The sequence below is a fragment of the Patiria miniata genome, unplaced genomic scaffold (genome assembly GCF_015706575.1).
Source record: "Patiria miniata isolate m_02_andy unplaced genomic scaffold, ASM1570657v1 HiC_scaffold_22, whole genome shotgun sequence".
NCBI lineage: Eukaryota > Metazoa > Echinodermata > Asteroidea > Valvatida > Asterinidae > Patiria > Patiria miniata.
The window spans coordinates 18179368-18307439 of record NW_024037061.1 but is presented as its reverse complement, the minus strand read 5'-3'; the positions used below and the strand labels follow the sequence as shown (position 1 = coordinate 18307439).

The window sequence follows — 128072 nt, the reverse complement described above, 5'->3', positions numbered from 1 at the left end:
ACTGTATCTTTCTTGGCAATAGGTGGCGCGCTTCATTCTTCATGTACTTGTGTTTAATAGGAAGGGGAGTAATCATACATGTCGCCACTACATTTTAGTTAATGTGGAATGGAGTTTGGCCGCCACCATGCATTAAAGTTTTTATCAGACTTGTGTTTTCTTTAAAAGAAGTAGTTTTCTGGCTAGGAAATAGCAAGGAAGAACCGGTTTTGTGCGAGCAAATTCAGAACAATCTGTTGATAATAATAACTTGTTGGAAAGTTCCAAAGTCATTCCAAGACAGTTGCCACCGTGAATAAGAGTTTAAAACAGGGAGGAGGATGGGATTTGCTATCAGCATCAGCAGGGCCGTTCCCATCATCTTTTCTTTTTATGGGATGTATGATAAATTTGAGTGCGAGCTGATGAATCTTTTTGAAAACATTGTATTTGCAACCAGCTAGGGAAGATTTCCGTTTATTTAAGACTTAGAAGCACTGGTATGGATACCTGTGTAAGTATATGACTAAACTGCCTAGAGCGTATTTGTTAAGGTTTTTTTCTTTTTTGGAAATTCAATACGCATAATTATAGGGAGTAACATCAGTTCCACTGCTGGGTTGCGGTGATGGGTGGTTACAACTTGTCAACACATATTTCGCCCGCCAGCGGGCCCATTAGATTGGTGATAACCGGAGAGCGGGAGTTTCAAAAAACTCATCCGGTGTTTAGGCGACGCAGGGACTGGTTTGTGTACATGTGGTTTTTGTTTCTAGTTCACTTAATGATTTGATTTATACCGTGATAATATGCCACTGTTTTTTCTTTTTTGTGTGTCGGGGGAAACAGTGCATTTTTCTGTGCCCTTTTTACGCACTTCATCAGTCACCCTTTGTTTAATTCTTTTATACGTATTTACTTTATTGCTAATGATGGTTAAGAATATTTTACGCGTTAGCATTTCTTGTAATGATCAGATTAAGTGGATTCCTTATTTTTTTATTTTTATTTCGAAATCCATGCCTAAATGACCATTATGTTAGTTCTGTTTCTTCAAGAAGTTCCGATAGGACTTGTACGTTCTCCTCATCCAAGTTTTTTTTTTCTTGGTTGGATGGTGGAGATGGGTTAATCCTTGATCGGACCAGGCCATCTTTTATGTTTTTTGTCGTTTTTGTATGCCAGGATGGGTTGGGTCGCAAAGAGTGCACTGAGAAAATCATTATCGCTGATCATTCCAGTGTTTTCAGAAGGGCTGCTTAAGAGCTGGGTGTTTAATTTGTGGGTGGTAGGGTAAAACAAAGACCAGCGGGATATTCTTTTCGGTTTTTGCACGCTTTTTAGAGTTCACGCGAGTTTCGCCTTTTTGGAGAAAGGGGCCAAGGCGGATCCAGAACACAATTTTTTTGGATTCTAGATGCTCTGTGGTGCGATCTGAGGCAATTTCTGACCACTTTAACCAATGTTTTTTTGAGGAAAAGATGGTGGTGTACTCATTGCCTGCCTTTTATTGCGATGTCACATAAAAAAAAATGGTTTTCGTTTTTTTGGGGGGGGGGGGGCCATGGCCCCCTTTGGCCCCCCCCCAGGATCCGCCCTTGAGAAGGGCTAAGTCTTCTTGGTTGTATCCGCGTTTTTGAAGTTTGTCTTTGAAGAATTCAGCCTTCTCCTCAAATTCTTTGAGTGTGTGCATATACGGTCATATCTCATTAATTCTCCCTTAATCAAACCGCCAAACACTATATCAGGGTGGGCTGAATCTCGAGCAAGATACTGAAAGGTATCAGTTTTTTTGGTTGCTACTCGAGTATCCAGTTTCCCTTCTTTTTTGAACCGTTCGCCTTTGTAGATGACGAGGTCGAGAAGGTGACTTGACTGTTTGAAATCTCTGACTCTGACGTGAACTTGAGCGTGGGATGAATTTGGTTTAGAGTTTGGACGAGAACACCGGCTTGGTCTTCGTTACCGTTAAATATTATTAAGACGTTGTCCCTGTATATCATGTAACTCGCAATTGAAGGATTATGTGGAGAATAATTTCTTGTTCATATTTGAACAGGGTTATATCGCATATTTCTGGACTGCATTCGCTTCCCATAGCCACGCCAATTTTCTGTCTGAAGAACTTTCCATTGAATTCAAATATGTTTCGAAGCATGATAAGTTCCAGGAGACAGCGAGCGTGTTCTCTTGTAGGTTTGGGTATTGCGTAGTACAGACTGTTATCGGCAACTTCAAGTGCATCGCAAACTGATTCAATTGCCTCATCTTGTGGGCAGTTCGTATGGACACAATGTCCAATGTGATCAATAGGATATCCTGCTTCAATGTCACGTTGTTTAGTTTTTCAAGCATATGCCCAGAATCGCGTGTATATGTGCTTTGTTGTTTGACAATCGGAAGCAGAAAATAGTCTATGTATTTTGAAATTGATTGAGTCGGACCTCCGCAACCACTAATAATTGGCCTCCCCACAAACCGTGTACAAACTGTACGACATAGCAATTTGCAACACTTTCACCGCACGGCACGCATGTCATAAATACAGTACAGGTACATGAAGAATGAAGGCGCCACCTATTGCCAAGAAAGATACAGTCACGCGACGGGCGACGGCACGACGCGACGGGCGACGGCACGACGCGACGGCACGACGCGACGGGCGACGGCACAACGCGACGGGCAATGTGTGCGTCGCCTCTTCAAGCAGTCTACTTAGAAGCGCCGAGGTAACAGGCGACGGCACGACGCGACGGGCGACGGCACGACGCGACGTACGACGGCACGACGCGACGCACGACGGCACGACGCGACGTGTGAAGGTGCGTCGCTTCCTCATGCAGTGTACGTGCTTAGAAACGGTAATTTAAGAGGCGACGGCACGACGCGACGGGCGACGGCACGACGCGACGCCACGACGCGACGGACGACGGCACGACGCGACGGTACGACGCGACGGCACGACGTGAAAGCACGACGCGACGCAGATTTGGCGTCAATAGAACACCATACCATGGCCTTCAAGGCCATGGCCTTTCACCATTGCCATCTGGGATGAACATGTACCGTAATTTTCGGAATATAAGCCGCGCGGCGTATAAGCCGCAGCACGCAAAAATCTGCAAATAAAGATTTGAAGTCGGCGTATAAGCCGCACCGGCGTATAAGCCGCACCGACCGCTGCGGTTTCAATTTTGTAAGGCCTCCAAATTCTAGTCAAAATGCTCTAAACCAGTTCCATTTACACTACAGAAGCTATTAAAAGGACCACAAAAGTTATATCAAATCATTTACAATCGAAACTTTTACAAACAAATATGGGAATTGATGAGAAATAAACAATGGGAACTGCTGCCGGCTGCCCCGTCATAGCCCGGCAGCCTGCGCCACGCACGCCGGTGAATGACAACATTTTCCCACAGCACGTGAGAGAGTATGCAACCCACCGTGTGTTGTCTGACTGGAGCGCTACAAATCTTGCTTTGTGGCAACAGATGCTGATTTGTTTTGTCCTAAGAATAAACAGGTCCGTTTTTACCGCAAAACTTATCAAATTGTTGCGATTAGTTGCGAGAAAAATTCAAGTTTCGATCGTAACTTTCTTCGGAAATAGTCAAAACGAAGCGGACATTTTAATAGACGATTCCATTAATTTTGTAAGGGGTGATTTAGTCCCTCTTTTGAGTTTTACATCGTTTCTTGAATACATTTCAAGAAAACAAAATATATTGTGACGTTGAACAACTGATTATGTAATAAAAAAATGTTTCGAACGCCATAAAAATTTTAGTGGTCTTTTTTCTTTTTTTTTAAACAGCGAAAATATTGGTAATTATTGTTCCCAAGAAAGAACACCCCTTTGTTACCACAAATGGTGTGGTCCGCTGTTGGGAAAGCATGCCTGCATATATCGCTGCTGCACTGTACCAGTATCACGTACGGCTGGTGGCAAGTGTCGAAGACAGCTTTCATCACCGTACTTTTTTACCGCTCGGTACCTTTACGTGAGACATGGTTTCGGTTTGTTAATGACTTTCTTAATTTATAATTCATTTCAGCAACATATCTCTTCTAATACCAGTACATTAAATACACATGTGAATTTCATTTTTATTCTTCAAGGCTCGGCGTATAAGCCGCCCTGTGTATAAGCCGCAGTAAACATTTTCATGGGCAAAATCAACGTATAAGCCGCGGCTTATATTCCGAAAATTACGGTACTTGTGCAGCAGATGTATGTGGGAAGTTCCATGGTAACTCACATCACATTTCGAGGGGGTCTTTCGTCAACTCTGCATTAGTATTCTTTAAAGTCAAAGCGTTTAGAATGGATTTTTCGTCACAGAATATCCCTTGAAATTAAGAAACTAAACTAAAGGAAAAGACCAACTAATGCGGTTGGGCCATAAATGTTTTTTTCATCCTTGACTCCTATTACACACAAAAAAGACAAGGCAGAAAATTAAATACCTTGCATTTGAAAGTCCTCACAATGTGCACTGATGGAAACAAAAAATATTTTCAGTGCTCGTGCATCATCAGAGTGTAAGCCATGCTCGACCATTACAAAAACATAAGCTCGACAATTACTAAAACATAATCATAACATGTACAGAGGTGTGTATTTCAGGAGCTTGTGCATACGCTAACTCACGTTACAGATTGTACGCCCATCTTTTGAGCAAGTTCAGACATGCTTACAAGCTAATAACCAACAAAAATCTTATTTGGCACAAAATATAAACCTTTTTATATTCCTTAAAAACAAAACAATCACCGTATACTTCCACCTTGCATGGACAACATGACTACATAAAAGCCAAAGTACCCACTGCCGGGTCTTGTTGTCCCCTTTAATTTGATACCCTGTTCAAGGCTGTGGTGCTATATACGAATCCTACACCATTATCATTAGCAAGGTGGTGGACACCACATCATGAACCTGCCCTTAGCAGTGTGCGACAACTTTAGCCGTCTATGTGTACACAACATGGAAGTGTCTATTGCATCCCAAACCTTTCATTGTACATGTAAAACGAAACTCCTTTTGGTGAACAGACGAAAAAGCCCTGTTTCATAACCTCGTGCAAGTAAAACCCTTTCTTTTTATTTCTATGAGAAAAAAAATCGTTGCCTGGTGGAAATATTCCTCCATGTCTCCTCTTTCTCTACACAAACCCGCTTCATAAACGACTGCACTGAGCTTAACGACCTAATGAAACAACAGTTTTGATGCTGAACAAGTTAACAACGATCATGAGGCAGTAGAACCAACAAAAGAAACAAATAAACAAGCAAACAAGCAACCCAACGAACAGCCCAAGGAAAATAAATCAGCACTGTCAATAAACAAGTAGCATGAAATTATGGCGAATAATGTTCAAATCACTTACTAAGATACCACACCAAATTGGGGATGCAAAATCACTGCGTTCTACACTGCTAAATACTGTCAGGGTGACAATCCCAAGAATGACGGTCAAGGAACCCAAAACCATTTGACTTATTCCTGTCCATAGAATACCCTTCCAGTCACCATCTCGAGGCTGTGGGTTGACCGTGCCGACAGTAACAGGAGCTGGTTGCACCGTCACCTGGTGAATGAGGATGCTTGGGTTGAGTGACAATGATATTTTGGGAATTTATAGGGTGATAGTGGGGAGTGTTGATTGCGGTAAAATGAATTTGTCATATTTTATATAACAAAGTCAAAACCATATTAGCATATTTCGTGTAAGTGCAATGTAAACCCAACCAATAGAAATTCAATAATGTTTGACTCTTGTACACTCGCGCAACACACAAAACATGTCCTTGAGGTAGAAAGAATTTCATTTTTCTCGTGCTAAAATTACCATATGAATAGAGTCCTAGCCTGAGTACGTAAATGACATTGCGAACACCAACAGGCAACTGTATTTGTGAGTGTTTAGTCATGTATATGAGACCAATCGTATACATCTAGCTTGTACTGAATGGTACAAAGCAGGTAATGGCGACGGCATAGTAAAACCGATGCCGGATTATTATACAAAAGCACCATCACATCAATCTCAAAACATATTAAGTATCTCATAGAACTGATGACTGATAATAATAAACATATTTTAGCTGATATAGACCGTTATTTACTCAGTCTACAACATAGACCCTACTTTTCACTATACTGAACGTTCATATTTTAAATACAGGTGGAGTTGACTGACTTACCAGTTGTTGCTGGCCGACAGGCTGAGGCGCAGCCACGTAGGCAGGTGGGGCGTTGTTAGTGTTCATCATGGTAACAGAAAGTATCTCCGGATTCTGTGTAATTCAATTAATCAATCAATCATCAATCGGTCTGTCTGTCGGTCCGATTATCAACATTTGCTCGTATTTCAAACATGACTTGTAAAACGGCAAAAGAGTCGAAGCAACACAATTTATTTCGGTATTATGTTCCAGTGTGCATTTTGAGAAACATCCACTGGAAACGACTGTCTCTCTCGGCAGGCGCGAGTAAAGACCTGCTTTCCTTCCGTCTACGAGGTATAATTTAGTGGCAAAACAAAGTGAAAACAAATGCGACCGTTTTACCTTTACGCTGGAGTGATCCTGTTTCCTCAACCGTCGTCACTGCCTAGCACGGCGTACTGAACACAGCGCTTACCGACTGGGTTTGTCATGCAATAATATTGCGCACCATTACGTCATATTCTAAATTAAGCATTTGCTTAGTGGCATAAAAAGCGTCTCATCCTTCTTCCCAGGGCTCGCTTCTCCCTACGCTATGGCGCTGGTACCACCGAGTGATAAGTAATAGCCTTGCAATTCCTTGAGCTTTTATCGGATACATATTGTAAAACCCGTAACCGAAAGTCTGAACTTTCCCAAGTGCACCACCCATGCGCACGAAATGCACGTACAACTGACCTATACCCACAATGCTTTTATTAGGCGTGCTTTTAAGTCAAGTTTTTGCGTCTGGATTGAACACTTTGGATGGAGCGTGCAATGCGCTGGGGACGAGCCAAACAAAGGCAGGCGACAGATCGTAGACTGGTCCCCGGTCCCTTTACTCTAATCTGGGCAAGCCCGATTGTCGACGGAGATTTAGGAGCTTTTTATATTACACGCTGAGCTCAGGTCATATACTGTAAGTTTACATAAAACATGATCGGAATTATAAGACTGCATATACCAGCTGAGGTTTCGTGGGTCCAATACTATATTTTGTCTAGGCCAGACGAAAAGTCTTCACAACAAATATAAAAGTACAAGTACAGAATTTAAAAGCAAATTCAAACATTTGAAAATTATTTATTTAATGTTGAGCGATCAGAACCAAAACATTCTGTCTATTTAAAACCTTTGATATAGGATCTGCATAACGAAGTTGCGATAAAAAAGAAACATTAAATCATAATCACAATAAACGTGATATCATGCTTACAAGTTTGCGTGTCCATTCCCATTTGTTATTTCTTAAGACTAAAGAACATTAATTGTTGTATGGAAAGCATCCCAGAAATGAAATCAGGGGAACGGAGTTTTTAGCAGCCTGACCAAACACAAACACAACAGAAGGTCTCTCCCCCCCCCCCCCCCCGGTACGGGAAGTTCTGATGCAAACAAAATTGACAGACATATTATCAAACAATAATTACTCATAATAACAATTACAAAAAAAACCGTTCAAACATCATCTTCTCATCGGGACATATCATTTGCTCATTGATACATTAGCAAAACCAAAATGAGTACTGTGTACATATAATATACAAATCTCAGTAGTACTGACTAATATAATATGTGTGAATGACAAAGCTTAGACATCTCTTTTAAGAAGAAAACAAATAAGTGTGCAACTTACGCCAAGTGCTGTTTAAGTCAACGGAACGGGTTTAAAAAGTCACAGCAGCTATATCAAGTCAGCAATCTTGCATTCTTTTTTTTTAATTTGTTTTTGCTGTGAATGCAAGAAAGCTAATGTGGGCTATTCCATCAATACCAGCTTGATCAACCAATGGATCTAATTCGAAGAAGCAGCTCGTTATGCGTTGTACAGAGAACTGTTTTTTATTTCATTATCATACAGATTCCCCAGGTGAAACATAAAACCGAAACCCCTTCCAATTTAAAAACTAAGGCAATAAATTCCATATCTAGAACCTCAAACAATTTAACATAAACTCAATATTCTGATGTGAGTTCCACCAATCAAATGACAATAATTTGTATGTCGGTTATATAAAAGCTTATATTGGTCACACCTTTATTTGTAAAGCGGTGAACCTGCTGTTGGTTAAGGCTAAATTTGGCGCCGGAGCAATTTCGAATGCACAAAACAAACAGAAAGACACTGCCTTTGGCGTTCAGTGATGGACGTCTTTGAATATGCGGCAAACCAATCAAACAAAACTAACGTGTGTTTCAGTCGGAAACGCAAAACATGCACCGAATGTCTACAGCCGAGGCTGTGATTTCGGGAATGGCACATTATTACTTTATTTAATATATACATTATGCGTAATGTTACAACAGCTTTTGAGTAAATATCTGAGTATATTATACTTTTTTTCATTGACTGCTTGATACAAATGAAGCACCTCCAACATTCTAGCTTTCATTTGAGAAAAATATTCTAAAATGGAGCCAGAGCAACATATCGCATTAGCGCTGAACCTATTTCTTGACGCGTGACTGCTAAAAGCAAAAGGTGCATCCATACAGTTTACATGAACAAGCCAAAACTTAAATTCCGTTTCAAGCCCAAGATAATTCCATCAGGTCAAAGGTCATCGATGACCTATTTAATGAGTTCTTGGTTCTGTTGCTCACCGGTTGGGGGCGCTTGAGCCTGCGGATACTGCACCTGCTGGGCTGGGTAAGCTGCATCAAAGCAGGAAAAAGTGTAAATGAAGTTTTAAGGATGAGACAGTGTAGTTAATATATACATTATCCGTTATGTAACAGCAGCTTTGGAGTAAATATTTTAGTACACTTTTTTCATTTAATACACCTTATATCAATTAAACATCCCCCACATTTCTCTTTTATGGGAAAGTTAGTATGAAAGGGAACCAGGGCAACATATTGTTTTGCCTCTTGACCTGATTCTCGACGCGTGAGTGCTATTAAAGCTAAATGTACATCCACATATACAGTTAACAAGCAAAAGTCAAGACTTAAAATTCTGTTTCAAGCACTAGATATCATGATTCCTTCAGGTCAAAGGTCGTCGATGACCTATTTAATGAGTTCTTGGTACTTTTGCTCACCAGGTGGGGGCGCTTGAACCTGTGGATACTGCCCCTGCTGAGCTGGGTAGGCTGTATCAAAACAGGAGAAGGGGGAAATTAGGAAATGAAGTTTTAAGGATGAGACGACCAGAATAGGGTGTTATACTTTCTATGAACACATATACAGAGAGAAAGACAGCTTATAGATGTTGTGAAGATTAAAAAAAAAGGGCTACATGGGAGAGACCACAAGCCTCGCAGTTTGATATCTGATCATTATTACTATAACTTAAAATGTTGAAAAAGACATCTCTTACCAATTTGTGGCTGGCCAGCGGGAACGTTGTAGAAGGCCGGTCCCTAAGGCTGTGTGGTAACCACCACGTGTGGTCGAGCTTGGTAGTGGATCTGTCATTATTAAGAAAAGTTATATTTCATTGGAGTGTTCTTTAATAACTTCATCGTCGTCTAATTGAATGCATCGAACTCTCTTTTCCCATCGAACTCTCTGTTTAAAGATCGATCTGTTTTTATGATTTAAGTGGCTAATTATTTTTGATTTCTGAGCAAACCAACAATCTTGGCCAAAATGGTTGGGACACTTCCTGAGCCTGCCACGGTCACCCACTCCCCGCTCCCCCAGTCAATGTTGTTCTCTCCAGCTGATGGAGCACTCACCGCGCAATGAGAGACAACATCGAACGGGGGCCGGGGGCTTGGGGGCTCAGCGATATTTGGCCAGGATTGTAGATCCATAAGGCATTTGCTTTATTATCCGAATGTTATTTTTTTCCGTTGTAACATTAATTTAAGAAAGCGATGTGAATACACGAAAACTCTATAATACCTTTATACATTTCGTCTACTAGCTTCAGTGGTATTCCATGGCATGAAACGGCGAATAACAGATTTTTTTGGCCAGAATAAAATGGAAGTGATTTTGAAGGAAAGCAAATCAAAGGATGAAAAGGTATGCCTATATGACCTTACTTGGTAATAACTGCAATACGTGTATACATGCCTAGGTTGGATTAGACTGCTAAATTTAAACTGGAATTTTCCTCAAAAGCATGAAACAGTCACAAGTTCTCAAAAGTCCTTAATAACTTAATCACAAGGCATCATGACCAAAGTCAAGTCACAATGAGCTGTTGTATACGACCATAAAACTGGACTTGTCAACTGAATTGTAATTTTAATACTTGATCTTGATAAAACAACAAGCAATGCAGATACAGAGGATACAACTTGGTGTTGTCACAATGCAGTACCTACCACAGTCTGAGTTGCTGATCCACCACTGCAAAGGGGACCACAGGCCATGCTGGCACCAATGATGGCGACAATAAACTCCACCATGGCGAGAAGTATCAGTGTAGCAGAAACATCATTGATGGCTGCCTGCATATAATCATTGCAAGAGATATAATGTATCAGTTACCTTCACACTTTAAGGGTATCCCACAATTCAACACATATTAAACCTAAATATTTTTGCGGTACGTAACGATCCGTCTTATGAACGTCTAGGCATTTTTGAAAATCTTATAACTTCATCATACATTTTGAAGCACAAATCGCAGTTTAGAAATACTTTAAATCAAGAAAAGCGGAGGAGACGTGATTCTCATTAATATAGTGCTTCAAGAGTGAAGCAACGACGGCAAATTCAATGAGAAACTAGAGGTTATAGGAACAACCACACAGTGTTGGGCTATCATGTTTGTAGCAATCACCACAAACTTCGCCGAACACATCAACTCAAAAAACAAAATTCGACTTTTTCAACATGCCGCTAGAGGGTGCTCTAACATTTGATGACGTCACCTGTAATATTTTTGTAAAGTACAGCTTAAGCAGAGACTGACATCGTTGAAAACAAGTTCACATCAATTTTAAATTATCAGGCACTTCCGGTTTCGACCGGAAGGAAGGGTTATCCGATTTTGCACTTAATACAAAAAAATGACGACCCCACAATATTGTATCGATTGTCATAAAAACAAAATTAAATCTCTAACTGTTGATTTTTATATTGATTTTCAGAGATTAAATCTAGAAATCTTTGCTTGCGTGTAAAATGATACTTGATGACGTCATCGTGACGTCATTACCAGAAATCTCAAGAGCTATGTTACCTATGCTATATATAGCCAAATCTTGATTGTATCTGTCGCGGTTGATTTTTCAGCAATTTCGTAAGGTTTTTAAAAGGTCTTTTTATTATAACTTCTGATCTGATGACGTCATCAATGTTTTACTCGCACCGGTGTTGTATGAAATTTTGAAGCGATTACCGCACATGTCGCTACACACATCGACTGAAAATGCGTTTTTGACAGTTTTAACCTGTCGTCACCGATATTATTTGGTAAAGTTCAACATAGGCAGAGACTAACATCGTTAAAAACAGGTTCACATCTTTTTCCAATTTCGAATTATTGAGCACTTCCGGCTTCAACCGGAAAGAAGGGCCACGTGATTTGACGTGATGAAGATCATGTATTATCATATCAATTCCCGTAAAATTCAAATTCCGGCATCTCACGGGTGATTTCTTATTTATTTTTAAAGATTACCTGACCCATAATGACGTCATAATGACGTAATATCAACAAAGTACATCCTCAGTGGGTTGTGCATTAATGTTTTGAAAAAAAAAAATACATGATAATGCATCATGGTTGTGTTATGGTTGGGTGAACAGTGAACACGTTTCAGTCAGAGCTCCAGAAATACTCATCATTTTTGCGAATTTCCACTCCTAATTATAAGTACATTATTCATTACATTAACAAACTCCATACCTGGATATTCATGTATAAGTTCACTAACAACCTTCTTCCGCTAGTCTTCTCTTCCTTCTTCACTTCCGTTCGCGCCATACTATAGCCACTCCACGAGATCCTGCACCAATCTATATGTTCCATTCACTCGCACCTCTTATTCTGTGAACACCATTCGCTTCTTTGGTCCTTGCGTATCGAATGCTATAGATGAGCGTATCAGATGTCAGCGGTCTTTTCAAGTCTTCATACAAGCAAGCTCTTATCTGCCATTATGCATCGTAGCCCTCTCTCCTGATTAAGTCTACTGTGTTTCTGTATTCCTCACATGTTATTTTTGGGTTTTTTTGTTGTCTTTTTGCTCATACAGCCTTTTGCCATCTTTTCATTTTATTATTATATGTTCCTTGTCTCGTGCCAGCTTACCCATTGTAATATCTTTGTTTGTTTGTTGGGGTGTTTGATTGTTTGTTTGTCCTGTGTTTTTTCTGTCGGCTGTTTTCCACAAGCTTCTGCTTATTAAAACAGCCCGATGCTCTATTAACTTCTTTTATTTTGCTGTTAATTTGATATATACTGCTTTATGGTTTAACGCTTTTCTCTAAAGTTTGTATATATTTTTCTCATGAAGCTTGGAAATGAATTTACAGTTGAAATGAATTGAATTCATATATGTTTTCATTTTGACAAACAGTTCTGAGGAAGAATTTTTCATGAAGAGTACAAATTAGAAGAATAGTAAATTCTTACAATGTTGGGCTGAAAGCCTAACACCTAATAGGCCTATACAGGTGTAAAAAAGATGAAGATAGAAACCCCCTGAGGCAGAAGCAAGAATACGTTTTCATTATAAGGAGGTTAAAGTTCTACTTACCTTCAAATCACAGTGTGAACGAGGATCGTCATAGACGGCCACGAAGACGGCCACGACGCGGCCATAATAATTATAAAGATAACGCGTAATTAAACGCGGATAGCAGTGTTCATTGATGAATGACATCCTGGCAGCACCAAAACCAATGACGCAGCACGTCGCCAAACAAGCCAAGATGGACATGACCATGTAGCCGACAGCCTGTGCAGAAAAACACACAATTTATTCAAACTCTTTAAAAAAAATCTTGATGTAGGCTACATCGCTGGAAGTGGTCCAATATTCGCTAAATGGTTCTATGTTAATATTGAGGCCATAATTATCTGCAAATAACATAGTAGGATTCTACTTATTGGTTACTCTTCCCATTTTGAACATTTTCCATTTCAAGGAAGCAACAACTGAGCACCATGATACTGCCGAGTATTAAAGAAACCCTTAACAATGGCTTACCCATCCAGAATGCTTCTTAGATCCAGACACTATTCCACAGATTCCAGCGAAGCCATAGAACTGTAAAAACATTCAAGGCTGAAATTTAAGGAAGGCTACATGCTTCATTTTGAATGTACATGTGTAGCAGATGTTTATACGAACCCAACCATCATTGGCAAGATATTGAAAAACTTAAACAAGATATGTGGACACAAAATGGAAGTGTCAAAAACATAACGTATCATTGTACACGTAAAACAAAACAAAAAAACACACCGTAAACCTCGTAAGCTATGTGAAAAGTGAGAAATAAATTTTGTGAGGTGGAAATATTCCGCCCAATTCATTTTCCTCTCTCCACACAACTCTTTCCTTTTAAAACGACTGCACCTAGCTAAAAGAGTCAATAGGCATCAGAACTTACACAAGAAACAAAGAAACAAACAAATCGGTACTGTTTTTAAAAAAAAAAAATTCGCATACAAATTCCCCAAAAATAAGTCCACCCTCCCCCCCCCCCCCGGCTGTGACACCCCCCAAAAAATTATACTGGTATAGTATCCGCCTGTTCAAATTACCTTACCCATTCTGTAATCTAGTGTTGATAATCGTGGAATTTGAACAGCGCCCCTATTGAAATATGGTACCAGCTCCCCCCCCCCCCCCCCCCCAGTTTTTATATTTTACGGAGGCCACATGTCCGGAGAAAAAAACCTGTGTACATTTTCCGATTTTTTTGGCTAATGAACCCCCCCTCCGCGAAAATTCCTGGATCCGCCCCTGGTCAATACACAAGAATGGCATGGAATTCGGGAGTATTGTTTCATACTTACTACGATACCACACCAAAGTGGGGATGCAATATCACTGCTATCGTTCACACGGTTAAATGCTGAAAGGGTGACAATCCCCAGAATGACGGTCAAGGAACCCAAAACCACTTGAATTATTCCTGTCCATAGAATACCCTTCCAGTTACCACTTCGAGGCTGTGGGTTGACCGTGCCGAAAGTAACGCCGGCAGCGGGTTGCACCGTCACCTGGTGAATGATACGGAAATGTTCGGGTCGAGTGGCAATGATAAAAACTGAGAGTTTTGATATCAAGTCTAGCCTCAGAAGCATCACGTCAGTCCGCGCGTTAGAGCGCGTGATACTGTGGGGCAACCAATCGGCATGCGCGTCCTGCATGTACACTAGGCTGATGGGCATGTCTGGCTATTAATTATTCAGGCATGTACCGCGTGAACAAGGGCGTGATATCGCGCAGCGACCAATCAGCAGCGTGCATCCGGCTTGGTCTGGGGCGATTGCCTCGTGGCCTGGCGTGGGATCGGCACTGCTGTGAGAGACTTCAACGAGTAAATTCCTGGGAGTGACCGCGTTGTGTCGTGCAATCTCGTGAGCTGACAGCGTTTACTGGGTTACCGTGGTTGGACCGGAGCGGGAGAAAGCCCCATCGCGCCTTGTGTGATCGGTCAGTAAAGCTGGACTTCGTTGTTTACATCCCCCTGTGCAGTTTAAGGTCTTATCGGATATGATTTGGGGTGGATTGTTGTTAAGAAGTCTGGATATTTCAGATATAGGGCCTGAGTTAAGATAATAGTCGGACCCGGAGTAAATCTGAAGGTTGGGGAACAGTTAGGCTTACTTCAGACTTAAGGATTGTCTTCCGTTGTTTGTGCCATTACGCGTAGCTGCGGTATAGCTGCCCTGTGAGTCCGTAGGCTTGTTTTCCCATTGAGGAAGAAGTGTAGCTAAGACTGTTCGGAAGGTCTGTCTGCCGTTGATCTATGCCAATTGGCGTGGCTGCGGTTGATGCGGACTTGGACAACTGAGCTCGCTTTTCCTGCCGGGGAACCTGCTTAATCGTGACTTGTGGAGGGAATCGTGACTTGATTGCGGCCCTGTAAAGTCCGTGAATCCTGAGTTTCCCGAAGGTTTACTGGGTTAACGTTCAGAGGGCTATTATTATCGTCCGGTGGGTCATAGAAACGTTACTAAGTATCCCGTGTGTGTAATTCGCTGGTACGGTCAAGCCAGTAGCAAGGATTGTGTTCTATTGTATAAATCTATTCTGTTATTTGTAGACCTCATTGGGGTCATTTGTGCTAAGTGAAAGAACACTAGCCCGTTATTTAAGTCAGTGGTGCAGACGACCACTTTCTGATAAACTAGAAACCTCAAGTCTAGGTGAGGTATACCCAAGTGAGGTTTACCTTAAGTGAATTACCCCGCTAAGCTGTGAGTTATAATTGTGCAAGTTAATCATAAGGGAGTGCAGTTGACCCCTGTTGAACCAGACGATTATAATTGCATAAGCTAATAAAGGGTGCAGTTGACCCAAGAGCCGTACGAAGATTATAATTGTATAAGTTAATGACAAGGGGTGCAGTTGACCCTTCAGCTAACAGCGAGGTTTACTAGTGTTCATTATCACAGCGAGGTTTACTACTGCTTATTCTAATAGCGAGGTTTACTAGTGTTCATTATCACAGCGAGGTTTACTAGTGCTTATTATCACAGCGAGGTTTACTAGATTATCACAGTGAGGTTTACTAGTGCTTATTCTAAGAGGGAGGTTTACTAGTGCTTATTCTAAGAGCGAGGTTTACTAGTGCTTGTTTTAAGAACGAGGTTTATCAGTGTTAATTCGAACACCGAGGTTTACCTGGATTCATCAGATCTGTGAGGTTCATCGTTGTATAAATTATTGAATGGTGACGCATTGACATTATATTTGAAGTGTGCTAAAGGAATAAACTAGCTGATTAACATCTTGGAATAACTGGTCACTGTGAAGCTTATGTAGTCCCGCTCTCTGTTGGATATATCTGAATAAGTTAGTCCCCTCTTTTGTCAATAAAGTCAAATACTTAATTAATCGCAGATCGGTGGTATATTTCCGCCAAACGAACAGCCCCTAGGCTTAGTCCGCCGTTCGTTAACTATATCCCCCCTTGCGTCAGGCCAGGTAACCGCTCATCCTTGTGCGAGGTTTATAAATATTTTTGTGGGTTAGGCGAGCCCTCAAATTAGAATCCCTCCCCGGACCGTTCGGGGTTGAGCCCGCCCAGTATGTTGAAGGGATTGGGACCTTGCATGGAACCGATCGGCCTGGATTAACTCCACCTGGCTTCTGCACCATGGCTCTGGCTCATCACAAAGGAACCAATTTGCGACGCGCTCATCCTCAAGCAGGCAACAATGACTGTGATGAGCTTCATAGAAGTTGCCGCTGGTAATCCCAGTGGGCCGAATAATCCTCCAACATGGCTAGGCTTCAATTTATGTTGCCTATTGTGAAACCATGAGTCACCAGGTTGGACCGATTGGGGCGTCACGCTTCAGTGACCGGGTGGCTTCTGGCTTCGTACCGATTGGGGTGAAAGAAATTAGCATACCGGACCCAGTACCCGAACGGTCGTTATCTGATGGCTCGCCTTAAGGCCAGGTCTAATTACATTCTTCGATCGGGTCAGACTGTCGGGTCACCTAGTTATTCCCGCCACGAAGGGTGTATAGCTCGTTTCGCCACAATAGTATCATCGACACTAATGACAGAATGGCCAGTTTCGCCAAGGCAAATTGGGCCAATTTTACATTTTAATTAATCAATAGCTTGGCGCTCGTAGATAATGAAAATATATTTGAAGCGTGATTTTAGATCAGAGTAATTAACTAAAAGTGGCACAAAAAGGGCGGAGGGGGCGGGGCCACCACCACCATTCATGTACATTTTCGCTGATATCGTCACAATGCACTTTTTAAATCGTGCCGAGTTTCCCTGACATGTTTGCTGATGTCTTGCATTTATTTGACACCAATTTTATGAAAACAGGGCACACTAAGCTTCGTTGCAAACTGTCCATTTTCAAAAACAGGTAGGCCTAAGAGAGTGCCGACTAACACATCGAATTGAAACTTCACATGTACTACAAAATTAAGGAGGAGAAAATAAAACCAGTTTTTATTGATGTCTTGGCAGTTGTAGAAAATGAAAAAGTATCTTAAGGCCAAAAAAAAAATACTCGGTCTCGAGTCAGCGCGCGCGTCGATGTTAATCATGCGCGTCAACCTTTTTTCCCCTTCAAGTTAACCCAGAAGCTACAACAACGACCTCTATTGCCGCACCTCCTCAAATATTTGTACCAAGGAGCACCAAAGAATGAGGAAATTGCACCAAGGCAAATGATAAAGGGCACCAAGGCAAATTATGGAGGACCCCAATGTGTAATGAGGACACATAAAAACAAAATAGTACCTACCTTGAGTGTACAATTCAAAATTTGAAGAAAAAAAACCACCAAAAAATAAAAAATAAAATAAGGCCAAAAAAAAAATTCTGTCTCTGGTCAGACCAAAGTTCCAGAATTGACGCGGGGACGCGTTTTTTTTTTGATTTTTTTTTTCTTCAAGCTTGGATTGTACAGACAAGGTGGGGTACTATTTTGCTTTTTTGGTGTCCTCGTGTACACTGGTGTCCTCCATAATTTGCCTTGTGCTCTCGATCATTTGCCTTGGTGCAATTTCCTATTCTTTGTTGCTCTTTGGTAAAAAAAAAAATGAGCAGGTGCGGCAATAGAGGGCGCTGTTGGAGCTACCGCGGAACATTTTGGAAAAAAAAAATTGACGCGCATGATTAAAATCGACGCGCGCGCTGATCAGAGACCGACTTATTTTTTTTTTGGCCTAAACCGCGTCGCCGCATCAATTCCGGAACTTCGGTCTGACCAGAGACCGACATTTTTTTTTTTTTTTTTGGCCTAAAAGTGAAGCGAAATTGGAATTCGATCTATTTGTCGGCACTCTTATGCACACATGTAAATGTACATTATCGATCCTGGGTCTCCCGCCACGCCTTGAGAACAATTTGTTTATCCCCCGGAAACAGCAGCGAGACACTTTCTGACGAACTTGGCCGCACTCGGGTTTCGTTGGGCTGAAACTAGTGATAGGTTTCGTTTTTCTTTTTCTTGTTACCCTTTTTTTCTTTACTGTGTTGGCAAATAATGCATTACCTGGTTTTAGCTCATATTTTTCGTTATCATCAAACATACATTCACACAATACTCGAAGTGCTTCTAGAAAAAATATCCATGTTTGTTACAGTCGAACGACCTTGTTAAAAAACAATCTTATTCAACGTGGTGCAAATTACTGGAACAGTCTTAGTGAATCTATGAAAAAATCACCATCACAGGCTATATTTGTCAAAAACTAAGAAAACAACTTCTTGATGCATATTTATAAATGTAATGTGTAAATTATCTCGTATTGTTATGTCTTAGTACCTGCATGCACACTCATTTGTTGTTGTAGTCCTTTGTCCTGTCTGTCCCATTGTCTGTCCCTAGGTTAGTGTACAAAAGCATTTTTGCTTCACCAAAACTTAAATGTTGTTCTTTGTGTAATAATTTGATATTAAACTTAACCTGTAATATTGTATTAACTTATTGTAAACACTGTAGCCTTCATCCAAGGACAGCATCGAAATAAATGTACTACTACTTCTACTACTACGTGTTTGAGCGGGGAAAAAAAACCCAAAAAACAAATTGTCGTATAGTTTTTAGTTGTTTGTGTTTCAGTAGAATAAAATGAAACAAATACGAGTGTGCTGTGATATTTTTTTATCTGTATACAGAGGACAAGGATTTTTTATTTTGTTTTTAGGAATACGCATCAAAAAAGGAATGCTGTAACTCGATGCGTTGTCCCTTTTTCGAAAGACAGACCCCAAAACGGTGTCCTGTAAAGGCTTTGCTTTTTCTTTGTTTTTTATTGTCCCAGCCACGTGTTAGCCATGCCCAGGTCATCTATCGCTAGATCCTAGTATGGACCATGGTTCATCCACTAGAGGGGGTGTAAGTCTTGTGATCCTACTGGAGGGGTTGGAAATTGGCGGGAAAACCTAATGTGCTTGTGCGCATTTACATAGGCTTGTGTACAAATGCATTGTTCACATAGGGATTACCTCGACCACCCCTGTGGCAAAAATGGAACTGTCAAATGGCATTGAGGAGGTTAGTGTCTGGTTTTATTGACTGTTTATAGGGCCTGAGTGATACCAGGGGTTAATCTGGGTGAATGGTGGACTTTGAGGGCCGGGTAGCTCAAATTACATTGTGTCATGGATTGATTCCATGCAGCCGTCTAATATCACAGCGCCAAAAATTAGCACGCGAAGGGTTAAAATTCAAAAAAGGGTGTACGGTTAATGGTTTGCTTTTCCTTTTTTCTTTTTAAGATTCTAAAACGGTAACTGGTAAAGGGTGGGTTTGCTGGGTTTTTTTAATTCAAAAACGGTTACTGGTAAAAGGTTTGCTTTTTCCTTTTTTTAATTTCAATTCTCAATTAAAAAGACAGAAATGGGTAAAGGGTTTGCTTTTTAATTTTTTTAACAGATTCAAAAAGCGGTAAAATGTAAAACAAGTTTGTTTTTCTGTTTCCGTTTTTTTAGACGCATAAACGGTAACTGGTAATCGATTTGCTTTTTCTGTTTCCACACCAAGATTATAATAGGGTAAACGGTAAAGGTTTTTTTTTTTTTTTTTTTTTTTTTTTGACAATTTTCAAACGGTAATTGATTGGACGGTATGTACACAGATCATTATCAAGATGGGAAAGTTACATCTAGACACCTGTTTTGGAAAATAGACATTTTGCGATGAAGGTAAGGTTTGCCCTATTTTCCAAAAAATGTGTGTCAAAATAACTGCAAGACACCAGCAAACCTGTCAGGGAAACTTGACACAATTTATAAAAGTGCATTGCGAAGATATAAGCAAAAATATACGCAAAAATATACATGGAAGTGGGTAGCGAGCCCGCCCCCTCCCCGAATTTGGCGCCGCTCTTATTTAATTAGTCTGATCTAACATCACTCAAAAATTATATTTCAATTATCTTCAAGTGCCAAGCTGTCAAACGAAACTGATTTCGTTCTTGTTTTCACAATGTTAAGTAAATGTAAAATTGGCCCCATTTGGCATGGCGACAATGAGCATCGGTCTGATCTAGCGAAGCTTAAGACTTGCCATTCTGTGATCAAGGTCGATGATACTATGCCTTGGACCATAAGGGGATTTTTGTTAAACCCTATCCAGCTCTCAGCCTAATATGCTAGGTATTTATTGGGTAGTAGTGTGGAGTGATGAAAAAGATGAAATGAATTTGTGATACTTTGTAGAACAAACTCAACGCCATAATGGCATATTGCATACCGGTGATTGATGTAATGTAGGCCTAAACCAACAAATTACGAACACCAACAACTACGAGAGAATAATTTGCCTTGTAGGCCTACACTCGACAGGCGTACAACAAGTACAGAACGTGTCGTACAGGTAAATATGATGTTCTTTCTCATTCTGACATTACCATATGAATAAAGGCACTACGCACATGACATTGCAAATACCAGTAGTAAACTTTACTGGTGTGTGTGTAGTCAAGTGTGAAAGCCAGTCATGTTCAGTTGACCTGTACAAACTGGTACAAGGTAGGCAAAATGGCGACGGTGCATTGACGGAATCTTTTACCCAACCCGAGCAAACAGAAAGTAAAATCACCATTGATTTCTAAATTACACATTTTCTCACAGATCCAATTGTCAATAAAGCAATCATAGAAATGAGCAGCTATTACCCAGTCTGCTGCATTAGTCTTAATTTCACTTTTAGCCAAAACTGAACAGTCTAATTCCCGAAGTGGTCACGGACTTACCAGTTGTTGCTGGCCGACGGGCTGAGGCGCAGCCACGTAGGCCGGTGGGGCGTTGGTAGGGGTCATCATTGTGACAGAAAGTATCTCTGGAATCTGTTAATCCAATCAATTAATCCATAATTAGTCAGGCGGTCGATCGGTTCAATTCATCCATATTTTCACATATTTTATAAAAGTGAGATAAGGTCTGAGTGTTAATACATTTATACTTCTGATTTTTCAAGTTCACATAGTTTCGCAAATGCTCCATGGGACATCTTCTGGAAAAACCTGTCTCACTCTCTCAAGGCGCCAATAAGCACTTGCTTTTCTTGCCATAGTAATGATAAACATTATTATAGGACATTTAAAAGTGATTTAAGCGAAAAAACAAACGCAATCGTTTCAGTACCTTTCGCTGGATAGAGTGTTCTTGTTTCCTAAAACGGCGTCACTGACGGAAACGGCGTTCTAAAGACCTACACACAGCGCATACAGACTGGGTTTGTCCATATATCGTACAAGGGAAAGAAAAGACACTCTGCTGAAAAAAGTAAAACAGGAAGTAGTTTTTCGTTTGAAAGGGCGCCACCACATTACTGGTAGGTGTAAAGTAAATTTGCTCCAGTCACTGAACGCGAGGTGTGCAAGTTAGTTGTGCAAAGCCACTAAATCCCCCCTTTCATGTCAATCATGGAGATATGTAACATCATAAATCTGTTTTTTCCCTGATTTAGTACCACTCAGGTGCTTCAGGGGGAAATGCTTAGGTACCTCATTTTGAGACAGTGTACAGTATTGTGCTGTGAATGAGCTGACTGTATTGTAAATAGGCATGGGCTTCAATTGGTGGGGGACGGGGGGTTGGACATGTGCCCGGACATGTGCCCACCCCACCCCCCCCAACCCCCACCCCCTCACACACGCACTTTTTAAAGTGTGAGGGGTATCGTATCGTTTGTCCCCCCCCCCCTGTACACTTTTTTCGTCAACGGATACAAATTGTAGCCCATATTTCATTCTGTAGTTCAGAATAGCTGATTCAATGACTCCACACTCGAAAATAATGTATAAATGACGATCTCTTGCTCAAAAACAAATTGGTTAAAATGGTCAGAAATCGCCTCAGATCGCACCACAAAAGAATTTCCGGGGCCCTTCAGCAGGCCCCGGACCCCATCACCCAAGGCCATAAGGGCTTCGCACTTGCATTAGTTCTGATCAAGGTATTTACCCCCATTTTTGAGAAGCGATTGACGCTCTGGTACCTGTAAACAGGAATCAGAGATGGGAGTAGTATGAATAATTCTCCCCCAGATCTTGCACTTTACATCATGTCGACATTGTTTATGGCTTTTTGTCCACATGCTTTTTCAAGTAAACAATACAACAGTATGTTAATTAATTCATTGTTCATTTGTTCATTGATTTTTTTTTTTTATTGATGACTGTTGAGTTTTTTATATTTCTAAGAATTTGTGCGAATTTAATAATTGTTACTCTTATTGTTGAAAGAGAACAATACAAGCATTCTATTCATGTTATAATCAGTTCGAATTTGAAACTGATTGTATAAAATGTGAAATATTATTGAGAACAAAATTACTTGGAAAGTGTTATTTTGTATTGGACTGTCTGAAGTAGCAGTAATGAGTAGACCTACTACTACAACAGAACAAACAATTGACAGAAATAAGATGGGATTTTTGCGTCGGGGTGATGTAAATCAAATTACGTTTTGCCCTTCACCGACGTATAGACACTGTATACTAAGTGTCTTACCTCCCGAGTGAAGGTTGGGAAAAAAAACACTCAGGTGGGTTCGAACCCACGACCTCCTGCTTTCTAGTGCAGATGTCTTACCTCTCCACTATCGTGCTAACGGGATCGGTTGGTTGGTTCGAATCTATTGTACATAGCAGCGGGTACCGCATTAATTATTAATAAGATGGGATTTTTTGTTTTTGTTTGCAAACAATGCAATTAAATCAAATCAAACACGTTACTAAGTGTTACTATTTCACTGACACGTCAACTTTTGTCCGCACTTTATTCATGTATTCGGTCATTCATTTATTCTTTTATTCGTCTCTTCACTTTGTCATCTCTTGAAAATCATCACTGAAAATGCCTCTTGCCTTTTACACACAATATTATCTATTTCTCGTGTTGATTCTCCGTAGCCCCTCACACGTTTACCTACCCAACGCTAGTGATGCCCGTCCCCATAGACCAATTTGGTGACATCATAGAGTTTCATCAAGTGCATATAATATGTGGTTTGTCAAACAAAATTAAGGGTACCACCGCGTCATATTCTAAATAAAGCAATCGCTTAGTGGCATTAAAAGTGCCTCGACTTCACAGTGGTACTGAAGGCCTTTTCCCTCAACTGTGTACGAGATCTCATTGTATACATTATTGCAAAACCCGTGACCCAAAGTGAGTACACGAACTACACTTCCGTGAGCGCACCAATCGTCAACCATGCACAAGAAATGCACGTAGTTGTGTAGGCCTATTTCAAGTGACTTCACCACAATACTTTTCGACGCCTTCGTTTCCTTCAACAGTTTTTATTCATGACCGAGTAGCCGGGTGTGTGCTTGGAGCCGGGGGAATGTGCCCCAACAAATTCCCAGTGCCCGCATCCCCCACAAAACAAAAAAAACCGTTGAGGCAAATGGGAATTCAAGCATTCTCTTTATTTTAAATGTTTCATAATAAGGTCTGCACTACGAACTTTACTATTAAAAAAAATCCATTAAGTTTAAAGACAAGTGAACGTGATATCCTGACTATTTATTGTTTTAATCCCTTTTCCAAATGTGGTTTCTTAACACTTAAGGACGTTGTTGTATAGAAAGCATCCCTGAAATGGGAATACGTTTTAGCAGCATAAAATATAACTAAATGTTCAGCCCTTACGGCAGTTCTGTTCCAAACAGTGTAGGATAACATTTTAAAATTCTGGTCATTGTTGTATGGAAAGCATCCAAGATATGAAATCAATGGAACGGAGTTTTTAGCAGCATGACCAAACACAAACACAGCTGAAGGTCCACCCCCCGGTACGGGAAGTTCTGATGCAAACAAAATTGACAGACATGTTATCAAACAATAATAACTCATAATAACAATTACAAAAAAAACGTTCAAACATCACCTTCTCATAGGGACATATCATTTGCTCATTGATACATTAGCAAAACCAAAGTGAGTACTGTGTACATATAAATGACAAATCTGAGTAGTACTGACTAATATAATATGTGTGAATTACAAAGCTTAGACATCTCTTTTAAGAAGAAAACAAATAAGTGTGTAACTTACGCCAAGTGCTGTTGAAGTCAACGGACGGGGTTTAAAAAGTCACAGCGGCTATATCAAGTCAGCAATCTTGAATTCTTTTTTTAAATTTGTTTTTGCTGTGAATGCAAGAAAGCTAATGTGGGCTATTCCATCAATACCAGCTTGATCAACGAATGGATCTAATTCGGAGAAGCAGCTCGTCATGCGTTGTACAGAGAGCTGTTTTTATATTTCATTATCATACAGATTCCCCAGGTGAAACATAACACCGAAACCCCTTCCAATTTGAAAACTAAGGCAATAAATTCCATATCTAGAACCTCAAACAATTTAACATAAACTCAATTTTCTAAATTATACGACTCCCTGTTATGCTCAGCGTGGAATGGGAGAAATATTATCGCAAGGTAAAATCTGGACTTTTCCATTTCACGAGGCGAAGCCGAGTGAACTGGAAATAGTATTTCCCATTCCCCATTGGCGGATAGTATACTTTTTGAGCCCGGGCGTGAATGGGGGCCATAACGAATGTCACGTGATGGGAGTTCCTCCAATCAAAGGACAAGGATTTGTATGTCGGTTATATAAAAGCTTATATTGGTCACACCTTTATTTGTAAAGCGGTGAACCTGCTGTTGGTTAAGGCTAAATTTGGCTCCGGAGCAATTTCGAATGCACAAAACAAACAGAAAGACACTGCCTTTGGCGTTCAGTGATGGACGTCTTTGAAAACGCAGCAATTAAATACAACAAAACTAACTAGTATTTTAGTCAGAAACGCAAAACATGCCCCGAATGTCTACAGCCGAGGCTGTGATTTTGGGAATGGCCCATTTTTAGTTTATTTAATATATACATTATGCATAATGTTACAACAGCTATTGAGTAAATATCTGAATAGGCCTATATTATACTTTTTTTCATTAACTGCTTGATTCAAATTAAGCATCTCCAACATTCTAACTTTCATTTGAGAAAAAAAATATTCTAAAATGGAGCCAGAGTAACATATCGCTTTACCTCCGAACCTATTTCTTGACGCGTGACTGCTAAAAGCTTAATGTGCATTCATATAAAGTTTACATGAACAAGCCAAAACTTAAATTCCGTTTTAAGCCCTAGATGATTCCATCAGGTCAAAGGTCATCGATGACCTATTTAATGAGTTCTTGGTACTGTTGCTCACCGGTTGGGGGCGCTTGAGTCTGCGGATACTGCACGTGCTGGGCTGGGTTAGCTGCATCAAAACAGGAGAAAGGGTGAATGAAGTGTTAAGGATGAGACAGTGTGGTTAATGTACACATCACCGTAATGTAACAGCAGCTTTTCAGTAAATATCTCAAAGTACACTTTTTTTCATTTAATATACTTTACATCAATTAAACATCTCCCACATTTCTCTTTTATCGGAAAGTTATTGTGAAATGGAGCCAGGGCAACATATTGTTTTGCCTCTTAACCTGATTCTCGACGCGTGAGTTCTATAAAAGCTAAATGAACATCCACATATACCGTTAACAAGCAAAATTCAAGACTTTAAATTCTGTTTCAAGCACTAGATATCATAATTCCTTCAGGTCAAAGGTCATCGCTGACCTATTTAATGAGTTCTTGGTACTGTTGCTCACCGGTTGGGGGCGCTTGAGCCTGCGGATACTGCACCTGCTGGGCTGGGTAAGCTGCATCAAAACAGGAAAAAGGGTGAATGAAGTTTTAAGGATGAGACAGTATATTTGAGTAAATATTTTAGTACACCTTTTTTCATTTAATATACTTTACATCAATTAAACATCTCCCAAATTTCTCTTTTATCGGAAAGTTAGTATGAAAGGGAACCAGGGCAACATATTGTTTTGCCTCTTAACCTGATTCTCGACGCGTGAGTTCTATGTACATCCACATATACAGTTAACAAGCAAAAGTCAAGACTTAAAATTCTGTTTCAAGTACTAGATATCATGATTCCTTCAGGTCAAAGGTCATCGATGACCTATTTAATGGTTCTTGGTACTATTGCTCACCAGGTGGGGGCGCTTGAGCCTGCGGATACTGCCCCTGCTGAGCTGGGTAGGCTGTATCAAAACAGGAGAAGGGGAAATTAGGAAATGCAATTTTAAGGATGAGACGACCAGAGAAGGGTGTTATACTTTCTATGAACACATATACAGAGGAAAAGACAGCTTAAAGATGTTGTGAAGAATTTAAAAAAAAAGGGCTACATGGGAGAGACCACAAGCTTCGCAGTTTGATATCTGATCATTATTACTATAACTTAAAATGTTGAAAAAGACATCTCTTACCAATTTGTGGCTGGCCAGAGGGAACGTTGTAGAAGGCCGGGCCATGGGGCTGTGTGGTAACCACCATGTGTGGTCGAGCTTGGTAGTGGATCTGTCATTATCAAGAAAAGTTGTGTTTCATTGGAGTGTTTCTTCAACTACATCGTCGTCTAATTGAATGCATTGCCTATCATGGCGATACCTTGCAAACGTACGCGTAATTGTCGCTGATCCCATATCTGAACATTCTTTTCCAATCGAACTCTCTGTTTATGATCGATCTGGTTTTTTTATGATTTAAGTGGCTAATTATTCTTGATTTCTGAGCAAATCTACAATCCCGGCCAAAATGGTTGGGACACTTCCTGAGCCTGCCACGGTCACCCACTCCCCCGCTCCCCCGGTCAATGTTGTTCTCTACAGCTGATGGAGCACACACCGCGCAATGAGAGACAACATTGAACGGGGGCCGGGGGCTTGGGGGCTCAGCGAGATTTGGCCAGGACTGTAGATCCATAGGGCATTTGCTTTATTATCCAAATATTGTTTTTTTTCCGTTGTAACATTAATTTAAGAAAGCGATGTGAATACACGAAAACTCTATTATACCTTTATACATTTCGTCTACTAGCTTCAGTGGTATTCCATGGCATGAAACGGCGAATAACTAGTTTTTTTTTGCCAGAATAAAATGGAAGTGCTTTCGAAGGAAAGCAAATCAAAGGATGAAAAGGTATGCCTATATGACCTTACGTGGTAATAACTGCAATACGTGTATACATGCCTAGGTTAGATTTGACTGCTAAATTTAAACTGGAATTTACCTCAAAAGCATGAAATACTCCTTTTATACAACAGTCACAAGTTCTCAAAAGTCCTTAATAACTTAATCACAAGGCATCATGACCAAAGTCAAGTCACAATGAGCTGTTGTATACACCCATAAAACTGGACTTGTCAACTGAATTGTAAATTACTTGATCTTGATAAAACAACAAGCAATGCAGATACAGAGGATACAACTTGGTGTTGTCCCAATGCGGTACCTACCACAGTCTGAGTTGCTGATCCACCGTTGCAAAGGGGACCGCAGGTCATGCTGGCACCAATGATGGCGACAACAAACTCCGCTACGGCGAGAAGTATCAGTGTAGCATAAACACCATTGACGGCCGCCTGTATAGAATCATTGCAAGAGATATAATGTATCAGTTACCTTCACACTTTAAGGGTATCCCACAATTCAACACATATTAAACCCAAATATTTTTGTGGTACGTAACGATCCGTCTTGTGAACGTCTAGGCAATTTTGAAAATCTTATAACTTCATCATACATGTTGAAGCACAAATCGCAGTTTAGAAATACTTTAAATCAAGAAAAGCGGAGGAGACGTGATTCTCATTTATATTGTGCTTCAAGAGTGAAGCAACGACGGCAACTTCAATGAGAAACTAGAGGTTATAGGAACAACCACACGGTGTTGGGCTTTCATGTTTGTAGCAATTACCACAAACTTCGCCGAACACATCAACTCAAATACCAAAATTCGACTTTTTCAACATGCCGCTAGAGGGTGCTCCAACATTTGATGACGTCACCTGTAATATTTTTGTAAAGTACAGCCTAAGCAGAGACTCACATCGTTGAAAGCAAGTTCACATCAATTTTAAATTTTCAGGCACTTCCGGTTTCGACCGGAAGGAAGAGTTATCTGATTTTGCACTTAATACAAAAAATGACGACCCCACAATATTGTATCGATTGTCATAAAAACAAAATTAAATCTTTAACAGTTGATTTTCATATATATTTTGAGAGATTAAATCTAGAAATATTTGCTTGCTTGTAAAATGATACTTGATGACGTCATCGTGACGTCATTACCAGAAATCTCAAGAGCTATGTTACCTGTGCTATATATAGCCAAATCCCATTATGTATCGTAGCCTTCTCTCCTGATTAAGTCTACTGCGTTTCTGTATTCCTCACATGTTATTTTTGTTGTTGTTTTTTTGGTCTTTTTTGCTCATACAGCCTTTTGCCATCTTTTCATTTTATTATTATATGTTCCTTGTCTCGTGCCAGCTTACGTATTGTAATGTCTTTGATTGTTTGTTGGGGTGTTTGCTTGTTTGTTTGTCCTGTGTTTTTTTCTGTCGGCTGTTTTCCACAAGCTTCTGCTTATTAAAACAGCCCGATGCTCTAGTAACTTCTTTTATTTTGCTGTTAATTTGATATTTACTGCTTTATGGTTTAACCCTTTTCTCTAAAGTTTTCTATATATTTTTTTTCATGAAGCATGGAAATAAATATGTAGTTGAATTGAATTGAATCGATAGTTCATTTATGTTTTCATTTTGACAAACAGTTCTGGAGAAGAATTTGTCATGAAGAATACAAATGAGAAGAATGGTAAATTCTTACAATGTTGGGCTGAAGGCCAAACACCTATATAGGTGTTAAAAAGCAGAAGAAGATAGATACCCCCTGAGGCAGTAACAAGAATACGTTTTTCATTATAAGGAGGTTAAAGTTCTACTCACTTTCAAATCACAGTATGGAGGAGGATTGTCATAGACGGTCACGACGCGGCCATAATAATTATAACGATAACGCGTATAACGCGGATAGCATTGTTCATTGATGTATGCCATCCTGGCAGCACCAAAACCAATGACGCAGCACGTCGCCAAACAAGCCAAGATGGACATGACCATGTAGCCGATAGCCTGTGCAGAAAAAAAACACAATTTATTCAAACTCTTTAAAAAATGTTCAGGCCATAGTTATCTGCAAATAACATAGTAGGATTCTACTTATTGGTTACTCTTCCCATTTTGAACATTTTCCACTCCAAGGATCCGAAGCAACAACTGAGCACCATTATACTGCCGAGTATTAAAGAAACCCGTAACAATGGCTTACCGATCCAGAATTCTTCGTAGATCCAGACACTATTCCACAGATTCCAGCGAAGACATAGAACTGTAAAAACATTCAAGGCTGACATTTAAGGAAGGCTGCATGCTTCATTTAGAATGTACATGTGCAGCAGATGTATATACGAATCCAACCACTTGATCATTGGCAAGATATTGGAAAACTTTAGTTTTCTATGTGGACACAAAATGGAAATGTCAAAAACATAACGTATCATTGTACGCGTAAAACAAAACAACAAAAAACACCGTAAACCTCGTATGTGAAAAATGACTGTCAACAGGCGCGGATCGGGGGGGGGGGGGAATTGGGGGTAAGCCCCCCCAACTCCGTCTAAAAAAAATCCCATACAAATTCCAAAAAAAATACGTACACCCCCCCCCCCCCCCTTTGCTGTGACACCCCCCAAAAAAATTATACTGGCATAATATCCGCCTGTTCAAATTACGGTACCCATTCTGTAATCTAGTGTTGATAATCGTTGAATTTGAACAGCGCCCCTATTAAAATATGGTACAGCCCCCCCCCCCCCCCCCAGTTTTATATTTTATGGAGGCCAAATGTCCGGAGAAAAAACCTGTGTACATTTACCGATTTTTTTTTGCTGATGAACCCCCCCCCCCCCCCTGCGAAAATTCCTGGATCCGTCCCTGGTCAATACACAAGAATAACATGGAATTCGGGTGAGTATTGTTTCATACTTACTGATATACCACACCAAATTGGAGATCCGATGTCACTGCTATTGTAGAAACGGCCAAATGCAGTCAGGGTGACAATCCCCAAAATGACGGTTAAGGAACCCAAAACCACTTGAATTATTCCTGTCCACAGAATACCCTTCCAGTTAACACTTCGAGGCTGTGGGTTGGCCGTGCCGACAATAACGGGAGCGGGTTGCACCGTCACCTGGTGAATGACATGATACGGAAATGTTCGGGTCGAGTGTCAATGATAAAGACTGAGAGCTGGGTAGGGTTTTAAAAAAATCCCCTTATGGTCTTTAGGCCAAAACAAATAAGTCTCCGGTTTCTGGTATGGAGCTTGCCCAAAAAGTGGTGCGGCGACGCAGCTTTTTTTTACCTGAATTTTTTTTGCCTCAAAATGTCGGCTGATGACTGCAAATGGTGCCCGACTAGACTTAGTGCAAAATGGAAGTCCAGAGAGGCCACATTAAGCTTATTCTCGATCATAACCCCATCTAAAACGTTAAAATTTTGCAGCAGGAGGATTCCAGTCAAACCAGGGAATTGGCGTTTTTGAGGCATCATCTTTTATTGAAAAAAAAAAAACGTTTTCATTTTGCCGAAGCGCATGGCTACGGCGACGCGCGCGCATACCAGAAACCGGAGACTTTTTTTTGTGTTGGCCTTGAATAGCATAGTATCATCGACCCTGATTACAGAATGGTCAAATTGGGCCAATTTTACGTTTAAGCAATAGCTTGGCGCTTGTAGATTATGGAAATATAACTGAAGCGTGATTTTAGATCAGAGTATAATTAACTTAAAAGTGGCGCAAAAAAAGGGCGGAGGGGCGGGGCCACCACCACCCTTCATGTACATTTTCGTTGATATGGTCAAAATGCACTTTTTAAATCGTGCCGAGTTTCCCTGACATGTTTGCTGATGTCTTGCATTTATTTTGACACCAATTTTATGAAAACAGGGCACACTAAGCTTCGTTGCAAACTGTCCATTTTCAAAAACAGGTAGGCCCAAGAGAGTGCCGACTAACACATTGAATTGAAACTTCACATGTACTACAAAATTAAGAAGGAGAAAATAAAACCAGTTTTTATTGATGCCTTGGCAGATGTAGAAAATAAAAAAGTATCTTAAGGCCAAAAAAAGAAACTCAGTGTCTAGTCAGCACGCGCGTCGGTGTTAAGCATGCGCGTCAACTTGTTTTCCCCATTAAAATTACCCGGAAGCTACAACAACGCCCTCTATTGCCGCAAATTCTCAAATTTTTGTACCAAGGAGCACCAAAGAATGAAGAAATTGCACCAAGGCAAATGATAAAGGGCACCAAGGCAAATTATGAAGGACACCAATGTGTAATGAGGACACAAAAAGCAAAATAGTACCCCCCTCGACTGTACAATTCAAGCTTGAAAAACAACCCAAAAAACGCCCCCCCCCCCCACCAAAAAAAAAAAAAAAAAATCGTGTCGCCGCATCAATTCCGGAACTTCGGTCTGACCAGAGACGTACCAATTTTTTTTTTGGCCTAAGAGTGAAGTGAAATTATAATTCGATCTGTTTGTCGGTACTCTTATGCACACTTTCATGTAAATGTACATTATCGATCGTGGGTCTCCCGCCACGCCCCGAGGACAATTTGTTTATCCCCTGGAAACAGCAACGAGACACTTTCTGACGAACTTGGCCGCACTCGGGTTTCGTTGGGCTGAAACTAGGAACATATTTCGTTTTTCCTTTTCCTGTTACCCTTTTTTTTCTTTACTGTGTTGGCAAAACAAATTGTCGTAGTTTTTAGTTGTTTGTGTTTTAGTAAAATAAAATGAAACAAATACGAGTGAGCTGTGATTATTTTTTATCTGTATAGTTTAATACAAGGAAAGATTTTTTTTTTTTATTTTGTTTTTAGGAATACGCATCAAAAATGGAATGCTGTAACTCGATGCGTTGTCCATTTTCCGAAACACAGACCCCAAAACGGTGTACGGTAAAGGCTTTGCTTTTCCTTTTTTTCTTTTTAAAAATCAAAAAAAGGGTGTACGGTTAATGGTTTGCTTTTCCCTTTTTCTTTTTTAGATTCTAAAACGGTAAACCGGTGAAGGGTGGGTTTGCTGGATTTTTTTTTTTAATTCAAAAACGGTAACCGGTAAAAGGTTTGCTTTTTCCTTTTTTTTATTTCAAAAACGGTAACCGGTAAAGAGTTTCCTTTTTTTTTCATTTTTCAGTTTTTAATTTAAAAAGACAGAAATGGGTAAAGGATTTGCTTTTTAATTTAATTAACAGATTCAAAAAGCGGTAAAATGTTAAACAAATTTGTTTTTCTGTTTTCGTTTTTTTAGACGCATAAACGGTAACTGGTAAACGATTTGCTTTTTCTGTTTCCACACCAAGATTATAATAGGGTAAACGGTAAAGGGTTCCTTTTTTTTTTTTTTTTTTGACGATTTTCAAACGGTAATTGATTGGACGGTATGTACACGGATCATTATCAAGAGGGGAAAGTTACATTGAGACACCTGTTTTGGAAAATAGACATTTTGCGATGAAGGTAAGGTTTGCCTTATTTTCAAAAAAAGGTGTGTCAAAATAACTGCAAGACATCAGCAAACCTGTCAGGGAAAGTTGACACAATTTATAAAAGTGCATTGCGAAGATATAAGCAAAAATATACGCAAAAATGTACATGGAAGTGGGTAGCGAGCCCGCCCCCTCTCCGAATTTGGCGCCGCTCTTAATTAATTAGTCTGATCTAACATCACTCATAAATTACATTTCAATTATTTTCAAGTGCCAAGCTGTCAAACGAAACTGATTTCGTTCTTGTTCTCACAATGTTAAGTAAATGTAAAATTGGCCCCATTTGGCATGGCGACAAAGAGCCTCGGTCTGATCTAGCGAAGCTTAAGACTTGCCATTCTGCGATCAAGGTCGATGATACTATGCTATGGACCATATTTTTTGTTAAACCCTATCCAGCTCTCAGCCTAATTACAAATTACGAACACCAACAACTACAAGATAATAATTTGCCTTTTAGGCCTACACTCGACAGCCGTACAACAAGTACAGAACGTGTCCTACAGGTAAATATGATGTTCTTTCTCATTCTGACATTACCATATGAATAGAGGCACTACGCACATGACATTGCAAATACCAGCAGTAAACTTTATTTGTGCGTGTGTAGTCAAGTGTGAAAGCCAGTCATGTTCTGTTGGCCTGTACAAACTGGTACAAGGTAGGCAAAATGGCGACGGTGCATTGACGGAATCTTTTACCCAACCCGAGCAAACAGAAAGTAAATTCACACACATTCTCACAGTAATATTACACATATTGTCACAGATGCAACTGCCAATAAAGCAATCATTGAAATGAGCAGCCATTTCCCAGTCCGCTGCAATAGTTTTGATTTCACTTTTAGCCAAAACTGAACAGTCTAATTCCAGGAGTGTTCACGGACTTACCAGTTGTTGCTGGCCGACGGGCTGAGGCGCAGCCACGTAGGCAGGTGGGGCGTTGGTAGAGGTCATCATTGTGACAGAAAGTATCTCTGGAGTCTCTGTTAATTCAATCAATTAATCCATAATTAGTCAGTCGGTCGATCGGTTCAATTCATCCATATTTTCACATATTTTATAAAAGTGAGACGGGGTCTGAGTATTAATACATTTATACTTCTGATTTTTCAAGTTCACATAGTTTCGCAAATGCTCCATGGGACATCTTCTTGAAAAACCTGTCTCACTCTCTCAAGGCGCGAATAAGGAATTGTTTTTCTTGCCATAGTAATGATATACATTATTATAGGGCAAATTAAAAGTGTCTTTAGCGAAAAACAAACGCAATCGTTTTACCTTACGCTGGATAGAGTGTTCTTGTTTCCTCAAACGGCGTCACTGACTGATGCGGCGTTCTAATGACCTACACACAGCGCATACAGACTGGGTTTGTCCATATATCGTACATGGGAAAGAAAAGACACTCCGCTGAAAAAAAAGTGAAACAGGAAGTAGTTGTTCGTTTGAAAGGGCGCCATCACATTACTGGTAGGTGCAAAGTAAATTTGCTCCAGTCACTCAACGCGAGGTGTGCAAGTTAGTTGTGCAAAGCCACTAAATCTCCCCTTTCATGTAAATCACGGAGATATGTAACATTATAAATCTGATTATTCCCTGATTTAGTACCACTCAGGTGCTTCAGAGGGAAATGCGTAAGTACCTCATTTTGAGACAGTGTACAGTATTGTGCTGTGAATGAGCTGACTGTATTGTAAATGATGTACACCACTTTTGAAAACCAGATCACTGTGACCTAGACCTGAAATATCAAGAACCTTTACAGTTAAAAACAACAACCAAATATAAGTAGCAATGCCAAAAAGAAAATAATCTAGAACAAAGTAACAACAAAACCCAAAACTAAAAACCAACAACAGTGTTCAAAGAAAGTCATAAATCAAAAACACTCAAGCTTAAACAACCTAATAAAACAAAAGAAAACAAGAATGTTCCAATTAAGCATCATATCAATAAAATGTGTAATACAGTAAAGCATAATAATAAAAAATAAACTGATAGTAAGTTTTAATGGGCTTCAATCGGTGGTGGACGGAAGGTTGGACATGTGCCCACCCCAGCCCATATTTCATTTTGTAGCTTTCATTCAGAATAGCTGATTCAATGACTCCACACTCGAAAATAATGTATAAATGATGAACTTTTGCTCAAAAACAAATTGGTTAAAGTGGTCAGAAATTACCTCAGATCGCACCATACAAAAACTTTCCGGGGCCCTTCAGCAAGCCCCGGACCCCATCACCTCAAGCCGTAAGGGCTTCGCACTTGCATTAGTTCTGATCAAGGTATTTACCCCCATTTTTGAGAAGCAATTGACGCTCTGGTACCTGTAAACAGGATTCAGAGATCGGAGTGGTATGAATAATTCTCCCCCAGATCTTCCACTTTTTATCATGTCGACATTGTTTATGGCTTTTTGTCCACATGAGTTTTCAAGTAAACAGTACAACAGTATGTTAATTAATTCATTGTTCATTTGTTCATTGATATTTTTTTTATTAATGACTGTTGATTTTTTTTTATATTTCTAAGAATGTGTGCGAATTTAATAATTGTTACTCTTATTGTTGAAAAAGACCAATACAAGCATTATATTCATGTTATAATGGGTTCGAATTTGAAACTGATTGTATAAAATGTGAAATATTATTGAGAACAAAATTACTTGGAAAGTGTTATTTTGTAATTGACTATCTGAAGTAGCAGTAATGAGTAGGCCTAGGCCTACTACTACAACAGAACAAACAATTGACAGAAATAAGATGGGATTTTTGCGTCGGGGTGATGTAAATCAAATTACGTTTTGCCCTTCACCGACGTATAAACACTGAATACTCAGTGTGTTTCCTCCCGAGTGAAAGTTGGAAAAAAAAAAAACAGGTGGGTTCGAACCCACGACCTCCTGCTTTCTAGTGCAGATGTCTTACCACTCCACCATCGAGCTAACGGGATCGGTTGGCTGGTTCGAATCTATTGTATATAGCAGCGGGTACCGCATTAATTATTAATAAGATGGGATTTTTTGTTTTTGTTTGCAAACATTGCAAATAAATCAAATCAAACACGTTATTAAGTGTTACTATTTCACTGACACGTCAACTTTTGTCTGTACTTTATTCATGTATTCGGTCATTCATTTATTCTTTTATTCGTCTCTTCACTTTGTCATCTCTTGAAAATCATCAATGAAAATGACTCTTGCATTGTACACACAATATTATCTATTTCTCGTGTTGATTCTCCGTAGCCCCTCACACGTTTACCTACCCAACGCTAGGGGTGCCCTTCCCCATAGACCAATTTGGTGACGTCATAGAGTTTCATCAAGCGCATATGATATGTGGTTTGTCAAACAAATTTATTGCGCACCACTACGTCATATTCTAAATAAAGCAATCGCTTAGTGGCATTAAAAGTGCCTCGACTTCACAGTGGTACTGAAGGCCTTTTCCCTCAACTGTGTACGAGATCTCATTGTATACATTATTGCAAAACCCGTGACCCAACGTGAGTACGCGTACTATACCTCCGTGAGCGCACCAATCGTCAACCATAATGCACGTAGTTGTGTAGGCCTATTTCAAGTGACTTAACCACAATACTTTTCAACGCCTTCGTTTCCTTCACCAGTTTTTATTCATGACCGAGTAGCCGGGTGTGTGCTTGGAGCGGGGGAACGTGCCCTAACAAATTCCCAGTGCACGCATCCCCCACAAAAAAACAAAACAAAAAAAACCAAATGGGAATTCAAGCATTCTCTTTATTTTAAATGTTTCATAATAAGGTCTGCACTACGAACTTTACTATTAAAAAAAATCCATTAAGTTTAAAGACAAATGAACGTGATATCCTGACTATTTATAGTTTTAATCCCTTTTCCAAATGTGGTTTCTTAACACTTAAGGTCATTGTTGTATAGAAAGCATCCCGAAATGGGAATACGTTTTAGCAGCATAAAATATAACTAAATGTTCAGCCCTTACGGCAGTTCTGTTGCAAACAGTGTAGGATAACATTTTAAAATTCTGGTCATTGTTGTATGGAAAGCATCCTAGATATGAAATCAATGGAACGGAGTTTTTAGCAGCATGACCAAACACAAACACAACTGAAGGCCCCCCCCCCCCCTACAGGAAGTTCTGATGCAAACAAAATTGACAGACATGTTATCCAACAATAATTACTCATATTAACGCTTTAAAACAAAACGTTCAAACATCAGCATCTCTTCGGAACATATCATTTGCTCATTGATGCATTAGCAAAACCAAAGCGAGTACTGTGTACATATAAATGACAAATCTGTGTAGTACTGACTAATATAATATGTGTGAATTACAAAGCTTAGACATCTCTTTTAAGAAGAAAACAAATAAGTGTGCAACTTACGCCAAGTGCTGTTGAAGTCAACAGAAGGGGTTTAAAAAGTCACAGCAGCTATATTAAGTCAGCAATCTTGAATTGTTTTTATTTATTTTCTTTTGCTGTGAATACAAGAAAGCTTATGTGGGCTATCCCATCAATCAGTGTTGGAGCAAAGGCTTGGACCCTCAAGGCCAAGGCCAAGGCCAAGGCTTTGACCCTCAAGGCCAAGGCCAAGGCCAAGGCTTTGACACTCAAGCCTCGAGGCCAAGGCCAAGGCTTAACCCTCAAGGCCAAGGCCAAGGCCAAGGCCCTGTTTTATGAAATGACCACTGATATGGAACTAATTACAGTCACATGAGTGACACATCATCTCGCAAGGGCGGATCCAGAACACAATTTGGGGGGGGGGCAAAGAAATTTTGGTCTCCCCACCCCCCAAAAAAAAGTGGGTCAAAAAATTACGGTTTGGGCTTCGGGTCTCGCTTAAGTTAAGGGCCCCGAAACATTTTTGGATTCGAGATGCTCTGTGGTGCGATTTGAGGCAATTTCTGACCATTTTAACCGATGTTTTTGAGGAAAAGATGGTGGTGTACTCATTGCCTGCCTTTATCACGACGTCACATAAAAAAAAATGGCTTCGTTTTTTTTTTTTGGGGGGGGGGCATGGCCCCTTTTGGCCCCCCTGGATCCGCCCTTATCATCACGAATTGCTCGTTACGAAGAACAACATTTCTTTAATTGCAATCAACATGCTCGCATAGGCCTACACCGTTTTATGACTGCACTGTATCTATTAAAGTATAAGTTCAGGTCTTCAATATGGTTTAACTAAACAAAATAATGATTTACTTCTATATTGACACACAATTCTCCCCAAGTGTAACAAAAGGGGATCCAAGAAACTGATTTGGGAAATTTTTATTTGCTGGCCCAACATGGTCAGAAATATCAGCATTATCTAAAACAGATACATGCAAATCTTTAGCACTTATCAGGGAGACATATACAACCAATCAGATCTATTCCATAGTTATATGCAATTAAAGTGATCATCTCATTAGCCCCACAAGTGTACGGAATATTTTTGCAGCAAATTTACTACAATGGTAACAAAATGTGATGCTAAAAAAGTGGAAGTGTGCCCAACACACAAATCTATAGGGTGCTTCCCTCCTCCATGGTAATACGATTAAATTGGTAACAGCAAAATTTCGAACAGATTTATCTGGAAAATGCAAAAATGTATGGGCCTTGAAGAGCCTTGACTCAAAATTGCAAGGCCCTGAACCCTCAAGGCCAAGGCCAAGGCCAAGGCTTTTGCCCTCAAGCCTCGAGGCCAAGGCCAAGGCCCTAAAATCCACCCTTAAGGCAGCCTTAAGGCCAAGGCCCAGCATCAAGGCACTACATCACTGCCATCAATACAAGCTTAATCAACGAATGGATCTGATCAACGAATGGATCTAATTCGAGGAAGCAGCTCGTTATGCGTTGTACAGAGAGCTGTTTTTATATTTCATTATCATACAGATTCCCCAGGTGAAACATAAAACCGAAACCCCTTCCCATTTAAAAACTAAGGCAATAAATTCCATATCTAGAACCTCAAACAATTTAACATTAACTCAATATTCTAAAGTATACGGCTCCCTGTTATGCTCAGCGTGGAATGGGAGGAATATTATCGCAAGGTAAAATCCGGACTTTTCCATTTCACGAGGCGAAGCCGATTGAACTGGAAATAGTATTTCCCATTACCCATTGGCGGATAGTACTTTTTGAGCCCCGGCGTGAATGGAAGCAATAACGAATGTCACGTGATGTGAGTTCCACCAATCAAATGACAAGGATTTGTATGTCGGTTATATATGCTTATATTGGTCACACCTTTATTTGTAAAGCGGTGAACCTGTTGTTGGTTAAGGCTAAATCTGGCTCCGGAGCAATTTCGAATGCTCAAAACAAACAGAAAGACACTGCCTTTGGCGTTCAGTGATGGACGTCTTTGAATATGCGGCAATCCAATCAAACAAAACTAACTAGTGTTTAAGTCAGAAACGCAAAACATGCACCGAATGTCTACAGCCGAGGCTGTGATGTCGGGAATGGCACATTATTAGTTTATTTAATATATACATTATGCATAATGTTACAACAGCTTTTGAGTAAATATCTGAGTATATTATACTTTTTTTCATTGACTGCTTGATACAAGTTAAGCATCTCCAACATTCTAACTTTCATTTGAGAAAAATTATTCTAAAATGGAGCCAGAGCAACATATCGCATTACCTCCGAACCTATTTCTTGACGCGTGACTGCTAAAAGCTAGAGGTGCATCCATACAGTTTACATGAACAAGCCAAAACTTAAATGCCGTTTCAAGCCCTAGATGATTCCATCAGGTCAAAGGTCTTCGATGACCTATTTAATGAGTTCTTGGTACTGATGCTCACCGGTTGGGGGCGCTTGAGCCTGCGGATACTGCACCTGCTGGGCTGGGTAAGCTGCATCAAAACAGGAGAATGAAGTGTTAAGGATGAGACAGTGCAGTTAATATATACATTATCCGTTATGTAACAGCAGCTTTTGAGTAAATATTTTAGTACACTTTTTTTCATTTAATATACTTTACATCAATTAAACATCTCCCATATTTCTCTTTTATCGGAAAGTTAGTACGAAAGGGAACCAGGGCAGCATATTGTTTAGCCTCTTAACCTGATTCTCGACGCGTGAGTGCTATTAAAGCTAAATGTACATCCACATATACAGTTAACAAGCAAAAGTCAAGACTTAACATTTTGTTTCAAGTACTAGATATCATGATTCCTTCAGGTCAAAGGTCATCGATGACCTATTTAATGAGTTCTTGGTACTATTGCTCACCAGGTGGGGGCGCTTGAGCCTGCGGATACTGCCCCTGCTGAGCTGGGTAGGCTGTATCAAAACAGGAGAAGGGGGAAATTAGGAAATGAAGTTTTAAGGATGAGACGACCAGAGTAGGGTGTTATACTTTCTATGAACACATATACAGAGGAAAAGACAGCTTAAAGATGTTGTGAAGAATTTAAAAAAAGGGCTACATGGGAGAGACCACAAGCTTTGCAGTTTGATATCTGATCATTATTACTATAACTTAAAATGTTGAAAAAGACATCTCTTACCAATTTGTGGCTGGCCAGAGGGAACGTTGTAGAAGGCCGGTCCCTGGGGCTGTGTGGCAACCACCATGTGTGGTCGAGCTTGGTAGTGGATCTGTCATTATCAAGAAAAGTTGTATTTCATTGGAATGTTTCTTCAACTACATCGTCGTCTAATTGAATGCATTGCCTATCATGGCGATACTTTGCAAACGTACGCGTAATTGTCGCTGATCCCATATCTAAACATTCTTTTCCCATCGAACTCTCTGTTTATGATTGATCTGTTTTTTTATGATTTAAGTGGCTAATTATTCTTGATTTCTGAGCAAATCTACAATCCCGGCCAAAATGGTTGGGACACTTCCTGAGCCTGCCACGGTCACCCACTCCCCCGCTCCCCCGGTCAATGTTGCTCTCTACAGCTTATGGAGCACACACCGCGCAATGAGAGACAACATTGAACGGGGGCCGGGGGCTTGGGGGCTCAGCGAGATTTGGCCAGGACTGTAGATCCATAGGGCATTTGCTTTATTATCCGAATATTATGTTTTTCCGTTGTAACATTAATTTATTGTGAATACACGAAAACTCTATAATACCTTTATACATTTCGTCTACTAGCTTCAGTGGTATTCCATGGCATGAAACGGCGAATAACTAGTTTTTTTTGCCAGAATAAAATGGAAGTGCTTTCGAAGGAAAGCAAATCAAAGGATGAAAAGGTATGCCTATATGACCTTACGTGGTAATAACTGCAATACGTGTATACATGCCTAGGTTAGATTTGACTGCTAAATTTAAACTGGAATTTACCTCAAAAGCATGAAATACTCCTTTTATACAACAGTCACAAGTTCTCAAAAGTCCTCAATAACTTAATCACAAGGCATCATGACCAAAGTTAAGTCACAATGAGCTGTTGTATACAACCATAAAACTGGACTTGTCAACTGAATTGTTATTTACTTGATCTTGATAAAAACAACAAGCAATGCAGATACAGAGGATACAACTTGGTGTTGTCACAATGCAGTACCTACCACAGTCTGAGTTGCTGATCCACCACTGCAGAGGGGACCACAGGTCATGCTGGCACCAATGATGGCGACAATAAACTCCACCATGGCGAGAAGTATCAGTGTAGCAGAAACATCATCGATGGCTGCCTGCATATAATCATTGCAAGAGATATAATGTATCAGTTACCTTCACACTTTTAGGGTATCCCACAATTCAACAGATATTAAACCTAAATATGTTTGCGGTACGTAACGATCCGTCTTGTGAACGCCTAGGCATTTTTGAAAATCTTATAACTTCATCATACATTTTGAAGCACAAATCGCAGTTTAGAAATACTTTATGTCAAGAAAAGCGGAGGAGACGTGATTCTCATTAATATAGTGCTTCAAGAGTGAAGCAACGACGGCAAATTCAATGAGAAACTAGAGGTTATAGGAACAACCACACAGTGTTGGGCTATCATGTTTGTAGCAATCACCACAAACTTCGCCGAACACATCAACTCAAAAAACAAAATTCGACTTTTTCAACATGCCGCTAGAGGGTGCTCTAACATTTGATGACGTCACCTGTAAGTTTTTGTAAAGTACAGCTTAAGCAGAGACTCACATCGTTGAAAACAAGTTCACATCAATTTTAAATTATCAGGCACTTCCGGTTTCGACCGGAAGGGTTAGCCGATTTTGCACTTAATACAAAAAAATGACGACCCCACAAAATTGTATCGATTGTCATAAAACAAAATTAAATCTCTAACAGTTGATTGTTATATTGATTTTCAGAGATTAAATCTAGAAATCTCTGCTTGCGTGTAAAATGATACTAATGATGACGTCATCGTGACGTCATTACCAGAAATCTCAAGAGCTATGTTACCTGTGCTATATATAGCCAAATCTTGATTATATCTGTCGCGGTTGATTTTTCAGCAATTTCGTAAGGTTTATAAAAGGTTTTTTTATTATAACTTCTGATCCGGTGTTGTATAAAAATAAAAATATCAATTTTGAAGCGATTACCGCAAATGTCGCTACACACATCGACTGAAAATGCGTTTTTGACAGTTTTAACCTGTCGTCACCGATATTGTTTGGTAAAGTTCAACATAGGCAGAGACTAACTCGTTAAAAACAGGTTCATATCTTTTTCCAATTTCGAATTATTGAGCACTTCCGGCTTCAACCGGAAAGAAGGGCCACGTGATTTGACGCGATAAAGATCAAGTATTGTCGTATCAATCTCACCGGTGATTTCTTATTTATTTTAAAGATTAACTTTATTAATCTTTCAAGTGTCGTCACCTGACCCATAATGACGTCATAATGACGTAATATCAACAAAGTACATCCTCAGTGGGTTGTGCATTAATGTTTTGAAGAAAAAAAACAATACATGATAATGCATCATGGTTGTGTTATGGTTGGGTGAACAGTGAACACGTTTCAGTCAGAGCTCAAAAAATACTCATCATTTTTGCGAATTACCACTCCTAATTATAAGTACATTATTCATTACATTCAAACTCCATACCGGGATATTCATGTATAAGTTCACTAACAACCTTCTTCCCCTAGTCTTCTCTTCCTTCTTCACTTCCGTTCGAGCCATACATAGCCTCTCCACGAGATCCTGCACCAATCTATATGTTCCATTCACTCGCACCTCTTATTCTGTGAACACCATTCGTTTCTTTGGTCCTTGCGTATGGAATGACATAGATGAGCGTATCAGATGTCAGCGGTCTTTTCAAGTCTTCATACAAGCAAGCTCTTATCTGCCATTATGCATCGTTGCCTTCTCTCCTGATTAAGTCTACTGCGTTTCTGTATTCCTCACTTGTTATTTTTTTTTTTTTTTGTCTTTTTTGCTCATACAGCCTTTTGCCATCTTTTCATTTTATTATTATATGTTCCTTGTCTCGTGCCAGCTTACCCATTGTAATATCTTTGTTTGTTTGTTGGGGTGTTTGATTGTTTGTTTGTCCTGTGTTTTTTCTGTCGGCTGTTTTCCACAAGCTTCTGCTTATTAAAACAGCCCGATGCTCTATTAACCTATTTTTATTTTGCTGTTAATTTGATATTTACTGCTTTATGGTTTAACGCTTTTCTCTAAAGTTTGTATATATTTTTCTCATGAAGCTTGGAAATGAATTTACAGTTGAATTGAATTGAATTCATATATGTTTTCATTTTGACAAACAGTTCTGAGGAAGAGTTTGTCATGAAGAATAAAAATTAGAAGAATAGTAAGTTCTTACAAATAGGCCTATACAGGTGTAAAAAAGAAGATAGGAACCCCCCGAGGCAAAAGGAATAATACGTTTTCATTAAAAGTTTTCATTATACGTTTTTCATTATAAGGAGGTTAAAGTTCTACTTACCTTCAAATCACAGTATGAACGAGGATCGTCATAGACGGCCACGAAGACGGCCACGACGCGGCCATAATAATTATAAAGATAACGCGTAATTAAACGCGGATAGCAGTGTTCATTGATGAATGACATCCTGGCAGCACCAAAACCAATGACGCAGCACGTCGCCAAACAAGCCAAGATGGACATGACCATGTAGCCGACAGCCTGTGCAGAAAAACACACAATTTATTCAAACTCTTAAAAAAAATCTTGATGTAGGCTACATCGCTGGAAGTGGTCCAATATCCGCTAAATGGTTCTATGTTAATATTTAGGCCATAATTATCTGCAAATAACATAGTAGGATTCTACTTATTGGTTACTCTTCCCATTTTGAACATTTTCCATTTCAAGGAAGCAACAACTGAGCACCATGATACTGCCGAGTATTAAAGAAACCCTTAACAATGGCTTACCCAGCCAGAATTCTTCGTAGATCCAGACACTATAGCACAGATTCCAGCGAAGCCATAGAACTGTAAAAACATTCAAGGCTGAAATTTAAGGAAGGCTACATGCTACATGGAAGGCTACGAACCCAACCATCATTGGCAAGATATTGAAAAACTTAAACAAGATATGTGGACACAAAATGGAAGTGTCAAAAACATAACGTATCATTGTACACGTAAAACAAAACAAAAAAACACCGTAAACCTCGTAAGCTATGTGAAAAGTGAGAAATAAATTTTGTGAGGTGGAAATATTCCGCCCAATTCATTTTCCTCTCTCCACACAACTCTTTCCTTTTAAAACGACTGCACCTAGCTAAAAGAGTCAATAGGCATCAGAACTTACACAAGAAACAAAGAAACAAACAAATCGGTACTGTCGACAGGCGCGGATCTAGAGGGCGGGGGGGGGGGGAATTGGGGGTCACCCCCCAGCTCCGTCTAAAAAAAAAATTCGCATACAAATTCCCAAAAAATAATTCCCCCCCCGGCTGTGACACCCCCCCCAAAAAAATTATACTGGTATAGTATCCGCCTGTTCAAATTACCTTACCCATTCTGTAATCTAGTGTTGATAATCGTGGAATTTGAACAGCGCCCCCTATTGAAATATGGTACCACTTCCCCCCCCCCCCCCGTTTTTATGGAGGCCACATGTCCGGAGAAAAAAACCTGTGTACATTTTCCGATTTTTTTTGGCTGTTGAACCCCCCCCCCCGCGAAAATTCCTGGATCCGCCCCTGGTCAATACACAAGAATGGCATGGAATTCGGGAGTATTGTTTCATACTTACTACGATACCACACCAAAGTGGGGATGCAATATCACTGCTATCGTTCACACGGTTAAATGCTGAAAGGGTGACAATGCCCAGAATGACGGTCAAGGAACCCAAAACCACTTGAATTATTCCTGTCCATAGAATACCCTTCCAGTTACCACTTCGAGGCTGTGGGTTGACCGTGCCGAAAGTAACGCCGGCAGCGGGTTGCACCGTCACCTGGTGAATGATACGGAAATGTTCGGGTCGAGTGGCAATGATAAAAACTGAGAGTTGGGTAGGGTTTTTAAAAATCCCCTTATTGTCTATAGCATAGTGTAACGAAACAGGGGTATGTGTAGACTGATATCAAGTCTAGCCTCAGAAGCATCACGTCAGTCCGCGCGTTAGAGCGCGTGATACTGTGGGGCAACCAATTGGCATGCGCGTCCTGCATGTACACTAGGCTGATGGGCATGTCTGGCTATTAATTATTAAGGCATGTACCGCGTGAACAAGGGCGTGATATCGCGCAGCGACCAATCAGCAGCGTGCATCCGGCTTGGTCTGGGGCGATTGCCTCGTGGCCTGGCGTGGGATCGGCACTGCTGTGAGAGACTTCAACGAGTAAACGGGAGTGACCGCGTTGTGTCGTGCAATCTCGTGAGCTGACAGCGTTTACTGGGTTACCGTGGTTGGACCGGAGCGGGAGAAAGCCCCATCGCGCCTGGTGTGATCGGTCAGTAAAGCTGGACTTCGTTGTTTACATCCCCCTGTGCAGTTTAAGGTCTTATCGGATATGATTTGGGGTGGATTGTTGTTAAGAAGTCGGGATATTTCAGATAATAGGGCCTGAGTTATAGTCGGACCCGGAGTTAATCTGAAGGTTGGGGAACAGTTAGGCTTACTTCAGACTTAAGGATTGTCTTCCGTTGTTTGTGCCATTACGCGTAGCTGCGGTATAGCTGCCCTGTGAGTCCGTAGGCTTGTTTTCCCATTGAGGAAGTAGTGTAGCTAAGACTGTTCGGAAGGTCTGTCTGCCGTTGATCTATGCCAATTGGCATGGCTGCGGTTGATGCGGACTTGGACAACTGAGCTCGCTTTTCCTGCCGGGGAACCTGCTTAATCGTGACTTGTGGAGGGAATCGTGACTTGATTGCGGCCCTGTAAAGTCCGTGAATCCTGAGTTTCCCGAAGGTTTACTGGGTTAACGTTCAGAGGGCTATTATTATCGTCCGGTGGGTCATAGAAACGTTACTAAGTACCCCGTGTGTGTAATTCGCTGGTCAAGCCAGTAGCAAGGATTGTTTTCTATTGTATAAATCTATTCTGTTATTGTAGACCTCATTGGGGTCATTTGTGCTAAGTGAAAGAACACTAGCCCGTTATTTAAGTCAGTGGTGCAGTCGACCACTTTCTGATAAACTAGAAACCCCAAGTCTAGGTGAGGTATACCCAAGTGAGGTTTACCTTAAGTGAATTACCCCGCTAAGCTGTGAGTTATAATTGTGCAAGTTAATCATAAGGGAGTGCAGTTGACCCCTGTTGAACCAGACGATTATAATTTTATAAGCTAATAAAGGGTGCAGTTGACCCAAGAGCCGTACGAAGATTATAATTGTATAAGTTAATGACAAGGGGTCCAGTTGACCCTTCAGCTAACAGCGAGGTTTACTAGTGTTCATTATCACAGCGAGGTTTACTACTGCTTATTCTAATAGCGAGGTTTACTAGTGTTCATTATCACAGCGAGGTTTACTAGTGCTTATTATCACAGCGAGGTTTACTAGATTATCACAGTGAGGTTTACTAGTGCTTATTCTAAGAGGGAGGTTTACTATAGCACTATAGTGCTTATTCTAAGAGCGAGGTTTACTAGTGCTTGTTTTAAGGTCTAATTCCATTCTTCGATCGGGTCAGACTGTCGGGTGTAGTTATTCCCGCCACAAAGGGTGTATAGCTCGTTTCGCCACAATAGTATCATCGACACTAATGACAGAATGGCCAGTTTCGCCAAGGCAAATTGGGCCAATTTTACATTTTAATTAATCAATAGCTTGGCGCTCGTAGATAATGGAAATATATTTGAAGCGTGATTTTAGATCAGAGTAATTAACTTAAAAGTGGCACAAAAAGGGCGGAGGGGGCGGGGCCACCACCACCATTCATGTACATTTTCGCTGATATCGTCACAATGCACTTTTTAAATCGTGCCGAGTTTCCCTGAAATGTTTGCTGATGTCTTGCATTTATTCTGACACCAATTTTATGAAAACAGGGCACACTAAGCTTCGTTGCAAACTGTCCATTTTCAAAAACAGGTAGGCCTAAGAGAGTGCCGACTAACACATCGAATTGAAACTTCACATGTACTACAAAATTAAGGAGGAGAAAATAAAACCAGTTTTTATTGATGTCTTGGCAGTTGTAGAAAATGAAATAGTATCTTAAGGCCAAAAAACAAATACTCGGTCTCTAGTCAGCGCGCGCGTCGATGTTAATCATGCGCGTCAACCTTTTTTCCCCTTCAAGTTAACCCAGAAGCTACAACAACGACCTCTATTGCCGCACCTCCTCAAATATTTGTACCGAGGAGCACCAAAGAATGAGGAAATTGCACCAAGGCAAATGATAAAGGGCACCAAGGCAAATTATGGAGGACCCCAATGTGTAATGAGGACACATAAAAACAAAATAGTACCTACCTTGAGTGTTCAATTCAAAATTTGAAGGAAAAAAACCACCAAAAAAATAAAAAATAAGGCCAAAAAAAAATATTCTGTCTCTGGGAAGACCATAGTTCCGGAATTGACGCGGGGACTTTTTTTTTTTTTTGATTTTTTTTTTCTTCAAGCTTGGATTGTACAGACAAGGTGGGGTACTATTTTGCTTTTTTGGTGTCCTCGTGTACACTGGTGTCCTCCATAATTTGCCTTGTGCTCTCGATCATTTGCCTTGGTGCAATTTCCTATTCTTTGTTGTTCTTTGGTAAAAAAAAAATTGAGCAGGTGCGGCAATAGAGGGCGCTGTTGGAGCTACCGCGAAACATTTTGGAAAAAAAAAATGACGCGCATGATTAAAATCGACGCGCGCGCTGACCAGAGACCGACTTATTTTTTTTTTGGCCTAAACCGCGTCGCCGCATCAATTCCGGAACTTCGGTCTGACCAGAGACCGACTATTTTTTTTTTTTTTTTGGCCTAAAAGTGAAGCGAAATTGGAATTCGATCTATTTGTCGGCACTCTTATGCACACTTGTAAATGTACTTTATCGATCCTGGGTCTCCCGCCACGCCTTGAGAACAATTTGTTTATCCCCCGGAAACAGCAGCGAGACACTTTCTGACGAACTTGGCCGCACTCGGGTTTCGTTGGGCTGAAACTAGTGATAGGTTTCGTTTTTCTTTTTCCTGTTACCCTTTTTTTCTTTACTGTGTTGGCAAATAATGCATTACCTGGTTTTGTAGCTCATATTTTTCGTTATCATCAAACATACATTCACACAATACTCGAAGTGCTTGTAGAAAAAATATCCATGTTTGTTACAGTCGAACGACCTTGTTCAACGTGTCGCAAACTACTGGAACAGTCTTAGTGAATCTATGAAAAAATCACCATCACAGGCTATATTTGTCAAAAACTAAGAAAACAACTTCTTGATGCTTATTTATAAATGTAATGTGTAAATTATCTCGTATTGTTATGTCTTAGTACCTGCATGCACACTCATTTGCTGTTGTAGTCCTTTGTCCTATCTGTCCCATTGTCTGTCCCTAGGTTAGGGTAAAAAAGCATTTTTGCTTCACCAAAACTTAAATGTTGTTCTTTGTGTAATAATTTGATATTAAACTTAACCTGTAATATTGTATTAACTTGTTGTAAACACTGTAGCCTTCATCCAAGGACAGCATTGAAATAAATGTACTACTACTTCTACTACTACGTGTTTGAGCGGGAAAAAAAACCCCCAAAAAACAAATTGTCGTATAGTTTTTAGTTGTTTGTGTTTCAGTAGAATAAAATGAAACAAATACGAGTGTGCTGTGATTATTTTTTATCTGTATACAGAGGACAAGGATTTTTTTTATTTTGTTTTTAGGAATACGCATCAAAAATGGAATGCGATGCGTTGTCCCTTTTTCGAAAGACAGACCCCAAAACGGTGTCCTGTAAAGGCTTTGCTTTTTCTTTGTTTTTTATTGTCCCAGCCACGTGTTAGCCATGCCCAGGTCATCTATCGCTAGATCCTAGTATGGACCATGGTACATCCACTAGAGGGGGTGTAAGTCTTGTGATCCTACTGGAGGAGTTGGAAATTGGCGGGCAAACCTAATGTGCTTGTGCGCATTTACATAGGCTTGTGTACAAATGCATTGTTCACATAGGGATTATCTCGATCACCCCTGTGGCAAAAATGGAACTGTCAAATGGCATTGAGGAGGTTAGTGTCTGGTTTTATTGACTGTTTATAGGGCCTGAGTGATACCAGGGGTTAATATCTGGGTGAATGGTGGACTTTGAGGGCCGGGTAGCTCAAATTACATTGTGTCATGGATTGATTCCATGCAGCCGTCTAATATCACAGCGCCAAAAATTAGCACGCGAAGGGTTAAAATTCAAAAAAGGGTGTACGGTTAAGATTCTAAAACGGTAACTGGTAAAGGGTGGGTTTGCTGGGTTTTTTTAATTCAAAAACGGTAACTGGTAAAAGGTTTGCTTTTTCCTTTTTTTTTATTTCAATTCTCAATTAAAAAGACAGAAATGGGTAAAGGGTTTGCTTTTTAATTTTTTTAACAGATTCAAAAAGCGGTAAAATGTAAAACAAGTTTGTTTTTCTGTTTCCGTTTTTTTAGACGCATGAACGGTAACTGGTAATCGATTTGCTTTTTCTGTTTCCACACCAAAATTATAATAGGGTAAACGGTAAAGGTTTTTTTTTTTTTTTTTGTTTTTTGACAATTTTCAAACGGTAATTGATTGGACGGTATGTACACAGATTATTATCAAGAGGGGAAAGTTACATTTAGACACCTGTTTTGGAAAATAGACATTTTGCGATGAAGGTAAGGTTTGCTCTATTTTCAAAAAAATGTGTGTCAAAATAACTGCAAGACACCAGCAAACCTGTCAGGGAAACTTGACACAATTTATAAAAGTGCATTGCGAAAATATAAGCAAAAATATACGCAAAAATATACATGGAAGTGGGTCGCGAGCCCGCCCCCTCCCCGAATTTGGCGCCGCTCTTATTTAATTAGTCTGATCTAACATCACTCAAAAATTATATTTCAATTATCTTCAAGTGCCAAGCTGTCAAACGAAACTGATTTCGTTCTTGTTCTCACAATGTTAAGTAAATGTAAAATTGGCCCCATTTGGCATGGCGACAATGAGCCTCGGTCTGATCTAGCGAAGCTTAAGACTTGCCATTCTGTGATCAAGGTCGATGATACTATGCCTTGGACCATAAGGGAATTTGTTCCCGATTTTTTTGTGTTAAACCCTATCCAGCTCTCAGCCTAATATGCTAGGTATTTATTGGGTAGTAGTGTGGAGTGATGAAAAAGATGAAATGAATTTGTGATACTTTGTAGAACAAACTCAACGCCATAATGGCATATTGCATACCGGTGATTGATGCAATGTAGGCCTAAACCAACAAATTACGAACACCAACAACTACGAGAGAATAATTTGCCTTGTAGGCCTACACTCGACAGGCGTACAACAAGTACAGAACGTGTCGTACAGGTAAATATGATGTTCTTTCTCATTCTGACATTACCATATGAATAAAGGCACTACGCACATGACATTGCAAATACCAGCAGTAAACTTTATTGGTGTGTGTAGTCAAGTGTGAAAGCCAGTCATGTTCAGTTGACCTGTACAAACTGGTACAAGGTAGGCAAAATGGCGACGGTGCATTGACGGAATCTTTTACCCAACCCGAGCCAACAGAAAGTAAAATCACCATTGATTTCTAAATTACACATTTTCTCACAGATCCAATTGTCAATAAAGCAATCATAGAAATGAGCAGCTATTACCCAGTCTGCTGCATTAGTCTTAATTTCACTTTTAGCCAAAACTGAACAGTCTAATTCCAGAAGTGGTCACGGACTTACCAGTTGTTGCTGCCCGACGGGCTGAGGCGCAGCCACGTAGGCCGGTGGGGCGTTGGTAGGGGTCATCATTGTGACAGAAAGTATCTCTGGAGTCTCTGTTAATCCAATCAATTAATCCATAATTAGTCAGTCGGTCGATCGGTTCAATTCATCCATATTTTCACATATTTTATAAAAGTGAGATAAGGTCTGAGTGTTAATACATTTATACTTCTGATTTTTCAAGTTCACATAGTTTCGCAAATGCTCCATGGGACATCTTCTGGAAAAACCTGTCTCACTCTCTCAAGGCGCCAATAAGCACTTGCTTTTCTTGCCATAAAAAAAACAAACGCAATCGTTTCAGTACCTTTCGCTGGATAGAGTGTTCTTGTTTCCTAAAACGGCGTCACTGACGGAAACGGCGTCCTAAAGACCTACACACAGCGCATACAGACTGGGTTTGTCCATATATCGTACAAGGGAAAGAAAAGACACTCTGCTGAAAAAAGTAAAACAGGAAGTAGTTTTTCGTTTGAAAGGGCGCCACCACATTACTGGTAGGTGTAAAGTAAATTTGGTCCAGTCACTGAACGCGAGGTGTGCAAGTTAGTTGTGCAAAGCCACTAAATCCCCCCTTTCATGTCAATCATGGAGATATGTAACATCATAAATCTGTTTTTTCCCTGATTTAGTACCACTCAGGTGCTTCAGGGGGAAATGCTTAGGTACCTCATTTTGAGACAGTGTACAGTATTGTGCTGTGAATGAGCTGACTGTATTGTAAATAGGCATGGGCTTCAATCGGTGGGGGACGGGGGGTTGGACATGTGCCCGGACATGTGCCCACCCCCCCAACCCCCACCCCCTCACACACGCACTTTTTAAAGTGTGAGGGGTATCGTATCGTTTGTCCCCCCCCCCCCTGTACACTTTTTTCGTCAACGGATACAAATTGTAGCCCATATTTCATTCTGTAGTTCAGAATAGCTGATTCAATGACTCCACACTCGAAAATAATGTATAAATGACGATCTCTTGCTCAAAAACAAATTGGTTAAAATGGTCAGAAATCGCCTCAGATCGCACCACAAAAGAATTTCCGGGGCCCTTCAGCAGGCCCCGGACCCCATCACCCAAGGCCATAAGGGCTTCGCACTTGCATTAGTTCTGATCAAGGTATTTACCCCCATTTTTGAGAAGCGATTGACGCTCTGGTACCTGTAAACAGGAATCAGAGATGGGAGTAGTATGAAGAATTCTCCCCCAGATCTTGCACTTTACATCATGTCGACATTGTTTATGGCTTTTTGTCCACATGCTTTTTCAAGTAAACAATACAACAGTATGTTAATTAATTCATTTTTCATTTGTTCATTGATGTTTTTTTTATTTATGACTGTTGAATTTTTTTCATATTTCTAAGAATGTGTGCGAATTTAATAATTGTTACTCTTATTGTTGAAAAAGACCAATACAAGCAAATTATATTCATGTTATAATGGGTTCGAATTTGAAAATGATTGTATAAAATGTGAAATATTATTGAGAACAAAATTACTTGGAAAGTGTTATTTTGTAATTGACTATCTGAAGTAGCAGTAATGAGTAGGCCTACTACTACAACAAAACAAACAATTGACAGAAATAAGATGGGATTTTTGCGCCGGGGTGATGTAAATCAAATTACGTTTTGCCCTTCACCGACGTATAAACACTGAATACTCAGTGTGTTTCCTCCCGAGTGAAAGTTGGGAAAAAAAACACTCAGGTGGGTTCGAGGGTTCGAACCCACGACCTCCTGCTTTCTAGTGAAGATGTCTTACCACTCCACCATCGAGCTAACGGGATCGGTTGGCTGGTTCGAATCTATTGTATATAGCAGCGGGTACCGCATTAATTATTAATAAGATGGGATTTTTTGTTTTTGTTTGCAAACATTGCAAATAGATCAAATCAAACACGTTACTAAGTGTTACTATTTCACTGACATGTCAACTTTTGTCCGCACTTTATGCATGTATTCGGTCATTCATTTATTTTTTATTCGTCTCTTCACTTTGTCATCTCTTGAAAATCATCAATGAAAATGACTCTTGCATTTTACACACAATATTATCTATTTCTCGTGTTGATTCTCCGTAGCCCCTCACACGTTTACCTACCCAACGCTAGGGGTGCCCTTCCCCATAGACCAATTTGGTGACGTTATAAAGTTTCATCAAGCGCATATGATAATGTGGTTTGTCAAACAAAATTATTGCGCACCACTACGTCATATTCTAAATAAAGCAATCGTTTAGTGGCATTAAAAGTGCCTCGACTTCACAGTGGTACTGAAAGGCCTTTTCCCTCAACTGTGCATTATTTGCAAAACCCGTGACCCAAAGTGAGTACGCGTACTTCACTTCCGTGAGCGCACCAAACGTCAACCATGCGCAAGTAATGCACGTAGTTGTGTAGGGCTAGTTCAAGTGACTTAACCACAATACTTTTCGACGCCTTCGTTTCCTTCAACAGTTTTTATTCATGACCGAGTAGCCGGGTGTGTGCTTGGAGCCGGGGGAATGTGCCCCAACAAATTCCCAGTGCCCGCATCCCCCACAAAACAAAAAAAAACCGTTGAGGCAAATGGGAATTCAAGCATTCTCTTTATTTTAAATGTTTCATAATAAGGTCTGCACTACGAACTTTACTATTAAAAAAAATCCATTAAGTTTAAAGACAAGTGAACGTGATATCCTGACTATTTATTGTTTTAATCCCTTTTCCAAATGTGGTTTCTTAACACTTAAGGACGTTGTTGTATAGAAAGCATCCCTGAAATGGGAATACGTTTTAGCAGCATAAAATATAACTAAATGTTCAGCCCTTACGGCAGTTCTGTTCCAAACAGTGTAGGATAACATTTTAAAATTCTGGTCATTGTTGTATGGAAAGCATCCAAGATATGAAATCAATGGAACGGAGTTTTTAGCAGCATGACCAAACACAAACACAGCTGAAGGTCCACCCCCCGGTACGGGAAGTTCTGATGCAAACAAAATTGACAGACATGTTATCAAACAATAATAACTCATAATAACAATTACAAAAAAAACGTTCAAACATCACCTTCTCATAGGGACATATCATTTGCTCATTGATACATTAGCAAAACCAAAGTGAGTACTGTGTACATATAAATGACAAATCTGAGTAGTACTGACTAATATAATATGTGTGAATTACAAAGCTTAGACATCTCTTTTAAGAAGAAAACAAATAAGTGTGTAACTTACGCCAAGTGCTGTTGAAGTCAACGGACGGGGTTTAAAAAGTCACAGCGGCTATATCAAGTCAGCAATCTTGAATTCTTTTTTTAAATTTGTTTTTGCTGTGAATGCAAGAAAGCTAATGTGGGCTATTCCATCAATACCAGCTTGATCAACGAATGGATCTAATTCGGAGAAGCAGCTCGTCATGCGTTGTACAGAGAGCTGTTTTTATATTTCATTATCATACAGATTCCCCAGGTGAAACATAACACCGAAACCCCTTCCAATTTGAAAACTAAGGCAATAAATTCCATATCTAGAACCTCAAACAATTTAACATAAACTCAATTTTCTAAATTATACGACTCCCTGTTATGCTCAGCGTGGAATGGGAGAAATATTATCGCAAGGTAAAATCTGGACTTTTCCATTTCACGAGGCGAAGCCGAGTGAACTGGAAATAGTATTTCCCATTCCCCATTGGCGGATAGTATACTTTTTGAGCCCGGGCGTGAATGGGGGCCATAACGAATGTCACGTGATGGGAGTTCCTCCAATCAAAGGACAAGGATTTGTATGTCGGTTATATAAAAGCTTATATTGGTCACACCTTTATTTGTAAAGCGGTGAACCTGCTGTTGGTTAAGGCTAAATTTGGCTCCGGAGCAATTTCGAATGCACAAAACAAACAGAAAGACACTGCCTTTGGCGTTCAGTGATGGACGTCTTTGAAAACGCAGCAATTAAATACAACAAAACTAACTAGTATTTTAGTCAGAAACGCAAAACATGCCCCGAATGTCTACAGCCGAGGCTGTGATTTTGGGAATGGCCCATTTTTAGTTTATTTAATATATACATTATGCATAATGTTACAACAGCTATTGAGTAAATATCTGAATAGGCCTATATTATACTTTTTTTCATTAACTGCTTGATTCAAATTAAGCATCTCCAACATTCTAACTTTCATTTGAGAAAAAAAATATTCTAAAATGGAGCCAGAGTAACATATCGCTTTACCTCCGAACCTATTTCTTGACGCGTGACTGCTAAAAGCTTAATGTGCATTCATATAAAGTTTACATGAACAAGCCAAAACTTAAATTCCGTTTTAAGCCCTAGATGATTCCATCAGGTCAAAGGTCATCGATGACCTATTTAATGAGTTCTTGGTACTGTTGCTCACCGGTTGGGGGCGCTTGAGTCTGCGGATACTGCACGTGCTGGGCTGGGTTAGCTGCATCAAAACAGGAGAAAGGGTGAATGAAGTGTTAAGGATGAGACAGTGTGGTTAATGTACACATCACCGTAATGTAACAGCAGCTTTTCAGTAAATATCTCAAAGTACACTTTTTTTCATTTAATATACTTTACATCAATTAAACATCTCCCACATTTCTCTTTTATCGGAAAGTTATTGTGAAATGGAGCCAGGGCAACATATTGTTTTGCCTCTTAACCTGATTCTCGACGCGTGAGTTCTATAAAAGCTAAATGAACATCCACATATACCGTTAACAAGCAAAATTCAAGACTTTAAATTCTGTTTCAAGCACTAGATATCATAATTCCTTCAGGTCAAAGGTCATCGCTGACCTATTTAATGAGTTCTTGGTACTGTTGCTCACCGGTTGGGGGCGCTTGAGCCTGCGGATACTGCACCTGCTGGGCTGGGTAAGCTGCATCAAAACAGGAAAAAGGGTGAATGAAGTTTTAAGGATGAGACAGTATATTTGAGTAAATATTTTAGTACACCTTTTTTCATTTAATATACTTTACATCAATTAAACATCTCCCAAATTTCTCTTTTATCGGAAAGTTAGTATGAAAGGGAACCAGGGCAACATATTGGTTTGCCTCTTAACCTGATTCTCGACGCGTGAGTTCTATGTACATCCACATATACAGTTAACAAGCAAAAGTCAAGACTTAAAATTCTGTTTCAAGTACTAGATATCATGATTCCTTCAGGTCAAAGGTCATCGATGACCTATTTAATGAGTTCTTGGTACTATTGCTCACCAGGTGGGGGCGCTTGAGCCTGCGGATACTGCCCCTGCTGAGCTGGGTAGGCTGTATCAAAACAGGAGAAGGGGAAATTAGGAAATGCAATTTTAAGGATGAGACGACCAGAGAAGGGTGTTATACTTTCTATGAACACATATACAGAGGAAAAGACAGCTTAAAGATGTTGTGAAGAATTTTAAAAAAAAGGGCTACATGGGAGAGACCACAAGCTTCGCAGTTTGATATCTGATCATTATTACTATAACTTAAAATGTTGAAAAAGACATCTCTTACCAATTTGTGGCTGGCCAGAGGGAACGTTGTAGAAGGCCGGGCCATGGGGCTGTGTGGTAACCACCATGTGTGGTCGAGCTTGGTAGTGGATCTGTCATTATCAAGAAAAGTTGTGTTTCATTGGAGTGTTTCTTCAACTACATCGTCGTCTAATTGAATGCATTGCCTATCATGGCGATACCTTGCAAACGTACGCGTAATTGTCGCTGATCCCATATCTGAACATTCTTTTCCAATCGAACTCTCTGTTTATGATCGATCTGGTTTTTTTATGATTTAAGTGGCTAATTATTCTTGATTTCTGAGCAAATCTACAATCCCGGCCAAAATGGTTGGGACACTTCCTGAGCCTGCCACGGTCACCCACTCCCCCGCTCCCCCGGTCAATGTTGTTCTCTACAGCTGATGGAGCACACACCGCGCAATAAGAGACAACATTGAACGGAGGCCGGGGGCTTGGGGGCTCAGCGAGATTTGGCCAGGACTGTAGATCCATAGGGCATTTGCTTTATTATCTGAATATTATTTTTTTCCGTTGTAACATTAATTAAGAAAGCGACGTGAATACACGAAAACTCTATTATACCTTTATACATTTCGTCTACTAGCTTCAGTGGTATTCCATGGCATGAAACGGCGAATAACTAGTTTTTTTTGCCAGAATAAAATGGAAGTGCTTTCGAAGGAAAGCAAATCAAAGGATGAAAAGGTATGCCTATATGACCTTACGTGGTAATAACTGCAATACGTGTATACATGCCTAGGTTAGATTTGACTGCTAAATTTAAACTGGAATTTACCTCAAAAGCATGAAACGCTCCTTTTATACAACAGTCACAAGTTCTCAAAAGTCCTTAATAACTTAATCGCAAGGCATCATGACCAAAGTCAAGTCATAATGAGCTGTTGTATACACCCATAAAACTGGACTTGTCAACTGAATTGTTATTTACTTGATCTTGATAAAACAACAAGCAATGCAGATACAGAGGATACAACTTGGTGTTGTCACAATGCGGTACGTACCACAGTCTGAGTTGCCGATCCACCACTGCAGAGGGGACCGCAGGTGATGCTGGCGCCAACGATGGCGACAACAAACTCCACTAAGGCGAGAACTATCAGTGTAGCGTAAACACCATTGACAGCCGCCTGCATAGAATCATTGCAAGAGATATAATGTATCAGTTACCTTCATACTTTAAGGGTATCCCACAATTCAACACCTATTAAACCCAAATATTTTTGCGGTACGTAACGATCCGTCTTGTGAACGTCTAGGCAATTTTGAAAATCTTATAACTTCATCATACATGTTGAAGCACAAATCGCAGTTTAGAAATACTTTAAATCAAGAAAAGCGGAGGAGACGTGATTCTCATTGATATAGTGCTTCAAGAGTGAATCAATGACGGCAACTTCAATGAAAAACTAGATGTTATGGGAACAACCGCACGGTGTTGGGCTATCATGTTTGTAGCAATTACTACAAACTTCGCCGAACACATCAACTCAAAAACCAAAATTCGACTTTTTCAACATGCCGCTAGAGGGTGCTCCAATATTTGATGACGTCACCTGTAATATTTTTGTAAAGTACAGCCTAAGCAGAGACTCACATCGTTGAAAGCAAGTTCACATCAATTTTAAATTATCAGGCACTTCCGGTTTCGACCGGAAGGAAGAGTTATCTGATTTTGCACTTTATACAAAAAAATGACGACCCCACAATATTGTATCGATTGTCATAAAAACAAAATTAAATCTTTAACAGTTGATTTTTATATTGATTTTGAGAGATTAAATCTAGAAATATTTGCTTGCTTGTCAAATGATACTTGATGACGTCATCGTGACGTCATTACCAGAAATCTCAAGAGCTATGTTACCTGTGCTATATATAGCCAAATCCCATTATGCATCGTAGCCTTCTCTCCTGATTAAGTCTACTGCGTTTCTGTATTCCTCACATGTTATTTTTGTTGTTGTTTTTTTTGTCTTTTTTGCTCAAACAGCCTTTTGCCATCTTTTCATTTTATTATTATATGTTCCTTGTCTCGTGCCAGCTTACGTATTGTAATGTCTTAGTTTGTTTGTTGGGGTGTTTGATTGTTTGTTTGTCCTGTGTTTTTTTCTGTCGGCTGTTTTCCACAAGCTTCTGCTTATTAAAACAGCCCGATGCTCTAGTAACTTCTTTTATTTTGCTGTTAATTTGATATTTACTGCTTTATGGTTTAACCCTTTTCTCTAAAGTTTTCTATACATTTTTTTCATGAAGCATGGAAATAAATATGTAGTTGAATTGAATTGAATCGATAGTTCACATATGTTTTCATTTTGACAAACAGTTCTGGAGAAGAATTTGTCATGAAGAATAAAAATGAGAAGAATGGTAAATTCTTACAATGTTGGGCTGAAGGCCAAACACCTATATAGGTGTTAAAAAGAAAAAGAAGATAGAAACCCCCTGAGGCAGTAACAAGAATACGTTTTTCATCATAAGGAGGTAAAAGGTCTACTCACTTTCAAATCACAGTATGGAGGAGGTTTGTCATAGACGCGGCCGTTATAATAATCATAACGATAACGCGTGTAACGCGGAAAGCAGTGTTCATTGATGTATGCCATCCTGGCAGCACCGAAACCAATGACGCAGCACGTCGCCAAACAAGCCAAGATGGACATGACCATATAGCCAATAGCCTGTGCAGAAAAAAAAAACAATTTATTCAAACTCTTTAAAAAATGTTCAGGCCATAGTTATCTGGAAATAACATCGTAGGTTTGTACTTATTGGTTACTCTTCCCATTTTGAACATTTTCCACTTCAAGTATTAAAGAAACCCTAAACAATGGCTTACCCATCCAGAATTCTTCGTAGATCCAGACACTATTCCACAGATTCCAGCTAAGCCATAGAACTGTAAAAACATTCAAGGCTGAAATTTAAGGAAGGCTGCATGCTTCATTTTGAATGTACATGTGCAGCAGATGTATATATAAACCCAACCACTTGATCATTGACAACATATTGGAAAACTTTAGTTTTCTATGTGGACACAAAATGGAAATGTCAAAAACATAACGTATCATTCTACACGTAAAAAAACTTACAACAAAAAAACACCGTAAACCTCGTATGTGAAAAATGACTGTCAACAGGTGCGGATCGGGGGGGGGGGGGGAGGGGGGGGGGGGGGGGAATTTGGGGTAAGCCCCCCAACTCCGTCTAAAAAAAATCCCATACAAATTCCAAAATAATAAGTACCACCCCCCCCCCCCCTTGCTGTGACACCCCACCCCCCCCCCCCCCAAAAAAAAAAATTATACTGGCATAATATCCGCCTGTTCAAATTACGGTACCCATTCTGTTATCTAGTGTTGATAATCGTTGAATTTGAACAGCGCCCCTATTAAAATATGGTACAGCCCCCCCCCCCCCCCCCCCCCCCAGTTTTATATTTTATGGAGGCCAAATGTCCGGAGAAAAAAACCTGTGTACATTTACCGATTTTTTTTGCTGATGAACCCCCCCCCCTGCGAAAATTCCTGGATCCGCCCCTGGTCAATACACAAGAATGACATGGAATTCGGGTGAGTATTGTTTCATACTTACTAATATACCACACCAAATTGGAGATCCGATGTCACTGATATAGTAGAAACGGCCAAATGCAGTCACGGTGACAATCCCCAGAATGACGGTTAAGGAACCCAAAACCACTTGAATTATTCCTGTCCATAGAATACCCTTCCAGTTACCACTTCGAGGCTGTGGGTTGGCCGTGCCGAAAATAACGGGAGCGGGTTGCACCGTCACCTGGTGAATGACATAATACGGAAATGTTCGGGTCGAGTGTCAATGATAAAGACTGAGAGCTGGGAAGGGTTTTAAAAAAATCCCCTTATGGTCTTTAGGCCAAAACAAATAAGTCTCCGGTTTCTGGTATGGAGCTTGCCCAAAAAGTGGTGCGGCGACGCAGCTTTTTTTTTACCTGAATTTTTTTTGCCTCAAAATGTCGGCTGATGACTGCAAATGGTGCCCGACTAGACTTAGTGCAAAATGGGAGTCCAGAGAGGCCACTTTAAGCTTATTCTCGATCATAACCCCATATAAAATGTTAAAATTTTGCAGCAGGAGGATTCCAGTCAAACCAGGGAATTGGCGGTTTTGAGGCATCATCTTTTATTGAAAAAAAAAACTTATTCATTTTGCCGAGCGCATGGCTACGGCGACGCGCGCGCATACCAGAAACCGGAGACTTTTTTTGTGTTTGCCTTTAATAGCATAGTATCATCGACCCTGATTACAGAATGGTCAAATTGGGCCAATTTTACGTTTAAGCAATAGCTTGGCGCTTGTAAATAATGGAAATATAACTGAAGCGTGATTTTAGATCAGAGTATAATTAACTTAAAAGTGGCGCAAAAGAGGGCGGAGGGGCGGGGCCACCACCACCCTTCATGTACATTTTCGTTGATATGGTCAAAATGCACTTTTTAAATCGTGCCGAGTTTCCCTGACATGTTTGCTGATGTCTTGCATTTATTTTGACACCAATTTTATGAAAACAGGGCACACTAAGCTTCGTTGCAAACTGTCCATTTTCAAAAACAGGTAGGCCTAAGAGAGTGCCGACTAACACATTGAATTGAAATTTCACATGTACTACAAAATTAAGGAGGAGAAAATAAAACCACTTTTTATTGATGCCTTGGCAGTTGTAGAAAATAAAAAAAGTATCTTAAGGCAAAAAAAAACAACACAGTCTCTAGTCGACACGCGCGTCGGTGTTAATCATGCGCGTCAACCTTTATCCCCCCTTCAAATTAACCCGGAAGCCACAACAACGCCCTCTATTGCCGCAAATCCTCAAATGTTTGTACCAAGGAGCACCAAAGAGTGAGGAAATTGCCCCAAGGCAAATGATAAAGGGCACCAAGGCAAATTATGAAGCACACCAATGTGTAATGAGGACACAATCAAGCAAAATAGTACCCACCTTTACTGTACAATTCAAGCTTGAAAAGCAACAAAAAAATACCCCCTTCCCCAACAAAAAAAACCGCGTCGCCTCATCAATTCCGGAACTTCGGTCTGACCAGAAACAGACTTTTTTTTTTTTGGCCTTAGAGTGAAGTGAAATCATAATTCGATCTGTTTGTCGGCACTCTTATGCACACTTTTATGTAAATGTACATTATCGATCGTGGGTCTCCCGCCACGCCCCGAGGACAATTTGTTTATCCCCGGAAACAGCAGCGAGACACTTTCTGACGAACTTGGCCGCACTCGGGTTTCGTTGGGCTGAAACTAGTATTAGGTTTCGTTTTTCCTTTTCCAATTACCCTTTTTTCTTTATAGCGTTGGCAAAACAAATTGTCGTAGTTTTTAGTTGTTTATGTTTTAGTAAAATAAAATGAAACAAATACGAGTGTGCTGTGATTATTTTTTATCTGTATACAAGGAAAAAGATTTTTTTTATTTTGTTTTTAGGAATACGCATCAAAAATGGAATGCTGTAACTCGATGCGTTGTCCCTTTTTCGAAAACAGACCCCAAAACGGTGTACGGTAAAGGCTTTGCTTTTCCTGCTTTTCTTTTTAAAATTCAAAAAAGGGTGTACGGTAAATGGTTGCTTTTCCTTTTTTCTTTTTAAGATTTTAAAACGGTAACTGGTGAAGGGTGGGTTTGCTGGGTTTATTTTAATTCAAAAACGGTAACTGGTAAAAGGTTTACTTTTTTTTTTTTTAATTTCAAAAACGGTAACCGGTAAAGAGTTTGCTTTTTCTGTTTTCTTTTCAAAAATTCAAAAACAAAAAATGGTACCGGGTTTGCTTTTCCATTTTTCAGTTCAGAATTTAAAAAGACAGAAATGGGTAAAGGGTTTGCTTTTTAATTTTTTTAACAGATTCAAAAACGGTAAAATGTAAAACAAGTTTGTTTTTCTGTTTTCGTTTTTCAGACGCATTAACGGTAACTGGTAAACGATTTGCTTTTTTCTGTTTTCATACCAAGATTATAATAGGGTAAACGGTAAAGGGTTCTTTTCTTCTTTTTTTTGACGATTTTTAAACTGTAATTGATTGGACAGTATGTACATGGATAATTATCAAGTGGAAAAGTTACATTTAGACACCTGTTTTGGAAAATAGACATTTTGCTATGAAGGTTAGGTTTGCCCTATTTTCAAAAAAATGTGTGTCAAAATAACTGCAAGCCATCAGCAAACCTGTCAGGGAAACTTGACACAATTTATAAAAGTGCATTGCGAAAATATAAGCAAAAAATGTACATGAAGGTGGGTAGCGAGCCCGCCCACTCCCCGCTTTTGGCGCCGCTCTTACTTAATTAGTCGGATCTAACATCACTCATAAATCATATTCCAATTATCTACAAGTGCCAAGCTGTCAAACGAAACTTATTTCGTTCTTGTTCTCACAATGTTAACTAAATGTAAAATTGGCCCCATTTGAAATGGCGACAATGAGCCTCGGTCTGATCTAGCGAAGCTTAAGACTTGCCATTCTGTGATCAATGTCGATGATACTATGCTATGGACCATAAGGGGATTTGTTCCAGATTTTTTTTTTTTGCCAAACCCCATCCAGCTCTCAATCTAATATGCTAGGTATTTATTATCATGGTAGTGTGGAGTGATGAAGAAGATGAAATGAATTTGTGATACTTTGTAGAACGAACTCAACGCCATAATGGCATATTTCATACCGGTAATTGACGCAATGTAGGTCTAAACCCAACTAATTACGAACACCAACAACTACAAGATAATAATTTGCCTAAGGTAGGCCTACACTCGACAGCCGTACAACAAGTACAGAACGTGTCCTACAGGTAAATATGATGTTCTTTCTCATTCTGACATTACCATATGAATAAAGGCACTACGCACATGACATTGCAAATACCAGCAGTAAACTTTATTTGTGCGTGTGAAGTCAAGTGTGAAAGCCAGTCATTTTCAGTTTGCCTGTACAAACTGGTACAAGGTAGGCAAAATGGCGACGATGCATTGACGGAATCTTTTACCCAACCCGAGCAAACAGAAATTAAAATCACCATCGATTTCTAAATTGCACATATTCTCACAGATGCAATTGTCAATAAAGCAATCATAGAAAATTACCCAGTCTGCTGCATTAGTCTTAATTTCACTTTTAGCCAAAACTGAACGGTCTAATTCGGGAATAGTTCACGGACTTACCAGTTGTTGCTGGCCGACGGGCTGAGGCGCAACCACGTAGGCAGGTGGGGCGTTGGTAGCGGTCATCATCGTGACAGAAAGTATCTCTGGAGTCTCTGTTAATTCAATCAATTAATCCATAATTAGTCAGTCGGTCTGTCGGTCCGATTCAGCCATATTTTTTACATATTTTATACAAGTGAGATGAGGTCTGAGCAACACATTTATACTTCTGATTTTTCCAGTTCGCATAGTTTGACAAATGCTCCGTGGGACATCTACTTGAAAAAGATCTTCCCCCTCTCTATTGCTCCCCCCCCCGTCTCTCTCTCAAGGCGCGAATAAGGACTTGCTTTTCTTGTTGTAGTATTCGTAATATAAATTATCGGGCAAATTAATAGTTTCTTTAAGGAAAAAATACGCAATCGTTTTACCTTACGCTGGATGGGGTGTTCCTGTTTCCTCAAACGGCGTCACTGACTGATACGGCGCTGTGGTCCTATACACACAGTGCATACAGACTGGGTTTGTTCATAGATCGTAATGGGACGATAAGACACTCCGCTGAAAAAATTGAAACAGGAAGGAGCTTTTCGTGTGGAAGGGCGCCATCACGTTACTGGTAGGTTTCAAGTAGATTTGCTCCAGTAATTCAACGTGAGGTGTGCAAGTAAGTTGTGCAATGCCACCAATCCCCCTTCCCCCTTTTCATATAAATAATGGTGATATGTACCATTACAAATCGGTTTATTCCCTGATTTAGTAGCACTCATCAGCTGCGTCAGGGGCAAATGCTTAAGAAGCTCATTTGATGAGACAGTGTACAGTAAAGTGTGAGGGATATCATATCGTTCGCCCCCCCCCCCCCCCGCACTTTTTTCGTCCACAAATAAAACTTGTAGCCCATACTTCTTTCTGTAGCTCAAAATAGCTAACTCAATGACCCCACACTCGAAAAAAATGTATAAATGATGATCTTTTGCTTAAAGCGAAATCGGTTCAAGTGGTCGGAAATTGCCTCATCGCACCGCACAGCATCTAGAATCGAATATTTTCCGGGGCTCGCCGGACCTCATCGCCGAAGCATTAAAGGCACGAGTGTTGAATTTTTAAGAAAACAGTACATTAGTTTGTTAATTAATTCATTGTTCATTTGTTCATTAATGTTTTTTGTTTATGACTTTTTTGTGTGTATGTTTCTAAGAATTTGTGCGTGTTTATTGTACCGAATTTGGGATTTCCTTGTGACATATGTATAAAGCGTTCTTTTATAAAGGATAGTTATTAATGATTGTTGTTCTTATTGTTGAAAAAGAACAAGACAAGCATTCTGTTCGTTATAATGGGTTCTTAATTGAAACTGATTATTTAAAATGTGGAATATTTTTCAGAACAAAATTACTTGGAAAGTCTTATTTTGTAATTGACCATCTGAAGTACCAGTAATGAGTAGGCCTACTACACTGTAAAAACTCCCTGGTCAAAATTGACCCAGCATCTGCGTCTATATCTGCACAACCATTTTCCGGGTCAAAATTTACCCTTTTCTGGTCAAAAAGAACCTTTTCCGGGTCAAAAATGGCATTCTTCTGGATCAATTTTACCTAGAAAAGCGTAATTTTTTTACCCTGAAACGGACTGTGCATATATAAACTCATATCAGGGTCAATTTGACCCCGGAAAAGCAAAAACAAGATAGAAATTCCTGGGAGAACACGTTTGATTAACGTATTTTTCAGATGCTTCGTTTTAAGTTCATTAAATCGTTCAGGTTTTACTTAAGTCCAACTTGACTGTTACTTTATCATTTTAACTGACTACTCTCGAGATAATTCTTGTGGTGAAAACAAACTTTAAGGCGATTTTCTTTTTGTATTCAATTCCCCATATTTTCTATTGATATCGAATGCATAAAATCTTGGCCTGCCTGTTTAGAATTAATGTCTCGTCATTTGAATCTGGTTTCCACGTATTTGAACCACTTTTGGAAAGTTTTCAACTCTTAAAGAATACCGCCGCTTGAGTCCTTATAATTGTTTGCATTGCCCCGTCTCCTCTCCTGTGAATTACTGATTGTATTCTCTCGATAAACATTGCTAAAAAAATCTCAGCATGTTACTATGTCATTGACACGTCAACTTTTGTTCGCACTTTATTTGTTTATTCGTTCATTAATTTGTCTTTTTACGTCTCTTCATTTCGTAATCTCTTGAAAATCATCAATGAAAGTCCCTCTTGCATTTTACATGCAATGAATGTGATATAATTCTTGTTTTGATTCTCCGTAGCCCCGCACGCGTTTACTTACCCAACGCTAGGGGCGCCCTTCCCCATAGACCAATTTGGTGACGTCATAGAGTTTCATCGAGCGCTGTGCAAAAAGCTACCCAGTGTCCTATCATCCCCATCCATATATGACGAAGTGGTTTGTCAAACAAAATTATTGCGCACCACTTCGTCATATTCTAAATAAAGCATTCACTTAGTGGCTTTAAAAGTACATCGACTCCACAGTGATCATGAAAGGCCTTTTCCCTCGACTGTGTACGAGAATTCATTGGATACATTATTGCAAAACCCGTGACCCAATGTGAGTACACGAACTACACTTCCGTGAGCGCACCAATCGTCAACCATGCGCAAGAAATGCACACAGTTAATTGTGTCGGCCTATTTCAAGTGACTTAACCGCAATACTCTTCGACGCCTTCGTTTCCTTCACCAGTTTTTATTCATGACCGAGTAGCCGGGTGTGTGCTCGGAGCCGGGGGAACGTGCCCCAACAAATTCCCAGTGCACGCATCCCCCCCCCCCCCCAAAAAAAAAACCCGTTGAGGCAAATGGAAATTCAAGCATTCTCTTTATTTTAAATGTTTCATAATAAGGTCTTCACTGCGAACTTTACTATTACAAAAAAATCCATTAAGTTTAAAGACAAATGATTGTGATATCCTGACTATTTCTAGTTTTAATCCCTTTTCCAAATGTGGTTTCTTAACACTTAAGGACGTTGTTGTATAGAAAGCATCCCTGAAATGGGAATACGTTTTAGCAGCATAAAATAATTATAACTAAATGTTCAGCCCTTACGGCAGTTCTGTTGCAAACAGCGTAGGATAACATTTTAAAGTTCTGGTCAACAATCAGCTCTACCTTGGGAGATAATTATTGTCATTAGCTCATGGATACAAATAGCAACACCAAAGTGAGTATACACGTATACATAAATAGACAAATGTGAATAGTCACTGACACCGATAGTTACTGAGCACGATCTAGATTCGTAAAAGTAACAGTGACTGATTTATATCCCAAAGCACAATTTAACTATTCGAAAACATTCATAATGTAAAATCTGTCACCGAGGTATTGCATAATAATAGGCTTAACCTTTTCTTTGCTCAAGTACGTTGATCGTTCTGAAAAGAACGCCCACCCTGATTAAGTCGGTATTAGAAGAGGGATCAACCAGACCGGTCAGCTTAATCAAGTCAGAATTCTGGAACCGAATGTTTTGAGAGAGGGGATGGAATCTCACAGGGGTTTGTACAGGAAAATTAGGCCTTCTGAACCGTCTATTGTATGGTTCTTTTTTTTTTGGGGGGGGGGGTCAAATTCAAGGTAGCAAGTCATTCTTTAAGTGCTGTACAGAGTATAAGTTTATATGTTATAATTAGGCCTATGTAAAGTTCTGCCAAGTCATACATAAAGTCGAACACCTCTAATACCATAGTAAGTTTGTTTTTTTAAGACTCATCTCAAACAACACCAACAAACACCAAACTACTTCCTTCATTATGTTTCTGGTACCCTGATTCGAGGGCATCACCTTTATTTAATTTTAAAGTGCCAACTACATATAGTTTGGGATTTAGCTCGTGAGCAAGTCTCGAATGCACAAATTAAACACAAAGACTTTGGTTATGGCTTTCAACTTTTTTGATGCGACTGAAAAAAAAAATCAATCCAATCACCCCAAACCTTGGCTTTGGGAACTCAAAAAAAATGTAGCCAATGTCTACAGCCGAGGCCGTGTTTCGGGAATGGAACATTACAATGTATTAGTAAATTTTAATAAAAATGTATACACTGCCGTAATGTAACAACAGCTTTTGAGTAAATATATGAACACCTTAATACTAATCTTCATTTACTAATCGGCACTCTATACAAAAATGATGCAACTCCAAGATTCGAACTTTCATTTGATGTGCATGACCATTGAAAAATGCAACACATTTTCCATCATGTACACGTGCAACCACGTGCAGCTAAATATGAGCAAGTCCAGCCCCGAATATCATGAATGCATCAGGTCAAAGGTCATAGATGATCTACTTAATGAGATCCTGGCACTGTTGCTCACCGGTTGGGGACGCTTGAGCCTGTGGGTACTGCACCTGCTGGGCTGGGTAGGCTATGCATTGAACCAAAAACAAGGGGGACATGGAAGAATTATGTTTTAATGATGAGACGACCAGATTAGGGTGGTTTGCACTCTATTAACACTAAGGGGAAAACAGCTTACCCAAGGTTGATATTGTGAAAATTTTAAAAACGAGGCACAATGTTGCACTGAAGAGACCAAAAGCCTCTTACTTTAATATCTGATCAATATTACTGTACCTTAAAGTATTCAAAACTGACATCTAGATGTTTCTCTTACCAACTTGTGGCTGGCCAGTGGGTATGTTGTACAAGACCGGACCCTGGGGCTGAGGAGCAGCCACCACGTGTGGAACAGCTTGGTATTGGATCTGTTATCATCAAGAAAAAATACATTTCATTGGAAACTTTCTTCAAATATATCATCGTCTAATGAAGTGCCTACTAATGGACGATTTTGCTAACGTGCGTGTAATTGTCTTTGACCCCATAATCTGAAGAAACAAAAAATTATCGCGAAAACTCTTTTAACAATCCGAAACACGTTTGTTTAACAAGTTTTATTTCAACATTTCACTTCTTTTTCTCTACTAGTGACCAATTCTTGATTCCCAGGCAAATCTATGAGTCATTTACTTTAATATCTGAATGTTTATTTTAGCCTGTAACATTAATTAAAGAAAAGGACACAGAACTTTTTCACTAGCCACTGACTTAGTCTATTTCTCCGTTTGTACGTCACGAGCCGTCACACGTCCTTGACAAGCTATATCACAAGGCATGTCTCACGTCAACTCACAGTAAGCTATTTGTGACAAAGGCCTTTCCCCTTACTCATAAATTTGACTTGAAAAATAGAATTAGCTTTTGCAAACTGCTTACCAACCAAAAGGACCTATGGTATAAATGCAAAAAAAAGTTAGTGGCCTGACGTTTCGACCCTAGCAGAGTCTTTCTTGGTATTGGATCTGTTATCATCAAGAAAAAATACAATTCATTGGAAACTTTCTTCAAATATATCATCGCCTAATGAAGTGCCTACTATTGCACGATTTTGCTAACGTGCGTGAAAGACTCTGCTAGGGTCGAAACTTCAGGCCACTAACTGCTGCAGATTCAAAACAATGCAGATACAGAGGATATTATACTCAGGTGGCGTCGGAACCGGGGGTCAGGGCCATGTGCCCCTCTTACGGACATGAATGTGCCCTATTTTGGAAGATGGTATCAGTCCCCACCCCCTTCTACTATTTGATTTTACGGAGGCCAAGTGTCCGGTGAAAAAAATGTCGACATTTTAGCATGTGCCCCCCCCCCCCCCCCCATTAACAAAATAAAACAAACAAATAAACGACGGAAGATGCACGTTTGCTGAGCAAGTGCCCCTTTTGGTGATGCACCCAGTTTTAAAAAAGTTCCACCCCGCTGATTATACTTGTTGTCACAACATCATGGTACGCACCACTGTCTGGGTTGTTGATCCACCATTGCAGAGTGGACCGCATGTCATGCTAGCACCAACGATGGCGACAACAAACTCCGCTAAGGCGAGAATTATCAGTGTACCATAAACACCATTGACAGCCGCCTGCATAAAATCATTGCAACAGATACGCATTAGTTACATCATATTCACTAAGAGTATCCCACACTTCAACACATATTTTACATATAACCTGAAGCCTGCATATCTTTGCAGCACGTAATTTTCTCTTTGTAAACATCTAGGTTAGTTTGAACTGTGTTGATTCTTTGAATCACAAATCGCTGTTTTCTTTTAATTTCAAATATAAAGCAGTGTTAACATGACTCTCAATAATTAATCTAGTATCTCAAGAGTAAAATCTACGGTGAAGGATTCGCTAACAAACGAATAGCTGTAAAAAAAAAAAAAAGTACAACCCTTCGTAATTGACGAAGGCAAGAAAAAGGTTTTTTTATATTTTAATCTTAATTTGCATCTTTTAAAATTAAAAATTGTGATAACATGAACTGAGGACGTGGAGAAATTTTTTTCAAAACAGGCATGTATCGTCTGATGCGTATTGCACAAGATGAAACGAAAGATGAAGATTGAGATCATTGGTACACAGAACAAAGAGTATAGTGCACCAACGATCGATCCTTGATGTAGCCAGACTGCGGGGTGCATACTTATGTTCCCCAAAATCTATAAACCTAACCTTAGCCGTAACCCTAACCCTAGGGATTTGGGGGACCATCGGTATTAGGGAACATAGGAATTGGGGAAAATCGGGTAGACCCCGTCTTCGGTAGGTTCCTTGTAAACAACTCAACAAACAACTTAATTCAGTCAAGAGCAACACCCATAACACAGCTGAAGTTTCCTAACAAGAGTGTTATGACAGATTGTGTCAAATAGACGGCTAAAGTCTCAGGAAATGACATCTTCAGCTGAAACTCTTGCAAATAAAGATATTCCATCCATTCCGTCTGATGTCCCTGGAATAAGGCAAGCTGGGGGGGGGGGGGGGTAAGGTAAAAGTCCGTTGTGTTGACAATGATCCAGAATTTGATGGACAAAATCCTTTCCGGCAATTTGCAGACTATTGGTGTCAGAGAACCGATCCGGGCGGTAATTAAATAAATTATTTTTCTCTCTGCGTTTCATCATCAAGTCGACTCTTGTCGGACTGCAACAAAGGCACGCCACACATGACTGTCTCCCATGGCCGTACTGATCTCGGCTGCCGAGGCTAGCCCATTATCACGACGCAGTTGGTCCATGTAGGTAAGCGTATGCCCACCTCGAGAGGCTACTCCATGAGTGGGTTCCCAGAGGATGAGTTGGCTTGCAGCTATCTCTGGATGCCGAACGCAGTGACTGGCCAATCACAGACGCCTAGTCCTGATAGTTGTAGAGATCCTTGGCAGGTTGCCATAGAGCACCTCATTCCCGACTTTGTCTCTCCAACTCACGTCTAGAGCCATCCTCAGCATGCGAGTGTATACAGGAACCATCGAGTCGAGCCTCTTGCTTTGTAATAAGAGTCCATGCCTCAGAGCCGTAGAGTAGGATGGACTCCACGGATGCACGGAATAGAGCTCGTTTGAGTTTATCCGGCATCATAGACCTCCAGATCTTCTTGAGGTTTTTGGCAAGCCTTCCAAGCCTGTGCTTTCCTTACCGTCCTTGTCTGTTGAGCTGATGTGGGGGCCATTATGAATTCTTCTCTCACAGCTAGGGTAGTGCCGCCCTTGGTGTTGATTTTCACATCCCCAGTGTGTTAAAGCACATGACTTCCGTTTTCTTGACATTGCAGCTATCTCTCCGCGTTTTACGTCTAGAATTACGTTCTACCAACCTTCAAATCACAGAGGTCAGTCAAGAACGTGCCCCTAGGTCGGCAGAATGAATTGACGAATGCCATCATGTAAGCACCAAAACCAATGACGCAGCACGCAGCCAGACAAGCCAAGATGGACATAACCATGTAGCCGATAGCCTGTGCAGAAAAAAATCACACTTTTTAAAAAAAAAATTGGAAAATTTGTTTGTCTATAGCTGTAATTCGACATGCATATGTACATTAACTTAAGTGGCCCTTGGATAAGCCATAATTGCATTATCATCATCATCATCATCATCTTGTTTCATCCCACTGCTGGGCAAAGGCCTCTCCCATGGCACGCCACTTATCTCTGTCCTTGTTATGCCTATTGTTATTAAAGATTTAAATAAACTCCTCCCTTCCTGGAAGTTCAAGGAAGAAACACCCGAACCCCACACTGCCAAATATGGAGGCAAACCACTAACAATGGCTTACCACAACGGAACTCTTCTTACATCCAGACAATGTCCCCAAGATTCCAGCGACTACATAGAACTGTAGAAAAAAAATCAAGGTTAAATTTAAATTGCCCTTCGAAATATAACAAACCAGAGGGCGAGTCAAAAAGACACTCCAAAAAAAAAAATTTCATATTTAAAAAAAAGTAGCACCAAAATAAAGCCGACTGAAAAGCCACTTTCATATTCTACTTTTAGATGAAAAGATTTACTGAAATTGCTCAATCCGTTCAAAGTATATCACCATTTAAGCACAATGACCCTAAAACCTCTTTCGTCCAACATTGCAATTTCAAAACAAGAATCGCCGTCACGATCGTCGTCAAACATCACCAACGATAAAGTCTCAGTTTAAAAGTAACAAAAACAATAACAAAGTCCTTTTGGAGGCCCGTTTTTTTAAATACAAATTTGTATCATTTTCTTTGTTGTTCCAAACAATCAGAACAATTATATATGTGTGGGGGCACGTAACCTCCATCCACTGTCCGGCTCCCCGGATAAAGGGTTATATTTAGATTGACCTATGTTGTTGTTTACGTGTGACCTATGCAAATGTGGCACTTGTTAACTTAATGTCCCTTCGCTCTAGAGACAAGTAGGTCCGTAGTTTTTAGAAGGTTTTCTTCTTATGATTGTATAAGAGCAACAATTATGTGTAAGTGGAAGTTCCTTTGAGCATATCATATAATTTACGGGTGTAATTAATCCGTAACAGCATTTTGTGGAGGGTGCAATAATATTTTAGAGACGCTTGGTGGTGTGTCCACATCGTGTGGGGGCGCGCAAAACAGGCACTGCTTGTCTTCCAATTTTTGGTCGGCATGCAGTAACCTATTTTTGTAGCCGGGAATTTTTCGGTGAGATTTCACCTTTCCTTTGCTGTTTGCCAGCATAATCATGTGCTGAGCGGGAAGGTGGGTGCCTCCAGAATCTGTGGCAGTATGTAGGCGCGGTCTACTGAGACTTTCATTTATTGCACCTGGGGAGCTTTACTGGATCTTTTTCATCCTGATCTTTACTGGATCTTTTTCATCCTGATCTTTACCATACGGGATCTTTTGTACTCTGATTTGCTGATGTATGCTTGTAACTTGATTCTGCTGATGATTGAATAAATTCTCCATTAATTGTTGAAGTTATCTGGTGATGCTGTGTAATTCATCTAGATAGCCTCCAAGTTCCAACACACTTATCCTAATTTAGTTTGGGATCGAACTCCCTTCATCATGCTGTGAAGGAAATCACAGTACTGAAATCACTTCATATATATATTTTTGGACGGAACCGGTTTTAGGGTCATTGCGTTTAATTAGTGATATTCTTTGAACGGATTGAGCAACTCTGTAATGTTTTCATCTAAAAGTAGTTTATAATGTTGGCTTTCCAGTCATTACTATTTTTGGTGCCACATATTTTGTTGGATGTGAAATATATTTTGGGGGGTTGGGTTCCAATTTTTTGACTTACCCTGTACAACAAAGGGACAAAATGTTGTCCCCTTTAATTTGAGGTTATAGTGCTTGAAGGTTTGACAATTTCATTAATGTTTCATTTTTCAGTCATGCCGTCTTTCATCATTAGCAAGGCATCCGACACCTGCCTTTAGAGAGGAGACAACTTTTAGCCTTCTATGTGTACACAAAATAGCAGTGTCTATTGCATCGGGGGAACCTCTTTCATTGTACGACGAAACCTTCCGGTTAACAGACGAGCCTCTGTTTCATAACCTTCAGAACACGACTCAGTGTACTGAGGTAAACGAAATAAACAACAGTTTCGATGCTAAAAAAAGTTCAGTAACAGTATGATATCATGAGGCAGTAGAACCAACAAAATGAACAACCGAGCCAAGAGCCCAACAAACAACCCCACAAACAACCCCTACAACCCCTACAAACGAAACACTAACAAAACCAACAAGCACCCCAACAAAAAGCAATCAGCAGCTGCCAATAAACAAGACTTATAGTGGCATAAAATTATTGAATATTGTTTAAATTATTTACCAAGATTCCGCACCAAGCTGGGGATCCGACGTCAAGATACATGAACACAGGGCCAAATACTGTCAGTGTGACAATCCCCAGAATGGTTGTCAAGGAACCCAAAACCACTTGAATTATTCCTGTCCATAGAATACCCTTCCAGGCACCGCTTCGAGGCTGTGGGTTCACCGTGCTGAAAGTAACGGGAGCTGGTTGCATCGACACCTTGGGATTGATACAGGACGGTAAGGGTTGAGTGAAAAACGGGTGTTATGATAGTGTTGATGATAGTAAAAGGAATTTCTGATATTTTGTATAAGTGTTGTGTTGCTAAACACTACCGGGATCGACGAGGACAAAACTCAAGGAAATGTAAATACGGAGACCAATTCTGGGTCCAAATAATTTATTACTGACTACTCAACTGAACATAAGATTATATCGTGAAGCGAACAGCAAAAGTTGGGCGTTGTCGACGGCGCCTCTAGACCAACTGCGCCGAGTACAGTACAGTGGCTGACTCATAAAGACAGCCTTGCATAACATGAACAAATGCATTACTTAAATTCAAATCGGCCCTGCAGCCACAGACTACATTCAAAGGAAACACAAGAATGCTTCACAACATAAGGACCAGAAAAAAAGTCTCCGGTTTCTGGTATGCGCGCGCGTCGCCGTAGCCATGCGCGTCGGCAATATGAAAAAGTTTTTTTTTTTTGTCAATGTAAGATGATGTCTCAAAACCGCCAAACTCACTGGTTTGACTGGAATCCTGCTGCTGCATAATTTTAACGTGTTTTTAGATGGGGTTACGATCGAGTATAAGCTTCATGTGGCCTCTCTGGACTCCCATATATTTTGCACTAAATTAAGTCTGGCACCATTTGCAGCCGACATCAGTCATCAGCCGACATTTGAAGAAAAAAAACCAAGGGAAAAAAAGCCGCGCCGCAGCACCACTTTTGGGGCAAGCTCCATACCAGAAACCGGAGACTTTTTTGGCCTAACACAGTCAACACCATAAAAACATATTTCGTATAATTGCAATAAAAAACCAACAAATAAAAAGTCATTAGTGTTTCCCCTTGTGAACTCGCGCAACACACTCCCGCGACACAGAACATGTCCTTGAGGTAGGCAAAATTATTATTTTTCTCGTGCTTAAATTACCATATGAATAATAGCAATACGTACATGACATTGCAAATACCAAACACAAACTTTCTTTGTGCGTGTGTTGTCATGTATGAAGACCAGCAGTCGTGTACAGCTTGCCTGTACAAACTGGTACAAGGTATTGCAATATGGCGACGGCGTTGAAAAACTGCATAACAGAATACCTGATTACAATGTAAAGGCACCCTAAATCTCAAAACATGATTATCTCAAAAGAGTGATGGCTTATATAATAAACATATTTTAACTGATATAAACCGTGATTTACTCAGCCCACAATATATAGGGCCCATTTGATTTCACTTGTCGCTACATGTTTACTGAACGTTCAGAATTAGTCTGTGAGTGAGCAACTGATGTATTCTGGGAAAGTTGCTGACTGGCTTACCAGTTGCTGCTGGCCGACAGGCTGAGTCACAGCCACGTAGGTAGTCATCGTTACAAAAAGTGTCTCTGGATTCTCTGTAATTCAATCAATTAATCAATTAATTAATTAATTTAATCATTCAGTCCGTCTGTCGGTGTGATTCATTAATGCTTGCTAGTGTTTCAAACATGACCTCTGAAACGTAAAAAAGCCCAGAGTCCACAGAGTCCAAGCAAATGTATTCAGAGGTTCCACTCCGTATGGTTGAGCGGTAAAAAAAACATCTACTGAAAACGACTGCCTCTCTCGCAAGGCGCGGAAAAGGACCCGCTTTTCCTTCAGAGGCAAAACAAAGTGAAAACAAACGCCAATCGTTTTACCTTACGATATGGAGTGCTCCTGTTTCCCCGACTAACGTCACTGACTGGCAGGTCGTACTGTGAGCAAAGCGCATACCGACTGGGTTTGTCAGACGATTATTATTGCGCACCACCATACGTCACTATTCTAAATAAAGCATTTGTTTTCTAAATAAAGCATTTGCTTCCCCTGCAGGGTCTGCTTCTCACTACGCCATGGCTCTTAAACAGGCAGGGGATACAAAAAGTTCCGTAACCTCTAATTTAGTTGAGCTTTCATTGGATACATTATTATAAAACCCGTGCCCTAACTAGTCATCCCTTTCGTACGTGAGCGACCACCCATAATGCGCAGGGAATGCACTTGCAGCTGAGTGTACAATACAAGTGACGTACCCTCAATGCTATATTAGGCGTACTTTTCATTCATAAGTTTTTGTGACAGGACAATTATACGAAGCAGAACACAACAGAATGTGTTTCTAAAAATCGAACGTGTGTTTAAATCCAATGCATTTTAAAACAATGTACTTCGAAACATATCGAACATGAATTTTACCACCAAAATGCATTTTGCAAAACTGAACACATTTTTATAGACATGTTGGGTTTATTTGTACAATTTCATTCGGTTATTGAGAAATGCATTCGAATCGAAAAGATGTTTGGTTCATAAAAATAAATTCGGTTTTGGAAAATGCATTCGGCTGGTAAAAATACATGTTCGATGTATCGAAATGGCATCTGTTAGAAAATGTCTTAGATTTAATACACGTCCGTTTTTCAGAAACGCATTCCGTTATTCAAAATATATGTTCCAATCTTTATGACTCTAACTCTGTTTCGTATCATCAGCGTCTTTGGCTAGAGCGCGCGATGCTGTGGGGACGAGCCAAACTGAAAGGCGCAGGCTCATAGGTCGTCGACTGGGCCCCAGCCCCTATACCTCGAGTCTCGAGCTACAACCTGGACGGAATTGTAAGACTGCACAGAACATGTGACGGTTTCTTAGATCCTATACTACTCTGTCGTGTGTTGCGTTCACAGTCTATTTGCATAGCGCCCTCTGGGGTCGAAAAGAGTGGGCCGCGCCATTTTAGAATTGTATCAATAAAGTGTTTACTCTCAAATCAAATCTGAATTGCTCTCTCTCTCTCAGTACTGGACTCTTTGTAACCTTGGACATATCATCGAGGCATGACAAAAACTCTTCACAACTAATATAACGGTACAAGTTTTGAATTTCTTTATTGACCTCAATTGAGGGCGATCAGAATCAAAACATTCTTTAAATTTTAAACCTTCCATAAAGGGTCTGCCCAACGAACTTTGCGATGGAAAAGGAAATATTAAGAATAATCAAAATGCACGTGATGTCCTGATTTCAAGGTTTAATATCCTTTCCCCAAAATATGTATTGTAATACTAAAGGACGCTGTGATATAGAAGGCGTCCAAGAATTGAAATCAATGGAACTCGGCTTTTAGCAGCATACCCCAAGCAAAACCAAAATGAAGGTTTTGCCCCATACAGACTGTGTTCTGATACCAAAAAACAATGACTGACACGGATGATCAAACAATGATTCCTTATAGTAAAACAACAACAAAAAACCCAAACAATTTTGTTCAAACATCAGCTTGTCTTCGGGAGATATTGTCATTTGCAACATGTGATAGTTAGCAAAACCAAAGTGAATAGGCCTACTGTGTACATACAGCCTACAGGGTGAGTCAAAAAGAAAAGGACCTGATGGGAAAAGGAATATTTAAAAAAAAAAACATGCTGCTCGCTCCATTTAATATATTAAAATTACATAGAGCGCCTAGGTACATATTATTGACTAGTAGGCTAACGGTGAACATTTCACGTGATTTGCGTATTACAGGGTGGTTCAAATAAAAGGACACCCACATTTGACAGCAATTTTCACCTATTTTAAAAAAAAGCTTTATTTGAAAGGGCATGACATTTGATTATGTTATGTAATGTTATGCAACAATGAACTTAAGCCGACAGCTCATTAAGTAGATAATCTTAACACTGACATGAATATGTCATGGTGGGAAGGTTTTTAATTTTTATAAACTACGAAAACGTCCAATTTACAAAGAATAACCCGTGGACAAGACTAATTTTGGAGACTTGTATTCAAATTATATATCACTATTTTTGCGACTTTTACAAAGCTTTTTTCACCATGCATGGTTAAAGGCCTATACTTAAGTACTATGTGAAAAAATATTTAAAATAAGTCAAAAGTGGGTGTCCTTTTTTTTACCACCCTGTACGTATGTTCACAAGTTTATATACATTTTAATACAAACACCACAAAATGCAGCTGTCCACCAATGATCATTTACTGTTCAATCACAATGAAACAAGGGTGTTTTTCTGCCTTTATGAAAGAACGAAAATTTGCATAGGAAAACGGACAAAACTCACTATCATTATTTCAGAAAAAAAAACATCACAGTCTAAAAACATAATCTGACAGTAAAAATAATGTTTTAGTCTTGACAAAAAAAAATTAAAGTCTCAGTTTTGTATCTGAGTGTATGTGTGTAATATGAGGTTCAACTTCTCACACGACACAAGAGCTTCATAATGGCATTCCATGGACAGCTCCAAAAATTGATTGATTCCAAGAAGCAGCTCACACGTGTTGTTCGCTAATGAGAATACTAGATTACCATTTAAAAAAAATATAATTTCGTAATAATACAAGTTTCTTTATTCCGGCAATGTTTTTCAGCATGAAACAGCCTGTCAGGATTGGGCTAGGAAATTAACGACATGTTTTCGAGGGACCTATATAGTGGGTTGATCCTTTGGTGTGAAGGATTGTTTGGGACATTAGAAAAATATTTCATTTCCTTTGGAGCGAGCAGGAATGCATTTTCGTCCAATCCAGGACTCATCAGCCGCATTGATTCCGAAGAACCGGGGTAGTCCATAGTTTGGTGTGTGACCGTTGGGTGTAAATGAGAGTGAACCCGTTGATGATGATAATGAAAGTAACAATGATGGTTTGACATATGATTGTAGTGACTGTATTTTCGTTCTTCCAGTAGGAAGGAGAATTTGGAAAGCTCCTTACAAAGGTTTGAATGGTCTTTGTATGTTTGAGGGGTTTGTTTCGCATGAAGTATGCAGTTCCATTTGTCTTTGAAAGTGATTAATACTATCAATGAGTGAGCATTGGGTGGGTTTGGCCGGAGTGGGAACAAAGTTTAAAACTTTAATCGTGCAGGCCGGGCTATTCTCTCTGATGTGGAGGGGGATGATAAGTTGAATATAACACGTTCTCAGTATAACTGTTTTTGTTTTTAGCCAAAGTAGCTCGGGATTGGGTTTTATTTACTCGGTGGTTTTGTCAGTAGTGGTGGGTATAGCTTTTAGGTTTAGCTAGGTTTTTATTTGCCTTGTAGTTTTTGGTTAGTTTTCTATTTGCCATAATGTGATAGGGATTCTAGAGTCAGACACGGATTAAATCTCTTTTTTGAGCATGTGATGGCTGAGAATAGAGCCGTTTGTGTCTTTGTTGACTTGGTGATTTATGCACCGTTTTCTCTTTTGTCCTTTGGTTGGTTGCTTCCTGCTAAGGAAGTGGCGAAAGATCTTCAAGGCCGTTACGATGTCTTGGTACTCGACGAGATGCCCCTTGATTTGTTCGATAGCTTGTTCTTGCTTGGTCTTGAGATTCGCCCGGTTGGTGTCCTTCTGTTGTTGGAGATTTCGCAGCGTTAGCTTGATGAGCGTGATGGCTGATGTTTTGTTGATCCAGTCCTAATTGGCTTGAAATTCGGGCTTGTGTAGATTGAGCTTCTCGGTAAATATGGTGGTCGCAGTTTGTTTGCCAAGTATGGTGGCGGTTCGTTCTTTGCGATTGCAGTTTTGAGTTTGCGGATCTGGGTGTCCAGGTGAGTTCGGTGATGGGCGAGTTCTTGGAGTGGAATGGTGAGTAGTCGAACAAAGCTGAAATCCTCGTCTGCCAGGCGGTGCTTGGTAGAGCACGATATAGGCCTCAACTCATACAATGTGTTTGAATTACAACCTAAAGCTTAAACATCTTTTTAAAGAAAAATATAACAGTGTATAACTTGAAGCGAAGTGTTGTTGAAGTCAATGGAAGGGGTTTAACAAGCCATACCAGCTAAATCAAGTCAACGATCTGGAATCTATATTTATTTATCGCAGAGAAGTTGAGAGAGGTGCGCTACCGTGGACTGTTCCATCAAAATCAGCCCTCACCTACACCAACCAATATGGATCTAATTGTCACATTACAAGAAGAAGCTCATGTGTTGTACAGTAATGTACTGACTAGAGTACCATTTTATTTATTTTTTTAATTTGGTAAAAATACAAATTCCTTCATTCCTGCAATGGTCCCAGTATGGAATAGCCTGCCAGATGTTGGTCATCCAGCGACAACAGGAACCAAGGCATTCTGCTCAAGAACACATAACTTTCTTAATAATTTGTTATCTTTCTTCACAATGTATCATGATTAACGTTCCTTTGTGAGAAGAGTCACACCGGACAAACAGCACTGTGGTCAATACGGTACCAATTTATTCGCTTGAAATAGTCAAATTCAGCAAGCATTAATTAACATCACTAGTTATACAGCCTGTATACTAATGTTTAAACCATTACATCAAGGTACATCAATCAAGTAAACAAGAAATGCGCAATCGCATAACGGGTCCCAAGGGACTATGGATATCCATACACATAAGCACAATGCTTTTAGAAGCGCCACCGCTTCTCACAACAAATCGAAGCGCAAAATTGCTTCACACAAGCTGATAATTACCGCTGTGCTGTGGATAATTCACTTATCGGCAGCACAAGAGCCCATGGAGGGAGGGGTGGTGGATCACATGATCCATCATCACCGTTAGGATGATGGACGTATTAAGCCAGCACTGGCGATAGTCGCTCGTCCGTCTGTGCTGACCCTCACAATCAAACTTTGACAAATGGACAATCTCACCTCTCCCTCCCTGGGCTTACACCATCCATACAACCAAACACCTTTTCTTTTTTTTCTTTTTTTTTGTGGTCGCCCGTTCACCACTATCGTCCCCAACTAGCGGCAATACTTAACCATAAACAATTGGCTATCATGTTAGCATCTCTTTAACCAATGGCAATAACCCGGGCAAGTACATGTAGCTTACAAATTACATACAGCTGAAAACACTACTTTACGTATTTACACACACTTCTTAATTAACATACACACGCTACGTACTTATTTTCCTACATCACACTATGTTTTTAACGAAACTTTCTTCAACCTGTGCTTGAAACTTTGCTTAAACTCAATCAATCTGGCGACAGACACGTCACCCTCGTCAAGCTCAGCAATTCTTTTTGCTGTAAAACAACCTTCACAATGGGGTTAATACTGTGTTTCTCGGGGTTTTTTTTTCTTTTTTCTTTTCTTTCTTTTATGGTTTTTTTCCCTTTCTTTTTCGTTTAACGCCTGGGTGAGTTAACAAAAATTTAAAGCTCTAGGTCTGCCTCTTGTTTTGGCTACAAGTAGACGAGTTTGGGCAAATCTGCCTGACTGAACTGACACTTTTCGTGCCAGGTTGTTTTTCTTAATGTTAGGTATGTGCCTAAGATCCACTGGTAAGGTCCAAACGGGCTGGTTAGCCCAAGTGCGGCCACATTTTATGTGGGGTGTGTTGCCAGGAGTGCAACTGAAAAGTCGTGAATTAACAAATTCCTCAGTTAACAATTACCGCAATTACCTCGGACAGGTGAACCCCACCCTTGAGGAATCAGTGCTAACTGTGACGTCACAATACTGGATGAAAAATCAGCGATGTATTTTGCGACTGATAACGCTGACGTCTGGCATATTAATTAAATGACTTCCTCACTCCCTTGAAGGCTTTCAGGAAAGAATGGTAACAACCACGAGGGGCCGGGTGCGTTTGCAAGAGTCAAGTTCAAGTTCGGTGAAAAGTCTTGAAGTAATGCACCGCTTCTTCCCAACCAGTGGATCTCTGTACTGTGCCCAAGCTCGCCGTTCCTGTAGCCATCGCCCGGCCTTTAGCTTGGCGGATGAGGCTGTCCCCGCTGAGCCATATCCTCGGTACCCTGTATGAATTAAACCACAAAAGAATTTTTTGAAGTACCCATTCCAAAATGCAACCCACAACTTTATTTACCAATGAGAAACTACGCCTTTGAAACAAACCCCATTTTTGATATCTTAGTATCCGATGATCGTCGATCACTGCATGGTAACACAGGCCTGTCTCGTGATCACCTTTTCTGTACCCTGATATATGAATGAAAGGCGTCGCTGCGCCACCGGCCCATCTTTTGTATGTCCCCTGCTGAGGCCCCATTCAAAGCTGCTGTGGTGGCCGCCCCAATTCTAAATGAGTGGGTCCCGAACCGCTGGGATGGGAAACCTGCGTTACATAAAGCCTTATGTAACACCGCCTTGAACTGATAGCGAGTGAGGGGGGTTGCGTCTGCGTGACAGAAAAGAGGGCCCCCGACCGCCGGTCGTAAGCCCACATAATGCTTTACTGCCTCCAGAGGGCACAATCCTCTGGGGCCTTCAATGATACGGAGTGTTGTTGTACCGCCCACACTGATCGGTCTTGGAGAATCGAATACAAACCAAAAGTGCTGTGCCCGGGGCCCAGTCAATATCCGTAATGGCTAGAACCCGCCCGGACGGGCCCCTTTTGACGCGACGGTAAACTCCCCCACCCGTAACAATCCAAAGTAGGCGAGCAGAAAGGCAGCTTTGAAAAGTGCGCACTCAGATGCAGTTGTGCATACTGCCGGCAAAGTCGGCACGATTTGTCTTACGATATCCCACGTGATAGGCCGTCTATTGTCCGGTGCCCCCGTGAGTCTTTTGTGTCCCTCTAGCATTCTTTTTATCAGGAAGTGGTGAGTGGGGTCATCCCAATTATGACTTTTGTGTACTAGGGATAGAGCTGATACGTGCAGGGCAAGTGTGGATGGGGCAAGTCCTTTTAGAGACAGAGCTGCCACAAAAGCGATAACTTGCTGTGTCGTGGCTGGCCAGGCCCGGCACAAACGCGTACTTATACGAAACTTCTGAAAAGTGGCGATTACTCGCTGGTAAGATGCTATGGCGCTAGGGGCTAATGACCTGGAAATTAGCCTATGGGTTTCATTAGCTAAATCCTCCATAGAAATGCTGGCAAAGTTGCTGGCTTTTGGTCTGCAAACGGTGCCGCTTGTCTGAACCTGTGTAACTGCAAACGAGATAATGAATCGGCAATGATGTTCTGTTTTGTCCCGATATGCACCGCCTTAAAGGAAATGTCATACTTAAGACAAGTCAACACAAAATGCCGCACTAGCGACATGATTTTGGGGCATGCCGACGTTTGCTTGTGAACTATGTACTTCACAGACATATTGTCAGTGAAAAATGCGACTTGTTTCCCCGCTAGCTCTAGACCCCAAATTGTTACTGCGGCCACTATAGGAAACATTTCTTTCCATGCAATCGAGTAGTCACCTTCTAAGATCATTGCTGGCCATCTACCATTAAACCATTTGCCCTGAAAGTATCCTCCGTATCCAATCCCCCCACTAGCATCAGTAAAGAGCCTAATGTCCTGATTTGTCGTCCAACACTGGGCCCTTATTATCCCCGTCCCATTGAAGGATTCTAGAAATTGTTGCCACATCGCAAGATCCGCCTTGGCGCCCGCCGATAACTGTACCTGCTGTTTGGTTCGTTTTCGCTCTTTCAACATGTCTATAAACCGCCGTAGAAAAGCCCTACCCGGTTTGACTGCACGACATAAGAAACTCAAGGAACCTATCAGGGATTGCACCTCGGTGACCGACAAAGTGGCCGACCGAAGCGCCCTGCGTACTTTACGGTTAATATCGACTAATTTTGTCGGCGGCACCCTAACCTGCATGCAAGTGACGTCAGTTTCTAACCCAAGATATGTCAACTTTTTGGCGGGGCCCTCGGATTTCTCCGGTGCCAGGGGAATGCCCAGGAACTCACAGCTGGCCTTAAGTTCAACTAAGAGCGATCTACACGACCGCGCGTCACTACCCTCCTTGCCTACACACAGAAAATCATCCATGTAATGGACAATGCCCTCTGACCCGGTATTTCTCCTAACCACAAATTCGATGAAGGTCGAAAACCTTTCAAAGAAAGCCGGTGCACACCGCGCACCCGTAGGTAAACATTTGTCTACATAGTATTTGCCGTCCAGTTTCATCCTCAATAATTCGAAATCCTGAGGGGCAATCGGCAACAACCTAAATGCTGATTTGATGTCCGCCTTGGCTAGCGAGGCGCCCTGCCCTATTTGTGCAACTAATTCCACCGCATCATCGAATTTGCTGTACTGTACTATGCAGTTTTCCGGGGTGATAAAATCATTAACTGAGTAGCCCTCCGGATAAGAAAGGTGGTGTATCATACGATACTCCCCTGCCGTATGCTTTGGCACTAAACGTAAGGGGTTTACCCTCAAATGTTCTAAGGGACGGCTATTGAACGGACCTACAATCCTACCTAACTCCAACTCTTTGTCTATTTTATGCTGGGCCGTTGCAGGATTGGATGTCACTGATTGCAAATTGGGGAATTCGACCGGTAACCGAGGCCCATAGTAACCTAGCTTGAACCCCTCAGTAAAACCCCGTGCTAGAAATTGCGCTGTCTGTCTGTCCGGATATAACTCAAGGAGTGTTATCAAATTGTGTTTCTTAATGGGAGTAGGCGCTAATTCTAAACTGCACGAACCTATGTGACCCCCTGGCAATCGCCTAGTAATCTCGGCAGGATGTGGCAAGCTACTGTGTGTTCTCGGATTTTGGGGTTGTTGGGGCTGGTCCCTTACCACTGCTAGTTTTGGGTTGTTTTTGAGAGTTGAAATTGCACGACAATCTCCCATGCCTGGTCGCCCCACAGATGGAGCAGCAGTGCTTGAACTTACAAGCTGTTCGCGCGCACACCCCTTTATTATTGAACTCGTAGCAGTGCCCGAGCTGCTTTGCAGGTCTGTGGCCCCCTGAGTAGTTTGGTTTACTTTTCAACTGGGTACTGGGCCGTTGCCCTTGAAATGCCGACTTATTTGCTCCTCCCCCTGTCATGCCTGTGAAATTGGACTTGAGCTGACCGCCCCCTACGACATACAACAGCCATAGTTCCCCGTCGATCGCCTCCCATGCTCTGTTACTCCCTGGCATACGAGACCTAAACTCGACATCATATTCGCGCCACCCAAACCCCGCGTACCGAAAAGCGGCAGATCTAATGGTACTGCACTACTTCAACAGGGACAATGCACAATCCGGTCTTGCCTGGAGATAAATACTACTGAACACCAAAAACGCGTCAGTCCACGAATCAATGGACCAAATTCTGCGCTTGGGCTCGGCTTGACGCAGTACAATGTTCTGCCCGCCCGATCTGCACTAATGCCAAATCGCCTTGGTCCCCGTCTGTCAACCCTGCCCCAATGCTGAAACTGCCTAAACTGGTTCTTTGCTTATTAGTGTTAACCAATAGGCCTAGCTCTACAAACTCGCCCTTCCAAATTTTTTCCTTGATATTTTGTGGGACCGATGCGCCTAGCAACTCCCCACGCGGTGAAAGCGGTGTGGCGACATACGACCCGACTGGGCCGGGCATTGTACTACTACTACCACTACCGATGGTACTAGTGACAGGCAAGATTTGGGAAGGTGGCGGGAATACCTGTGGAGTGCCCGGATTACCGGCCACGCCCTGACCGCCGCCCATGCCCATCCCCACCCCCAAGACGTGTTGGGATTTTGCCCCCCTTGAATACCCGTATATGGTAACAGGGTCTGCTCACCCGGCACGTTGACGTTGACGGTTGCTGTCGAACTGTCGCCGAATTGCTGACCACCGGTTGGCGCCGGGCTCGCTGCCGTCGTCAGTAGCCGTCCTTGGACGAGCGATGTGGGTGGGGCTGTGAGCCGTCCGTAAGGTTGCTGAACAAAGGGGCGGACCAGGCTCTCCGCCGCAGTAGCCGTCCCCCGGTCGCAGCTTGACCGTATATTTTCGACCCCGGCGGCGTGGCGAGTAGGCCGCTGGCTTGCTGGCCGACTGGTGGTGGTATCAGTCCAACTGCACCGGTAGCTACGCTCGTTGAAGGGCTTGGGGTTTGCGAGGCCTGTGGGGCGGGGTAGCCGTCGTTGGTTTGCCGATCTGCCGCCGGTGTGGCTGCACGCGTCTCCCTCACCGACTCCGTCTCTGGTTGGCCACTGTCCGTGGGAATCTCGCGTCTGGCCCACTTGGGGGGCAGCTGAACATTTCTGGGTCTGCCTCGCTTACCCATCCCGTTCACCTCTGCTCGATCTGTCTCGAGTGTGACGAATGTATGTGTTCAGTCGAGGGCTCCCGTTGATCTCGTCTGCTCGGTGCACTGTGCATGCAGAGTTATCTCTCGCTTACTGTGATTTCTCGCTCCCTTGTCGTCCGGTGAATTTTGCGGGAACGAAAGCCAGTTATCCGCTAGATGTATTCCACCGTCAATCGAAGCGTGGGGCGGATCGCTGTCCGACCGTTTGTTCCACCAAAAGGAGCGTTATACACGGGAGCTCACAAATCTTCAACTTTCTCAAGCGAACACAAAACCAAAACTGAGCGGCCTTTGCGCCTTGAGAGGCAAAGCCTGCGCGCTCCAGAACCCTGAACAAAGAACTCATTTTCCTGATCGCGCCAACATGACGTAGACCAGACCTCCGAAAAATACTTCAGCCGTCAAGCGCTCAGGATTGCCTCACCTTCATCTGAAACCACTCCCGTATGACATGGCCGCGTTGACCTTTCACAAAAGGGCCTGCGCTCGATTTGAGCGCAAACCGTCTTTGGTACAAGTGGGTACTGCTCTCTTTTTCAGTGCTTTTCTGTTAAAAGAAAAAAAAAGTCTCACAAAATATTAATCCTTTTCGATGCCACATTGCAATAGGTTCCATATCCAGAACCGTGAACAAATAATCATCAACTCAATATTCCACATATGCCCAATTTGATCATGGCCCCTGTAAAATATATAATAGTAAAATTCCATTCTTTGAATATGCGGCCAAGAAAAATCAGATCAAGCAAGTTTCTCTAGTATTTGGGAGCTCAAAACATGAAGCCAAAGTCTACAGCCGATGCTGTGATTTCGTGAATGGTGCAATATTAGTTTGTTTAATATACATGTATATTATTATCCATAATTATACAACAGCTCTTGGGTAAATATATGAGAACTTTATAATTTGCTTCATTAATTACTATAAAAATTAAGCATCCGTTCTCCAACATTCTAACCTTAATTTGGTGAAAATTAGTGTAAAGCCAGGACAACATAATTGCATTACCTATTTCTCGACGCATGACTGCTAAAAGCTAAATGTAATGAGAAAGCATTAATATATAAATATGTGGCTAGCTCAATTTAATAAACATAGGGCGATTCAGTACATATTATTCACTAGTAGCATTTAAAATTATTTTGCGCGCTATGTTCACAACTAAATATATTTTATCTGGCAATAAACTGCTCTGGCCGAACGTAAACAAAGTTCTGCTACTTGTCGAAGCCTGATTTCTTTACCAGCTGTCTTGTCGCATGGGGTAATGAATTTATTTTATGTATTTCTTGGTCATTAATACCAAGTAAGTCAATTTGAATTACAGCATGACTTTGGGGTTAAGGAGTCCTTTTCATTATTGTATACATGTATTTCTAAAAAAAATAACCTGTACAATATTAATCAATGAAAGTTATCCCATCTTTTGATTTAGCTTTTTAATACACAGAATAAATATATCATTTAATCTGATTTATATGATTATTGACCTTTATTGCTTGGTCAAGTGTCTTTTGTTTAGTATCATCTCGATAGTTAGAAAATAATAGATGACAATTTTAATTGGTTAAAGACCTGTTGACGTTATGCTTTGTCAACTACCCAAACGGTTTAATTGAAGTAATTATTGTCGTTAGTTTTATTTATCATATTTTATTTAACTTTTACCAATCATTCACTTTAATCTCATACTTAATGCAATTCGATTGATTAACTTTAATCTTTCTAACCTTTCCTCTCTCTACTTTGCTGCTTGTTATAAATCTACACCTTGTTAACTGCTTGAGAACTCCTATACATTTATATACCCCCGGGTGATGCTGATCGTAATGTAATAACTTTTTGTGAGTGGACGGTGGGGTGGCGGCGGTAAAAAAAATTGATTCTGTCAAGCACAAAATGGCTGCTGGCCTGTTGCTGGCACAACTATCAATAATGAAGCTGCACGTATATATCTCTGTGTATGTCTGGGATGTACAGGCTTCATTTGTTTTCCATTGTGAAAGATTTTAGGCTTTGCATGGCGCACGAGTATCGGTATCGTTTCGGTTTGCGGTAACACCATTGTACCTATGATTTGCATTTCCATTGTTATATAGCCTTTTTAGGATTCAGTTCCTGTTTTGTTACGTGTAATTCTTCTATATGTGCCAGCAACAGCTCAAAACTCTTGTTGGGTTGTGATGCACTAAATAGAATGACCAGCCATCTATAAATTGTATTAAGTGTTACTTAATTTATGTTTTAATACACATTATACAAAATTGTGATATCCTGCCTTCAAGAATGACCGAAAAATTGCAAAGGAAAACAGACCAAAAATCACCATCAATATTTCAGAAAAAAATCCTCACAGTCTAAACACAAAATCTGACAGTAAAAATACTGTTTCAGTCTTGATCAAAATCTCACTTATATCTGAATGTATGTGTGTGTGTAATCTGCGGTTTTCACATAACACAATATAACTCCTTTTATTATAGGGCATTCCGTGGACAGCGCATCAAATTTAATCTTTTAGCAGAATATTAAAATTAAGTCTTTAAGCAAAAGTTTTAGTAAACATCATGGCATGGATCAATTTCAGTATCTTTTTGTTCAAATGAGTGGAAAAAGCATGCTTGTTTAATGTACGCTTCATTGTTTTGATATTTAAGAGGCAAATAAATACTTCAGGTCATTTTCTTTATTGACTCACCCTGTATAATTGACAAATCTGTGAGTCACTGACGTGGATAGTTGCTGAGAACGCTGTAGGCCTAAACTCATACAAAGTTCGTGAATTACAACCTAAAATCAATGTCAGCCCTCACCTCGATTAACCATTGGATCTAATGGTCACAATCAAAGAAATGGCTCATTAAGTGTTGTACAGACCAGAGTACCATATTTTTATTTCGTAATAATACAAATTACGCCTAGTCTTACATAAAATCACATGTTTCAGTCTTGACAAAGTCTCACATAAACCCTTCCGATGCCACATTGCAATTTAAGTTCCATAACCAGAAAAAAAAACTTCAACTCAAAATTCCCAATGCGCAGGAATTTATCCTGCCCCATGTAAAATGTTTATGGGTGATTCCTTTATTTGTTAAGTGTCAAATCTGCCTTTGGCTTTCATTGTTGTACGTCTTTGAATATGTGGCAACAAAATCCGATGATGCCAAAAACCCTACAGTGCTTGGGAGCTCAACAAATTAAGCCAATGTCTGCATCCGATGCCGTGATTTCGGGAAATATTTCAATAAAAGTCTGTGTAAAAATATACATTATCCTTTATAAAAAAATAGCTCTTCAGTAAATATCTGAGTACGATATGCTTTCTTCATTTATAAAAAAAAATAAGCGCCAGTTCTCAAACTTTTATTTGAGTCATTCTAAAATAAAGCAGGACAACATTATTTCATTGCTTCTAAATCTATTTGTAAACCCGCAGCATGTACGGCTTAAATCTAATGTACATCCAGATACAGCTTAAAGGGAATGTACATCATTGGCTTTTGCTGTAATTTCCAGAAATGAACTATTTGAGGGGTTAGTATAATAGATCAAATATTGTTACACTGACATATTTGAAGTTTTGTGTTCGAAAATGCTGGAAAAACCAAGAAAAACAAAAATGTTCAAGTAGTCTGGTTCCTTGACTCCACTAAAGATAAAATGGATCAATTCATAGATGCCAGAAAATTGTAAGGTTAGCGGACCAGTCTAGCTGGCCTGCATCCGTTCATGAACATGTAACCATTAGCAAACAAAATTTGGACTGAAAAAAAGTGTAAAGTTGCAGCAGTAGTTGAAAAATAGTTAGGTTTTCCAATGTATACAAAAATACCATTTTCTTGAAAATGACTTCACACCAGGTGCAATACTTTTACAGGATGCTCTAGACTGTCATTTACCAACATCCTAGTAAGGTATTTCGTAAAAACTCGATAGCTTTATTTTTCGATGTTTGCAAATGTTGTATCTTCCCTTTAACATGAACAAATCAAGAATTTAATTCTGCCTTCAACTCCAGATATCATGTGTCCATCAGGTGACCTATTTAACGAGTTCTTGGTACTGTTGCTCACCGGTGGGGGGTGCTTGAGCCTGCGGATACTGCCCCTTCTGGGCTCGGTAGGCTATAAATTCAAACAAAAATAAACAAGGGAAAATGGCCAAATAGAGTTTAAGGATAAGACAGTGCATACATTCTCCGTTATGTAACCACAGCTTTTGAGGAAATATCTGAGTACACTTTTCTTCATTCACTGTATGAAATTTAAACGTCTACAACATCTCTTTATTGACACATAAGGTAGGCATATTGCTAAGACCTAATCCACATGCAGCTTAACATGAATAAGTCAAGACTTAAATCCTGTTTCAAGCCTTAGATATCATGCCTTTAGGTCAAATGAGTCATTTAATGAGTTCTTGGAACCATTACTCACCGGTTGGGGGCGCTATAGCTTGCGGATACTGCCCCTGCTGCGCTGGGTAGGCTAAACAAGAACAAGGGGAAATGGGCGACTAAAGAAGGGTGGTATACTATATATATATATACACATGCACTAAAGGGGGAACACATTATATGAATCAAGAGGCTGCATAGGAGAGACCATAAGCATGGGATTTTTCTATCTGATCATTACTATAGCTTAAAATAATATTTAAGCCGTCTCTTACCAACTTGTGGCTGACCAGCAATGTTGTAGAAGGCTGGTCCCTGGGGCTGTGTGGCAACCCCCATGTGTGGTTGAGCTTGGTATTGGATCTGTCATTATGAGAACAATAATACTTCATTTGCGTGGTTTTTTTCCTCTCAAATACATATTGTAATTAAATACCTCCCACTTTGCTATCGTACGTGTAATTGTCGTTCATCCAGAATCTGAATGTGTTTTTCTTTTTACATCGACTTCTCCTCTTAAAATCCCTGACACCTAAGTGTTACCATAATGTTAACATTTTAAGTGGTCGAATTATTATGATCTCTGAGCAAATATAGGTCTAAAAGGCATTCGCTTTATTTTCCCGAGTATTAAGTGCTTCCGCGCTGTAACATATAGGCCTATTTATCCTTTCATAATTTCGTCTACTAGCTTCAGTGGTAGTCAGGGCATGAAACAGACAATAACTACATGGAGAGTCAAAAATAAGGAAACCCAAATGGTGGCCCCTATTTAAAAAAAAAAAAAAAAAAAAAAAAAGTACTGCATGTAGCGCTTGCCAGCTCTTGCCTAGATCATGTACCTTAATGTGATCCGTGGACAAAGTTGAAATGGTGTTTGTGTTCAAATTTCAAAACTTGAAAAGTACGAGAGCGATTGGAATGATTCTTTCACTGAAAGAAAGTTTATTAATCGGGCTTTTATATCGTAGATCTGGAAAGCGCTACATGCAGAACATCATTTGAAAAAAAAAATGGGAGCACCATACGGGTTTCCTTTTTTTTTACTCACCCTGTAGATTGTTTTGTCAGAAGTGCTTGCGAAAGAAAGCCAATCAAAGGATGAAAGGTAGGCCTATATGGCCATATGCGATAATAACTGCCATACTTGTGATACATGTATGCCGCGATACATACGTTAGAAATGAGCCCACTATAGATTATCAGGTGAATTTTAACTGGAGTTTACCTCAAAAGCATGAAATGCTCGGGTCATACAACACAAGGTCTCAAAAGTCCTTAATAACCTAATCCCAACACACCATGTCCTAAGACAAGTCACAATGAGCTAATTTACACCCCGTAAAACTGAATTTTTACTTGATCTAGATTTTTAAAAATCAATGCAGATCTACAAGGACATAGCTTGGTGTTGTCACGTACCACAGTCCGAGTTGCTGATCCACCACTGCAGAGGGGACCACAGGTCATGCTGGCACCAACGATGGCGACAACAAACTCCACCAAGGCGAGAAGTATCAGTATAGCATAAACACCATTGATGGCCGCCTGCATAGAATCATTGCAAGAGATATAATGTTTCAGTTTAATACCTTCACACTTCAAAGGCATCCCACAATTCAACACATATTAAACCTAAATATCTTTGCGGTACGTATGCCTAACGTTCCGTCTTGTAAACGTCTAGGTAGCTTTCAAAATCGTTTAACTTCATCATACACATTGAAACACAAATCGCAGTTTGGAAATACTTCAAATCAAGAAAAGCGGAGACGTGATTCTCATTAATATAGCGCCTCAAAAGTAAAGCAACAACGGCAAATTCGCTGAGAAATAAACAAATGTAACAAATAAGACCATTACAAAAATACACAGCCCTGGAGGCAGAAACACGAAAACGTTTTCATTGTCAGGGGATTAAAGTTCGACTCACCTGCAAATAACAGAATGAAGTATTGTAGCTATAACGATAACGCGTATAAATTGGATGACAGACTTGATTGATGGCTGACATCCTGGCAGCCCCAAAACCAATGACGCAGCACGTCGCCAAACAAGCCAAGATGGACATGACCATGTAGCCGACAGCCTGTGCAGAAAAATCACAACTCCTTCACAATCTTTCTAAAAGATTTTCTGTCCATTGGTGGAATTGGTCCAAGTCCATTAAAGTGGTCATATGTTAATATTCAGGCCTTATATCTGCGAAATATCACAGGACTGTATTCATTGTCTATACTTTTTCCCATTTTGAAGATTTCCCACTTCAAGGTAGCAACAACTGAACACCATTATACTATAATAATAAATAATAAATGGAGCATTTATAAAGCGCTTTTAACAAAGATCAAAGCGCTGTACAAAACTACAAAACTACAAATCTACAAATAAACAAGGCAAAAACAAAAACAAAACAAAAAACTTAATTTAAGAATGACTCAAGGGAACCAGGGGATAATGAGAGGTAAAGATGAAGGTGAATTGATTAAAGAAACAGATGTGTTTTGAGCGATTTCTTGAAGGTGATGATGGACGATGCAAGTCGGATGTGTTGAAGGATCTCGTTCCACTCCCTGGGGCCAGCAATCGAGAAAGCTTTGTCACCTGTGGTTTTAGTGTTAATAGGAACATGTAATCGGGAAGTGTCTGTTGAAGACCTAAGCCCCGCCCTACCTGATTGATACAAAGAGAGTAAATCAGTCAGGTAGGAAGGAGCCAGACAGTGTTATGTTTTGTAAACGTATAGAATTAATTTGAAAGGAATACGTGATTCAATCGGCAGCCAATGTAATTGATGCAGGAGCGGTGAGGCCTCAGTTGAGCGGCTTTCACAGAGAATAAGTCTGGCTGCACAGTTCTGAGGTTTTTGTAACCTGTTTCTGTTTCCTTGACTTATGCCGTATAAAAGAGAATTGCAGTAGTCAAGGCGAGATGTGATTAGCGAAAGTACTGCATGGTGACAAGTGTTCTGATCGATGAACTTCCAAATACGATTTATATTGCGTAGATGAAAGTTGACAGATCTGCATATTGTTGTGACATGTTGTGACATAGACATAGTAAAGTCAAAAACCACACCAAGGTTTTTGATGAAAGGTGAAGGTTTGATAGTGGTAGATCCTACTTGATAGTGGTAGATCCTACTGCCGAGTAAGAAACCCTTGACAATGGCTTACCACTCCGGAATTCTTCTTCCATCCAGACACTATGCCCAAGATTCCAGCGACGACGTAGAACTGTACAAAAAAGCATTGCTGAGATTTAGGAAGGGCTAGAGGATTCATTTGGCGTCCACACGTGTGCAACAGATGTATACGAATACAGCCAAAATGTTCATTTGGCAAAATATTGGACACTTTATAGCCTCCGATGCAGATACAACGGAAGTGTCTGTTGTACAACATAAACGTATCAATGTATAACACGTACAACGTAACCCCACCGTCAACCTCGTGCATGTAAACAACTTTTCGGTTTTTTTAATGAGAAATATTCCGCAAAATTCTTTCCCTGCTCTCCACATAAGCCTCTGTTTAAAAGTACGATCATAATAGGCATCAAAACCTACACAAGAAACAAAGAAACAAAGAAACAAACGAATCAGTACTGTCAATAAACAAAGAATAGCATGGAATGAGGGTGAAAATTGTACTTACTAATATACCACACCAAATTGGAGATCCGTTGTCACTGATATAGTAGAACTGGCCAAATGCAGTCACGGTGACAATCCCAAAAATGACGGTCAAGGAACCCAAAACCACTTGAATTACTCCTGTCCACAGAATACCCTTCCAGTTACCACTTCGAGGCTGTGGGTTGGCCGTGCCGAAAGTAACGCCGGCAGCGGGTTGCACCGACACCTGGTGAATGATACAGGGCCCAATTTCATAGCGCTGCTTAACAGCCGACTTTGTGCTTTTCGAGCCCCCATCTATTTCATAGGGACCGTTAAGCAGTAAGCACAGCAAAATCACGCTTAACCCCAAAAGAACACTTTGCTTAAATCAGTGACATAACAATAGAAAGCTCCATGCGCGTGCAACCGTTAGCATGAAATAGTGCTCAAGCAGCAGCATGATTTTCTGCTATAGTAAGCACAACTTTTTTGCTTACTGTTAAGCAGCGCTATGAAATGGGGCCCTCAGCTGGACGGTTCAGGTTGAGTGTCAATGGTTTTTTGGGTATGACTCATTGGTCTTGTGTGGGCCCATATGTATTTTTCGGTACACTCTTTCAAACTCTCGGGATCACGTATGGATGCCTCCACAAGTTCAAAACCACTTGATTCAATGTTTTCTTACCCTTTCATGGGCGAGGCCATTACATTTAAAAGTGGGGGCTTCGCATGCAAAAACAAATGTTTAGATAATTTCAATTTCCCTTTTCGCTTTTCAACAGCTCACCCAAGTGCAAAATAACGCTCACCGAAGTGCAAAATAGCGAGAACAAAATTTCCAGAATTTTGCCTTATTTGGGTTGGGGCCAACTTTTATAAAAGTGAGAGGAAATCCAGCTAAAACAGGCAATAGTGAACGGAGGGAAGAAAATATTTCATATCATAAAGTTTATTATATATCATAAAGTTTTTGTTTCCCTTTGCGAGCGTGTCACAATTTTCTTTATAAAAAAATGAATATAATCATAATCTTGAATATGACCAAAAACCCAGCAATCTAACCGCAAATTTCACTTTTTTTTAAAGACATTAAATAACAAAACATTTGGAGCTCATTATTATTTCTTTATAGAAATTTTAGTTGGTATGTCATTGCTTTAGGCGTAAAACAAAAATTTCCAAAAGTGGTATAAGAAGAGAGTGATTTCATATAAAAGCCCAAATTTATGGGGGTTTTAGGTTTAAAATCAGCGAAATATAAGTTTATAGTACTATATATGTTTATTTGGCAACTGAAATTTACATTCGATTTTGATTGTTACATCAAGTTTTTTTCTTTTTCCTTTTCTTAAGATTTTTTTTAAATTATTATATTTAAGTTAAGTGAAACAAAATTCTATCATTCTCCATTTTCATTAAAAAAATATATGCACTAATTCCTCAACATAGAAACGAAATAAAATTTGAAATGTTGCCGTATAATTTACTGCTTTAGACCGCCAAGTCAAAATTCAGAAGAAAAAAAAATTGACATGAGTATGGAGTAATGGTGCAGTATCTTGTAAATTCATTTCCTCTAATCCCCAAATTATGAAAAGTGTCTCCGCCTTAATTAAGAGACAGTTTGTCTAAAATTGTATTTCCGGTATTAAATTATAAATTCAAATATTTCCCCTGCTGCAAAATGTCTTCATAAGTGCCCCCTTTCCCTTTTTTGTTTATTTCGATACATTTTCCAAACGAACGCCCCGCCCACAAAAAGGTCAGAGAAAAATGTGGGTATTGAAATTGTCAAAGAATATACCAGACATTGCATATGGGAGATGATTTTTTTAAATATTTTTACCATAAGTCAACTGACCAATTTGGGGTTTGTTAAGAGTGATGTTGAGAATAAAAAAAAACACGTGATAGTTTGTATAACAAATATTTCGTGTAGGTACAATGCAACCCTAACAAAAAACAACAACAGTGAACTAAGTCAATGTGTTCATTAATACACTCGCGCAACACGACACACACCATGTCTTTGAGGTAGATATAATTGTTCTCATGCCAAAATTAGCACATGAATAAGGTCCGTGTACGTACATGACATTGCAAACACAAAAAGCGGACTGTATAATTATTGTGCGCGTGTACTCATGTACGAAGACCAGCGGCGTGTACAGCTTGCCTGTAATGAATGGTACAAAGCAGGCAATATGGCGACGGCGTAGTGAATACCGCATATATAACATAAAAGCACCATCAATGTCATTCTTATAATTATCTTAAAATAAGTGATGGCTTATAGTAATTAATATAATACTGATATGCAACAGTGCACAATATCGGGGCCCTATTTGATTTTCCTTTACACAATAATTATTCTGAACTGTTATATTCCGGAAGAGTTGACTGGCTTACCAGTTGTTGCTGGCCGACGGGCTGAGGCGCAGCCACGTGGGACGGAAGGGCGTTAGTAGTGGCCATCACCGTGACAGAAAGTATCTCTGGATTCTCTGTAATTCAATCAATCAATCAATTAATCAATCAGTTAATTGTCTGTCGGTCTGGTTCATCTATGTTTGCTCGCATTTCAAAGATGACATCTGTGACAGCTATACATTTCATACAAAATATGTATTGATGTCCTCAAATTAAATTATATAATTGTGTATCTATCAATTCAAGTACACACAGTTTGTTCCTTTGATTTTTAATAATACAAGGCTAATTCAGATTTAAAGAGTATTACCATAGGTGAAAAAGGTACTCCGAAAAAAAAAATATTGATGAAGAAGCAACAAAAAATATCCAAGAACATTGGCATAATACCAGTTTAAAATAGTACCTCCAGAGTACAATTTTATTTTGTTCGTTTTACGATATTTAAATTACTTCATCTTGAATCGGGGCAATGAATACATTTACGAGACGTTTCTCTAATGTAACACATTACTTACTTTACCTAAACGGGCGGTTCGTGTCATTTTGAATTCTGGCTATCGTGATCACTGTGCTCCAATGTTTGCTAAATTAAAATCTATGACATTATAATGACTAATAGCACTTCTGATCACGGGAATAACTCATGTATACATTCATGCATAATTTACTCCCTCCCTGTATTAATTCTTGTTTGACGTGAAAAAAACCCACATAAATTTCATGTATAGGCTGTAGTACTGGAAGTAGCGCTATGGAAAATGCGTTCGTCCAATTTAACAGAACGTGTTCAATGGCTAAATAGTGTTGTTCGTCGAGGCAACTTTTACACTGGAATAATTTAGATGATTCTCATTGCCATATCTACCTATCTTTGTAAAAAATGTCTCGTCTCACACGTACTTGTCTGTCTTATCTTGTGCTTTGTTTGTCCTATATGTCCATTTCACAGTATCTTGAAACCTATATTTGTCTCAGTTTCTATAGGTTAGTTTGCATAGTATATTAGAACATACACAGAAATGCTTGCTTCTTTGCTCCGCCTCAGCGCCCTGTGCTGGACATCCACTAGATGGAATTTGCACTTGTACATGCAGTACCTTACAGTCACAAAGCCTTTCGGTTAAACCTTATACCTCATTGTAATTTCATTTGCTGCTATATTGTTAAATCGCTGTGTACACAGTGTCTATCAAATATCATATCATTGTGTTCCTTATGTACTTCTACGTGATCGTACAAATTGTAATGAGTGCCAACATTGAATGTTACGGAAAGAAAACCAGTCGTTTTACCTTGCGCTGGAGTGTTCCTGTTTTCTCTACCGTCGTCACTGCCTGGCACGGCGTACTGTACACAGCGCATATCGACTGGGTTTCTCTGGCAATAATTATAATTGCGCGCCGTTACGTCATATTCCAAATATAGCATTTGCTCTAATATTGGCTGGAATAGCCTCCCATTATCATCCATCCCAGGGTCCGTATAGCTCCCAGCGCCATAGCGCTGGTATGAAACGGCCGAGTGATAAAGAAAGGCCGTGGTTGCCACAAATGTCTTTGAGCTCTCATTGGATTCATACTGTAAAACCAGTAACCTAAAGTCAGCACTTTACCGACGCACCACCAATATCAATGCGCACGAAATGCACGGACTGTATAATACAAGTCACCTACCTGCAAGGTTTCTGTTTTGTTCCGTGTAATTCTTTTATATGTGCAGGAACAGCTCACAACTCCTGTTGGGTTGAGATGCACTAAATAGAATGACCAGGCATCCATACATTTTTTTTTTAATGATGCTTAATTTGTTTATACAATATATAAAGGTATATTGTTGGTTCCTCAAATCAATATTAACTGAAATGGCCGAAAGTAATTCGGATCGTTGAAAAAGCATCCGAATCATGGAAAGCATCTTCATTTTAGCACGGTAAACGAATCCTGTAGTCCGTCCGTCTATCTCCTCTGAAACCAATCTAAATAGGCCTAACAAGCTTTGTCTTATTGATTGACCGTTTTAGAAGTTCTATCTCCGAGTTTATTGCATGGGGGTGATAATAAGCATTTTGTTTTTGCTTGGCACAAACAATGTGGCCCATCCCCCGTCCAAAAAGTGGATTATTCTGGTCCATAATCCGCTTTACCTCGGAACATACTATCATTCGCTCATGGACACATTAGCAAAACCAAAGTGAGTAGACATGTGTACAAATAATAGACATATGAGATTAGTCATTGGCGTCGATACTTTGCTGGCACGATCTGAACTGGTATTAAAAGAAAAGTGACTCGAATTATATCCTAAAGCACAAACTATTCGAAAACATTAACAATGTTAAATTTAAGTAAAGTGTTGCAAATTGATGGTAAGTTTTGTCTTTTCTATAACGTAGATCGATCGCTATGCAAAGAACGCCCGCCCTGCTTAAGTCAGTATTATAGGAGAGGGGTCAACCAGACATATCAGCTTAATCTGCAACCAAATTTTCGCAGAGAGGGGATGGAATCTCACAGAGTTTTTGTTGGAAAAAAAGTCCTACGGAAGCCGCCCATGGATCTTATGGGGGTCAAATTCAAGGAAGCCGCTCATTCCTAGCACGGTATAGAGTATCAGTTTTTATTTAACACTATTCCAAATTCTGGCAAGTCATACATAAAGTTGAACCCCTCCAATACCATAATAAGATCTTTTTCACTGCCAATCTCAAACAACATCGACTTGTACCAAAATGCTTCCTGAAGTATGTTTCCGGTACTCATATTCGAGGGCAATACTAGTGGCCTAGCTCTTTTAACGAGCACCCGTTTTTTGAAAATCGCGCAAACGTCGGCAAATGTGCCGCCATGAAAAACGGCACCTATTGTCCGATATTGCCCATGATCAGCCGGTTTGAACAGCGCCCCCATCAGAAGATGATGTCCAATCACCCACCACTTTCCCACGAAAACCGGGATCTGAACGTCCATGGACAGCCGAGTTTTGTGATCTTTTTATTGAAATACATGTAGATAAAACGCCAGTCATAGAGTAAGAAAATTACGCGAAATTCTTTCACAGTTAAAAATCAATAAGATGTACTTTATCCCTATTTTTTTTTATCAAAATGGAGCCACATAATTTTAAGAATTCGGTTTATTTCTTTTAAAACCATCCTGTATTGCGGCTCGGTGGCTTCCATCTCATGAATTGCTCGAGTTGTTGGAAAGCTGATGTGTGGAACCGGATTTGTCGAAAGAAAGTTGTCAATGGAAGTCATCGCGCTCTTTTCCTCTTCAGTGAGTTTATCTGCAATTGCATTTGGACCTTCTCCGTCTGGAGTTGCTCAATCAACAGTTTCAACTCCGTTCCAACATCCAGCCTCCCACTCAATTTTGACGTTTGCGGTCTCCATTTTTATGCTGACATACAAATGGAGACCGCTAATGCGGTCACACTTTTGGCACATTTTGCAACATTTATTTTTAATGTGAACGTTATGCTACGTTTGTAAATATTTTCATAAGGATAATGTAATATTTAAATATAAATAAATTAAATAAATTAAATATAAAAAAAGACTGCACAGAACACGTGAGGGTTTCGTGGATCCAATAGTATAGTCGAGTGTTGTGTTCACAGTCTATTTACACAGCGCCCGCTGGAGTCGAAAAGAGTGGGCCGCGCCATGTTGGAATTGTGTGAATAAAGTGTTTACTCTCGAATCTGAATTGCTCTTTCTCTCAGTACTGAATATGTAACCCATGTATACACTTTGGAAATACTAGCATCAAGGCAGGACGAAAACTCTTCACAACTACTATAACGGTGCAAGAACAAAAATCAAATGCAAATTCAAGACATTGGAATTTCTTTATTGACCTCAATTGAGGACCGCGGCGATCAGAATCAAAACATTCTTTATATTTTCGACCTACCATAAAGGTCTGCAAAACGAACTTTGCGATAGAAAAGGAAATATATGGAATAATAAAAACGCATGTGATGTGCTGATTTTACAGTTTTAAAACCCTTTCCCTGAAATATGGTTTCGGAAGACTAAAGGAGTTTATGATACAAAAGGCATCACAAAAATGAAATCAATGCAACTTAGCAGCATACCCCAAGCAAAACATAATAAAGGTTCTGCCCCGTACGAATGTTCTGTATAACTATCATTACTGCACTCCTTCTTTTGGTTCCTTCGTACAAGTGGGCACTGCTCGTTTTTTTTCTTCAGTGTTTATCCATAAAAAAAATCTCACCAAACATAAATTGAACACTGCCGTTGCCACATTGCAATAAGTGGCATATCCAGACCGTGAACAAATAAACATCAACTCAATATTCCACATATGATTGATTTGAACACGGCCCCTGTAAAATGTACAAGGCTATAATTCCTTTCTTTGAATGTGCGGTCAAAGAATATCAGATCGAGCCAACTGAGTCTAGTATTTAGGAGCTCAAAACATGAAGCCAATGCATCAGCCGATGCCAAGATTTCGGGAAAGGCACAATATCCTTATATTTATACATTATCCATCATACAAAAGTAAATATCTGAGTACATTATACTTTTATAAAGAATTAAGCATCAGTTCTCCAACATTCCTTAGTGTAATTTTATGAAAAGTAGTGAAAAATGGAGCCATACAAATTGAATTAAATCTAAACCTATTTCTGGCGCATGATCGACTGCTAAAACGTAAATGTAATAAGATATATTAAACAAAAATATGTGGCTCGCTCAGTTTAATAAACATAGGGCGATTAAGTACATCTTATTTACTGGTAACATTTAAAATGTCAGGTATTTTGCGCGCTATTTTCACAAGCTAATATATTTTAATACACACATCCAAAAATTCAGCTGTAAACAAATAAACATGTTTGTACATGCGTTTTCCTGCATTTAAGAATGAATGAACATTTACCCAGGAAAACGGACAAAAATCACCATCATTATTTCAAAAAAATATTATCAAAATCTCACTTGTAACTGAATGCATGAGTGTAATCTGTGGTTATCACATAACACAATATAGCTTCCTAGGGCATTCCATGGACAGCGCTAAAAAAAAAAATCTTTTAGTAAAAAATTAAAATAAAATTTGTATGTTAAAAGTTTTGTAAACTTTTCATGGCATGGATCAGTTTCATTTTTTTTTATTAAAATGAGTGGAAAAAGCATGCTTGTTTATAATGTACGCTTTGTTGGTGTGTCAACTTTTATTGCTTTTAAAGAGGCAAACAACTTCTCCAGGTCACTTTCTTTTTCACTCATCCTGTATAATAGACAAATCTGAGAGTCACTGACGTGGATAGTGACTGAGCACGCTGTGGGCCTTAACTCACACAAAGTTAAATTACAACCTAAAATCTACATCAGCCCTCACCTAGATTAACAACTGGATCTAATGATCACAATCGAAGGAGTAGCTCATTATGTGTTGTACAGACTAGAGTACCATATTTTTATTTCGAAATAATACAAATTACGCCAAGTCTCACATAAAAGTGAACCCTTCCGATGCCACATTGCATAGTAAGTTCCATAACCAGAAAAAAAACTTCAACTCAATAGTCCCAATACGCGGGATTTTATCTTGCCCATGTAAAATGTATTAGGGTGATTCCTTTTTTGGTTAAGTGTCAAACCTGGCTTTGCCTTTCATTGTTGTACGTCTTTGAATATGTGGCAACAAAATCCGATGATGCCAAAATCCCTACAGTGCTTGGGAGTTCAACAAATTAAGCCAATGTCTGTATCCGATGCCGTGATTTCGGGAAATATTTCAATTTTAGTCTGTGTAAAAATATACATCATCCTTTATGGAACAACAGCTCTTCAGTGAATATCTGAGTACTTTATGCTTTCTTCATTAATAAAAAAATATAATCGTCAGTTCTCCAACTTTCAACATTTGAATTATTCTAAATAAAAGCAGGACAACATTATATCATTGCCTCTAAATCTATTTGTTGACCCACAGCATGTACGGCTAAAACCTTATTTACATCCAGATACAGCTTAACATGAATAATCAAGAATTTAATTTTTCTTTTAACTCCAGATATCGTGATTCTATCAGTTCAAAGATCATCGATGACCTATTCAACGAGTTCTTGGTACTGTTGTTCACCGGTGGGGGGCGCTTGAGCCTGCGGATACTGCCCCTGCTGGGCTGGGTAGGCTATACATTCAAACCAAAAAAAAAGGGAAAATGGCCGAATGCGGTTTTAAGGATAAGACAGCGTATACATTCTCCGTTATGTAACAACAGCTTTTTAGGAAATCTCCGAGTACACTTTTCTTCATTCATTGTATGAAATTTAAACGTCTGCAATATCTCTTTATTGACACATAAGCAGTGGCGGGGGGGGGGGGGGGGGCTTGGGTGGCGACCGCCCCCCATAATACCTTGTTGCCCCCAAGTAGCCCCCCCCCCCCCCCACTGAGATTTTGAGTTTCTAAAAAAATTATCAGTGATCTACATGAAGCCATGGGCGTCAATCCTGGGGGGACAGGGGGACAGGGGGACTGGTTCCCCCCCCCACACACACTTTTTGAGGGATACATGGGGGACACAATATCAAATGTCCCCCCTTTTTGAACTCGTGTCTCATCGACAGGGCCCTACTACAATGTATCTTTTGCTTAGAAAATATTGGTTAAAGTGATCAGAAATTGCCTCAAATAGCACCACAGAGCATTTGGAATCCAAAATTTTCCGGGGCCCTTTAGCGGGCCCCGAACCCCACGCCTATAGCTCAGAATTCTGGTAGCTGATTCAATGACTCCAACCTCGTAAACAATGTTCAAAAATTTTTCTTATGCCTTAAGCTGAGAAAACCTCGAAAATTATGTTTAAATTAGTATCTTTTGTGCGAAGATAGTTATTGGTTAAAGTGGTAAGAAATTGCCTCAGATCACATCGCAGAGCATCGAGAATCCAATTTTTTTCGGGGCCGTTAAGCGGGCCCCGAACCCCACGCCTATAGCTCAGAATACCGATAACTGATCCAAGACTCCAACCTCGAAATCGATGTTCAAATAGTTATCTTTTGCTAAGAAAATATTAGTTAAAGCATGGAGGAAAGTGGTAAGAAATTGCTTCAGATCACACCACAAAACATTTAGAAACCATCTTTTTTTCGGGGCCCTTAAGCGGGCCCCGAACCCCCACACAAAGGGCTTCGCGCGCATCAGTTCTGATCAAGGTATGTCCCCCCCCCACTTTTGAGAAGCAATTGACGCCCCTATATGACGCGCCCCCCCCCCCCCATGAAATGTTCCAGCCCCCCCCCCCAGCGCCCCCCCCCCCCCTACTGAAATATTCCTGGCTACGCCACTGCACATAAGGTAGGCATATTGCTAAGACTTAATGTACATCCACATGCAGCTTAACATGAATAAGTCAAGACTTAAATTCTGTATCAACCCCTAGGTAACATGCCTTCAGGTCAAAGTTCATCGATGACCTATTTAATAAGTTTTTGGTACCATTACTCACCGGTTGGGGGCGCTTGAGCTTGCGGATACTGTCCCTGCTGGGCTGGGTAGGCTAAACAAGAACAAGGAAAAATGGGCGACTAAAGAAGGGTGGTATACTTTATATATACACATACACTAACGGGGGAACATATTATATGAATCAAGAGACTGCATCGGAGAGACCATAAGCCTGGGATTTTTCTATCTGATCATTACTATAGCTTAAAATAATTTTTTTTAAGACGTCTCTTACCAACTTGTGGCTGACCAGCAATGTTGTAGAAGGCCGGTCCCTGGGGCTGTGTGGCAATCACCATGTGTGGTTGAGCTTGGTAGTGGATCTGTCATTATGAGAACAATTATACTTCATTTGCGTGGTTTTTTCCTCTCAAAAACATCATCCTCTAATTAAATACCTACCACCTTGCTATCGTACGTGTAATTGTCGTTCATCCCAAATCTGAATGTGTTTTTCTTTTTACATCGACCTCTCCTCCGAAACTCCCCGACACCTCAGTGTAACCATAATGTGCAAATTCAGGTCTAAAAGGCATTCGCTTTATTTTCCCGAGTATTTGTTTTCGCGCTGTAACATATAGGCCTATTTATCCTTTCATAATTTCGTCTACTAGCTTCAGTGGTAGTTCAGGGCATGAAACGGACAATAACTACAAGGAGAGTTAAAAAAAAAAAAAAAAGGGAAACCCAAATGGTGGCCCCCTATTTAAAAAAAAAAGTACTGCATGTAGCGCTTGCCAGCTCTTGCCTAGATAATGTACCTTAATGTGATCCATGGACAAGGTTGAAATGGTGTTTGTGTTCAAAATTCCATAATTGAAAAGTACACTAGCGATTTCAATGATTCTTTCACTGAAAGAAAGTTTATTAATCGGGCTATTACATCGTTGATCTGGAAAGCACTACATGCAGAACGTCTTTTGAAAAAAATGGGAGCACCATTTGGGTCTCCTTTTTTTTACTCATCCTGTAGATTGTTTTTGTCAGAAGTGCTTTCGAAAGAAAGCCAATCAAAGAATGAAAGGTAGGCTTCTATTGCCATATGCAATAATAACTGCCATACTTGTGATACATCTATGCCGCGAAACATACGTCAGAAATGAGCCCACTATAGATTATCAGGTGAATTTAAACTGGAGTTTACCTCAAAAGCATGAAATGCTCGGTTCGTACAATCACAAGGTCTCAAAAGTCCTTAATAACCTAATCCCAACGCACCATGTCCTAAGACAAGTCACAATGAGCTAATTTACACCCCGTAAATCTGAATTTTACTTGATCTAGATAAAAAAGCAATGCAGATCTACAAGGACATAACTTGGTGTTGTCACGCACCACTGTCTGAGTTGCTGATCCACCACTGCAGAGTGGACCACAGGTCATGCTGGCACCAATGATGGCGACAACAAACTCCACTATGGCGAGAAGTATCAGTGTAGCATAAACACCATTGATGGCCGCCTGCATAGAATCATTGCAAGAGATGATGTATTAGTTACCTTCACACTTCAAAAGTATCCCACAATTCAACACATATTAAACCTAAATATCTTTGCGGTACATAGGCCTAACGTTCCGTCTTGTAACCGTCTAGGTAGCTTTCAAAATCGTTTAACTTCATCATACACATTGAAACACAAATCGCAGTTTCCGTAAGTACACGAGCGATTTGAATGATTCTTTCACTGAAAGAAAGTTTATTGCTTTGGCCTCGTAGTTAAGGGCACTGATTCGTGGTCTGTGGGTAAAGCTGCAGGTCGTGGGTTCGAGTCCTGGCGGGGTCATGGTGCGTGTGCTCTTGAGCAGGGCACTTTGTCACTCATTGCTTCTCTCCACCCAGGAGTAAATGGGTACATATGAGGGCAGTGATGGTTATTGTGATTGAATTAGCTTCATTGCGCCTATCAGGCAGCATCGAGCTGTATACTCCCCAGGGAGCTGAGATGGTATATGGTATGTTTAATTGGCCCAATAATTAGGGGTAATAATAATGTAAAGCGCTTTGATCTTAGTTAAAAGCGCTATATAAGAACCTGTTGTTATTATTATTATTATTATTATTATTAAATGCTTCAAATCAAGAAAAACGAAGACGTGATTTTCATTCTGATTCTCGCCTCGAAATTGAAGCAACGACGGAAAATTCGCTGAGAAATAAATAAATGTAACAAATAAGAAAATGAAAAAAAAGATAGACACCCCTGGAGGCAGAAACACGAAAACGTTTTTCATTATTAGGGGATTAAAGTTTGACTCACCTGCAAATAACAGAATGAAGGAGGGTAGTCATAGTACGAGACGCTCTGGCCAGGATAGCCATAATTGTAGCTATAACGATAACGCGTATAAATTGGATGACACAATTCATTGATGAGTGCCATCCTGGCAGCCCCAAAACCAATGACGCAGCACGTCGCCAAACAAGCCAAGATGGACATGACCATGTAGCCGATAGCCTGTGCAGAAAAATCACAATTCCTTCAAAATCTCTCTAAAAGATTTTCAGTCCATTGGTGGAATTGTTCCAAGTCTGTTAAAGTGATCCTTGGTTAATATTCAGGCCATATCTGCAAAATATCATAGTAGAACAGTATTCATTTGTTTTTCCCCATTTTGAAGATTTCCCACTTCAAGATAGCAACAACTGAACACCATTATACTGCCAAGTAAGAATCTCTTAACAATAGCTTACCACTCCGGAATGTTTCTTCCATCCAGACACTATGCCTAAGATTCCAGATATGACGTAGAACTGTGAAAGAAAAAAACCATTCACACATAAAAATTATAATTTCATCAAAGGAGTAAAAAAATGCGATTTATTCGCTTTTTCGTGACTAATTTGTCATCATTCTTGAACAGATGTTCGAAGGGCGCCATGTTTTCTTTTGCGTCCGTTGCCCGAGACTTCGCGAGACACGACTGATCACAGCAGACGACTTTTCTATGTCCACCAATATACTTGATGATATTTGCACTGCCTCGTAATACTACAGGGTGACCCCAAACAAATGCAATCCTAAAACATTTGCCTTTAAAAATAATAATAAAAGGTATTTTCAAATTAATTTGTACTCTTCTCATAATATGTGCCATGTTGTTTGTAAGGATAAGGACATGCGCAAATAGGTACAGTAAAAATCCCTCCCCGTGGTAATTTGTTGTGTGTGACAGGATTAAAAATGAACCAAGAATGGCATTGTACTTACTAATTTACCACACCAAATTGGGGCTCCGATATCACTGCCATAGTAACCGTTCAATCTTGTCGCAGTGACAATCCCAAGAATGACGGTCAAGGAACCCAAAACCACTTGAATTATTCCTGTCCATAGAATGCCCTTCCAGTTCCCACTTCGAGGCTGAGGGTTCACCGTGCCGATAGTAACGGGAGCTGGTTGCAACGTCACCTAGTGAATGATACAGGACGGTTCAGGTTGAATGTCAGTGGTTTTCTGGGTAGTAGTCTTGTGTGGGCCCATATGCATTTTTGGTTACACTCTTTGAAACTCTCAGGATCACGTATGGATGCCTCCACAAGTTCAAAACCACTTGATTCAATGTTTTCCAACCCTTCGTGGGCGAGGCCATGACATTTAAAAGTGGGGGGCTTCGCATGCAAAAAAAAATGTTCAGTTAATTTCAATTTTTTTCGCACTTTGACAGCTCATCCAAGTGCAAAATGAGGAGAAAAAAATCCAGAATCTTGCCCCATTTTGGTTGGGGCCAACTTTTATGAAAGTGAGAGGAAATCCATCTGAAACAGGCAATGTATAGTAAACGGAGTGAAGAAAACATTTACATGTCAAATTATATAGTTTTTGTTCCCCTTTGGGAGCGTGTCACAATTCTCTTCATAAAAAATGAATAATCATAATCTTGAATATGACCAAAAAACCAGCAATCTAAGGGAAAATTTGATTTTCTTTTAAAGACAATAGGTAACAAAACCTATGGAGCTCATTATTATTGCTTAGAAATTTTAGTTGGCATGTCATTGCTTTAGGCGTAAAACAAAAAATTCCCAAAGTGGTCGATTTTAGTTTTGAAATCAGCGAAATATAAGTTTATAGTAACTATACATCTGTAAATGTATCTCAAATTGCTATATATTTATTTGGCAACTGAAATTTACTTTCAAATTTGATTGTTACATCAAATTTATTATTGTTTTCGTTTTCCTTCTATTAAGATTTTTTAATTCTTATATTTAAGTATAGTGAAACAAAATTGATTTTCAGGACAAAATTGTACATTTTTTATCATTCCCATTTTCATTAAAAATATGTACTAATTCCTCTTCATAAAAACAATAAAATGTGAAATGTTGCCGTGTAATTTACTGCTTTAGACCGCCAAGTCCAATTTCTGACGAAAACAAAATTGACATGAGTATGGAGTAATGTTGCTGTCTCTTGTAGTTTCCTCTAACCCCCAAATTATGAAAGGTGTCTCCACCCCCTTAAAGGGAACATGAAATAAAATTTTGATTGCATTTTTTTTGCTTAAATCAATAAAGGATGATGTTCTTAACAATATTTTGTGTATGGCGGTGTTTATTTTCTAAGATAAATGGGGGAAAATAATTTGTGAACATGTTTGGTCAAACTACTCCGCCCCACAAAGGGAAGCTTCATTAACATAAAACTTCGCGAGGGGTATGACGCAAGCGGAGGCAGAGACTTGCCGCGCTGCGGGTGCACCGGCATTGCGGCGTGCATCATAATACATGTACATATACATTGCGGCACTGAAAGTTTTTCTGGTGTTTCGTTCGGAATCAAGGAGAAATAACACCCGATTTTCGGCCATGCCGACAAGGTGTGTGGCTGCTGGGTGTAGCAAAACTACCAAGGATGGAGTAAGCCTTCATTTGTTTCCAGTAAATCCGAAATATCGGAGCATTTGGAGAGCCAAAGTGAAGGTAAATACCAGAGCAAAGTGGTCCGGGCCCAGTGAGTTCGCTGCCCTCTGCGCTCTTTGAGCCGTCGTGCTTTGATGCTGGTCTGTACAGCAACTTGGGCATGCCCCTAAAAAAACATCGAGTCAGTGTCTGAATCATTAGAACTCTGATTCGAATCGGACGAATCTGTACCATTTTCATTGGATTCGCTAAGGAAAGAAGAGGACGGTCTTCGGAACTTTTACGGTCATGACGGTCGTCGTTGTGTTCATTCGACAACGGTGGCACCGTGGCACGTCCACACGTGTACTGTACATATCCCATGTAGACACATTCGTACGTGTGCATATAATGCCACGTACGGGTACGCGGCGGCTGCACATACACACAGCACAGTAGCTTCGCTAATCCGTCTCGTACCCAGACGTCATTTACGGGCCCTGGATTTCTCTGCCTTTGTTTATGTCATGAACAGCGCCCTCATTTGGAGTTGCCGCGAAAATCAAAAAGGGGGGGTTCAATTTTGGACGGCAAATTACCACACTAAACGTACACCAGAACCAGTTCTGCTTTTAATTCACATTTAATACACATAAATGAATGTATATATAAAATAAAATACGTTATGAAAATTTTGGACTGCATGTTTCCTTTAAGAGACAGTTTGTACGTCACCAGGTGTGAAATTATCAATTCAAATATTTCCATGCTGCAAAATGTCTTGATAAGTGACCCCTTTTCCTTTTGGGTCTATTTCGATAAACAAAAAGGTCAGGGAATAATGTGGATATTTAATTGTATACATTCTTCAGTTCGCCTCATTAACAACGCCCGGACAACACTCTTCCAGGATAGGAAAACACGGCTTAAGTGTTTCATTAATAGTCCCTGAAATTGTCAAAGAACATACCCGACGTTGCACATGGGAGATGATTTTTTCTTTTTACCATAAGTCAACTGACCAATTTGGGGTGTTATGAGGAGTGATGTTGAGAATAGAAAAAAACATGCGATATTTTGTATAACAAAACCACTACAGCATATTTCGTGTACCAACAATGCAACACTATAAGAAAAAAACCGAAAACCAACAACAGGTTCTGGAGGTGCACAATTTGTTTATTCCTGCTCAAAGAAAATTAGCATATGACTATAGGCTCCGAGTACGTACATGACATTGCATACACCAAAACTGAACTGTATTTGTGCGTGTGTAGTCATACATGAAGGCCAGTCGTGACAACAGCGTGCCTGTACTGAATGGTGCAAAGCAGGCAATATGGCGACGGCATATAGTAAATACCGGATAAAACATAAAAAAGCACCATCAATTACTGAAATGCACTCAGTGCACAATATTGGCCCCATTGGATTTTCCTTTACACTAGAACTGTTCTGGGAGAGCGACTGGCTTACCAGTTGTTGCTGGCCGACGGGCTGGGGCGCAGCCACGTAGGCAGGTGGGGCGTTAGTAGCGGGCATCATCGTGACAGAAAGTATCTCTGGATTCTCTGTAATCTAAATTAAGCAATCAATTAACTAATCAGTTTGTCTGTCGGTCTGGTTCATCTATGTTTGCTTGCATTTCAAAGATGACCTTTGTGGCATCAGCGCATTTAATTTTGTAAACAAATTATGCATTTATATCCTCAAATTAAATTATATAATTTTGTATCGTCAATTCAAGTGCACACAATTTATTCCTTAGGGTTTGAATAATACAAGGCTTATTCAGATTAAAAGAACCTAAGTATTGGGTATATCATCATTGATGAAAAACTTTCTTGGAAAAATCGAATCGATAAAGAAGCAATAAATATATCCAAGAACATTGGCATAATACTCGTTTAAAATAATGCCTTCCTAGTACAATTTTATTTATTCGTTTAAACGATATCTAAATTACTCAATCTTGAATTTGGGCAGATAATACGTTTACGAAACGTTTCTCTAAATGTAACGCATTACCTACTTTACCTAAACGAGCGGTTCGTGTCATATTGAATGCTGGCTATCGTGATCACTCTGCCCCAAAGTTTGCCAAATTAAAATCTGTAACATTGCACAGCAATAACTTATACCACTTCTGATCACGGGAATAACTCATGTATACATTCATGCATAAGTTACTCCCTCCCTGTATTAATTCTTATTTGACGAAAAAACAACATCTAAATGTCATATATATATATATGCTATAATACTGGAAGTAGCGCTAGGGAAAATGTGTTCGTCCAATTTAACAGAACATCAATGGCTAAAATAGTGTTGCTGATCGTCCAGGCATCTTATACTGGAATAGTTTAGATGATTCTCTTCAATCATTGCCCTATCCTATCTATCTGTCTTATCTTGTGTTTTGGTTTCCTATGTCCGTTTCACAGTATCCATAGGTTAGTTTGCATAGTAGGACCTACATGTATACAGAAATGCTAGCTTCCTTGCCCCGCGTCAGCCCCCTGTGCTGAATAGCCATTAGTTGGAGTTTGCACAGTGCCTGCAGTACCACACAGACACAAAAGCCTTTCGCTTAAACCCTACCTCAATGTAATTTCATTTACTGTTTCAATATCTATCAAATATCTATCGCATCATTGTATTCCTTATGTGATACGAGATTGAAGATGACAGCATTTTATGCTACTGTAACAGAATGAAAAACAAACGCAATCGTTTTACCTTATAATTACGCTGGAGTGTTCCTGCTTCTTTCACCGTCGTCACTGCCTGGCACGGCGTACTGTACAAAGCGCATACCGACTGCGTTTGTCAGGCAATAATTATTATTGCGCGCCATTACGTCATATTCCAAATATAGCATTTGCTCTAATATTGGCTTTAAAAGCCTCCCATATCATCCATCCCAGGGTCCGTATAGCTCCCAGTGCCATAACGCTCACGGCTGAGTGATAAAGAAAGGCCTTGGTTACCACTTATGTCTTTGAGCTCTCATTGTATTTATACTGTAAAACCAGTAACCTAAAGTCAGCATTTTACCGACGCACCACCAATATTAATGCGCACGAAATGCACGGACTGTATAATACAAGTCACCTACTTGCAGCAGTTTATTATTGTGTCACTGTTCAGTGACAGAATTGTACGGAAGCCCGTTCGTGCCACCTTTTAAAAGTAAAAAAAAAAATTATGCCAAATTACACAATACTTTTGCAAAATAACGAAATTTCTGTGGCATGTTTGCTGGGGGGGGGGGGTGAGGGGGGTGATTAAGAGATTTACACGTTAAGAGATTTATTATCTTTTCACAGCCCCCCCCCTCCCAGTATTGAATCCTGCGCGTTCTGACTTTTTTTCCAAACACAACTGAATAAAAATGGCCACAAAGCACGAACGTGTGCTGACAGAAGAGAACTGTATGATTCCCTCGCAACTTGGTTCTGCATATTTTAGCAATTTCACCCATATGCAGGGGAAATGGTACCGATATAATTACGTTTAAAGAATGGTTGTTTGGGTTTTGGGGGATGCGTCAATATCACTCTCCATATTCCACAACGCTGAAGAAAACGAACTTTTAAACGAGAGATAATTACATGAGAATAATTTTCCAACTTCAATATGTTTTCCCCGCCAATATCAACCCCAACCCGAAATAAAAAAACGCTCCGTTCAATTTCAATTGATAAAAGGATGCATGGGGCATAAAGAATTACTCTTGAAAACCGTTTACGACCGCTAAGCGGCCTATTTCTGTGTCGCGCACTGCACTTGCTCAAAACGCAAGGCTTCTTCTTGCTGTACTTCTTCCCTGCGTAATGGAATTGTCTCCTTCTCATCCATCCGTGTTAAGTCATGGAGTCGTTGACAACATTTTTGATCTTCTTGTCTCCTCTGGATCCTGGATGGAGACAACCACGATATTGCAGAATCACGGACCCTTGAGCTCAGTCTGTGTTGATCCAGGAAGCCGCTCATTCCAAGCACGGTATAGAGTATCTATTTTTATTTAACACTCTTCCAAATTCTGGCAAGTCATACATAAAGTTGAACCCCCCCCAATGCCATAATAAGATCTTTTTCACTGCCAATCTCAAACAACATCGACTAGGATAGTACCAAAATACTTCCTGAAGTATGTTTCCGGTACTCATATTCGAGGGCAATACTAGTGGCCTAGTCAGCGGGGAGGGGGGGAAGGAGGGGGGAAGGGGGTAATGTGGGTTATTTACCCCCCCCCCCCCCACCCACAAATTGTGTAAAGAGTGCCCTTTTTTACGAGCGCTCTTTTTTTGGAATGTCGAGCAAACGTCGGCAAATGTGCCTCCATGAAAAGCGGCACCTATTGTCCGATATTGCCCATGATCGGCCGGTCTGAACAGCGCCCCCATAAGAAGATGGTGTCCAATCGCCCCACCACTTGCTCACGAAAACCAGGTTCTAAACGTTCATGGACAACGGAGTTTTGTGAATTTTTTTTATTGAAATACATGTAGATACAACGTGGTAATAGAGTAAGAAAATTACGTGAAATTTTTTTTCAGTTTAAAAGTCAATAAGATGTACTTCCTATTTTTTAAAATTAAAATGGAGCCATATAATTTTAAAATATTTTTTGAATTCGGTCAATTTCTTTTTTGTATTTTCTTTTGTGGCTTGGTGGCTTCCATCTCATGAACTGCTTGAGTTGTTGGAAAGCTGATGTGTGGAACCAGATTGGAAGAGTTTTTTGTCGAAAGAAAGTTGTCGATGGAAGGTATCGCGAATGAAGGTTTTGCCCCGTGCGGATGTTCTGTCTAACTATTATTACTGCACTCCTTCTTTTGGTTTCTTGGTACAAGTTGGCATGCACTGCTCGTTTTCAGTGTTTATCCGTAAAAAAATCTCACCAAAAATAAATTGAACCCTTCCGATGCCACATTGCAAAAAGTGCCATATCCAGACCGTGAACAAATAAACATCAACTCAATTATGACCGATTTGATCATGCTTCCTGTAAAATGTACAAAGCAATATTCCTTTCTTTGAATGTGCAGTCAAAGAATATCAGATCGAGCCAACTGGGTCTAGTATTTCGGAGCTTAAAAGATGAAGCCAATGCATCAGCCGATGCCATAATTTCGGGAAAGGCACAATATCAGTGTATTTAATAATTATCCATCATACCAAAGCTCTTAAGTAAATATCGGAGTACATTATACTTAAACAAAAATTAAGCATCAGTTCTTCAAAATTCTAAGTTCAATTTTATGAAAAGTATTGGAAAATAGAGCCATATAAATTGCATTAACTCTAGACCTATTTCTTGACGTATGACTGCTAAAACCTAAATGTAATGAGACATATTAAAAAAAATATGGCTCGCTCAGTTTAATAAGCATAGGGCGATTAAGTACATATTATTCACTAGTAACATTGAAAATTACATGTATTTTGCGTGCTATGGTCACAAGTAAATTTATTTTAAGGCCCAAAAAAATAAATAATCGGTCTCTGGTCAGACCGGAGTTCCGGAATTGATGCGGCGACTCGGTTTTTTTTTTTTTTGGGGGGGGGGGGGTTGGTGGGTTTTTTTTCCAAGCTTGAATTGTACAGACAAGGTGGGTACTATTTTGCATTTTTGTGTCCTCAATATACATTGGTGTCCTCTATAATTTGCCTTGGTGCCCTTTATCATTTGCCTTGGCGCAATTTTCCCCATTCCTTGGTGCTCCTTGGTACAAACATTTGACGAGGTGCGGCAGTAGAGGGTGCTGTTGTAGCTTCCGTGTTTATTTGAAGAAAAAAAAGGTTGACGCGCATGGTTAAAATCGATGCGCGCGCTGACCAGAGAACAAGTATTTTTTTGGCCTATACACATCCCTATATTCAGCTGTCCACCAATGAACATGTATGCACATGCGATTACCTGCCTTTAATTAAGAAACAACGAACATTTGCCCAGGAAAACGGACACAAATCACCATCATTATTTCAGAAAAATATTATCAAAATCTCACTTGTATCTGAATGCATGTGTGTAATCTATGGTTCTCGCATAACACAATATAGCTCATTAGGGCATTCCATGGACAGCGCTAAAAAATAATCTTTTTTAGTAAAAGATTTAAATATAATCTGTTTGTAAAATTTTTTGTAAACTTCTCATGGCACGGATCAATTTCAGTATTTTTTGTTGTTGAAAGGAGTGGAAAAGGCATGCTTGTTTAATGTACGCTTCGTAGGTGTGTCAACTTTTATTGCTTTTTAAGAGGCAAACAACCACTCCAGGTCACTTTCTTTTTCACTCATCCTGAATAATAGACAAATCTGAGATTCACTGACGTGGATAGTCACTGAGCACGCTGTGGGCCTAAACTCATACAAAGTTCGTGAATTACAACCTAAAATCAATGTCAGCCATCACCTAGATTATCCAAATGGATCTAATGGTCACATTCAAAGACGTAGCTCATAAATTGTTCTACAGACTAAAGTACCATTTTTTTATTTCGTAATACTACAAATTCCGCCAAGTCTCACATAAAATTTAACCCTTCCGATGCCACATTGCAATAAGTCACTTAACCCAGAACAAATAAACTTCCACTCAATATTCCCAACACGCCCAAATCTACCATGCTCCTGTAAACTATATAAGGGTGATTCCTTTATTGGTTAAGTGTCAAACCTGGCTTTCGCTTTCATTGTTGGTCGCCTTTTGAATATGCGGCCAAAAAATATCTAATCATGACAAAATCCAATCTGTTTGGGAGCTCGAAACATTAAGCCAATGCCTACATGCAGCCAATGCCGTGATTTCGGGAATGGCACATTATCGAAGGGAAAAGTTCTTCAGTAAATATCCGAGTGCGTTACGCGTTTCTTCATTTATGAAAATGAAACATCAGTTTCCAAATTTCATTTGCTGTAAATTATTCTAAAATGGAGCAGGACAACATAATTGCATTGCCTCTAAACCTATTCCTTAGACGGATTACATGTAAGCCTAATGTTAAAGCCTAATGTACATCCACATACGGCTAAACATGAAAAATATCAAGAATTGAATTATTCTTCAAGCCCCAGATATCTTGATTCCATCAGGTCAAATGTCATCGATGACCTATTTAGTGAGTTCCTGGCACTGCTGCTCGGTTGGGGGTGCTTGAGTCTGCGGGTACAGCCCCTGCTGGGCTGGGTGAGCTGTACATTAAAACAAAAACCAAGGGGAAATGGGCTGATGAAGTTTTTTAGGAATAAGTATAGTTAATACATAAAATCTCCGAAATGTAACAGCAGCTTTTGAGGAACTATCTGAGTACATTTTTCTCCATTTTCTTTTTAAATTTAAACATCTGCAAGATTTTCTCTTTTACCTGAAAAGAACTATTGTAAAAGGGAGCCAAGCAACATATTACATGGCCTCTGACCCTGATTTTTTTACGCATGATTGCTAAAAGTTTAATGCACATCCACATGTAGCTTAATAACATGAACAAGTCAAGACTTAAACTCTGTTTCAAGGCCTAGATAACGTGATTCCATCAGATCAAAGGTCATCGATGTGTTATTTAATGAGTTCTTGGTACTGTTGCTCACCGGTTGGGAACGCTTGAGCCTGCGGATACTGCCCCTGCTGGAATGGGTAGGCTATACATTAAAACAAAACACAAACAAGAGAAAATGGGCGGATGAAGTTTTATGAAACGATGTGACGACTGAAGAAGGGTGGTATACATTAATATATACACATAAGGGGGAACACCTTATACGAATCAAACGACTGCATAGGAGAGACCATAATCCTCGAATTTTGCAATCTGTTCATTACTATAGCTGAAAATATTTTGTTTAATACATCTCTTACCAACATGTGGTTGTGGCCGACCAGCAGGTATGTTGTAGAAGGCCGGTTGCTGGGGCTGAGTAGTAACCACCGTGTGTGGTTGAGCTTGGTATTGGATCTGTCGTTATCAAGAACAATTATACTTCATTGGAGATTTTTTCCTCAAATATATCATCGTCTAATTAAATACCTACCACCTTGCTAAATCCCAAATCTGAATGTTCTTTTCTTTTTACATCGACCTCTCCTCTTAAAATCCCCGACACCTAAGGTTTTACCATAATTTTAACACTTTAAGTGGTCGAATTATTATGATCTCTGAGCAAATTAAGGTCTAAAAGGCATTCGATATATTTTCGCGAGTATTAAGTGTTTTCGTGCTGTAACATATTTTTCCTTTCATAATTTCGTCTACTAGCTTCAGTGGTAGTCGAACAATAACTACAGGAGAGTCAAAAATAAGGAAACCCAAATGGTACACTTTTTTTTTTTTTTTTTTTTTAAAGTAGAATTGCATTAGCGCTTGCTAGATCTAGGATACTGAAAACCCAATTAATGAACTTTCTTTTAGTGAACGAATCATTCAAATCGCTCATGTACTTTTCAAGTTATGGCATTTTGAACACATAGGCCTACTCCGTTTTTAAGCCTTGTCCACGTCTCACAGTAAGTGTATTTAGCAAAACGAAAACTATTAATAAACAAAAAAAAGCACATCAGAACAATCTCATATTGATAACTGGCACTTATCATAACATTTATTGTAAAAAACTGCTGCTTCTAAAGTTAAAATAACATTCTTTATAACAAAAAATAATTAGATACCCTTTTGGAATAAAAATATTGCAGCGACGTAGCTTTCGATGTCATCGCAACGTCTTCATTCAGCATAGTGAATTAAACCACTCCGGTCATGTAGCCTAGTTTGGGCGATCACAAACCAACATGTCTTTAGGAAAAACTAACTAACATTTGCGGAGGCATTGGCGTCAGAACATACCATACTGAAACCGATCAATACCATCAGATCGTTTTTGGTTCACCCTAAAGATAAGACCCCACATCAAAACAAATGCGGTCTTAAGTTATTAGATTCAATGTCCTGATTGCCCCAAATAATATGTGGGGGAGACGAGCAGATCGCTGGGCACCAGGTTTAAACATTCTAATCTGAAGCAAGCCGCTTTAACAGCAGTTGGTGAACTCATCAAAGATTACCAACACTCCATCAGCTTGGAAAATGTCCAAGTCATTACCAGGGAGGACCCGTTCTGGAAAAGGAAAATACGCGAGGCAATCGAAATCAGGACACAAAGCCATCTTTTAACAGAGACTCCGGATACGATCGATCTGCCCGCCATCTACGATGACCTGCTGGTTTGAAGATGAAGATGTTGAAGATGCTGAATGAAGATGTCGCGATGACATCGAAAGCTACGTCGCTGCAATGTTTTACTCCAAAACGGTATCTAAATATTTCTTATCAACGTGATGGAATCCAATACCAGTGTACGGTGCTTTATAATGTCAAGAGTTTATAGTCCTGCCGTATAGCTGCTATACTTGGTTACCCCGGAGACCTCCTTAAATGTGATCCCTGGACAAGGTTTACAAGTGGTATTCTTGTTAAAGATTCCATTACTAGAAAGGTCCATGTCAATTGAGCGATTTGAGGGATTCTTTCACTAACAGAAAGTATATTAATTTAGCTTTCATATGGAGAACTTCCTTAAAAAGAAAAGAAAAAAGGAATAGGGGGCACCGCTTTGGTTTCCTTTTTGTTTTACTCACCCTGTAGATTGTTTTGGTCAGAAGTGCTTTCGAAGGCAAGCCAATCAAAGGATTAAAAGGTAGGTTTATGGCCATTATGCAGTATATTTACCATACTGTATACATGCTGTGATGCATAGGTTAGAAATGAGCGCACTATAGGTTGCCCGCTAAATTTGAGTTTACCTCAAAATCATGAAATGCTGGGTTTGTTTGTCAAGGCATCATGTAGACTAAGTCAAGTCACAATGAGTTATTGCGACAAAGCCACGTCTATGTCATTATTTTACACTCCATCAAACTGGACTTGTCAACTGAATTGTTATTTACTTGATCTTGATAAATTTAAAATGCAATGCAGATCTACAGAGGACATAACTTGGTGTTGTAGCAACACGGTACGTACCACAGTCTGAGTTGTTGATGCACCACTGCAGAGGGGACCGCAGGTCATGCTGGCACCAACGATGGCGACAACAAACTCCGCTAAGGCGAGAAGTATCAGTGTAGCATAAACACCATTGACGGCCGCCTGCATACGAATCATTGAAATAGATGTGAATTAGTTACAGTCACATTTCAAGAGTATTCCACACTTCAACACATATTACACCTAAATATCTTTGCGGTACGTAAATGTCCGTCTTGTAAAAAACGTCTAGGTAATTTACAAAATCGTTTAACTTCATCATACATTTTGAAGCACAAATCGCAGTTTAGAAGTAATTTGAATCAAGAAAAGTGGAGACGTGATTCTTATTAATATAGCGCCTCGAGAGTGAAGCAAGGACGGCAAATTCGCTGAGAAATAAACAAATGTAATAAATAAGAAAATGATAAAAAAGAAACACGAAAACGTTTTTCATTATCAGGGGATTTAAGTTCGACTCACCTGCAAATAACAGGATGAAGGAGGGTTCTCATAGCTATAACGATAACGCTTATAAATTGGATGACAGACGTCATTGATGGCTGACATCCTGGCAGCCCCAAAACCAATGACACAGCACGTCGCCAAACAAGCCAAGATGGACATGACCATGTAGCCGATAGCCTGTGCAGAAAAAAACCAATTCCTTTGAAATGTTTCTAAAGATTTTCTGTCCATTGGTGGAATTGATCCATGTCCAGTGGTCCTATGTTAATGTTCAGGCCATATATGCAAAATATAATAGGACTGTATTCATTTGTTACTCCCCCCCCCCCCCCCCATTTTGAAGATTTTCCAAGTTCAAGGTAGCAATTACTGAACACCGTTATACTGCAAAGTAAGAGGCCCTTGACAATAGCTTACCAGACCGGAATGTTTCTTACGTCCAGACACTATGCCCAAGGTTCCAGCGCCGACGTAGAACTGTACAAAAAAATCATTGCTGAGATAAAGGAAAGGCTAAAGGATTCATTTTGTGTCCACGTGTGCAACAGATGTATACGAATCCAGCGAAAAATGTTCATTTGGCAAAATATTGGACACCTTCAGATTCCGATGAGGACACAAAACGGTACACGGCATCACTGTACACGTACACCGTTACCCCACCGAAAACCTCGTGCATGTTAACAACTTTTCTTATATTTTAAAAAGAAAAATTTGTCAGGTACGGGAGAAAATATTTGGCCAAATTCGTTCTCCTCTATCCACACAAGCCCCTGTATATAAGTTTGATCATAACAGGTATCAAAACCTACACAAGAAACAAAGAAACGAACAAATCAGTGCTGTCAATAAACAAAGAATAGCATGGAATGAGGGTGAATATTGTACTTACTAGTACACCACACCAAATTGGAGATCCGATGTCACTCATATAGATGAAAGCCTTAAATGTTGACAGGGTGACAATCCCCAGAAAAACGGTCAAGGAACCCAAAACCACTTGAATTACTCCTGTCCATAGAATACCCTTCCAGTTACCACTTCGAGGCTGTGGGTTGGCCGTGCCGGGAGCTGATTGCGCCGTCACCTGGTGAATGACACGAGATGGGTGGGGTCGAGTGTCAATGGTTTTCTGGGTATTAGTCATTGGGCTTGTGGGGGCCCATTTGCATTTTTTTGCCACACTCTTTGAAACTCTCAAGATCACGTATGGATGCCTCTACAAGTTCAAAACCACTTGATTCAATGTTTTCTTACCCTTTCATGGGCGAGGCCATAACATTTTAAAGTGGGGGGCTTCGCATGCAAAAAAAAATCAGATAGTTTCAATTTTCTTTTTCACACTTTGACAGCTCACCCAAGTACCAAATCACGAGAACCAAATTCCAGAATTTTGCCTATTTGGGGTGGGACCAACTTTTATGAAAGTGAGATAAAATCCATCTGAAACAGGCAATGTATGGTGCGTTGTGAAGAAAATATTTACAAATTGTGATCTTTTTTTTATCCCTTTTGGGGCGTGTCACAATTGTCTTCATAAAAATATTTATATAATCAAAATCTTGAATATGACAAAACGCCAGTAATCTAATCCAAATTTTGTTTCAGACATTAAATAACAAAACAGATGAAGTTCATTATTATTTCTTCGAAATTTTAGTTGGCATGTAATTGTTTTGGCGTAAAACCAAAATTTCCAAAACTGGTATAGAAGGGAAGTGATTTCATATAAAAGGCTAAATTGATGTGTATGTTAAGGTCTAAATCGGCGAAATAAAAGTTTATAGTACTATATATCTGTAAATGTATCTCGAATAGCTATACGTTTATTTGGCAACTCAAAATAACATTCAAATTTGATTTCAACATTAAATTGAATTTAATTTTTCCTTCTCACAATTTTTTTTTATATCTGAATTGTTTTCTATTTATGTGCCAGATTTGCTTCAAAGGAAACACCTTCCAGCTCTTTTTTTTCAAATTTTTGTGCAACAAAATTGATTTTCAAAACAAAATTGTACCTTTTTTAGCATTCCCCATTTTTATTACAAAAGATGTACTGCCTCTTCATAAAAACGAAACACATTTTTAAATGTTGCCGTGTAATTATTACTACCTAGACCGCCAAAAAAATTCAAACGAAAACAAAATTGACATGAGTATGAAATAATGTTGCAGTCCCTTGTAATTTCATTTCCCCTAACCCCCAAATTATGAAAGGTGTCTCCTTCCCCTTAAGAGACAGTTTGTCTAAGACTGTACGTCACCAGGTGTGAAATTATAAATTCAAATATTTCATCTGCTGCAAAATGTCTTGATAAGTGACCCTTTGGTGTTTATTTCGAAAAAAATTTGTGAGTGCAATGGTAAGAATAATTTCATGAGGTGACAGATAAAATGTTCCATTCAACGAGGCGAAGCCGAGTGGAATGGAACATTTCATCTGTCACCGAATGAAATTATTCTTTCCTTTGCACGAACGTGAAACATTCATTATTTGTTTTATATAAAACCTGAATAAATCCTTGTCATCTGATAGGTTGACTTCTAAAAGCCAATTTATTCAGGTCAAAACTGTTTAAAAGTTCGACAAGTTCATCATACTTATATTAATGTAAACTGTTCGAAAGATTAAGACCAATCAGATTCAATTTATCTCGATTTAAAACAGCGCCACCACCAGCAGCAGTGACAGCGTGCAATGGAAGTTCTATTCACAGTGCAATAGAATTTCCATCGCACTGTGCGCTGCGCGCCACGCGCGCGCCGTGCGTTGGTACGAATAATTCAATGACATGTGATCAACGATCCACCGATCAGATGACTGGGATTTATTCAGGTGTTGTATAATACTGAATGGTACAAAGCAGGCAATATGGCGACGGCATAGTGAGTACCGAATAAAACATTAACGCACCACCAATCACAAAACATATCTTAATTATCTTTAAAGATGTGATGGCTTATACTAATTTACATTACTGAAATGCACTCAGTACCCAATATTGGTTCTATTTGATTTTTATTTACACTATGATGAGCTGTTATATTCTGGGACAGCGACTGGGTTACCATTTGTTGCTGGCCGACGGGCTGAGACACAGACTCGTAAGCAGGTGGGGCGTCTGTAGCGGCCATCACCGTGACAAAGAGTATGTCTGGATTATCTGTAATTCACATTAATCAATCGATTAATCAATCAGCTTTTATGTCGGTCTGGTTCATCTATGTTTGTTCGCATTTCAAGGATGACATCTGTGGCAGCTACGCATTTCATTTCGAAAACAAATTATGTGTTTATGTCCTCAACTCAAATGATAGAGCAGGCTAGTAAAAACGTTGTGACCAAAGACAAGTTCGTTTAGAAATGAAAGCAGGACTGCTCTTATCAGAACAAAAACTACACAGCGAAAGTTGATAATAAGCAGGGCAAGTTCTTTTCAGAACTAAAAAACTTGTAAGCAGTATAGTTATTACCACATGGTGTTACCGCAAACCGAAACGGTACTGATACTCCACCATGCAAAGCCTAAAATCTTGTGGCATCATACTCGTTTTAAATAGCACCTCCCGAGTACAGTTTTAGTTCATTCGTTTACGATATTTAAATTTCACAATCTTGATTGGGGCAGTTTATACGTTAACGAAACGTTTCTCTAAATTCAACACATTACCTACTTTACCAAAACGAGCAGTTCGTGTATTTTCGAATACTGGCTATCGTGATCACTCTGCTCCAATGTTTGCTATATTAAATATACTTTCCATCTCACGGCAATATAACTCATGTATACATTCATGCATAAGTTACTCCCTCCCTGTATAAATTCTTGTTTGACGTTAAACAAATTCTGAATTTCATGTATAGGCTATAATACTGAAAGTAGCTATAGGGAAAAAGTGTTTGTCCAATTTTGCAGAACGTCAATGTATTAAATAATGTTCGTCGGTGTTGTTCAGGCTGGGCATCTTTTATACTAGAACAATTCAGATGATTCTCTTAAATCATTGCCCTATCTATCTATCTTTGTGACGAAAATGCCTGTCTCACACGTACTTGTCTGTCTTACCTTGTGTTTTGTTTGTCCTAATTGTCCATTTCACAGTATCTTGTAGCCTATATTTGTCTCAGTATCCATAGGTTAGTTTGCATAGAACATTAGAACATATACAGAAATGCTTGCTTCTTTGCTCCGCCTCGGCGCCCTATGCTGGACATCCACTAGATGGAATTTGCACTTGTACATGCAGCACCTTAAAGACACAAAGCCTTTCGGTTAAACCTTATACCTCAATGTAATTTCATTTGCTGCTTTATTGTTAAATAGTTGTGTACACAGCGTCTATCAAATATCATATCATTGTGCTCCTTATGTACTTCTACGTGATCGAACAAATTGTAATAAATACCAACATTGAATGTCACGAAATGCAAAACCAAACGCAATCGTGTTACCTTGCGCTGGAGTGTCCCCGTTTCCTCAACCGTCGTCACTGCGTTGCACGGCGTACTGTGCAAAGCACATATCGACTGCGTTTATCTGGCAATAATTATTTTTGCGCGCCATTACGTCATATTCCAAATATAGCATTTGCTCTAATATTGGCTGGAAAAGCCTCCCATTATCATCCATCCCAGGGTCCGTATAGCTCCTATTCGAAAACATTAACAATGTTAAATTTAAGTGAAGTGTTGCAGAATTGATGGTAAGTTTTGTCTTTTCTATAACGTAGATCAATCGTTATGCAAAGAACGCCCGCCCTGCTTAAGTCAGTATTATAGGAGAGGGGTCAACCAGACATATCGGCTTAATCTGCAACCAAATTTTCGCAGAGAGGGGATGGAATCTCACAGAGTTTTTGTTGGAAAACCAGTCCTACAGAAGCCGCCCATGGATCTTATGGGGGTCAAATTCAAGGAAGCCGCTCACTCCAAGCACGGTATAGATTACAGGTTTTTTTTAATGCTATTCCAAATTCTGACTAGTCATACATAAAGTTGAACCCCTCCAATACCGTAATAAGATCTTTTTCACTGCCAATCTCAAACAACATCGACTTGTACCAAAATGCTTCCTTAAGTATGTTCCGGTACTCATATTCGAGGGCAATACTAGTGGCCTAGCCAGCGGGGGGAGGGGATAATGAGGGTTATTTAAACCCCCCCCCCCAAATATTTTTGTAAAGAGTGCCGTTTTTTACGAGCGCTCTGAATGTCGCGCAAACGTCGGCAAATGTGCCGCCATGATAAGCGGCACCTATTGTCCGATATTGCCCATGATCAGCCGGTTTGAACAGCGCCCCCATCAGTAGATGATGTCCAATCACCCCACCACTTTCCCACGAAAACTGGGATCTGAACGTCCATGGACAGCCGAGTTTTGTGATCTTTTTATTGAAATACATGTAGATACAACGCCGGTCATAGAGTAAGAAAATTACGCGAAATTGTTCACAGTTAAAAGTCAATAAGATGTACTTTATCCCTATTTCTTTTATCAAAATGGAGCCACATAATTTTAAGAATTCGGTTAATTTCTTTTCAATCCATCCTGTATTGCGGCTCGGTGGCTTCCATCTCATGAATTGCTCGAGTTGTTGGAAAGCTGATGTGTGGAACCGGATTTGTCGAAAGAAAGTTGTCAATGGAAGTCATCGCACTCTTTTCCTCTTCAGTGAGTTTATCTGCTATTGCATTTGGACCTACTCTGTCTGGAGTTGCTCAATCAACAGTTTCAACTCCGTTCCAACATCCAGCCTCCCACTCAATTTTGACGTTTGCGGTCTCCATTTTTATGCTGACATACAAATTGAGACCGCAAATACGGTCACACTTTTGGCACATTTTGCAACATTTATTTTTAACGTGAACGTTATGCTACGTTTGTAAATATTTTTATAAGGATAATGTAATATTTAAATATAAATAAATTAAATAATTAAATATAAAAAAGACTGCACAGAACACGTGAGGGTTTCGTGGATCCAATAGTATAGTCGAGTGTTGTGTTCACAGTCTATTTACACAGCGCCCGCTGGAGTCGAAAAGATTGGGCTGCGCCATGTTGGAATTGTGTGAATAAAGTGTTTACTCTCTTGAATCTGCATTGCTCTTTCTCTCAGTACTGAATTTGTAACCCATTTATACAGTTTGGAAAAACTAGCATCAAGGCAGGACGAAAACTCTTCAGAACTACTAAAACGGTTCAAGAACAAAAACGCAAATTCAAGACATTTGAATTTCTTTATTGACCTCAATTGAGGACTGCGGCGATCAGAATCAAAACATTCTTTATATTTTAGACCTATAACATAAAGATCTGCATAACGAAATTTGCGATAGAAAAGGAAATATATGGAATAATAAAAACGCACGTGATGTCCTGATTTTACAGTTTTAAAACCCTTTCCCTGAAATATGGTTTCGTAAGACTAAAGGAGTTTATGATACCAAAGGCATCACAAAAATGAAATCAATGCAACTTATATTTTAGCAGCATAACCCAAGCAAAACATAAATGAAGGTTTTCCCCCGTACGAATGTTCTGTATAACTATCATTACTGCACTCCTTCTTTTGGTTCCTTCGTACAAGTGGGCACTGCTCGTTTTTTTTCTTCAGTGTTTTTCCATGAAACAAAATTGAACACTTCCGTTGCCACATTGCAATAAGTGCCATATCCAGACCGTGAACAATTCAACATCAACTCAATATTCCACATATGACCGATTTAATCATGCCTGTATAATGTATCAGGCTATAATTCCTTTCTTTTGAATGTGCAGTCAAAAAATATCAGATCGAGCAAACTGACTCTAGTATTTAGGAGCTCAAAACATGCAGCCAATGCATTAACTAATGCCATGATTTCGGGAAAGGCACAATATCAATGTATTTAATAATTATCCATCATACAAAAGCTCTTGAGTAAATATCTGAGTACATTATACTTTACAAAAAAATAAGCATCAGTTCTCCAACATTCTAAGTTCAATTTTATGAACAGTATTGCAAAATAGAGCCATTTCTTGACGCATGACTGCTAAAACCTAAATGTAATAAGAATATTAAAAAAATATATGGCTCGCTCAGTTTAATAAACATAGGGCGATTTTGTACATATCAATCACTAGTAACATTGACAATTTCATGTATTTTGCGTGCTTTGTTCACAAGTTAATATATTTTAATACACATCCCTATATTCAGCTGTCCACCAATGAACATGTTTGTACATACGTTTTCCTGCCTTTAAGAATGAACGAACATTTGCCCAGGAAAACGGACAAAAATCACCATCATTATTTTAGAAAAATATTATTAAAATCTCACTTGTATCTAAATGCATGTGTGCAATCTGTGGTTCTCACATAATACAATATAGCTTCTTAGGGCATTCCATTGACAGCGCTAAAATGCAATATTTTAGTAAAAAATTTGTATGGTCTGTTTGTAAAAATTTTAGTAAACTTCTCATGGCATGGATCAATTTCAGTATTTTATTTGTTGAAATGAGTGGAAAAAGCATGCTTGTTTAATGTACGCTTCGATGGTGTGTCAACTGTTATTGCTTTTTAAGAGGCAAACAACTACCCTAGGTCACTTTCTTTTTCACTCATCCTGAATAATAGACAAATCTGATATTCACTGAGTGGATAGTCACTGAGCACGCTGTAGGCCTAAACTCACACAAAGTTCGTGAATTACAACCTAAACTCAATGTCAGCTATCACCTAGATTAAACAAATAGATCTAATGGTCACAATCGAAGAAGTGTAGCTCATTATGTGTTGTACAGACTAGAGTGCCATATTTTTATTTCGTTATAATACAAAATTCCGCCAAGTCTCACATAAAATTGAACCCTTCCGATTCCATATTGCACAGTAAGTTCCATAACCAGAAAAAAAAACTTCAACTCAATATTCCCAATACGCAGGAATTTATCCTGCCCCATGTAAAATGTATAAGGGTGATTCCTTTATTTGTTAAGTGTCAAACCTGGCTTTGGCTTTCATTGTTGTACGTCTTTGAATATGTGGCAACAAAATCCGATGCTGCCAAAATACGTACAGTGCTTGGGAGCTCAACAAATTAAGCCAATGTCTGCATCCGATGCCGTGATTTCGGGAAATTTTCAATATTAGTCTGTGTAAAAATATACATTATCCTTTAAGAAACATCAGCTCTTCAGTAAATATCTGAGTACGTTATGCTTTCTTCATTTATAAAAAAAATAAGCGCCAGTTCTCCAACTTTTATTTGAATTATTCTAAAATAAAGCAGGACAACATTATTGCATTGCATCTAAATCTATTTGTTGACCCACAGCATGTACGGCTAAAACCTAATGTACATCCAGATACAGCTTAACATGAACAAATCAAGAATTTAATTCTTCTTCCAACTCCAGATATCATGATTCCATCAGGTCAAAGATCATCGATGACCTATTGAACGAGTTCTTTGTACTGT

The 128072-nt window shown here is 39.8% G+C and overlaps 7 protein-coding genes across 9 annotated transcripts in view; all 7 read right to left on the bottom strand.

Moving 5' to 3' along the window:
• Positions 1–7163: 7163 nt before the first annotated feature.
• LOC119730141 lies at positions 7164–21091 on the bottom strand. Its single transcript, XM_038202914.1, has 8 exons — positions 21023–21091; positions 14129–14335; positions 13314–13373; positions 12861–13061; positions 10476–10601; positions 9518–9608; positions 9240–9290; positions 7164–8850 (listed from the first exon to the last, which is right to left on the bottom strand). The coding sequence occupies exons 1-6, from the start codon at positions 21089–21091 to the stop codon at positions 9561–9563; spliced, it is 711 nt and encodes a 236-aa protein (XP_038058842.1). The 3' UTR covers positions 7164–8850; positions 9240–9290; positions 9518–9560.
• Positions 21092–23689: 2598 nt separating this feature from the next.
• On the bottom strand, positions 23690–27756 carry LOC119730852 (endo-1,4-beta-xylanase C-like). Its single transcript, XM_038203905.1, has 5 exons — positions 27643–27756; positions 26614–26704; positions 26335–26385; positions 25942–25992; positions 23690–25550 (listed from the first exon to the last, which is right to left on the bottom strand). Exons 1-5 carry the CDS (start codon positions 27688–27690, stop codon positions 25468–25470), a joined length of 324 nt encoding a protein of 107 aa, XP_038059833.1. The 5' UTR covers positions 27691–27756; the 3' UTR covers positions 23690–25467.
• An 11826-nt stretch (positions 27757–39582) lies between these two features.
• On the bottom strand, positions 39583–64346 carry LOC119730936. The gene is made up of 9 exons (XM_038204007.1): positions 64286–64346; positions 63873–63967; positions 45012–45218; positions 44183–44242; positions 43731–43931; positions 41368–41493; positions 40349–40439; positions 40071–40121; positions 39583–39688 (listed from the first exon to the last, which is right to left on the bottom strand). The coding sequence occupies exons 2-9, from the start codon at positions 63939–63941 to the stop codon at positions 39606–39608; spliced, it is 888 nt and encodes a 295-aa protein (XP_038059935.1). The 5' UTR covers positions 63942–63967; positions 64286–64346; the 3' UTR covers positions 39583–39605.
• Positions 64347–66747: 2401 nt separating this feature from the next.
• On the bottom strand, positions 66748–76411 carry LOC119730151. Its single transcript, XM_038202924.1, has 8 exons — positions 75960–76411; positions 75601–75674; positions 74058–74261; positions 72026–72085; positions 71564–71704; positions 69700–69825; positions 68518–68608; positions 66748–68268 (listed from the first exon to the last, which is right to left on the bottom strand). Exons 2-8 carry the CDS (start codon positions 75646–75648, stop codon positions 68186–68188), a joined length of 753 nt encoding a protein of 250 aa, XP_038058852.1. The 5' UTR covers positions 75649–75674; positions 75960–76411; the 3' UTR covers positions 66748–68185.
• A 14368-nt stretch (positions 76412–90779) lies between these two features.
• Positions 90780–95041, bottom strand: LOC119730140 (the record flags this gene model as incomplete). Its single annotated transcript, XM_038202912.1, has 7 exons — positions 95022–95041; positions 94374–94695; positions 93894–93953; positions 92651–92806; positions 92140–92265; positions 90993–91080; positions 90780–90808 (listed from the first exon to the last, which is right to left on the bottom strand). Coding segments are annotated over exons 1-7 (801 nt in total), but the record flags the coding sequence as incomplete, so codon positions are not given.
• A 6343-nt stretch (positions 95042–101384) lies between these two features.
• Positions 101385–111996, bottom strand: LOC119730969. 3 transcript variants are annotated; one of them, XM_038204040.1, is made up of 9 exons: positions 111844–111990; positions 110581–110682; positions 107471–107671; positions 106954–107013; positions 106520–106717; positions 105597–105722; positions 104497–104584; positions 104263–104313; positions 101387–102942 (listed from the first exon to the last, which is right to left on the bottom strand). In XM_038204040.1, the coding sequence occupies exons 2-9, from the start codon at positions 110647–110649 to the stop codon at positions 102860–102862; spliced, it is 876 nt and encodes a 291-aa protein (XP_038059968.1). In that variant the 5' UTR covers positions 110650–110682; positions 111844–111990; the 3' UTR covers positions 101387–102859. The 3 variants fall into 3 exon arrangements, with proteins under 3 accessions (XP_038059969.1, XP_038059968.1, XP_038059967.1); XM_038204039.1 differs by having other exon boundaries at positions 101388–102942; positions 110581–110675; positions 111844–111996; XM_038204041.1 differs by lacking the exon at positions 104263–104313 and having other exon boundaries at positions 101385–102942; positions 110581–110675; positions 111844–111996.
• A 14465-nt stretch (positions 111997–126461) lies between these two features.
• LOC119730980 overlaps positions 126462–128072 on the bottom strand; it is an 8453-nt gene continuing 6842 nt past the window's right edge. Inside the window, exon 9 of the mRNA XM_038204060.1 lies at positions 126462–128072. This exon is cut by the window's right edge and continues 58 nt beyond it. Coding sequence (XP_038059988.1) covers positions 128048–128072 — 25 coding nt within the window. The 3' untranslated portion in view covers positions 126462–128047.

Coding starts and splice junctions, on each gene's coding strand:
- LOC119730141 (XM_038202914.1), bottom strand. CDS start 21,091: ATGATGACCCCTACCAACGCCCCACCGGCCTACGTGGCTGCGCCTCAG. Junction 13,374..14,128: donor CACTTTGGTGTGGTATCGTA/GTAAGTATGAAA, acceptor ATGTTTTTACAG/TTCTATGGCTTCGCTGGAAT. Junction 10,602..12,860: donor GTTCACACTGTGATTTGAAG/GTAAGTAGAACT, acceptor GATTATATGCAG/GCAGCCATCAATGATGTTTC.
- LOC119730852 (XM_038203905.1), bottom strand. CDS start 27,690: ATGACCTGCGGTCCCCTTTGCAACGGTGGATCAGCAACTCAGACTGTG. Junction 25,993..26,334: donor GGCTCAAGCGCCCCCACCTG/GTGAGCAATAGT, acceptor GTTTTGATGCAG/CTTACCCAGCCCAGCAGGTG. Junction 25,551..25,941: donor GGCTCAAGCGCCCCCAACCG/GTGAGCAACAGT, acceptor GTTTTGATGCAG/CTAACCCAGCCCAGCACGTG.
- LOC119730936 (XM_038204007.1), bottom strand. CDS start 63,941: ATGATGACCGCTACCAACGCCCCACCTGCCTACGTGGTTGCGCCTCAG. Junction 40,440..41,367: donor GATCAGCAACTCAGACTGTG/GTAGGTACTGCA, acceptor TGATAATGACAG/ATCCACTACCAAGCTCGACC. Junction 40,122..40,348: donor CTCTGGCCAGCCACAAATTG/GTAAGAGATGTC, acceptor GTTTTGATACAG/CCTACCCAGCTCAGCAGGGG.
- LOC119730151 (XM_038202924.1), bottom strand. CDS start 75,648: ATGACTACCTACGTGGCTGTGACTCAGCCTGTCGGCCAGCAGCAACTG. Junction 74,262..75,600: donor CTGTCGGCCAGCAGCAACTG/GTAAGCCAGTCA, acceptor ATCAATCCCAAG/GTGTCGATGCAACCAGCTCC. Junction 71,705..72,025: donor GTAAGAAGAGTTCCGTTGTG/GTAAGCCATTGT, acceptor TTTTCTGCACAG/GCTATCGGCTACATGGTTAT.
- LOC119730969 (XM_038204039.1), bottom strand. CDS start 110,649: ATGATGCCCGCTACTAACGCCCCACCTGCCTACGTGGCTGCGCCCCAG. Junction 107,014..107,470: donor CAATTTGGTGTGGTAAATTA/GTAAGTACAATG, acceptor TTTCTTTCACAG/TTCTACGTCATATCTGGAAT. Junction 104,585..105,596: donor GATCAGCAACTCAGACAGTG/GTGCGTGACAAC, acceptor TCATAATGACAG/ATCCACTACCAAGCTCAACC.